Below are 144,179 nucleotides of genomic sequence, written 5' to 3' on the forward strand. Positions count from 1 at the left end.
TTAACTATCACTGAGGTACTTAACTGTGTTGGCAATGTTTATTTCCTAAACCAGGTGGTAGAAATACAGGTATTTATCAAATTATTCTTTAAACCATATTTCTATATCTAAAATACTGCATGGCCTTCCCTGGTGGCTCAGATGGTAAAGAATCCGCCAGCAATGGGGGAAACCTAAGTTTGATCTCTGCATTGGGAAGATCCCCTGGAGGAAGGCATGGCAACCCACTCCAGTATTCTTGTCTGGAGAATCCCCTTGGACAGAGGAGCCATGGCTACCATCCATGGGGTCCCAAAGAGTCAGATACGACTGAGCGACTAAGTACAGCACAGAAAATACTGCATATAGAAATTTAAGAGTAAGTAGTAAACACAATAATAAGAATGCATTCTTGAAGTACTAGAATAGAAACAATTACACATTATACACATTCTGTAAAAAGCCTAAAATAAAAATTTCTATAGAGCCATAAAGTTTAAATTATAATGAAATTGATCCAAACAGATTCTAATATAAATTTGGGGGAAGTTTTACTCCAAGATTTGAACTTTAAAAATCACAGAAACTTAGAGCCTATTACACAGAGTGAAATAAATCATAAAGAGTAAAACAAATATAGTATACTAATGCACATATATGGAACCTAGACAGATGTACTGATGAACCTATTTGCAGGGCAGCAACGGAGATGCAGACATAGAAAACAGACTTGCGGACACGTTGGGGGAAGGAGAAGATGGGACGAATGGAGAGTAGCATGGGAACATGTACACTACCGTATGGAAAATAGATAGCCAATGGGAATTTGCTATATGACTCTTGGAGCTCAGACCATCCTCTGTGACAACCTAGAGGCGTGGGATGTGGTGGGAGGTGGGAAGGAGCTTCAAGACGGGGGGACAGATGTATAAGGCTGATTCATGTTGATGTATGGCAGAAACCAGCACAAAATTGTAAAGCAATTATCCTCCAATTAAAAGTAAATTAAGATGTATTTTTAAAAAGTAAAAACAAAACATCACAAAACCCTAAAATTCTAACTTCAGTAGTTTGTGTGCAGCAAACTTTTTTCACCTAACTCTTGTGTGAAAAGTGTATCAAATGGATAATAAAACACATGGCTCATTTTACAAATTTGGGGTACTAGTCAAGGAGAATAAGGAATAAGTTTGTTTGGAGGTTTTTTTTTTTTTTGGTTCTTGGGTCAGAGATTAGCCTACTCAGATTCTAAAAGACTGTGGCTCGTTTTCTCCCTCCCCCCCCCGCCCCCGCTCCCTCCCTCCGTCCTTTTTTCTTCCTTTTCTCCCTCCCTTTTCCCTTTTCTCTTTCTATACTAAAGATGTCACCCAAATATAAATATAATAACATGTGTTCTTGCAAACCTTGATCTTTTAGATTTCATCTAAAAAAAAGTCAATCAACTGGAAAGAGCAAAATCCCTCTACCACCAGAGGGCAGTAAATACCACTCGATGCAGTCCTCTGGGGTGTGCTCAAAGAGTGTTGGATGGGAAAGGAACAAAATATTGAATTCCTGCCTCTCCTTCTGTGGATGGAAAGAAGCTGGCTTGTTTGAGACCATGGAGCTAGTTGCCATAGTCTGTTAACCTCAGAGGTTGCCAGGCCCCTAAACTGAATGAATTTGTAATAGCGTTATTTCAAATTGAATGAATGAGAATGAAATAGTGTTAGTGTGTGTGTGTGTGTTAGTCACTCAGTTGTGTTCGACTCCGCAATGCCATGGGTAGCCCGCCAGGGTCCTCTGTCCATGGGATTCTTCAGGCAAGAATATTGGAGTGGATTGCCATCCCCTCCTCCAGGGGATCTTCCCAATCCAGGGATCGAACCCAGGTTTCCTGCAATGAAGACAGATTCTTTACCATCTGAGCCACCAGGGAATGAGATAGGAGGTAACTTATTAGGGATACTCTTCTCCAATAATTTAGTCTAATGATTGTGTACAACTCACCAGAAGAAAGAAAACATGTGCTCATGGACAGGATATAAGAATAGAGGAAAAGCAATGCTGAACAAGGCCATTTTAGGGCACATATGACCTAATGTGGAGAAGGCAATGGCACCCCACTCTAATACACTTGCCTGGAAAATCCCATGGACGGAGGAGCCTGGTAGGCTGCAGTCCATGGGGTCACTAGGAGTTGGACACAAATGAGCGACTTCACTTTCACTTTTCACTTTCATGCATTGGAGAAGGAAATGGCAACCCACTCCAGAGTTCTTGCCTGGAGAATCCCAGGGACGGGGGAGCCTGGTGGGCTGCCGTCTCTGGGGTCCCACAGAGTCAGACACGACTGAAGAGACTTAGCAGCAGCAGCAGCAGCATGACCTAATGTTAATAGAAATGATTTCCAGGGCCTTTACCAAAGTGGTAAATTTGTTGGGACTTACCCCTAGCTCCAGGCTTCCCGCCTGCCAATACAGGAGATGCAGGGGATGTGGGTTTGATTCATGGTTAGGGAAGATCCCCTGGAGGAGGACATGGCAACCCTCCCCAGTATTTATGCCTGGAGAATCCCATGGACAGAGGAGTTTGGCAGGGTGCAATCACTAAGAGTTGGACATGACTGAAGCGACTTAACATGCACCCTTACCTCCAGCAAAAACCCTCTTCCCTGACCAGTTGGCTGGACCCCTTCAGAAGAGGAGCGTCTAACCTGGAGCCCAAAGAGACTGGAAGATACTTTCTTTCATTTAAAAAGCACTGGTAAGAGTGGGGTAGAGGCACATGTTAGTTCTATCAGGACAAAACTTACATGAAAAAGTCAGGTCTTTATAACCCCCATATGGAGGCCGTCAGTGAGAGCCTGAGACACAAAGGCTGCCAGCCTGATCCCAGCTGCAGCTGTTGGACCAGGTGGAGGACGGCTGCCATCTGCAGTCCTCTCAACCCAAAAGACAGAGCCCCATGGCCTTGCCCCCGCCTCCCCAGGTCTCTCCCATCTCATCTCTCACTTCTTCCTCTCATCCCCTCTGCTCTAGGATCACTGACTTTCTGTTCCTTGAACCCACTCAACACTCCTGCTTTAGGGCACTTGAATTTGCTGTTTGTTCTGCCTGGAATGCTTTTCAACCAGACCTAACCCCCAAAGGCTCAGCCTCATACATTCAACTACCTGCTGGATGTGTCCATTACAGGGTCCTCACAGATGGGTCACGCTCATAATATTCCAACCTCGTCATGCATTCTTGCTTTGTGTGTGACAGTCCTGCATTGACCCTGGTTCCTCCACTATGATGGCTGAAAAGTTACTTAGCTTCTCTAGGTCTGTTCCCTCATTTATAAAATGAAGACAATAGCACCTACATTACAGGCTTTTTGTGAGGATTTAAATGAAATTTTACATCTAAATCATGTAGCACAGGGCCTGATCCATAGAATATATTGGGTTAGTCAAAAAGTTCATTCAGGTTTTTCTGTAACATGTTATAGAAAACCTGAATGAACTTTTTGGCCAGCCTGATACCTCAATGAATGGCTACCTTCACAGTAAATTATAGCGTGATGTTACTGTTGTTTAGTGGCTAAGTTGTGTCTGACTGTTTGCAACACCCTAGACTGCAGCACACCAGGCTCCTCTGTCTTTCACTGTCTCCTGGAGTTTGCTCAGATTCACGTCCATTGAGTTGGTGATGCTATCTAATCATCTCAACCTCTGCTGCCCCCTTCTCCTGTTGACGTCAGTCCTTCCCAGCATCAGGGTCTTTTCCAATGAGTCGGCTCTTCGCATCAGGTGGCTAAAGTATTTGAGCTTCAGCTTCAGCATCAGTCCTTACAATGAATATTCAGGGATGATCTTCGTTGTGGTGTGTGGATCTTTAGTTGTGGCATGTGGGATTGACCAGGGATTAAACCTGGGACCCCTGCATGGGGAGTGAGAAGTCTCAGCTGTTGGGCCACCAGGAAATTGCCTGCAATATTACTTTTGAAAACTCAAATACTAATTATGGATGAAGTGAAAACACAGTTTGGAGGCTTAATTCACACATTAAAGTTCAAATAAAGTCTTTATCAGATAAATTAAAGGCTTTAAATATCTTTATTTAAATATCTTTATTAAATAGAAGATTCCACTCAGCACTTGTGATATTTCCCTTGGAAAGGGGTCTCAGAATAAACTGAAATTAGGAAAGATGGCATTTCCCCACCCTCACCTCACTTTCCACCTATTGTCTGGATGACAGAAACACAGAATGTCATTTAACTCAAGCACTGATACAAAAATCTCTGCTGCCTCTGACATTTAGCATCTTAAGCACTGGCCCAGAAAAACAGAGCATCCTCTGATGTACATTCAACTCTTTTAGTTCAGTTACAAAACATAATTCCTGAATGAACTCTAATGATTCTTGAATAATCAATGGGAGTTGGTTAAAAAGAACAAAATAATGCCCTTGAAGCAACATGGATGGACCTACAGATTATCATACTAAATGAAGTAAGTCAGAAAGAGAGAGACAAATACCATGTGATACCACTTATATGTAGAATATTAAAAATAATATAAATAAGTTTATTTACAAAACAAAAACAGACTCATGGGCATAGAAAATAAACTTATTGTTACCAAAGAGCAAAAAAATGGGGTGAGGGGGATAAATTAGGAGTAAGGGATTAACAGATACATACTACTATAAAACAGATAAGCAGCCAGGACCTACTGCATAACACAGGGAACTATATTCAATATCGTGTAATAACCTATAATGGATAATAATCTGAAAAAAATACATAGGTATAATGATCAACGGAGAAGGCAATGGCACCCCATTCCAGTACTTTTCCCTAGAAAATCCCATGGACGGAGGAGCCTGGTGGACTGCAGTCCATGGGGTCGCTAGAGTCGGACACGACTGAGCGACTTCACTTTCACTTTTCACTTTCATGCACTGGAGAAGGAAATGGCAACACGCTCCAGTGTTCTTGCCTGGAGAATCCCATGGACGGGGAAGCCTGGTGGGCTGCTGTCTATGGGGTCGCACAGAGTCGGACACGACTGAAGCGACTTAGTAGCAGCAGCAGCATAATCAAATTGGGTTCCATCCCTGGGTCAGGAAGATCCCCTGGAGGAGGAAATGAATCAGTTTTCTGTACACCTGAAACTAACACAGTATTGTAAATCAATTATATATCAGTAAACATATACACTTTTTATTTAAAAAATTTTTTAAATTGAAATATAGTTGATTTACAATGTTGTGTTACTGCTGTATAACAAAGTGATTCAGATATACATATATATACATTCTTTTTAAATATTCTTTTCCATTATGATAAACCATTATGGTTTATCATTGCATATTGATTATAGTTTTCTATACAGTAGGACCTTGTTTATCCATTCTGTATACAAAATCTTACTTCTATTAACCCCAACCTCACTTCATCCCTCCCCCAACCCCCTCCTCACTGGCAACTACTAGTCTGTTCTCTATGCCCATGATTCTGTTTCTTTTTCATAAATTATCAAATAATTTATGAAATTCAAATGATAATTTGATTAATTGTTTCACATTTTAGGTTCTACATATAAGTAATGGCATTTGTCTTCCTCTTTCTGACTTATTTCACTTAGTATGTAATCTCTAAATCCATCCATGTTGCTGCTAATGGCATTATTTCATTCTTTTTTAACCAACCCTCCTGTTTTGTTCTTTTTCTTCAAGATTGCTTTGATGATTCTGATCATTTATGGTTTCATATGAATTTTAGAACTATTTTTTCTGGCTCTGTGAAAAATGTCATGGGTAATTTGATAGAGATCACATTAAATATGTAGATTTCTTTGGGTAGTATGTAAATTTTTCCCCCTCAAGTGCTCTTTATAGTTAAAAAAAAAAAACCCTTGGCACCACCATCATTATCACACCTAACACTGGTTGAGCACATTGCTGTACTAACACTTTTAATCCCCACACCAAACCTAGGGGTAAGCAATGTACTCATCCCCAATTTGCTAATGAAGGAACAGAGAAGCAGAAGGAAGAAAAATGTCCAGAGGCAAGGTGGGATTCCCTTCCTGAAAGTCTGCCCTGAGCCTCATGGATCAAACCTCAAAATGTTAGCAAACAGAGCCTCTGCCCCTTCAACCTTCCCCAGCTAATTGTCACCTCAATTATTCCTCAGTCCCAGAGGTGATTCCCAGACACCCAGCCATCATCTGGACACAATTCAGTTGGTCAAAAGTCATGCCTATGAAGCAGGGCACTCAAAGTTGGTGCTGTGGGACAACCCAGAGGGATGGGGTGGGGAGGGAAGTGGGAGGGGGTTCAGGATGGGGGAACACATGTATACCCATGACTGACTCATGTCAATGTATGGCAAAAACCACCACGATATTGTAAAGCAATTAGCCTCCAATTAAAATATATAAATTAATTTTTTTAAAGTCATGCCTAAATCTCTCACTTAACAAGTGGTCTAGTGCGGCAGAAGCACAGCACTTTTCGCCCGCTTCATCTTAGACATTGAGTCTTGGATGAGACGGCAGGGGGACTTTTAGCAGCCGGGTCGTCCTGTTGGCTCTGGCAGCTGATGAAAACCTTGGCGTAGAGACAGCACTAAGAATGGAGAAGGAATGAAGAGAGGAGTACAGACTTTTTCGGGAAGAGCTACCTCAACCCCGTTATTGAAAGAACAGAAGAGCGGTGACTCAGAGATGATGCATCAAAGGCCAAGGCTGGTTCCTATGGGTGGGGGTGGGGGCAGGGAACAGAACCTGCTGGAGGGTGGGGAGAAGACAGCGGAGACTGCTGAGTGCTTTTCCGGAATTGCTGCATTTTAGAGGAAAGTGTTGTCTCTGTGAAAGGGAATTGTGAGCTGGAAGTGTGGTTTAGGTGAAAAAAGTTATTGAAGACACAGATGTGGATCATAAATATAGATGTATAAGTTAAACTTCAAGGCTAGCCTGACAAAGCAAGTAATGAATCCAAGAGTCAGGACTGTTTCGGGCTCTTCATTTGATGGAGAGAAGCAACTGTTTAACATTTGAAGTCTTTAAATGTGCTCATTTCCTCATTGATCCTCTAAATTCCTAGGCCCCTTATGCTTGAGCCAGGGCAAGAATTCTCAGCATCTTCTTTCTACACGTCCACTTTAGGTTCCTCATGGCAGATTATTTCTGCTTTTGAGCCTAGCTGCAGTTAAACCTATAAAATGTCAATCTAAATGGTTTCATGTTAAAAGAAAAATGATCACCAATGAATATCCCAAGTTCACTTCTAATCTAATCTGTTTTAAATTTCAGGTATTTTTAAAGTAATGTGTTTATTGCTGCAGATAAAGTTAATGCTTCAACTTGATGCTATGAGTGATCACATTCATTATCAGGAAGAAGAATTTTGTCCTTCTGCTCCGCCAATCTCTGCTTTAGCAACCAGATTGTAAGTATGTCCCCAAGCCCAAAGGTAACGTAGAAGTCCCTCTGGACATTGGCACCTGCTATGTGAGACCCTACGCTATAGTGAGAAACACTTTATAGGGTGTTGCCATTATGAAAGGCCACTGCAGGGCCCCACAAATGGAAAAGGCCACTCCAGCAACTTAATTCCATTATGGAATCTCTTAAGAACTGGAAAAAAACAGAATGACGATTTTTGTGATATTGCCATGGTCATGTTGACGGAATCATACCACCTGCTACTTGGCAGTCAAGAACAGGGACAGCTCAGAGAGAAAAAAATAAAAGCTGAAATACAGCCTGTAAGAATGGCCAAATCTGGACTTTAAAGCTGCAGAAGAGTTACTGTGTAATATAATGGCTGTATTGATGAACTGAAGCCCAAAGTGAGATAAGGGCAAGAAAAATTGTGCTCTAGGGTTAATGCCCGGCTTCCCTGGTGGCTCTGTGGTGAAGAATGCGCCTGCCAATGCAGGAGATGCAAGAGACGCAGGTTCGATTCCTGGGTCAGGAAGATGCCCCAGAAAAGGAAATGGCAATGACTCCATTATTCCTGCATGGGAAATCCTAAGAGGAGCCTGGCGGGCTATAGTCCATGGGGTCGCCAAAAAGTCTGACATGACTGAGCCACTAAGCAACAACAACACAAGGTTAATGCCGAAATTTGAAGACTGGATTGTGTTTGGCAGCTGTGAGTAGGTCCTTTGTGAAATGTCAGTTCTTTTGCCACCTGGCACCACCTGCTCCCAAGTCCTTCAGAAACGTCTGCCTTTTAATGGAAACCTGTAACTCGAAAATGCTGATTCCTCTAGATCTTTAAGAAAGCAAATACTACTGCTTTTGTTTTCTCAAAGGTAGAATGTTCAATAACTGCCTCTGTGCTGTGTTCAAGGTGAGACCAGTCCACTGTGGCTGGGTTGGTTTCCTCAGGGTTCTCACACATGTGATAGTTCTACATGGGCTTTAGGAGTGCTGGTGGTAGTGCGTGGGTTTGTTAAAAAATGGAGGATGAAAAGAAAGGAAAACTGTTCCAGTTAAAAAAACTTAATGACTTTTAAAAATGATTTTTAAGAAATATTTATTTGGTTGCAATCGGTCTTGGCTGCGTCATTCAGGCTCTCTAGTTGTGACACAGGCTTCAGAGCAGGCAGCCTCAGTAGTGGCAGCATGTGGGCTTAGCTGCTTCATGGCACGTGGGATCTTAGTTCCCCGACCAGGGATCGAACTTGCGTCCCCTGCATTGCAAGGTGGATTCTTAACCTCTGGACCACCAGAGAAGTTCTTTTATCTACTTTTGAATCTAATAAAACTTAAATCTGTCAGCAATATCGATTTTGAGCCTATTGTATGAAGAAGGCTGACCTAGATTTTGCAAGATTTCTTCTCTCTGGAGTTTAAAAGCTAGAGCAGCCACTATATTATATATAGCTATTCTGGAAATATTCCAGGGACAAAGGAAAAGAGAAAGTAAAGAGCCAGAGAGAACCCACGGAAAAAGCAATTCCAGGGCACTCATTGGAGGCTGATCCTGTATGGATTGGTTACTTAAGGCTGTGTAACAAACAGCCCCAAAATGTGATGGCATAAAACAATCATTTTAATATATTCATGGATTACATGTCCTAGGAATCAGTCTCTGCCCACTACTTCCTGCTGGTTTACATAGCATGCTTTTAAGGAGTGAGAATTCAAATGGGTTCACAGGTAACTTGATTTTGGAAAACTGTGGAGGTTTACAGAAGGAACTATATTTGAGCAGCTGTTCTCAGTGCAACATTCAAATCTGTAGAAACACACCAAGGCTCATTGGATGAACATTTAGAATATTAGTAAATTGCTTGGAGATTCCCAAAGTTCTACTTTAGAGGATCAGACCATGTGACTGTGTTTTGTTATCCTTATTTTGTGTACTGTGTCCAAAGTTACTTTTTTTTTTTTCTAGTTTTTTAAAAATTTTTAATTGGAGGATAATTGCATTACAAAGTTGTGTTGGTCTCTGCCATACAACAACAATCAGTCATAAGTATAAAAAGTTACAAATTAAACAGAGTGAAGTAAGTCAGAAAGAGAAAGAAAAATATTGTATATAAATGCAAACTAGAAAAACATCTACTTCTGCTTCATTGACTATGCTAAAGCCCTTAACTGTGTGGATCACAACAAACTGGAAAATTCTTCAAGAGATGGGAAAGCAGACCACTTTACCAGTATCCTGAGAAATCTATATGCAGGTGAAGAAGCAACAGTTAGAACTAGACATGGAACAATGGACTGGTTCAAAATTGGGAAAGGAGTAAGTCAAGGCTGTATACTGTCACCCTGCTTATTTAACTTCTATGCAGAGCACATCATGTGAAATGCCAGGCTGAATGAAGCACAAGCTGGAATCAAGATTGCCGGGAGAAATACCAATAACCTCAGATATGCAGATGACACCACGCTTATAGCAAAAAGTGAAGAACTAAAGAGCCTCTTGATGAAGGTGAAAGAGGAGAGTGAAAAAGCTGGCTTAAATTCAACATTTAAAAAATGAAGATTATAGCATCCAGTCCCATCACTTCATGGCAAATAGATGGGGAAACAATGGAAACAGTGACAGACTTTATTTTCTTGGGCTCTAAAATCACCGCAGATGGTGACTGCAGCCATGAAATGAAAAGATGCTTTCTCCTTGGAAATGACCAATATAGACAGCATATTAAAAAGCAGAGACATTATTTTGCCGACAAAGGTCCATGTAGTCAAAGCTATGGTTTTTCCAGTAGTCATGTATGGATGTGAGAGTGGGACCATAAAGAAGGATGAGCAACAAAGAATTGATGCTTTTGAACTGTGGTGTTGGAGAAGACTCTTGAGAGTCCCTTAGAATGCCAAGAAATCAAACCAGTCCATCCTAAAGGAAATCAGTCCTGAATATTCATTGGAAGAACTTATGCTGAAGCTGAAGCTCCAATACTTTGGCCACCTGATACAAAGAGCCACCTCATTGGAAAAGACCCTGATGCTGGAAAAGACTGAGGGCAGGAAGAGAAGGTGACGACAGAGGATGAGATGGTTGGATGGCATCACCTACTCGATGGATATGAGTTTGAGCAAGCTCCAAGAGATGGTGAAGGACAGAAAAGCTTGGCATGGTGCAGTCCATGGGGAAGCAAAAAGTTGGACACGACTGAGTAATTGAACAACAGCAACAACAATTATCCTCTAAGAAAGATAAAAAATAAAAATTAAAAAAAGCAAAAATACCCATTAGTAAAACAAAACAAACAAAAAAAGTGTTCATGCTTTTTGTAAAGTGTTTGTTCTAAGCACATTAAATGTCTTTCGAGGGTTAAAAAATATAACATGCTCATGGATTATGGAATTCAGACAAGGGTGACTTGTCCCTGCTCCACAAAGCCTTGACCTTTAGCTGGAGAAATCTGGTGCGTGGAAGCAACACAATTGCTGAGGTTAGACTCACCTCAGAATCACCTTCACTGCCATGCCGCGATGGCACCTGGTGGTCTGCGGAAACCCAGCTGGGGCTGTCAGTGAGAATCCCTTTGCATGGCTCTCCTTGTGGTCTGGGTTTCTCATGATACAGTGGCTTCAGGGCAGTAGCTGCTTACACAGTGACTTAGGTCTCTAGAGGTGAGTGTCCTGGTGCAGGATTACCTTTTATGACCCAACTACAGAAATCACACAGGGTCTCTTCCCCACATTACGTCTGTTGCAAGTCACAAGGTGGAGGAATTTTGTTTTATTTTGGATGCACCGAGTCTCTGTTGCGGTGTGCAGGCTTCTCCAGTTGTGGCACGCGGGCTTAGCTGCAGCATATGGGATCTTAGTTCCCCAACCAAGGATCAAACCTGGGCCCCTGCGTTGGGAGTGCAGAGTTTCAGGGAAATCCCAGTAGTGTTTGTTTGTTTTTAATAAGGTATTCCTTTAAAAAATTTTTTTTTAATTATTTATTTTTGTCTGGGATGGATCTTTGATGTTCTTTGCATGGGCCTTCACCAGTTGCAGAGAGTGGGGTTACTCTTCTGTATGGTATGCGGGCTTCTCCTGTTTCGGAGCACAGACTTCAGGCGCACAGGCGTCAGTAGTAGCAGCAGGCAGGGTCTAGGCACGCAGGCTCAGTAGTAGGGTTAGGGTTAGGGTTAGAGTTTGCCCAGCTCTGGAGCTTCAGCTCAGTAGCTGTGGTTCATGGGTTTAGTTGCCACGTGGCATGTGGTATCTTCCCAGGCCAGGGATTGAACCCTGGCCCCTGCACTGGGAGTGCAGGGTCTTAACCACTGTGCCACCAGGGAAGTCCCTAGATGCTGTCTTGTTCACACAGTTTGTTCATACAGTTGGCTCTTGAGATTTCTAAAGGGGAAGCAAAAGAAGGGATCTGGTGATCTCTTAGCTACTTATTCTTCATCTCTACTGCTTTGATCTATGGAGAAAGCCAAGGAGTTAGGCAAGATATTGCTTGATCAAAAGATTTGAAAGGTGTGTTTTGGACTAGAGATGAGTAGAGCAAGGGGATGCCTGGTTTAAGGTCAGTGACAATATAATTTTGCCAAAGTGACAGGACAAAAGGGGGCTTCTGCAGAGAAGCCTTTCCTGTAGAGAGCTCTCTCCTGTCAAAAACTGCTTATGAGAGGGACCACCCACCCCCTCACAAGATACATCAGACCCCAGAACCTGAGCTGCTACCACAATTCTATACTGAATTCTATATTTTCAATCCAAGTAAAACAAGTTCTAGTGGTCATGATTCTTAGAAAGAAATAATGTCTTGACTTTCCTAGTGATCCAATGGTTAAGAATCTGTCTGCCAAAGAAGGGGACATGGGTTGATTCCCTGGTCCAGGAAGATTCCACGTGCCACAGGACAACCAAGCCCATGTACCACAACTACTAAACCCATGTGCCCTGGAGGCCCTGCTCCGCAGCAAGAGCAGCCACCACGATGAGAAGGCTACCCGCAACTAGAGACCTTCGTCACTGCAAATAGAGAAAGCCTGCCTGTGGCAATGAAGACCCAGCACACCCAAACAACAGCAGCAAAAGATAGATTAATTAATTAAAAAAAGAAACAATGTTTCAGAATATAAATGATAGTTTATTGATGTGTGCCATACTAACCGTGGTAAAGAAGAGGAAGAAAGAGAATAAAGCCCAATAAGATCAACTTCATAACAGGTTTAGCTCATCTTTCAGTAAAATGTATATAAAAGAATTCAGTCATAGATCAGTTTGAAGGACATTCTTTGAACTGTAAGACCTGCCGACGCTGAGAAACTTCCAGTCTCAATGACTAGGAAAGAATCCATCAAATTCCCTCAGATACAATCTAACCTTTCAAATCAATGAAAATGGCTTTCCCTCTAAAAACTTTGGCCTTCCCAAATTAACAGAACTAATCTACCTACAGAGAGATCCAGAGGGTGACCCTCCAATCCTAACACTCACGTGGTAAAGACTTTAAGACAGATCTCACGTAAGAGTAGAAGTTGTATTTAATGCAAATGAAATCTCCCACTGTAATGTAATTACACTTTACTGCCGGCAAAATGCTTTCTTTAAAATGCAATTCAGTTCACACTGATTAAGTTATACTGCCCCATATATTTAAGCCAACAAGATGAGTACAGGATACAGACTAACCATGATATCAACCTTGTGAAGGTCAAAAGAATGACAGACACACTCTCCAGGCTTAGTTTTTAAAAATTGTTCATGTAAGGAAAATATTTCCTTGCATGCTTCTAACTGAGGGCCTGAATCTGGTCTACAGTTCACCGAAAGAGGTTGAAGTTGTGTGTGGTCTCTTCATCGGTGTTTTGAATGCAAATGTTACTATTTAAAGATTGGCCTAAAGTGTGACATTGAGACATCTATGAAGAAAAAAGGAGGAAAAGAACAATTTTTAGCCTAATTTGTGTTATTATTTAGACAGAGTTTCAACTTCAGTGACAAGTCCTCCTTCTTTAAAAATCTTTTCATTTTATATTAGAGTATAATTGATTAACAATGTTGTGTTAGTTTCCAGTCTACAGGAAAGTGATTCAGTTACGTATACAAGTATCTATTCTTTTTGAAGGAGGAGGAAATGGCAACCCACTCCAGTGTTCTTGCCTAGAGGATCCCGTGGACAGAGGAGCCTGGTGGGCTGCTGTCCATGGGGTCGCACAGAGTTGGACACGACTGAAGTGACTTAGTAGCAGCAGCAGCATTCTTTTAAAAATTATTTTCCAATTTAGGTTGTTACATAATATTGAGCAGAATTCTCTGTGCTATACAGTAGGTCTTTGTTGGTTATCTATTTTAAATGTAGCAGTGTGTATTGGTCAATCCCCAAATACCTAACTATCCCTCCCCTTCTTCCCCACCCCTCTGCCCTCCCCCCACCACCCATAACCCTAAGTGTGTTCTCTAAGTCTGTGAGTCTGATCCTGTTTTGTAAATAAATCCATTTGTATCATTTTTTTTTTAGATTTCCCATATTTTTTTCTTTTTCTGACTGACTTCACTCAGTATGGTCATCTCTAGGTCCATTCACGTTGCTGCAAATGGCGTTATTTCATTCTTTTTAATAGCTGGGTAGTATTCCATTGTATATATGTATCACATCTTCTTTGTCCATTCCTCTGTCCACTGACATTTAGGTTGCTTCCATATCTTGGCTACTGTAAATAGTACTGCAATGAACATTGGGGTACTTGTATCCCTTTGAACCATAGCAACCCATCTGGAAGGGAAGAAATCAAAGTATAAAGAGCAACTACTTGGGACCTCTGAGAAGTAAATGATAGATGAACTGGTAGGGAAATCAAACTTGAAGGAGAGGTGGAAGATTTTCTGATTCTCCCCTCCCCCTTTTCTTTCTGGTTTTGGGCCAAGGGAAGCCCCAATCATAGAATAGGTCAACTCTTTTTTGGGGGGAGTCAAAGAACCAAGAAAAGGGGCCTATATGAACCACAGCATAGAAGAATTCTTGTTTTCTTTTTCCTTTCTCTCTCTCTTTTTTCTCTCCAGGCCCTGCCCTGAGACCCCCAGCAGCAGACCTATAAAGTGCCAAGGAAAAGCAGCTGGATTTCTAGCCGAAGGACTGAGAAAGGGACCCATGGGAATCAGCAGAGAGAGAAGAGAGTTGGGGAAGGGATCGTCTAAGTCTATGTATGAATAAATGCTTGCCCTTGAACACAAATATATATATATATAGTTGCTGTTTGTTCATGAAGTTATGGCTGATTCTTTGTGACTCCTTTGACTGTAGACTGCCAGGCTCCTCTGTCCATGGAATTTTTCCAGGCAAGAATACTGGAGTGGGTTGCCATTTCCTTATCCACAGAATCTTCCCAACCCAGGGATCGAACCTGTGTCTTCTGCATTGGCAGGTGGATTCTCTACCACTGATCCACCAGGGAAGCCCTGTATCGCTTTGCTGTACTCTTGAAACTAGCACAGCATTGTACATCAGTTATACTTCAATAAGAAACAAGTACCTCCCAGCTCTCCCCGCAACAAACAACAAACAAATGAAATAGAAATCCCACAGATAGAGTCAGTTTATAGCACCAATAATATACTCCTACTCCCAAGTGAAAAAATTTAGATCTGCACAAAATCTGTATGTAGGCATTCACAGCAGTGTTACTCATAATCACCAGAGACTGCTCTTCCAATAGCGAATGAATAAACAAATTGTGGAACACAAGTAAATGTAATACTTCAAGATAATGAAAAAACTGAAATATTGACTCAGATGAATCTCAAATGCTTTATGCTGAATGAAAGAAGCCAGACCCGAAAAGTTCTGTGCTGCATGATTCTATTTAGTGGATATTCATGCAAAGGCACACTTTAGGGATGGGAAAGGGATTTCCAGGATGTGGGTGGGAAGAAGCACTGACCACAAAGGGTCAGTATGAAGGGATCCGGAGGTGTGGGTAGAACCATTCTGCACCTTGATTATGGTGGTGGTTACATAACTATCAAATTGTCAAATCTCATAGAACTGTACAGCAAAAATCATTCACTGCATACTAATTCAAAATCAGAGAAATGAAAAAACATAAAGAACTTCACATTTATCTGAGTGCAATCTGAGCTATCAGTCCAGTTTCTAAAGATGGTGGGGATTGCAAAAGAGAAGTTTTAAATCAACAAGGATATGGGAGAAAATTCCCTTTCATCATTGCTTTATTCTGATAAAATAAAGAAGGGAAATAAATGTTCTGTATCATATTATTAAAATACTAACACAGTCAACAACTGTCAATGGATTTTTTTTTAAAAGAAGAGGATAGGGACTTCCCTGGTGGTCCATTGGTTAAAACGACAGGCTTCCAATGGAGGGGACATGGGTTTGATCCCTGGTCGGGGAACTAAGATTCCACATGCTGCCAGGAGAGGCAAAAAAAAAAAAAAAAAGCAGAATAAAATAGGATATTTCCTTTTAGAAGAAAAATATTCATGAGGTCAATAAAGTGATGTCAAGTTTCCTTAAATAACATGCATCATGGATTTCTCCCTCCAGAATGCACTAAACTTTGGATCGTTCTGGCATTTTTTTTTTTCCCCTTAATTTCAGGAGGGGTACTGAAATCCCTACATTCATTCCCTGTGCCTGAAATAAAAATATAAAAAGCAAAATATAGGTCAAGTGCAGAAATAAAATTTCCTTATTGTCATACAACTCCATCTTCAGCAGGGAACGACAAACATTCAAAGCATATTTTAGCTGTTTTCTTTGAATATCATACTGTTGTTGGAGCAGCATTTTGTTTTGAAATCTATAGACTAGATCGATGTGCATCTGTTCAGGGGAGTGTCCTGTGTATAAGGCTTCCCAGCAGGAATGACCATGAATTGGTCTGCAACTGTGTCCAATTGTGTGTGAAAACATAAGCCCATTAAATGGCTCAGAACATTAAGAACAAATATTTCTCAATACTTTGTAAATGGGAATATTTGTAAGTACTGCTGCTGCTGCTGCTGCTGCTAAGTCACTTCAGTGCAACCCCACAGACAGCAGCCCACAAGGCTCCTCCATCCCTAGAGTTCTCCAGGCAAGAATACTGGAGTGGGTTGCCATTTCCTTCTCCAAAGCATGCTTGCATGCTCAGTCGCTTCAGTCATGTCTGACTCTGTGCAACCCCACGGACAGAAGCCCACCAGGCTCCTCTGTCCATGGGATTCTCTAGGCAAGAATACTGGAGTGGGTTGCCATGTCCTTCTCCGTTGTAAGTACTGAATATTTTAAAAAACATGTTATAACAATGTCTTTTCAATGCCAAACAAAACCATACAATTTTCTTCAGCCATTTCTCAAAAAGAATTTTTATTCCCATGTGGTGACTCAAAATCTTAATTAGGTGCAAAAACACAACTAAATATCAAGTATAAAAATTCTTTCATAAGATAAAAATACATCCTCCTGTAATTCAAACTGTGAAATTAATCCATATTATTAACCTTCAATTATAGGAGCCATAGAGTATGCTTATGACCATACTTAACTTCTATTAACAAAATCCAGAAATGGGCTTCAGAATTAACTTTCTAAATAATACTGATTTAATTCCTTTTTAAAAAGTTTATTTGTGATAAAACTGTGGAGTTGTTTAAAATCTGACATAAGGAAGCCCTATTAGAACCCATTTCTTTTATTTTGGGCATTCTTGTAAATGACAAGTCTGTTCAAAGCCCTTAATCTGATCCAGCATTGACTGATCCAGCTTCGGTTTGGATCCTATGAATTAACATTGAAATAATTTCTGCTACATTTATTTAAAATTAACACTAGCTTGAAACCATCTTGAGCATCTCTGTCTGAGCTGGATACAGCTACCTAGAAATGGCAAAAAAAAAAAAAAAAAACTTTCTTTTTTCAATTTGATAAATATTAGCTATTGGTGTCACAGGTGGCATCAGTGGTTAAAGAAGCCTCCTGTCAATGCAAGAGATTTAGAGACGTGGGTTCGATCCCTGGGTCAGGAAGATCCCCTGGAGGAGGGCATGATAACCCACTCCAGTATTCTTGCCTGGAGAAGCCCATGGACAGAGAAGCCCAGGCTACAGTCACAAAGAGTCATATATGAGTGAAGCAATTCAGCATTCATGCACACACAGCAACTGGTGTTATTTGGGGCAAACTGCGATCTGTTTCAGAGAAGGCAATGGCACCCCACTCCAGTACTCTTGCCTGGAAAATCCATGGACGGAGGAGCCTGGAAGGCTGCAGGGGTCTGGAAGGCTGGAAGGGGTCGAAAAGAGTCGGACACGACTGAGCGACTTCACTTTCACTTTTTACTTTCATGCATTGGAGAAGGAAATGGCAACCCACTCTAGTATTCTTGCCTGGAGAATCCCAGGGACGCGGAAGCCTGGTGGGCTGCCATCTATGGGGTCACACAGAGTTGGACAGGACTGAAGCGACTTAGCAGCAGCAGCAGCAGCAGCGGCAGCAGCCATCTGTTTCCTCAGTCTGGAGGAACTCAGATGAGTTTAGAGTGTGTGATCCAGACCATAGGAAAGGGTAGAGGTTTGAAAGACTCTGGTTCCCAGAGAGCCAACGTGGGCACGAAGCACTCAGTGTCAAACCTGCGCAGGGAGAGCTCGGCCCGCAGAAACAGAGACTTAACACCTGTGCACCTTATACTTCAGAACAGGTGTGGGGCAGGTGACTCCTGATGGCCCAAGAGACTAGATCCCTTGATCTCAGGGATGGAACATGAAACTGGGGCCCATCCAGCCTCACCAGTCAGGGGCTGTGATTTCAACGTATCATCCCCAGCTCTGGCCTGACAAGTCCCCTGAGTTCCTAACCAGGTGTCTTTTTCTGCCCACACAGTCCTGGGAGGCCTTGTTCAGCCTTGACTTGGTGCACCTGGCTCCTTCCCACCACCAAGACCATGCTCCCTTCCAGCCCTGCATTCAGTTCAGTTCAATCACTCAGTCATGTCTGACTCTTTGTGACCCCATGGACTGTAGCAGTTCCAGTCCAGGCTTCCCTGTCCATTACCAACTCCAGAAGCTTGCTCAAACTCATGTCCATTGAGTTGGTGATTCCATCCAACCATCTCCTCCTCTGTCGGCCCCTTCTCCTCCTGCCCTCTATCTTTCCCAGCATCAGAGTCTTTTCTAATGAGTTGGCTCTTTGAATCAGGTGGCCAAATACTGGAACTTCAGCTTCAGCATCAGTCCTTCGAATGAATACTCAGGGCTAATCTCCTTTAGGATGAACTGGTTTGATCTTGCAGATCAAGGAACTCTCAAGGGTCTTCTCCAACACCACAGTTCTTAAAGCATCAATTCTTCGGCACTCAGCTTTCTTTATAGTCCAACTCTTACATCCATACATGACTACTGGAAAAACCATAGCTTTGGTTAGATGGACCTGTGTTGGCAAAGTAATGTCTCTGCTTTTTAATATGCTGTCTAGATTTGTCATAGTTTTTCTTCCAAGGAGCAAGCACCTTTTCATTTCATGGCTGCAGTCACCATCTGAAGTGATTTTGGAGCCCAAGAAAATAAATTCTCTCACTGTTTCCATCTATTTTCCATGAAGTAATGGGACCAGATGCCACGATCTTGGTTTTTTTTTGAATATTGAGTTTTAAGCCAGCCTTTTCGCTCTCCTCTTTCACTTTCATCAAGAAGTTCTTTAGTTCGCTTTCTGCCATAAGGGTGGTGTCATCTGCATATCTGAGGTTACTGATATTTCTCCCAGCAATCTTGATTCCAGCTTGTGTTTCATCCAGCCCAGAATTGCACATGATGTACTCTGCATATAAGTTAAATAAGCAGGGTGACAGTATACAGCCTTGACTTACTCCTTTCACAATTTGGAACCAGTCTGTTGTTCCATGTCCAGTTCTAACTGTTGCTTTTTGACATGTATACAAATTTCTCAGGAGGCAGGGAAGGTGGTCTGAAATTTCCATCTCTTGAAGAATTTTCCAGTTTGTTGTGATCCACACAGTCAAAGGCTTTGGTGTAGTCAATAGAGATGAAGTAGATATCTTTCTGGAACTCTCTTGCTTTTTCGATGATCCAGTGGATGTTGGCAATTATCTCTGGTTCCTATGCCTTTTCTAAATCCAACTTGAATATCTGGAAGTTCTCAGTTCATGTACTGTTGAAGCCTGGCTTGGAGGATTTTGAGCAGTAATTTTCTAGCCTGTGGGATGAGTGCAATTGTGTGGTAGTTTGAACATTCTTCGACATTGTCTTTCTTTGGAATTGGAATGAAAACTGACCTTTTCCAGACCTATGACCACTGCGGTATTGGCCCCACCTCTTTCACCTGGGCTATGCCTCTCATTATACCATGCACCACTAACAGGTCCTGCTGAGCCCTGGCCCCTTGGCCCAGTCGGGTCACTGCCCTCACCCCACCACTCCAGATGCCCCCTAGACCTGGCCAGGTTTTGCCAGGCTCCACTACACTCACATACATCAACACGCCTCCAGACCGGCCCATTCCAGGCACTGCCCCACCCTGGCCTGAAGAACTCCCGTGCCAAGGCGTTGGCTGCTGGTGCAGGTGGTGGCACCCTCCTGTGGACCCCGAGTCTCCCTTCCCAGCTCTGCTCCCAAGGTTGCTCTATGCCTTGTTTCTCCTGCACTTCCAGGACAAGAAGACCTCGTCCTTAGCAAGACTTGAGGGAAACCCAGTCTCACACCACCAGTGTCGGCTTCCCTGACCCCCTGGCCCAGCCCAGGTGTTAACCAAACGCCTGACAAAGGGACTGCCTGGGATGTGGACACACGGACAAGGAGGAAGCAGAAAGAAAAACTTACCTTTGGGAAACATTCCAAAGATATTCATTTTCTGAAGAAAAATGATGTACAAACCCATAAAAGCTGGTGGTAGATGGATGGATGAAAATGTGAAACTTAAATAAAATAACTGACTAATTATTAAAGCAGACTAAAATTTAATTGGGAATAGTCTCCTAAGAAACCTGTATATGGGTCAAGAAGAAACAGTTAGAACCTGACATTGAACAAGTGACTGAATCAAAAGGAGTCCATCAAGACTGTATATTGTCACCAGCTTATTTAATTTACATGCAGAATACATCATGTGAACTGCTGGGCTGATGAAACACAAACTGGAATCAAGATTGCCAAGAGAAATATCAACAACCTTAGATATGCAGATGATACCACTCTTATGGCAGAAAGCCAAGAGGAACTAAAGAAAGAGCCTCTTGATGAGGGTGAAAGAGGGGAGTGAAAAATCTGGCTTAATAGTCAACATTCAAAAAACAAAGACCATGGCATCCAGTCTCATCACATCATGGCAAATAGATGGGGAAACAATGGAAACAGTGAGAGACTTTATTTTCTTTCTCTCCAAAATCACTGTGAATGGTGACTGCAGCCGTAAAATTAAAAGACGCTTGCTTCTTAAAAGAAAAACTATGACAAACGTGGACACCCTACTGAAAGGCAGAGACATCACTTTGCTAACAAAGGTCTGTATAGTCAAAGCTATGTTTTTCCAGTAGTGACATACAGATGTGAGAGTTGGACCATAAGGCTGAGCCCCGAAGAACTGATGCTTTCGAATTGTGGTGCTGGAGAAGACTCTTGAGAGTCCCTAGGACTGCAAGGAGATCAAACCAGTCCATTCTAAAGGAAATCAACCCTGAATATTCACTGAAAGTACTGATGCTGAAGCTCCAATACATTGGCCACCTGATGAGAAGGGTCAATGCATTAGAAAAGACCCTGATGCTGGGAAAGACTGAAGGCGAAAGGAGAAAGGGGCAGCAGAGGATGAGATGATTAGATAACATCACTGACTCAATGAACATGAATCTGAGTGAACTCCAGGAGATAGTGAAGGATAGGGGGAGCCTGGCTTGCTGGGCAAAGAGTTGGACATGTCTTAATGACTCAACAACAACAATAATAAGTGGAGAAATTACAATTGGTGACAAACAAGCTATGGTGAGTGGAGCCATAGAACAGTCTGAAGAGACAAAAGGAAGGTTATCTTTTATTAGGTTTTAGGAGGAACTAGTGGAGGTTTGCTTTGAATAACAGTTCACTGGAGAAAAACAAACAATTTGAGATTGTGAGGGTTTCTCATTGGCTGCAATTGGACTGGGGCAGGGAGGGATCTTCTTTCCTTTTCTTTAACAAGAGATGAAATTCCTATGTGAAAATATCCTTTCTTATCAAAATAACTCTTCTTCTGTCTTTCTTTTGGTTATGTGGTTTGCCATGAGTTGGTACCCATATGAGAGCTCTTCATTCAGGGCTTCCTGACTCCATTTCAAATGAGGTAAATGAATGGATGAATGGTGAGTGGGTGGATAGATGGATTAATGGGTGGGTGGGTGGATGAATGGTAGATAAGTGGATGGTCAATGAATGGATGGTGGATGAGTGGATGGTGGATGGATAGTGGATGAGTGGATGGTGAAGAGATAAATAGATGAAGTGTAGATATACGTTTGGAATGTTGGATGAGTAGGTGGATGGAAAGATGAATAGAGGTAGATGGATAGGTGGTGGATGGGTAGATGGACGGATGGGTGGGCAGATGGGTGGATGGATGGCAGATGGATGGGTGAGTGGATGAATGGGTGGGTAAATGAATGGATAGATGATGGGTAGGTGGGTGGATTGATGGTTGAAGTGTATATGGTTTGATGGTTTGATGGGTGGATGGATGATGGATAGATGGTGGGTGGCAGCTATTCCTAATTGTCTTTTTAAATTTTTTATTTATTTTTAATCGAAGGATAATTGCTTTATAGAATTTTGTTGTTCTCTGTCAAACATCAACATGAATCAGACATAGGTACACATATGTCCCTTCCGTCTTGAACCTCCCTCCCAGCTCCCTCCCCATCCCACCCCTCCAGGTTGATACAGAGCCCCTGTTTGAGTTCCCTCCATCATACAGAAAATTCCCATTGGCTGTCTGTTTTACATACAGTAATGTAAGTTTCCAAGTTACTCTCCATACATCTCACCCTCTCCTCCCCTTCCCCCATGTCTTTTCTCCATGCTGCCATGCAAATAACTTCGTTGGTACCATCTTTCTAGATTCCATATATATGTGTTAGTATATGATATTTATCTTTCTCTTTGCAACTTACTTCACTCTGTATAGTAGGCTCTAGGTTCATCCACCTCACTAGAACTGACTCAAATGCGTTCCTTTTTATGACTAATATTCCATTGTGTATATGTACCACAACTTCTTTATTCATTCATGTGTCGACAGACATCTAGGTTGCTTCCATGTCCTAGCTATTGTAACTAGTGCTACAATGAACATTGGGATACATGCGTCTTTTTCAATTTTGGTTTCCTCAGGGTATATGCCTAGGAGTGTGATTGCTGGGTCATATCCTAATTGTCTTTTGAAGAGTGGCCCCAGAGATCAGTGGAGCATACCACTGGGGATAAAAAAGGTGTGTTTTGGCCAGTCATGTCTTTATCATACAGATATGTGCTTTAACTAATAGCCAACAAATATTTATTGAGCACCTGCTGTGCTCCAGGCAGTGAGAATACAGGAATGAACAAAATAGACAGCCCTGCCTTTTTATGGAGCTTACAGACACTAAATAAACCAGAAGTGAATAAAGCCCCCTGTTGGAGGGCTGTGGAGAAAAGCCATTGTGGGGTGAGGGGCACAGGAGGTGACAGAGGGTCCTCAGACAGCCTTTGTTGAAATGCATTCCTGCTTGTAAACCACTGAGTGTCCATTATGGAGAGAGCAACCGTATTACATGTTGAAAGAAGCGAGTACATGGATGAACAGCAGGAAGAAATGGACCATGGGGTAGCCTGGCCCTCACAGCTAGGCGTTGGTGTTCTTCCATCGAACACTGATGATTTCATGGGACACCATCAGACAAGGGCACCCTGTGTCCATGCTGGACCAAAGCAAGAACAAGAGCACTCCAAAGTCACATCCCCTCAGACAAAAGCAGGAATATTACGGGAACCACAAAAATGGCCCCATGTCTCTTATCCTGACTAATATAATGGATGGCTGCTGCTTTTCCAGTTATGAGTTAGTCTCCCAATCTTCTGGATAAGAATTAATAAAACGTCTGGATTTCCCCAGTGGTACAGTGGATAAGACTCCACCTTCCAGTGCAGGGGACAGCAGCTCAGTCCCTAGTCTGGGAGATCTCACGAGCCTCGGAGCAACTAAGCCTGTGCACCACAACTGACACCTGGGCGCCGTGGACCTGCTGCTCCACAAGAGAAGCCACCACAGTGAGAAGCCTGCACGCCACGAGGAAGAGCAGCCTCTGCTTGCTGCACCTAGGGGAAGCCTGTGCTCAGCACTGAAGACCCAGCACAGCCAAAAACAAATACGTGTGAGTTAGTAAGATATCCAAGCACAAATTCATCACTGCTTCTTGACAGCATTCAACCCCACGCAAAGCCTTGCCTCCTTGGACACCACCTCCCCATCACCCAACTCAAATCCTTAAAGTCCTTTCCAATTCCTCTTGTTTCTCATGATGTAGGCTTCTACGGAACAACTAAAATAACCCAACGTTTTCTGGCTGCAGGTGTGTTCTTGTTGGTTGTTGGAAAGAAGACATTGACAGTCAAGAAGCAATCAAAATGAAATTATTTGAACTGAAACAATAATTCAGTATTCTGTGGTTTTTGAAACTTGAGAGATCCTCTCCTGGCCCCAACTCCCTACCGTTTTTACACTGGAGGACCTGGATAACCTAAATTCTCTGATTTCAGGAAACACAAGGAGAACTCTGGAAATCAAAGTTTAGTTACTGCTCCAGGGAACAAGAGGGCTTTCTTGACTGAAAAATCCAGTACCCCTGTGAATCAGGGATTCTGATGACTTGTGCAAAATTTGGTTTTAATGATTAGATTTGAAATGTAATGGAAGTATGAACAGTATAGCTAGCCTTCCAGTATACATGAGTTAAGGATGGAAAGTAAAAATAATAATCATTAAATAAAGTCACCCAGTTGACCCAGCTCATTTTAGCACCAATTCTCTTCATCAACCCATCATCTGTGAATCTTTTCTGAACTTTTCATTTCTGTTCAACTTTACACCCTGCTCTCAGCCATGATTAATATTCTCCAGCTGAAATTCTCCTCTAATATCAGAAATATGACAAAAATGCTGGCAGAAGCCCTTTGGGCATCATTCAGGTGACACTTGAGTCATTCTCCTGAACCTCTCTGAAATGAGCTTCTTGTGTAATTGGATGAATCAAATCAATAAATGGAGCGGATATTTATCCATCACCCTTCCTCTTCCGCCATCACTTGTGGGGTGTGACGCATGCCCTAGTGGATTAAATCCAGACCCAGGGTGTCAGAACTTTGGCAGCTCATCCTTCTTTGAGAAATGGTTTTCTAGGTCACAGGCTGGAGATGGACGTCTCTGAAAGAAAAATGATGCCTGAAAGAGAAACACCAGCCCATCTGTCACTGCCCAGAAGGTCCCACAGAAATTCATCATTTTTCAGGCAAACGCATGGACTTGTTTTTCAAAGTACTTTACAAAAACATCTAGGCCTGTTGGATTGTGCTCTTGTCATCGGGAATATAGCCATTTTCTCATGTGGTCCCCCCCGTTGCAGGTAGGGGTGGGAAAGTCATACTAGTCCAATTCCATTAAGCCAGTTCTCTTGGGTACCCTGCAGTGGAGGGACTCCTGAGGCCCAGGGCTCCCCTAGAAAGAGATTGTCCACATATTCCCCACCTTCCAGCAATGTCAGGAGTGGGACATTCGAGGGGTGTTACATATAGAGAACCGGCTCAGCCAGATCTGGGTTCCCATGACAGGCACAGTGCTGACCAGTTGGGAACTTGGGCAGCCTCACTTCCATTATCTGAAAAGCAGGAGAGTCACTGTGGCTCTGTACCTCCTTCCTGGACACCTGGCCATGTGCTGCCCACAATTCACAGAGCCTGGGACACCAGCATAAACCTTGGCATCATTTTTATTATCCCACTTTTAGAGAAAGTGCCAAGCTTCCCTAGTCTGTTTGTGGAGATGTGGGCTTGCTGACTGTCACTGGGAGGCTTGTCCCCAAGCCTGGGGACTCTGCTGGGCTGGCTAGGCCTTGGCTTGCCCCAGAGCAACGTCCACACTCCCATGATGGAGCCAGGCACTCACATGCTGCTTCAACAGATGCTGGTGGATAGTGTAAGATTGCGTCCTCTGAGTCTGGAAATTAGATGTACAAAGTTCAATATAATCCTCCTGCAACTGGATGGGGCTTCATTACTGGGCTTGATAAAAATGTGTGCCCACAAGGGAGAACCAGCTCCCCATCTGCAGTAAATCAGTTGAGGGTATTAACATAGTCAGTCTGCTGTCAAAGTAGAGATGGGTACACATTAGTTGATGCTCAATCAGAAGCATGCATGTGTGTGCAGTCACTCCAATTGTGTCCAACTCTGTGACCCCATGGACCGTAGCCCACCAGGCTCCTCTGTCCATGGAATTCTCCTGGCAGGAATACTGGAGTGGGTTGTCATGCCCTCCTCCAGGGGATCTTCCTGATCCAGGGAGCAAACCCACAATTCCTGCATTTCAGGCAGATTCTTTACCACTGAGCCATTGCGGAAGCCCCAGTCTGGAAGACTGCTTTGTTAATAAACCCACTAGAACACAAAAAAGCATGAGGAAGATTACTCTTAGGAGACTAGTTGGCAGGTCTATAACTTTGTTTTCAGATCGTGGAAGCTATTGTACTGCGAAGAAGAAAATTTTAGACAGCTGGGTTATTTTGTGCTAATTTCTCTTCTAAATTTTTTTCCTGGGTATTATTCAATACATCTTTCCTATAATCAACCAATATCCACTTGTGTTAAGTTCTTCATATTTTGAGAGTCTCCCCATTTTTTCACAACAGGAATTGATGATGTGTTTTGAACTTCATCTGATCATTGCTGCCAGAACTCTGATTCTGTGTCAGGCACTGTCATCAGCCCTGAAGATGAAGATGATTGTGGGATTCGATGGGATGACACATGAAAGCTCTGGCAGGTGCCCGGCATGGTTGACCGATACCTTCCACACACGTCTAGGATGCCCTGGACTGGGTTGTTTAAACAACAGATGCTTATTTACAGTTCTGGAGGCTGGAAATTTAAGAAGGATGCCAGTTTGGCCAGGTTCAGATGAGGGCTCTTTTCCTGATTTGCAGGTAGTCACCTTCCTGCTGTGTCCTTACATGATAGAAGGAGATCATCTCTCTCATGTTTCTTTTCAGAAGGGCAGTAATTGCATTCATGAGAGGTCCATTCTCATGACCTAATCACCTCCCCGAAAGGTCCCACCTCCCAACACCATCACCTTGGAGGTTAGGGCTTCAAAATATGAATTTTGGGCACAAGTGTTCATGTCACAGGTGGGTACATTACTTGATACATCTTTTTCCCCTGGGCTCCCCAAGGAGGGGAGCAAGCACAGGGAGCCTTCAGGCTGGGTCTTAGGGATGAGTTTGATGTCTACAAGGCAAAGAGCATCATGAGCAAAGAAGAAACTTCAGAGATGCAGAACGGTGTCCATCCAGAAGTCAGTCCTAAGTAGCTCACTCTGTGGGGAGGTGGTCCCAAGAGTTGGGCTAAAACCAGATTAGGAGAGGGCTGGAGCCTCCCTTGTAAGGGAAGGAGTGGACTTTCTCCTGAGAGCCCTATCCCACAAGCATTTGGCTTTCTGATTCTGTTCCTTTGCTCCTGGTGCTCCACAATGGCCAGAAATTCCTGCTGGGGGGCTGAATGGAAGCACTTCCAAACCAGCCCCAAGTCTGATTTCCTGTCCACTCTGAGCTGAGAAGGGCTCTGGAGGCAGAAGTCTTCTACATTGAGCAAGCAGATGGTGGCCAGTGTGGTAAGTGGGAAGATTGCAATAGTTCCTCTACTGAGAAGTGGGGTTTCTCTCTGCTCTTGTTACAGGTTGAACTGTGTACCACCTCCCCACCCCCCATATTTATAAGTTGAAGTCCTAAATCCAGGACCTTAGAATGTGATGTGTTTGGAGCCAGAGCCTTTAAAAAGATGGCTAAATGAGGTCATATGGGTGGGTTTGAATCCAGTGGGATGTGTGTCCTTACAAGGAGATTAGGACACAGACCCACACAGAGGAAAGGCCTTGTGAAGACACGGGGAGAAGGTGGGTGTCTACATGCCAAGGAGGGAGGCCTCAGACATAACCGTCTCTGTGGACAACTTGGTCTTGAACTTCCAGCCTCCAGGACTGTGATGCAATAAATTTCTGTTGTGTAAACGCCCCAGCAAATTATTACAGGACCCTTTGGAGGTAGGCTGGGTAGGCTTAGGTGAAAGGAATTTGGTGTAAGTGACCTTAAGGGCTTCCAAGTCAGGTCGAGGTCTCAAGAGCCCCAGAGCTTTCACTCTTGCCCTTGTGCTGCCCTGACACACCTCATACTGCCCTGAGACACTGTGTGAAGGCTTCAGGACCAGGAGGATGAGCAGGTGGAGAGGGAGGCCTGGCTGCCAGCCAGTACCAGCCCCCAGCCAGGTGGGTGAGGTCCTCTTAGAAGCCAGGGCAATGTGAGCGACCAGAACAATACCAGCAGATTCCTCACCCTCTGTGAACAATGCAGTCCAAATTGCTGACCCCCATACTCAGGAGCCACCACTTCATGGGAAATAGATGGGGAAACAGTGGAAGCAGTGTCAGACTTTATTTTTCTGGGCTCCAAAATCACTACAGATGGTGACTGCAGCCATGAAATTAAAAGACGCTTACTCCTTGGAAGGAAAGTTACGACCAACCTAGATAGCATATTCAAAAGCAGAGACATTACTTTGCCAACAAAGGTCTGTCTAGTCAAGGCTATGGTTTTTCCTGTGGTCATGTATGGATGTAAGAGTTGGACTGTGAAGAAGGCTGAGTGCCAAAGAATTGATGCTTTTGAACTGTGGTGTTGGAGAAGACTCTTGAAGAGTCCCTTGGACTGCAAGGAGATCCAACCAGTCCATTCTGAAGATCAGCCCTGGGATTTCTTTGGAAGGAATGATGCTAAAGCTGAAACTCCAGTACTTTGGCCACCTCATGCGAAGAGTTGACTCATTGGAAAAGACTCTGATGCTGGGAGGGATTGGGGGCAGGAGGAGAAGGGGACGACAGAGAATAAGATGGCTGGATGGCATCACTGACTTGATGGACATGGATCTGAGTGAACTCCGGGAGTTGGTGATGGACAGGGAGGCCTGGCGTGCTGCGATTCATGGGGTCGCAAAGAGTCAGACACGACTGAGTGACTGATCTGGTCTGATCTGATCTGATACTCAGGAGCCAATACAATGGTGTTGTCTTAAGCTGTTAAATTTTGGGGTGATTTCTTGCACAGTAACAAATGAATGAGACAATAAGCTTCCGCTGGGATAATAAACACAGAACTCATGTACCAGGTGAAAGGATTTCCAAAAATTCACTCATTCAGCACATCGTGTTTGAGACCCAGTGTGTGCCAGCCTCTGTTCTAGGGACTTAGGATACATTGGTGAGCAAAACAGAGTTCTTGCCTTCATAATATCACTAATAAATAGAATAAGTAAATAAGATATGGTTAGTGAAAACACATTAAAGAGCCTGGGTAAGGGGATAGGAGATACAGGGGGAGGAAACGGCAGGGTTTCATTTTATTCAAAGATTGTCAGGCAGGACCCATGAGCAGAGGCAAAGTTGTTGTTGTTGTTGTTGTTGTTTTGGCTACACTTGGTTTTTGTTGTGCACAGGTTTTCTCCAGTTGCAGCAAGCAGGGTTACTGTCTAGTTAAGGTTCAAGGGCTCAATAGTTGCAGCTCATGGCCTCTAGATGAGGGAGCTCAGTGATTGTGGCCCACAGGCTTAGCTGCCCTGTGGCATGTGGAATCTTCCCATGGACTAGAGATTGAACCCATGTTCCCTGCATTGGCAGGCAGATTCTCAACCTCTGGACCACTAGAGAAGTCCAGATGTTTTTAATAATATCTTTAAAATCAGGCATAGGAACTGTTTTCTTTCTTCTGTTTTGAAAAAAATGCTTTTTTTTTTTTTAAAAGAGCTGTTACTATTCTGTTTATTTTTGGCTGGGCTGGGTCTTCACTGCTGCACAGGCTTTTCTCTAGTTGTAGCGAACAGGGGCTGCTCTAGTTGCAGAGTCAGGCTTCTCACTGTGGTGGTTTTTCTTGTGGAGCACGGGCTCTAGGGCACACGGGTTCGGTAGTTGTGGTTCCCCAGCTCTAGGGCGCAGGCTCAATAGTTGTGATGCATCGGCTGTGTTGCATGTGGGATCTTCCTGGATCAGGGACGGAGCCCGTGTCCCTGGCATTGGCAGGCAAATTCTTATCCACTGAGCCACCAGGGACGTCCTCTATTTTAAAAAAAAAATATTTATTTGGCTCTGTGGGGTCTCAGTTTTGGCATGTAGAGTCTTAGTTCCCCAACCAAAGATCAAACTCACATCCCTTGCTTTGCAAGGTGGTTACTTAACAAGTGGACCACCAGGGAAGTCCCAGAGACTCAACCTTGATGAATGAGCTGGTCATGTAGATATCTGGGGTGAGCATTCCAGGCAGAGGGAGCAGCCAGTGCCAATTCCCCGAGGTAGAAGCCTGCTTGGAGGACAGTGAGCAAGGCAGAGAGAGGACCATAGAAGAGGAGGCATGGCCCACTGAGCCACTGTAAAGACTTTTCTCAGAATGGAGTTGTTTTTTTTTTTTTTTAATAATAATAAACCAGTATTTGGGTGAATGATACCCAGGGGAAGCCTGAAGTCCAGAACTGGCTGCTTACCACCAAGAAGAACTGAACAACTCTTCTTGCTGTCAAAAGCTCTCCACACTCACAAACCTGCTGGGAGCTGTGCACAGTCATGCCCATGGGTCCTCCTGATTCTATCCTGTTCCCCGGGAAGGGGGCTTTGTGTGGTCAGTAGAGGTGGGATGGGGCAGTGGTCAGGCACCAGGCGCTCTGCTTTGCGGCCTAGGTCACCATGTGAAGACACCATGTGAGGTCATTGTCACCAAGAAGACCACCTGTGACACTGACCTTCTCTAACCATTTGTCTCCTGACCTTGGGACCTTATCGGCTGCTGCTGTTTCTCTTCCCGCCCCCCCCCCCACACACAGCAAGATTCCTTCAAAGAGCTCCTCATTCATGGGCTCTGCTTCTTTCCCCTCATTCTCACTTGAACCCACTCCTATTGTCGTTGCAACCCTCTAAGCCACCAAAACTGCTCCAGTCAAAATTGTTAGACCTTCTGTGTTGCTCCCTGGATCCCCTAGTCATTCCTCATCTGCAGTCTTTGATGTGGTCTATCCCTCCCTCCTTCTAGAAATGCTGACTTCATCAGGCCTCTTCCTTGATCTCTTCTCCCTTGCTCCCCCTGCCCCCCGTGGACCCTCTGCTAGCTCCTCCAGTCTCCCCATGTGGCTCCTGGCCCCATACCCTCCTCTCTTTTCTCCACCTTCATTTCCTTGGTGATTCATGCACCTGATGCCTTTAGATACTGTCTGATGACCCCCATATTTCACCTGCAGCCCAGGTCTTCCTCCTGGACCCCATGTGCACCCAGACACCCTCCTGTCCTCTTCTCTGGGAGTCTACGAAGTACTGTCAAATTAACATATCCAAATCACTCTGGACATCCCCTGCAGACCTGTTCCTGCATTTTAATTGCAGGTGATGTCACCTTCCAGGTTCTCAGGCCAATAAGTTTGGGGTCATCCTCGACGTATCGTCTCACCTCCACTTCACCAGCAAATCTCGTTGGCTCTTCCTTCAAAATAGCTGCAGAGTCTGTTCTTTCTCACCATCCCTAGTTCCCGTCTCTACTGAGTGGTCCCCACACCACTTTTACCCTGTCCCCCTTGCAGTCTCCTTCCCACAGAGTGGCCAGAGTAAGCCTTTTAAAAAGTAATTCACAGGGACTTCCCTGGTGGTACCGTGGTTAAGAATCTGCCTTGCGATGAAGGAGATGAGGGTTCAGTCCTTAATCAGGGAACTAAGATTCCACATGTGGCCGAGCAAATAAATCTACCTGCCACAACTAGAGAATCAGAGCACCGCCTCAGAAGGTCTTGTGTGATGCAACATAGACCCTGCCTGTGTGCAGCAACTAAGACCCGAAGCAGCCAAATAAATAAACAAAATAATTACATTGTCCCATATTTTTGCTCCAAATGAGTTTCCTGTTCTACTCACTTTAACGGGGGGCTTCCCTGGTGGCTCAGGTGGTAAAAGTGCAGGAGCCTGCAATGCAGGAGACTGAGATTTGATCCCTGGGTTGGGAAGATCCCCAGAGAAGGGAATGGCTACCACTCCAGTATCCTTGCCTGGAGAACCCCATGGACAGAGCAGCCTGGCAGGCTACAGTCCATGGGGTCGAAAGCAGTAGGATACAACTGAAGACGAAACACTTTCACTCACTTTAAAACAGCAAGTCTTTAAGAGCCTAGATCTGTCCTACCATTTTCTGTCCTCAACTCCCACTTTCTCCCCCTTGACCGCTCTGCTTGAGCACTGAAGTCCTGCGTGTGGCTCAGACAGGTGTAGCCCAGTCCTACCCCAGGGCCCTTCCCTATTCCCATGGCCTGGAACATTGTTGTTCTCAGATGGCCACATGATATGCGGCTCATGCCTTCCATGCTGACTACCTGTACAGAGCACACCTATATATAGTCAACATCACCCTCCAACGTGTACTTCCTTTTTGATGGCACTTGTCATCACCGGTGTAAACTGAGGTTTTGTCTATTTTTATATCACCAGTATCTTGACCAGTACCTGGCACATCCTAGGTGCTCAATAAATATTGTTGAATGAACAAGGGAATGACATGACTCCCTTGTTTAAAGCCCTCATTGTGTCCTCATGGTTATTAAAGTGACGTTAAGTGAAAGTCACTCAGTCCTGTCCGACTCTTTGTGACCCCATGGATTATACAGTCCATGGAGTTCTCTAGGCCAGAATACTGGAGTGGGTAACCGTTCCCTTCTTCAGGGGATCTTCCTAACCCAGGAATTGAACCCAGGTCTCCCGCATTGCAGGTGGATTCTTTACCAGTTGAGCAACAAAGAAAAACCAAGAATGCTGGAGTGGGTAGCCTATCCCTTCTCCAGCAGATCCTCCCAACCCAGGAATTGAACCAGGGTCTCCTGCGTTGCAGGAGGATTTTTTACCAACGGAGCTATCAGGATTACTAAAGGATAATCCAGATTTATTGATGTGGTGATGCGATCCAATCCTGTTGATCTCTCTAGTCTTTGCTAGCTGTGTCCAGGTTTTGAAAACATGTGAGGCGCATCCTCTAGGCCCTGGTTGAGGCTGGTCTCTCACCTGTGCCTTGCTCACCTCTCCTGCAAAGCCCTCCTGATTCTCCTGGGAGGCCTTTGATTCCCACAGTTTATTGTTGTGGAATTGACAAGCGAGGCATTCAGTAACTGTATATAAGAAATGGTTGCATGCATGCACGTATGCTCAGTCGCTCAGTTGTGCCCTACTCTTTGCGACCCCATGGACTATAGCCTGCCCGGCTCCTCTATACATGGGATTTTTTTTTTTTTTTTTAACAGGCAAGAATACTGGAGTGTTTTGCCATTTCCTCCTCCAGGAGATTTCCCCACCCAGGGACAGAACCTGCATTTCTTGCATCTCCTGCATTGGCTGGCAGATTCTTTACCACCATGCCACTTGGGAATATAAATTCTTGTTGCTGATGTTCAGTCACTAAATCATGTCTGACTCTGGACCCCGTGGACTGCAGCACATCAGGCTTCCCTGTCCTTCACTGTCTCCTGGAGTTTGCTCAAATTCATGTCCAGTGAGTCAGAGATACAAATTAAACCTACAACTAACATAGATGAGGGTAAATATAGAATTTTAATTAGAATAAAATTAATCTATCTCTGAGCAGATGACACATTTTTTTTAACTTTTTCTTGCTGTTTTTATTATTATTATTTGGCCGCACCCCGAGGCATATAGGATTTTAGTTCCCCAACCAGGGATTGAGCCCATGCCCCTGCATTGAAAGCATGACGTCATAACTGCTGGACAACCAGGCAAGTCCTGACCTATGATTTGCACATAAATAGAAATAAGAGTGGACCCCATGACATCTGAAACATCAGATGGATGTCTGATTCTGAACTTCCACAAACCAACATTGGCCTAAAAAACAGCATGATATAGCAGTATTTGAAGGGCACAAGCACATTCCTATTGGATCATCCTAAATTAGGAGTTAGTCATCGCCAAGAAAGAACTGAACAGGCTTGAAACTTTTGGCAAAGTCACTTCCCATCAATTTCTCCTCATTGAGCTCTCACAACTGGGGACAATCGCTATAAATACTACATTCAAAAGTTCTACTCACATTATAAAAAGGTAAAGATGGAGCAGAGAGGGTCAACTTAGATCAGCTTCAAAACAAGGACTAAAAGGAGGTTTTTGACTTGGTGCTCCATGGGCCCAAGTCACCCAAAAAATGTTCTATTAACTGTTTGCTTCTACATGACACAAAAGCAATATCCTTCTGGTTAACAAAGGGGATTTGCAACTAATAGAAGCAGTCCCACTCGTGATGGTCAAACCAGTCAATACTAAAGGAAATCAACCCTAAATATTCATTGGAAGGACTGATGCTAAAGCTGACGCTCCAATCCTTTGGCCACTTGATGTGAAGAGCTGACTCATTGGAAAAGACCCTGATGCTGGGAAAGATTGAGGGCAGGAGGAGAAGGGAGTGACAAAGGATGAGATGGTTGGATGGTGTCACTGACTCAATGGACATGAGTTTGAGCAAGCTCTGGGAGATAATGAAGGACAGGAAAGCCTGATGTGCAGCAGTCCAAGGGGTCACAAAGAGTCAGACACGACTTAGCGACTGAACAACAACAACAACATGGGTTATGAAAGGTGGTCGTTGTTCATACGTGTTCATGACTGTGAAGTCGTGATGCCCAGCACAGGGACTGTTAGGACTGAGTGACGTGCTTGGGACATTTCTGGGACAAGGTGACATTGTCATTGACAGTCTGTTGAAGGAAAGAGGCTAATTTTCTTTTAAGCTTAAGCTTGAGTAGTAACTTAATTAGGCCAGGCTGTAAAAATCATCACTAATAACTGTCAGAAGTACCCCTGAGTCACCAGAGAATGACAAGCTTGGCAGACAGCCTCCTCCACAGCGGAGAGGAGCAGTCTGGTGTTTCCCCGTCTCTAAAAGCCCTCAAGGGTGCCAAAAAGCCCCTAGTCTCAGCCTGAATGCTTCTCATCTCTTGGAAGGAATTTACTCCATGGGTTCCTACATATACACACACAGGCATGTAAGCACACACACACCATGCGTATATACTGTGTAACACATATATACTATGTAATACATATGTACTATATATACTTTTTACATATGTATTTTACATCTATGTGCAAAATAGCATTTTAAGAAAAGAAAAAAATCTTGTACCCTCACACAACTACTTTGAATTTTATATTATATATTTTTATATAAATTTCTTATCCAGAGTCACCTTTTTTACATAGTGTCAATCATCTTATATTTGAATTCTTTAAACTGGGAAAGGACATCAAGGCTGTATTTTGTCACCCTGCTTATTTAACTTATAGGCAGAGTATATCATGCAAAATGCCAGGCTGGATGAAGCAGTAGCTGGAATCAAGACTGTCAGGAGAAATATCAATAACTTCAGATATACAGATGATACCACCCTTATGACAGAAAGTGAAGAAGAACTAAAGAGCTTCTTGATGAAGGTGAAAGAGGAGAGTGAAAAAGCTGGCTTACAACTCAGCATTCAAAAACTGAAGATCATGGCATCCGGTCCCATCACTTCATGGCAAGTAGATGGGGGAAACAGTGGAAACAGTGACAGACTTTATTTTTCTGGGCTCCAAAATCACTGCAGATGGTGACTGAAGCCATGAAATTAAAAAGATGCTTGCTCCTTGGAAGAAAAGTTATGACAAACCTAGGCTCAGAGGCTTAGTTGTGTCTGACTCTTTGTGACCCCATGAACTATACAGTCCATGGAATTCTCTAGGCCAGAATACTGGAGTGGGTAACCTTTCCCTTCTCCAGGTGATCTTCCAAACCCAGGGATCAAACCCAGGTCTCCCATATTGCAGGCGGATTCTTTACCAGCTGAGCCACAAGGGAAGCCCACAAACCTAGACAGCATATTAAAAAACAGAGACATTACTTGGCCGACAAATGTCTGTCTAGTCAAAGCTTTGGTTTTTCCAATAGTCATGTATGGATGTGAGAGTTGGACCATAAAGAAAGCTGAACACCAAAGAATTGATGCTTTTGAACTGTGGTGTTAGAGAAGACTCTTGAGAGTCCCTTGGACTGCAAGGAGATCAAACCAGTCAATCCTAAAAGAAATCAGTCCTGAATATTCATTAGAAGGACTGATGCTGAAGCTGTAGCTCCAATACTTTGGCCACCTGATGCAAAGAACTGACTCACTGGGAAAGACCCCGATTGCTGGGAAAGATTGAAGGCAGGAGGAGAAGGGGATGACAGAGGATGAAATGGTTGGATGGCATCACGTACTCAATGGACATGAGTTTGATCAAGCTCCGGGAGTTGGTGATGGACAGGGAAGCCTGGCATGCTGCAGTCCATGGGATAACAAAGAGTCGGACACAACTGAGTGACTGAACAACAATATTATTGTATTGCCCAATTCCTATAATCTTTTAGTTACTATTTTAATGATTACTAAAATCTCATGTTTATAACCTCTTTTGGCTACTAACTCAGTCACTTGTGTTGGGCATTTGGGCCAGAAATGGGGGCATGCAGGTTGAGTTATGGGGCTTCCCTGGTGGCTCAGTGGTAGAGAACCCACCTGCCAACACACGAGAAGCAGATTCGATTCCTGGGTTGGGAAGGTCATCTGGAAGAGGAAATGGCAACCCACTCCAGTCTTCTTACCTGGGAGACCCTATGGCTCCCAGACAAGCCTGGAGGGCTATAGTCCATGGGGTTGCAAAAGAGTCGGACACGACTTAGTGACTGAACAATAACAGGTTGAGTTATGCTGTGGATATGTTTGCTTTGAAAAAGCAAACAAAAGTCCTAGCATTAGCTAGGATTTTGTTTTAGTTCTTGAGTTTTTTTTTTTTTTTTTTTTAAGATTTTAATTAGTTGCCAAGGGGAAATCATGGATAACCCTTAAAATCAGATTTATAACATTCAAGCTTGGCCCCTAGCAGCTGCAGTCCACCCTCCATTAGAGAGAACACATGTTCTCCACTTTGTTGCAGATACCACCACTCCCTGTCGTCATTCTCTAAGCCAGCATCGCTCATCTACATTATCACATCTTGATTCCTAGATGCACTTGAGTTTGCAACCTTTGGTTTAATCTCTTTCCCACTCTAGGCAATTGTTTGCTTCTGTTGTATTATTTCCTTAGGGTATATCTCTGAAATAAGCTTCATGGGTACAATTACATTTTTACTCTTGCTATAATATACTCCATTTGGGATGTCTGTTAAGGTCACTGTCCTCTTTTTTGGGAATAACTGTCCTAGATCCTCTCCTGTAAGGGAGCTCAGCAAAAGCCCAGCTTTCCCACCGTCCCCCACCCAGGGAGATTCTGCTTCCTGCTACTGCAAAGTTCTTTCTCATTCTGGAAGCTACCCTGTGACTTCCAAATACACTTTATTTTCTTAAGCTGGATCTAAGTGGTTTCTGGTGGCCCCATTCTGCATGTCAGTTTCTTTTTTAAAATACTTTATTTATTTAGTTAGTTATGCTGGGCCTTGGTAGCAGCATGTAGAATCTTTAGTTTCGGCATGCAAACTCTTAGTTGCCACATGTGGAATTTAGTTCCCTGACCAGGGATCAAACCTGGGCCCCATGCATTGGGAGCATGGAGTCTTAGCCACTGGACCAACAGGGAAGACCCTGAAATGTGCCCATTTTGAGTGTACAGTTTGATGAGTTTAGATCAATGTATGTATCCATGTAACCATTGCCTTGATCAAGATACAGAACAGTGTCATAGCCCCCGGAAGTTCCCTTGTCTCCCTAAGTCTATCTTCCATCTCCCACTGAACTCTTATTTTGTTTTGTTTTAAAAACTAATCTCTTGGTCAAATTCCTATTTTTAAAATTTATTTTTAATTGGAGGATAATTGCTTTACAATGTTGTGCTGGTTTCTGCTGTACAACAGCAGAATCAACTATAAGTATACCTATTTTTTGATGCCACGGATTTGTTTTTACCTGTTCTAGAACTTCATTTAAATGGAATCATGCAACATGTACTCTTCTGGGTCTGGCTTATTTCACTCGGCATAGTTTTTGAGATTCATCCGCCTTGTCTTTATCAGTAGTTCCTTTGCATTGCTGAGTGGCAGTCCATCGTGTGATGTTGTCTCAATCGTGGCCGACTGTGCAATCCCATAGACTGTAGCCCACCAGGTTCCTCTGTTCATGGAATTTTCTAGGCCAAAATACTGGAGTGGGTTGCCATTTTCTCCTCCAGGGGATCTTCCTCACCCAGGGATTGAACCCGAGTGTCCTGCATTGCCTGTGGATTCTTAACCGTGTGAACCACCAGGGAAGCTTATGGTGTGATGTGGCACAGTTTATTTAACCAGGCTCCTATTGACAGACATCTGAGTTATTTACAGGTATTAACAGCAGTGAACACTCGTATACAAGCGTCTGTTGAATGTATGTTTTCATGTCACTTAGGCGTACACCTTGGACAGGGATTTCTGGGTTGCGTAGTTTGTGCTCAGACGCTCAGTTATGTTGACTCTGTGCGACCCCATGGACTGCAGCCCACCAGGCTCCCCTGTCCGTGGAATTCTCCAGGCAAGAATACTGGAGTGAGTTGCCATTTCCTCCTCCAGGGGATCTTCCCAACCCAGGGACTGAACCAGAGTCTCTTGAGTCTTCCTGCACTAGCAGGAGGATTATTTACCAGGTGGATTATTCCGCCACCCGGAAAGCCCTGTTTCATAATGTAGTACATGTTTGACTTCAGAAAGTCTCAAGTTGTTTTCCCGAGAGATTGCACCATTTTACATTCCAGTCCCTTATATGAGAGGCCCACGCTCTGTACCTTTGTAACACTTGGAATTATCGATCTTTTCGATTGCAGGAGTTGTGGTGGGTATGTAGTTGCATGTCATTGTGATTTTAATTTGCATTTCTCTTATAACTAATGATGCTGCTTTTTTCAAGTCCTAATTAGCAGCCTGAATAGAATATCTTCTCATGTGAAGAATCTGTTCATTTTGATTATCCTTTTATTTGGGTTGCTGGCTTTTTGAGTTGTGGTTATTTATACCATCTGGGAGAAGTCTTTGGTCTGGCATAGGTTTTGTGAATATGTTCTTGCAGCTGTGGCTGGCATTTTCATTTTCCTAATAGTATCTTTCAAAGAGCAGATGTTTCTAATTTTGATGATGTCCAGTTCATCCATTTTTTTTCTAATATGGCTGGAGTCATGTCTAGGAAATATTTGCCTGCCTTCAGTTTGTGAAGGTGTTCATGTGTTCTTTTCTCTAGTAATTCCTTAGTTTTAACCTTATGTTCAGGTCAATACAGGGTTTGGGGCTTTAAAAAATTTTTTTTATTTATTTGGCTGTGCTGGGTCTTCGTTGTGAAACGTGGGATCTGTGATCTTTGTTGCAACATGTGGGGTCTAGTTCCCTGACCAGAGATCAGACATGGGCCCCCTGCATTGGGAGCTCCAGGTCTTAGCTACTAGACCCCAGAGAAGTCCCCAATACAGAGTTTTGAGCAAAGAGTTGGTATGACATAATGTATGTGTTAATAGCATCATTGAGCTGTTTTGAGATGAGACTGGTGGGCTGAATTTAGCCTTGAGGACGTTAGCAAGGAGGATACGGTGATGATTCAAGCTGAGAGCAGCCAGGCAAAGTGGGGCTTCTGTGAAATACTGGGAATATAGGCGAGGTTTTCAGGCTTTTTCTTCATCTTCCTTAATGAATAATATCCAACTTTAAGGAAAATTATTTCCCTTCTCTGAAGACCCCTGTGCTTGTAGTTTAACATGAGGCCAAGTGTATGTATAGAACTTGCCTTGAGATTGAATTTTTGCTGTGAATTTATCTTCATTTTTTAAAAGTAAATAATCTGTTTTGACTTTAATTTCATGCCTTGTCATTCCTCAGGCATTGTTGTTCAGTCACTAAGTTGTGTCAGACTCTTTGTAGCCCTATGGATTGCAGTACACCAGGCTTCCTGGTCCTTCATTATCTCCCTGAGCTTGCTCAAACTCATGTCCATTGAGTCAGTGATGGCATCCAACCATCTCATCCTTTGTCTCCCCCTTCTCCTCTTGCCTCCAATCTTTCCCAGCATCAGGGTCTTTTCCAATGAGGTGGCTGTTTGCCTCAGGTGGCCAAAGTATTGGAGCTTCAGCTTCAGCATCAGTCCTCCCAATGAATACTTAGGGTTGATTTCCTTTAGGAAATCTTCAGGCATGAAGCCCCAAAGAAAATATGACAGTTCATCTATTCATTCACAAAAGATTAAAAAAGAAAATCAACACATTTCACGCAGTGCTCCACAATACTTCTGCTGGGTAAGACTCATAAATCCATGTCCCTGTCTTGGACACTTCAACTCCTGTCTGATCCTTTCTTTAACTAGAGATTTATTGCTCTCAATTACTCCTTTTTGCCAGATTTATAAACGTAACTGTTCTTTATTTAATACCTATTTTGTACACTAGGCAACAAGACAGTAAATTTATTGTCTATGAGTTGCTACTTTGAAAAATTACATCAATGCAGAGTGATTGCTTTTCAGCCTTCCTAGCCAATAAATTCATTTCTTTTTTTTTTTTGTAGGGGATGATATGAGGTCATAGGATAATATATATAATCGCTGATTACAGAATTAGAAGAAGCAAGTTGCAGGCAACTGCTCTAACACTGGACTCTACCCCCTAGAAGGAGCAAGTTGGAAGAAGCTAAGAAGGAAGACTTCTATCTCCTGCCAATCATGTATAAGCTGGTCTCCTGCTGTTTGCTTTTCATAGGATCCTTAAATCCGCTCCTGTCTCTTCCTGTCCTTGACTCCAGGCAAGAGTCCCTGCAGCTCTTAGGTAAGATGATTTTTTTCCCCTTATGTTAGTCTTGAACAAGTCTTCAAGGGTCTTAAATGCAAAGTTAAAGATGAAAATTCTCTCTTAAAGGAGTCTTGTTAATAGTCCCAGCTATGAAAAGAATTCTGAGGATTCTTAAGGCATGTCTCAGAGTCAAGAATGGATACAGTTTTTTCCTTTCTAAAATATAAAAGTAGAAGGGGAACATTGCTTATTTAACGTGACTTCTGTAATTCTGAGTTATTTTAGTCAGTCTTTTTTTTCTGTTTTGAAAATAGCACTAAATTTAAAACACCATTGCTTTTAGTCTTTATTTTAAGTGAACTGGTTGTTCCAATTATAGATTAAAGTATTTTGATTTTATCTTATATTATTTTAAGTTAAAAGGCAATCATCTGACATGTGTTACATGAAAAAAAAATGTTTTTTAAAATATAAAAAAGTAACCAGCTGGGACTAGAGTAGACACAGATTTCCAAGTTCATTTTATCTTTTCCTTCTGGTTTATGTTTCATTCAGTTCAATTCTAAGTTGAATTTTTTAAAGTGTATCAATCAAGGAGATACTTATTGTGCTTTTAGCTCTTCATTTAACTTAAGAAATGAAAAGGTTGGGGAAAAAAAGAAAAGAAAAAGTTGATGTTTGGGGATTGTGTTCATAAACATTTTAACTGGATTTTAACTTGTCTTTAATTGTGGATACTTTTAGACATTTTTTTTAAATAAAGGAAATAAAACTTTGGTAAGCCAGTAATTTTATAATTTCTAGTCCATAAGTTTCTCCAAAGCAGCTTTCTTTCTTTTTTTTTTTTTTGATAATTTAAATTTTATTTTATTTTTAAACTTTACATAATTGTATTAGTTTTGCCAAAGCAGCTTTCTGATAATAGTCAAGCACTAATTCGTGCACAATTAATCACTTTCCAGAGTCACTGAACTCAGAAGTGGCAGTCATCTTAATGGTTAAAATGAGCATTAACTTTATCGAATCTCTGCTATTAAAAAAAAAAAAAAAACTTTGAAAAGCATAAGGTGAAACGAAGAATGAATATTCAGATATTACTGACATCCTCAAAAAATTACATGTCATTATTATGATTTTTTAAAAACTTGAGTGAGTGTAGCATCCCCTTTCCAATTCTTAATAGGTGGCAGCTTATCTTAGCATTTTTGCCTGAATTTTTTCCTACTTACTTGTTTCTCCATAAATGATCCTTCCCTGGTGGCTGAGCAATGCAAGAGACTCTGGTTCAATCCCTGGGTTGGGAAGGTCCCCTGGAAAAAGAAATGGCAATCTGCTCCAGTATTCTTGCTTGAAAAATTCCATGGACAGAGGAGTCTGGTGGGTCGCAGAAGAATCGGACATGACTTGGCAACTGTAAACAAACAACAAAACAAGTGATCCTTCACGACAAAAATATTGATATGTAGCCAAACTTTGTAGACTTTCATTAACATTCTTCAGAAGTACCATGAAGCCTTCATGATGGCTTGCTTTTTATTCTGCAATCAAGGTTGGAGCTGAGGGTTTGAAAGCCTTAGTGAAGCAGGCACTCCCTGCTTCACTGCTTTTACAGGACTCCCTGGGGGCTCTGATCACCACAAGGCAGAAACCTGCCAAGAGAACAATCTGGGCCCAGTATCACTCACCAGCCCTCACACTCACCTTTCGCACACCTGACACAAACTTACCATGCATCTTCTATGCTACCAAGCTGACCAAATTACACGCTGAAAATGTTGCTATCAACTTGTTCAAAGAATATTGTAAAGCTGACTTGTTTCTGATCATTGTATCTAAATCTTAGAGGCCAGAGAAGAGGTGATGTTATCCTATTTGCTTTAGGTGTGTGTGAGTGAGTCACTCAGTTGTGTCCAACTGTTTGTCATCACCATGGATATTAGCCCACCAGTCTCCTCTGTCCATGGGATTCTCCAGGCAAGAATACTGGAGTGGTCACCATTCTCTTCTCCAGGGGATCTTCCTGACCCAGGGATCAAGCCTGGGTCTTCTGCATTGCAGGCAGATTCTTTATTGTCTGAACCACCAGGTCGGAAGAACATAAACAAGCCCGTCTTTTAGAAAACCACTCCTTTACTTTTCCTCTCACTCCAATTTCGCCACCCCTATATCTAAAAGCAAAAGGCAAATGATAGCAGTAGGTAAACAGAGATGAAGAAGAATCACTTTCTAAGTGGAAATGTTTTTTCACTGATCCTGTGGCTCAGCCCAATCCTTTTTTTTTTTTTTTTTTGATTTTTAACATTTTAAATTTCTTTACTTTTTGGATCACATGGGATCTTAGTTCCCCGACCAGGCATTGAACCCACACCCTCTGCAGTGGAAGTGTGAAGTCTTAAGCACTAGACCACCAGGGAAGTCCCAGCCCTACCTTCTTATTCAGGGTGGTGAGCATCCAGCAAGGCTGTGCAGGCAGGAGGAGTCAGGATGAGAACCATGCCTCATGATTTCCTGTTCTGCTGGCTTGCAAATTGGACTGTAGCGTTCCCACTTCTCTGTTAAAATACTGCTAATGACAAACCATGAACTCAGTATTTGAAATCTGTCTAGTATTAGCTTCCTGTTCCTGGTGCATGCTCATGCTCAGTCACTCAGTTGTGTCCCACTCTTTGTGACCCCATGAGCCTCCTCTGTCCATGGGATTTCCCAGGCAACAATACTGGAGTGGGTTGCCATTTCCTCCTCCAGGGGATCTTCTCAACCCAGGGATTGAACCTGTTTCTCCCGCATTACAGGCAAATTCTTAACCACTGAGCCCCCTGGGAAGCCCCTCCCTGTCCCTGGTACCTCCCTAAAGACAATGGGGAACAGAACTGAAGCAGGAGCTGTCACTAATATCAATCATTGCTCTGTGTAGCACCTGAAGATGTCAGATCAACTCTGGATGAGCTGGAAAGAGCGTCTCTTCTGCAGATGCTGCCAGAGATGTCAGGCGCAGAGACAGGAGAGGGTCTTAGGAACACAGGTAAAATGACTCGTGTTTACAGGCTGTCTGATTTCTTTGCTACTGAATTTACTCTGAGTGATCACACTCTCCCCTCCTGCATACAGTCTTCCTCTGCCATCTTCTGTCTCCTTTTTCTCAGCAACTCCTTGCAAGCATCCTTCTCTGCTTGGCCCCTCAGCATATTTGTTCTCTGTATGATTTGGGGGGTGGGAGGCAAGGGGAGGGAAGAAGAGCATTATCCCAGTTTTCAATAAGTACAATTTACAATGCTGGCTTCCCTCTTAGATAAGTTAATCTATCTGTATCTCAAATCCTTAAACCAGTACACAGGAATGATTAAAAAACAAAATTCCCATCGCATGGGGTTATTGAGAAGATTCAATGAGGAAATGCAAGTAAAATGTTCATCACAAACACAAAATAACCCATGTCAGCTTTTACTGTTTTCTCAGTGACAGCGTTCCTCCTAGCACAGATACAAATGCTCAGAACATTCTGGAGTCTTTTAATAAATTTGGTTTTGTAGAAAGAAATTCATGTGTGATAAAGTATTGTTGACAAACTACTGAACTGCTAACTCACTGAGGAAGATGCAGTGCCCTTTGTGAACTCTGGGGGCTAGAAAAGAGCCAGGTGCTTGCCTGTCCTCCATCAAATAAATATCACTGCGGTGTGAAGAAAGGAAAACCAGAAACTAGACATGATTTAGTAATATTCTATTTTGTGTGTTTTAAATAAGACAAAGATAAAATGGAAATAATAGATCTGATGATGAATGGTTTCAAAATACTGTTTTCCAGATCCCATTACCAACATTTTTTACCCAAGAGGAAACATGAGAAAGGTAAGTAGGTCCTATATGAGAGTTAGGATAAAAAAGGTGAACATTTCTATGCCTTGACTTTAGAGGAGCCTCAGTAGGAACCAGTCAAGCCTTCTCAGTACAAATCTTAACACCCAGTATTATTTCAAAGCATTATTTTTTTCCCAAATTTTGATCCATGTAAAATGGGGATACAACAAGAACTTACCTAGTGTTCATCTCTGATAAATGATGATAACAAGTTTTAGAGAATCAAAAACAGATAAAGCCCTTGCCCTCAAGCCTGTCACCCACTTGCGCTGTGTCACTGATTATCTTCACTGGGTCCAAGGCCAGCAGAGCTGGTGTCACACGGAAGCTTGTGAGAAACGCAGACTCACCCCACCCCTCACACCTACTGAATCAAAATCTGCATCTTAACAGGATTCCCCCACGTGGTTTGTATGCACAGTAAAGTTTGAAAAGCACTGTCATATAATATCTAAATGGAAGAAAGGCATGGTCGAAACATTGAGAGGGAATATGTGTGGTAAAGGAGAATATGAAGGAGATAATTTTGGGTGCAAAAGGCAGACTACAATAGGACATGATTAATGAAAATATTAAATGGTTAGAAATGGTGCACAATTAATGGAGGACCTTAACTGCTAAAAGAGAAATCGGTTTTGATCATTATCAACCCCTCAAACTAAACTGAGCTCAGTTGTTCAGTCATGTCTGACTCTTTGGAACCCCATGAGCTGTAGCCCTTCCAGGCTAGTCTGTCCATGGGATTTCCCAGGCAAGAATACTGGAGTAGGGTACCATTTTCTTTCCAGGGAATCTTGCTGGCCTAAGGATCAAACCTGCGTCACTTGCGTTTCCTGGACTGGCAAGTGAATTTTTTACCACTAGCCCCACCTGGAAAGCCCCAAGCTAAATTAGTGTTTCCTAAAGGATTTTCTGTAAGGTCCTTTGAATTACCCTGTAGCTCTTTTGGTAAAGAACCTGCCTGCAATACAGGAGACCCGGGTTCAATTTCTGGGTCAGGAAGATCCCCAGGAGAAGAAAATGGCAACCCACTTCAGTATTCTTGCCTGGAGAATCCCATGGGTAGAGGAGCCTGGTGGGCTACAGTCTATGGGGTCGTAAGAGTCAGACACAACTTAGCGACTAAACCACCAAAGGATTTTCTGTGAATATCAGTCCCATAGAGTCAGTCTACAGGGCTGCCCTGCATTCTAACCCCTCTCCTGTCCTGGCAATTCTTTGTGTATAAAGCCTCCAGGAAACGAGATAAATGTATTTAATTTTAATCAAGAATTTCCCAAATATTTTGACCAGAAACATCTTCTTTTGGTGTAGTGCCCACTAACCTCCTTGTAAAAATATACCATGAAAGCCCTCAATTCTGAAGATGGCATACACTGCCTGAGGTTCCCAGGTAGGGTAGACCACACAGAAGGGGAGGGTGTGGCTCCTATTACATTAAAAGTTATCACTCAGATATTTATATTCTTCTGAATAGAAAGATTACGGTGAAAGACTCTAAAATCATAAAGGTGATTAGTAGAGATGCTCATAAAATCCTAGAATAAAAAGAAAACTAAAGGTCCATGATTAAAGTTAATTTCAAGACAAATAAAAGACCTGATTTACACAGAAGACATTAAATGTACAGAACATGTTACTGAGAGATGAAATAGAAACAGGTAAATGAAGGTTTAGGAAAATTCATGGCAATCACGAGGCTAAATAGACTGGATGGACCACAGGTTGGGCACAAGGAGACCTTTCAGAGTCTACATACTGGGTGCTCACTGCAATTCTATCCCATGAAACAGCAAGAAAACCCTTTTTAAAAACCTTTTAAAGGTCCTGTATCTGAGTAAGTTTCATTTGTGTGTGTGTATGGCACTCAATTAATTGATAACCTATTTTTTTAATTTCAGGCCTTCTCTGGGCAAGATCCTAAGCTTTTCCTGAGTGACCTTTTGTCCAGAATTAGGAAACAATCTAAGAAACGTGGACCTTCCTCTGAATGCTTCTGGAAATACTGTGTCTGAAGCAAAATGACCCTCTACTAGTTACCTCCAAGACGACCATCTGAGAAAATGTAAAATAAAGATGCTTGATTTGAAAGCAGTATAGATGAAAAACTAGGCAAGCTAGACCCTGTTCATTATTATTTGGAAAATAAATCCTCTATGTTTTGCAGATACTATGAGTGGTTGTTTTACTTAAAAACGTATCCTGAAAAACAAACAAACAAAAAAAGTACCCTGAAAATCTATACTTTTTCTTTTTAAGAATAATTTTATTTATTTTTGGCTGTTCTGGATCTTCGTTGCTGTGCAGGCTTTTCTCTAGTTGATGTGAGCGGGGCTGCTCTCTAGTCGTGTTGCTCAGGCTTGTCACTGTGGTGGCTTCTCTTGTTGCAGAACACGGGCTCTGGGGCACACGGGCTTCAGCTGTGGCTCCCGGGCTCTGGAGCACAGGTTCAGTAGCTGTGGCACGTAGGCTTAGCTTCTCCGTGGTATGAGGGATCTTCCTGGATCAGGGATCAATCCCAGTCCCCTGCATTGACAGGTGAATTCTTTACCACTGAGCTACCAGGGAAGCCCCTATATTTTTTTCTTTCTTTCAATTTATCCTTCAAGAATTATCCAAAAGTTTAAAAGTAAATGAATAAATGAACAGAAGCAAATACAAAGAAGAAAAAGTCATAACTGCAAATTTTACTTAAATAGTAAAACTCCAAATCATTTGAACTACATTATCTTAGCAATGATGTCCTCTCAACCCTTACAAATAACAATGTAAGTTATTACTTAAAAAAAAATCTGTATCTAAGCTTAGAAAAAGATCTACAGTGAAGGATGCTGAAAGATAAGGGCTGGAAACAGTCTGAATTTTCCTTAGTTTCTGATGGAAAATGTCCACACGCTCAGATCCCCTCTCCTTAGCTGGCCTGAGTATTGAACTGGTGAAAACTTTAATCTCTGAACACTGAAGTCTGTTCGATCTCAGTTGCTGTGAGTTCAGGCAAGGATCACAATACTGGAAAAAATATCTTCATAATCTGTTCCTTAGAGAAGAAAGCGGAGGTGGGATTTAAATTGTGGAATGGAAGAAATAGCCTGATATGCTAAATTTTTAAAACCACGTGTGTGTGCACATACTAACTTATCCTCTTAATACATTATATCCTCTTAATATATTGACGTAGCTCATCTCTGTATAGAGTATGGAGCATGAGAACCGAATGGCCCATGCTCATGGCAGGAGTGCTTCTCCTGGGAAACCGGGGTTCCCTTTCTTTGCTCTGCCAACCATACCCCCAACTCACAAGGAACGAAGGGTCAGGTCTGCGCCAAATAACCACCGATGGTACTGATCTTACCAACAGCCATCCAGAATCTCTTTTAAATGCAGGTCTGATAAATCTCCCCTTCCCTTATTTAAGGCATCAAGAACATATTGGCAGGGCATGTTGTTTTCAACTTGAAGGATAGATGTGTCATCTCAGGACCAGGCTGGCTGGGAGGATACAGTAGCATCGCTTGATGCTGAAGTTCAACTGAATTCAATCCCCTAACACAGCACTCTGGCACCACAGGCTACAAGAAGTTTATGACGCCAGGAAGAGGTCAGGGTGGATTTCATCATTGCAGTAGAACCCGAAACCCCTCCTGTTTTGTGGCAGACACATGGCGACTGCTCTTGCTGCGCGGGCTCTGGAGTCAGGTCCCTGTGGCCACACAGCTGTGAGCTCTCAAGCAGGTCATCCAACCCCCACCACCCCCGTGTCCTTCTCCGTCAAATGCGAGCAGTGATGCTCAGTATTTCATGGGTGGTTGCGAACATTAAATGAGATAATTCACAGGGAAGCACCAGAACAGTCCCTGTGGGCAGAGCACACACTCCATCAACACTGAGCTCTCTTCCCTTCCTGGGTTGTTTTTCTGTGTGTGTGTGACCGGAGGTGCAGGTGGTTTGAAAGGGGTGATGTTTAACGAATCCTGTTGGCTTCAGGGTCCTGATTTATATTTTAATTCTGAGACTGTTGCCGCTGGGTTCCACAGTCAGCTTTTGTGAAACACAGGTTCACTGTACAGAATCTGAAAGAGTAACTTTGATAGCTAAATTTTATAAATTAGGTGTTAAAATACAACTGCACTCATTTCACATGCTAGCAAGGTAGTGCTCAAAATCTTTCAAGTTAGGGGTCAGCAGTATGTGAACCAAGAACTTCCAGATGTACAAGCTGGATTTAGAAAAAATAGGGGAACCAGAGATCAAATTGCCAACACTTGTTGGATGAAAGAGAAAGCAAAGGGATTCCAGAAAAACATCTACTTCTGTTTCACTGCCTATGCTAAAGCCTTTGACTGTGTGGATCACAACAAATTGTGGAAAATTATTAGAGATGGGACTACCAAACCACCTTACCTGTCTGCTGACCACCTGTCAAACGTAACAGTTAGAACTGGACATGGAACAACAGATTGGTTCAAAATTGGGAAAGGAGTATGTCAAGGCTGTATATTGTCACCCTGCTTATTTAAATTATATGCAGAGTACATCATGTGAAATGCTGGCCTCAGTGAATCACAAGCTGGAACCAAGGTTGCTGGGAGAAAGATCAACAACCTCCAATATGCAGATGATACCACTCTAATGGCAGAAAGTGAAGAGAAACTAAAAAGCCTCTTGATAAAAGTCAAAGAGGAGAGTGAAAAAGCTGGCTTAAAGCTCAACATTCAAAAAACTAAGTCTTAGTCTCATCACTTCATGGCAAATAGAAGGGGGAAAAGTGGAGCAGTGAGAGATTTCCTTTTATTGCGCTCCAAAACACTGCGGACAGTGACTACAGCCATGAAATTAAAAGATACTTGCTCCTTGGAAGGAAAGCTATGACAAACCCTGATACTGTATTAAAAAGCAGAGACATTACTTTGCTGCCAAAGTCCATGGAGTGAAAGCTATGGCTTTCCAGTAGTCATGTATGGATGTGAGAGTTGGACCATAAAGGCTGAGTGCCAAAGAATTGATGCTTTTGAATTGTGGTGCTGGAGATGACTCTTGAGAGTCCCTTGGACAGCAAGAAGATCAAACCAGTCAACCCTAAAGGAAATCAACCCTGAACATTCATTGGAAAGACTGATGCTGAAGCGCCAATACTTTGGTGACCTGATGCAAACAGCCGACTCACTGGAAAAGACCCTGATGCTGGGAAAGATTGATGGCAGGAGGGGAAGTGGGTGACAGGGGATGAGATGGTTGGATGGCATCACTGACTCGACGGACATGAGTTTGAGCAAACTCCAGGAGATAGTGAAAGCCCAGTTCTTAAAGGAGGACCAAGTGCCATGTTGTCATTGGGAAGGAGCTCAGACGCAGAGATGACACGGACATGTGTGCAGAATGACCCTAACGTGAGCAGTCTGCAGTGTGTTTCAAACTCAGGAAATACTTCTCAATAATATAAGTGATTTATGGATTTGGGGCAAAGGTTTGTTCATGCAGTGCAAGAAAACTTCTCAAGCTTTACATGTACACCGTTTATTGTTTTTAAAAAAGACACCAGATTAAAATATTAATAACCATTAAAAACAGGGAAATCCACACAATGATAAACTTAGCTGATTCAAAATTTCCATTTGGATTAAATTTACCTTTCGAGTTATGATGAAGTTGCACTTAATTGTAAAATGATTCCATTCACACAGCATGTGTTGTTCATAAATTCTGACCTCTTATCCAACAAAACACAGCCTTTTGGTAACATTTATGTAACCATGGAAACCTGTAGTACACATTTTTATTACTGATTTCTACAGGCATCAATACAAAAAGTTACTAAACTTGAATGACAGTTTACAGTTGGGTGGAGCCCCTGTGGTGGGGAGAGGCCGGCACTGTTGAGCCTTCTCTGCTCATCCCCAGAAGCAGAAGCATCATGGTCATTTCTAAATATACCAGCTCAGCTATTTACCAAAACACCAAAACTATAACTGGTTTTATAGCTCTGCTTACAACAAGCACCAATTTTAAATTGAGCCTAAATGTGTAGTAAGGCAAAGAAACAGTTAACTGTCAAGAAAACAAACATCCAGAAAGAAATCTGAAAGAGGGCTTGGACTAAAAAAGTGCATACGCACATGCAGAATGGTCCTCTGACTGCTCCGTGTCATTTCTGATTTACACAAGTTAAAACGGTCATCAGCACAGAAGGCTGCAGTGATTCTATCCATGACAATATCCAGGCTGGTTCACTGTTTAAAATTTGATTTTTCACCAAGGGCAAAAATATCACACAACTTAACCAAAGCAATGAGGGCTTCAGAGATCATTTAACAATCAAGATGGAGCAGAACACGAGAGTTCTCTAAGCCTAAGATAGGAATATGGGCATGAAACGGCTTCAAGTGAGAACATTCTAGAAAAGTCACAGTCATCATTTCAAAGGGGTTCTGACAGTTAAAGAAAGAAGTGCCTTCTGGAAACTACAGCCAGCCCCTGTGATCGAGGTGGGAAGAATCGGGGAGGGTAGAGAACTCTGGATGCAGAACCCACGGGTACAGAGAGCTGGCGAACCTTCCTGTTATAGAAGGGACGTTGAGTGTCCATAGATTTTAGTATCTGCGGCGGTCCTATAACCAACTCCCTGCAGATACCAAGGGCCAACTCTTCTACTTTAGAAAGTAAATCTATGAGGGCTTGAGTCTCAGTATCATGGATAGAAAGGTCGATTCTCCTGATTATGATCATATGATTATAGTATTTTATAAAAAGCTATAAGAAAGGAAGAAGCATTTTCCTAAAAAACACAACAACAAAAGCAGAAAAGTAAGTTAGTTTGTTGCATGTTATTTAAATGAGAAAAGGTTACTGGGGTCTTCATTTTCTTCTATTCCCGGTTCTGACCTGCACGGGTGTGAATAAGACACCATTTCAGATTTGAGAAGGAATCATCAACTCTCTAAGAAGAGGGCTGACTTATCAAGTGAACAACTCATGTGCTACTCAGGAGAACGACTATAGCAGGACCAGGAAGCCCTGATTTGTGGCAAACTGGGCACCCCCCTTGGCTAGGGCCCTCCCAGAGACCCCTCACCCCTACTTAAGGGCAACACTCACCTTTATTTAGGGGCAAAGAGAAGACAGTGGCCATGAGACCTCTTGCAGGGATGGAGAGACCTCCTTTTGCATAAATTGGTTGAAAAAGAGAAAGAGTGAATTGTTAGTTTTGATAGGACAACATTTAAACACACACATATAAGAACTTATATAACTTTAAAAATGTTTACAATCATTTTAAAATGTAAAAACAGATGAGTCAGAAGATGATTGAGCTAGAAGCTCTTTTAACATTACACATGCAAAAGCTAATTTACACCCTTCAAGGAATAAGCCCACAGTAAGCTGATCGATTTAAAAATATATATATTTATTTATTTATGGCTGTGTTGGGTCTTGGTTGCTGCATGGGCTCTTCTCCAGTCATGGTGAGTGGGGGCTACTCTCTAGCTGCGGCGCGTGGGCTTCTGATTGTGGTGGCTTCTCTCGGTGCGCAGCACAGGCTCTAGGGCATGTGGACTTCAGGTGTTGTGGCTCCTGGCCTCTAGAGCACAGGCTCAATAGTTGTGGCACACAAGCTTAGTTGCTCCACAGCATATGGGATCTTCCTGGATCAGGGATCAAACCCATGTCTCCTGCACTGGCAGGTGAATTCTTCACCACTGAGCCACCAGGGAAGCCCAAGCTGATCTATGTTTAAGAGAAGACTTCCAGGATTTCAGTGGAAGGCAGAAAATCAAAAGGAAAAGCATCTATAAGAATGAACGTCAAAGTTCAACCCTAAAAACCAGGAATTTCCAGGATACCAGCGAGCTATATGTTTTCATACTGGTAAATGCTGGAGTGGCCTGTGTTGTGAGAACTCTGGAATGTTGGCGCTTAACTGTGGAGGCACATGTCACCATGTGAAGACCAGGCAAGGGCAACGTGCTTATGGAGACTGTCGGGAAAGGTACGTGACCTCTAGTAGGGACTTCTTCAAGTCTCTACTGTGGGGCAGGAGATGATTCAATGTAACAACAGAACAAAACCAATGAGGCTAATGTTTGGGCTTTTTCTTGCTATACTCCTAACTACAATTTATTTGGGGTGACACCTGCAATGAAGTATACACATACCTTTTTAGAGGCCATCCAGTCTCATTAGAGGACAGCTAATAAACTAGAAGAGTCTATTCGCCAGTTTAAATACATTGGGAAAAAGGAGGAGTGAAAGAGTCTATATACAATGTCTGCTTCAGGAAAAAGATGTCTGCTAAAAAATCAAGAAGGGAAAGCCTTAACATTCAATGACAGCTTCTTGGTCCCTTAAGCTGCAAGGGTTCACAGAGAATCACAGGGAGGAGGAGCAGCCCAACAGGTCTGGAGAGGCAGTGCAGGTCCTTCTTCAGAGTCACTCGGCTGCTGCTTCTGTTGGATCCGGACCATGGTGTCTACAGTATCACCAGCTGAGTCTCTGTGTCCACAGGTGACACAGCCCTCCCAAGGAGAACAAGAGTAGGTAGGTTAGTTGATGTCAAGTCATCTGCAAAGTTCTAAAGTCAGTAAAATGCCGGCCTAGCAACCTATGTCTAATTCCCCCACATAATTTATTTAATAAGACTATCTATTATTTATTTATACTATATTTAACTATTTATTTAATTTAACGAATTTATTTAACTATATTTAATAAGACGATTATACTTCATTCTTCATTATTAGAAGGTAAATGATGGTAATCATTTAAATACTTTTGCTTGAATTGTTCTGGGGCTCATTCTTCATATACTCTACCCACAGAAATCCTACCTCTGGCATGAATCCAACATATTGAGTTTGAACTCTTCTCAAATGTGCATGTGTACTTGACATGCAAATCTTATACTCTCCTCTCCAGTCAAGCATGGATCAAACCACGTGTGTTTATTCCTAATTGACCCATAACATTCCAACTGGTGGAAGAAAAAACCACTTGGAGCCAAAAAGACCTGTATTTAAAATCCGATGAACTGTGTGAACTTACACAGCTGTGTCTCAGTTTATGCAGGGGGCTTGGCTCCTGAGGCTGTGAAAATCTATGGATGCTCACGTCCTTACATAAAATGACGTAGTCCAGTCAGCACTAGAGGGTTCCACATCCTTACCGGGACTGAAATTTGATCCGTGATATACAAGGCCTCACTTTGTTGCTATTGGTAAAGTTGGGGTAATAACACCTCCCACAGAGGAAGTTGTGAGAAGTAAGGTTTCCAGTGGAATAATGCAATGCATGGTGGGCCTTCTGTATCTGCATGCTCCACATCCACAGATTCGACCAACCACAGATCCAAAACATTTGGGGACAAAAATTCCAGAAAGTTCTAAAAGGCACAACTTGAATTTGCCATGCACTGGCAACTATTTACATAGCATGCACGTTGAATTTACAAGTATAAACAGCATTTACAGTGGATTAGGTATTATAAGTAATCTGAAGATGATTTAGGATGTATGGGAGGATTACATAGTGACGTAAAGTGAAAGTGTTGGTCACTCAGTTGTGTCTGACTCTCTGTGACCCCAGGAACTACAGCCCACCAGGCTCCTCTGTCCATGGACTTCTCCAGGCAAGAATACTGGAGTGGATCTTCTCTAGGGGATCTTCCTGACCCAGAGATTGAACCCAGATCTCCTGCACTGCAGGGGGATTCTTTACTGTCTGAACCCCTAGGGAAGCCTCAAGAGGATGTGCACAGGTTACATGCACATATTATGCTGTTTCACATGAAGGGCTTGAACATTCGTGGATTTTGGAAGCCGCTGGAGTCCTGAAACCAATCCCCTGCAGAAGCCAAGGGACAAGGATACAGCCAGAGCCCAGAACACTGCCCAGCACAAAGCCATCAGCACATGACAGCTGTCATTGCTGTGCTTACCTGGGTATCTATTTCCTGAGGGATCGTCTGGCGCTGAATCCAAGAATGCACGTTGGCTATCTCCTCCCTTTGCCCTGGAGAAAACTGTGGCTGCTGCCATCTCATGCTTTCCAGCTTCTCTACGTCTTCTTTCAGTACAATTTCTTTAACCCTGAAAACAAGGGGACAAACAAAAGCTTCACAGTCCTAAATAAGGCACAGGGTTCTTATCTTGTCATCCAAGACCAACACTTCATTTTGGTTTGTAACATACTTCAAATCTCTCATTAAAGTATGACTTCATATCTCACATTGAAAAAACACAAACTGACTCATTTGTCACGTTGGTAAAGCTAGACCTCTTCTTCTTGATGGAAAGCACCTGCATAGAGTTTTAATGAGTCATATGGAAGAAACAGGTTTCCTTTAGGTCTTCTCTTCTTTTAGAATGAGAAAAAAAAGCCCAGACTCTAAAAATAGTTCATGTACCTGTGAGCCATCTTGGAAAGCCCTGCCTCTCTTTGTTTTCACCTTATGACATATAACATTTGTATCCACTTCCACCACAACCATTGTTTTAAGAAATCACTCACCATTTGACTTCAAATCAATGAATTTGAAAATACATATCTCTGAGGATATGTATAAAAATGTTAAAATCACTTTGTATTAAAAAACACAAGAAACCCCAGAACACTTATATAAAGGGGGGTCTTCCAACAGGCTTCTTCCCTCCCAGGCACCTGATGCATCATTAGAATGCGGCCAGGTGTCTGCTTTATCATTCTCCAGATGGACTCTTCAGCTAACTTAGGAAATGGTTCTTTTTTCTGTACGTCCTGAGATTGCTGCCCATCTTGAGAGATTTCTGAAGAATCATCACTAGGAGCAGAGTTTATACTGCTGCCACTGCTTCCTATCAAAAGTCAACAACAACAAAGAAAGCCAAATTAGGAAATACCCGTCAGGGGCTGATCTGCCAAGCTGATCCTCAGTCTTCACAGACCTGGGAGACTAGCCGGTAGTGTCCTTCACCACCCAGCCCAGCGTCATCCCAGGTCACCTCGGCCTTCCCGTTCCTCCATCTTTCCAAGATCTCCTTCTCAGTCTTCCTGAACTATCCACTCCTCAAGGTCATACTGCCTTTCTCATCATCACCCATAACTGCTGCATCTCAGCTCCACTTTCTCCTTTGCTTGTTCAATTGTTCCAACTACAAATCTGGAACAGAGCTTTAGTCATTCTGCTTAGAGCCCAAAGCCTATCACTCAGTAACACTCTGCCATACCTGAGTCTTTTTCCCTTTAATTTCCCACAATATCAAAATGTCAACTCTGATAAAGCTACTTATTAATTCCATTCTTATCTGAATCCAAGTTGCCAAAAGCATACAGCAAGTCACACGGAACAGGGTACATTGGTTCTGCAGTAAATTCATCATCACCCAAGGACCATCAGAAAGCCTGTAATCCTGGTACAGTTCTCTGGTCAGTGCACTGTTTCGAGCAGGATTATCTTCTGATCCCTATTTCCTTCCTCAGTCTCACTTATAAGGAAAGAAAAGGAAGCCATGAGAAATGAAATTCATTACCCTGATGCCAAACACAGATTTACTCATATGTGCATTCTCTCTTCATTGCCCTCCTATTAAAACAGAGAAGCCACCCATCCATGCCAAGGCCCATCCCTTTACAGCTGCTATGGAGCCTCATAGATCATTCCTTTCCTGTCCTGCATCTAATTCTTCCGGGTCCTTCTCATTTACTTCGGAACAATTAAAACAAAACAAAGTACCTAATTTTTTAAAAATAAGTGTATGGATAAATATAAAAGACATTTTTCCTCATTAGAAAAAATCTCTTTGAAAGGTAATTAAAGCCAAAAACAGCAACATTTTTACTGTAGGACTTGTAATACATGTTGAAATAAAATGTATGACACATTTTACTTAGCACAAAAGACAAGTGGACGAAATGGAAGTACTCTGTTTTAAAGTTCTAAGACAAAAAGTGAAAGAACAGTGTAAACTGTGATAAGTAGAAGACATATGTATAAATCCTACAGCAATGACTAAAATAATTTTTTTAAAGGAAAAAAAAAAAAAGAATAGCCGAGAAGTCAACAATGGAGAGAAAATGGAACTTTAGGGCTTCCCTGGTGGCTGAGACGGTAAAGAATCTGCCTGTAATGCATGAGACCCAGGTTTTTTCCCTCAGTTGGGAAAACCCCCGGAGAGGGAACGGCTACCCACTCCAGCAATCTTGCCTGGAGAACTCCATGGACAGAGGAGCCTGGAGGGCTACAGTCCATGGGGTCACAAAGAGCTGGTGTGACTGAGTGACTAACACTTTCATGTTCCTTCTATACTCATTTTAGAGAGTTTTTAAAATCACAGATATTGAATCTTGTCAAATGCTTTTACTACATCTATTGAGATGATTTTTATCCTTCATCCTGTTAGCTACATTATTTCACCCTGATTGATCTATAGATGCTGAAACATCTTTCCTTCCCTGGAATAAATCCCACTTGGTCATAATGTGGTGGTGGTGGTGGTTCAGTCACTAAGTCGTGTCCGACTCTTGTGATCCCATGGACTGTATAGCCTGCCAGGCTCCTCTGTCCATGGGATTCTCCAGGCAAGAATACTGGAGTGATCATAATAAATGATCCTTTAAATGTATTTGCTAATATATGGCTCAGCTGGTAAAGAATCTGCCTGCAATGCAGGAGACCTGGGTTAGATCCCTGGGTTGGGAAGATCCCCTGGAGAAGGAAAAGGCTACCCACTCCAGTATTCTGGTCTGGAGAATTCCATGTATGTCCATGGGGTCACAAAGAGTCAGACATGACTGAGCGACTTTCACACTTGAGGATTAATGTTCATCAGAGATAACTGGCCTGTAATTTTCTTTGTGTATGTGTGCTGTCCTTGTCTGGTTTTGGCATCAGGTAATGACAACCTTGTAAAATGAGCTGGAAAATGTTTCCCCCTCTTCAATTATTTGGAAGAGTTTGAAAAGTAGAGGTATTAAACCTTCTTTGAATGCTTGGCATAGAATTCACCTGAGAAGTTGTCTGGCCCTTTACTTCTGTTTTTTGCAACATCTTCAATGATTGTTTTATTCTCTTTACTAGTGATTGGTTTACTTGACTGGTCTGATGGAAGTGGGTTACCATCTCTTCATGATTTAGTCCTAGCAGGTTATGTGATTCTAAGAATTTCTCCATTTCTTCTAGGCTGTCCAGGTAATTGGCATATAGCTGTTCATAGTATTCTCATCTAATCCTTTGTATTTCTGTAGTATCACTGCATTTCTCCTCTTTCACTTCTGGTTTTATTTATCAGAGCTTTGTCCTTTTTTTCTTCTTAGTAAGCCTAGCTAAAGGTTTGTCAATTTTTATCTCAATTTCATTTCTTCCCTCTCTGATCTTTATGCCCTTCCTCCTAATGACTTTGGGCTTCATCTAGTCTTCTTTTTCTAGTTCTTTTGGGTGTAAAGTTAGACTGTTTGATATTTTTCTTGTTTCCCGAGGTAGGCTTGGATTGCTATAAACCGTCCTCTTAGTACTGTTTTTCCTGCATCCCATAGGTTTTGATATGTTATATTTTCACTTGTCTTCAGGTAATTTTTAATGTCTCCTTTGATTTCTTGACTTAATAGTTGTTCAGTAACATGTTGTTTGTGCTCAAGTCACTCAGTTATGTCTGACTCTTTGCAATGGACTGCAGACCTCCAGGCTCATCTGTCCATGGGATTCTCCAGGCAAGAACACTGGAGTGGGCTGCCATTTCCTCCTCCAGGGGATCTTCGGACCCAGGGATCAAACCTGTGTCTGCCAGCATCTCCTGCATTGCAGGCAGATTCTTTACCTACTGAGCCACCTCAGTCTCCACATATTTGTGAGTTTTTCAGCTGTCTTCTCATAGTCAATTCCTACTTTCATACCACTGTAATTGGGGGGAAAAGGCAGGATATGATTTCCATCTTCTTTAATGCCTTGTGACTTGAACTATCCCTGAGAAAGTTCTATATGGACTTGAGAAGAATGTGTATTCTACTGCATTTGAGTTGACCACATACATCCATCAATACATCCTTGCTGTCTGGATGATCTATTCATTGATGTAAGTGGAGTTTTAAAGTCCCCCTGGTAGCTCAAATGGTAAAGAATATGCCTGAAATGCATGAAACCCAGGTTCGATCCCTGGGTCGGGAAGATCCCTTGGAAAAGGAAATGGCTACCCACTCCAGTAATCTTGCCTGGAGAATCCCATGGACAGAGGAGCCTGGTGGGCTACAGTCCATGGGGTTGCAAAGAGTGCTCCTATGCTAGGTGCGTAAGTATTAATAACTGTTATGTCTTCCTGATGATTCATCCCCTTTATCATTATATAACGCACATCTTTGTCTCTCATCACCTTTTTTTGAAGTCTACTTTGTCCGATACAAGTATGGCCACACAACTCTCTTTTGGGTGCCATCTGCTTGGAGGACCATTTTCCATCCTTTCTTTTGCATCTGTTTTTCTGTTGAGCTGGGACAGGTCTCTTGGAGGCAGCATATAGTTGAGTCTTGCTTTGTAGTACTCCAACCACGCTGTGTCTTTTGATTGACAAATTCATTTACCCATATGGTGATTATTGGCAAATGGGGATTTAGTACGGCCTATTAATCTTTTGTTTTCTGCGTGCTCTCTTCCCCCATTGTTTCTTTTTCCTTGTGTTTCTGTCTGCCATTTTGGTTTGGTGGTTTTCTATAATGTTTTTCTCCATTTCCTCTCTTTTTTTTTTTGGTTTCAGATTTCTGCTCTGGATTTTTGTGGTTACCATGAGGTTTTCATAAAATACCTCATAAATAAAATAGCCCTTTGTATGCTGATAGCATCTCATCTTCACTTACCTATATGGGTCTGTCCTTTTCCTCTTCCCCTTTCATGGGGGAAGTTGTCTTAAATGATCCCCTTTCATGTTATGAGTCTGTTACCCAACTGAAGTAGCTTTAGTTGTTTTTACTGCTTTCCTTCCTTTTAACTTTTATGCTCTAACAATGTGTCTAAAAATCTATTCTGACTGAGTTGGGATTTTCTGATTCTATTTATACCTCACTCAAGGTTTTGTGTACTTTGGCCTTTTCGTTTCAGGCAGAAGAGCTTCTTTGAACATTTCTTGTAAGGCAGGTCTAGCGGTGATAAACTTCCTCAACTCTTGTTTGTCTGGGAAAGTATTTCTCTTTCATATCTGAAGGACAGCTTTGCTGGATAGTCTTAGCTGACAGTTCTTATATTTCAGTATTTTGAGAATGTCATTCCACTTCCTCTTGGCCTACAGAGTTCCTGTTGAGAAAACTGCTGACAGCCAAATGGGGGTTCCTTTGTAAGTTATTATCCTTTGCCCATTGGTTGCCTTTAAAATTCTTTGCCATTGACGTTTGACAGTTTTAATATAATGTGTCTTGGAAAAGAAAGTATTTTTTCATTGAAGTAATTAGGTATTCTCTTAGCTTCATGGACTTTTATTAATACATTCAGTTCCTCTCCCATGTTTGGGAAGTCCCAGCTATTATTTCTTTATATTCTCTATTTATCATTAATTTTTGCCATTTTAATTGCAACGTACCTTGGTGTGGTTCTCTTTAGGTAGATTCTGTTTGGGACTCTTTTCTTCCTGGACTTGTATATGTTTCCTTTCCCAGTAACCTGGGACGAGGTTAAAATGGGCTATTTTCAGCTATTATGTCCTCAAGGATATTCTGTAATCCTTTTTCTCTCCCTTTTTCCTCTGTAACCTCTATAATGTGAATATTAGTATTCCTGGGAGATGTCTCAGATGTCTCAGACTGTCCTTACATCTTTTTATTCTGTTTTCTATTCAGCTTCAGTGATTACTACTACTCTGTCGTCCACCTCACTGGCCTAGTCCCCCTGTATCATTTAGTTTACTATTGATTCCTTCTGGTGTTATTTTTCATTTCAATTATTGTATTCTTCATCTTTGTTTGGTTGTTCTTTATATTTTCTAATTCTTTGTTAAAAACTTTGAATTTTTCTGTTTATCCATTCTTCTTCCAGTTCTCTGACCATCTTTATAGTCATTACCTTGAACTTTTTCCTGGGTAGATTGATTATCTCCATTTCACTTAGCTCTTCTGGGGTTTAAATCTTGTTCCTTTGCTTGGAGCATGTTTCTATGTTGCCTCATTTTGCCGAAATTGCTGTTTTCATGTCTATGTATCTGGAAGGTTGATTACGTTTCCTGATCTTGGAGAAGTCGCCTTTTGTAGGAGATGTCCTGGTGTCTCAGAAGCACACTCCCCTCTGGTCACGAGAGCTGTATGCTTGCTCTAGGACTGACCCATAGGTGAGCTGCTGGGATCCTTCTGTTGTGGTAGGCTAGCTACCATGGGTGGTCTGGTAGGCTTGTTTATCCCCCCGTCTGGTTGGTTCCTAGGCCTTGTCTTTTGCCAAGGCTGCAAGGACCACAAGGCACCTGGACAGCACCAAGGGGCTGAGATGGGTGCACTGGGGTGAGTGCTGATTCACTGGTGGGTGGAGTCAGTGTCCGGGAGATCCTGCCAGCCCGCTGGCAGGCAGAGATGTGTCCTGGAGTCTGGCTGTAGGACCCAGGGGTCCCAGAGCTAATGTCATACTGCCAGTGGGTGGGGCTGGTACCTGACACAGCTGGCTGCAGGGTCCAGGGTATCCTGAAGCTTGTGCTGGCCTGCTGGTGGACAGGGCCAGGGCCCAGCTGGTCCTAATGTTGGTGCTGGCCTGCTCACATGAGACCTAGGTCCACAGGCTGCAGGACTGCCTCTCTCCTGCACTGGTGCTTGTCTGCTGGTGGGTGAGGCTGGGCCTGCAGCTAGAGCAGGCTTGCTGGTGGCTGAGGCAGGAGATTCTGGGTCTGGTGCCTGCTGCTGGTGGGAGAAGCTGGATCCCAGGGTCTCTGTGTGTAGGGTCCTGGGTGTCCCAGGTCTAGTACCTGCACACGGGTGTGTGGGGCCTGGCCCTTGGCCCCTTGGTGGGCAGTCATGTCCAGGGAAAGGTGTGAACTTAGGGGTCTTAAGGCAGCCTGTCTGCTCTTGGGTGGGGCTGTGTCCCTGCCCAGTTAGTTGCTTGGCCTGAAATGTCCCAGCACTGGTGCCTAAGGCCAGTGGATATGGGTGAGGCTGGGTTTGGAGGCCAATATGCTAGAGGGAAGATTCCAAAATGGCACTAGCCAGCAAGGGAGTCCATGTGGTAGAATGAGTGCCCCCAAGTGGCTGCCACCAGTGCTTATATCCTTGAGGGTGAGCTCCCATTAACTGGCTCCTGCCTCTGGGGAGCTTCCTGGTGGCTCAGATTGTACAGAATCTGCCAACAATGCAGGGAATCCGGGTTTGATCCCTGGGTCAGGAAGATCCCCTAGAGAAGGGACTGGCTTCCTAGGGGACTCTCCAACTTCAGCCTGTGGGTCTGATCCAGGCTCCTTCCAGATTATTGCTTCTGCCCTGGGTCCTATAGTATGTGAGAGTCTGTGTGCACCTTTTAAGAGTGGGGTCTCTCTTTCCCACACCCCTCTGACAAAGTCAAACATGCTGAGAGCTCATCTTCCTGGAGAAGGATGCCCAGGCTGTGGGGATCAACATGGGGATCAGACCCCATGCTCATTGGGGACAGCCTTGCAATTGCGATTACTCTTTCATTCATGGGTCACCCACTGAGGAATATGGGTCTTGACTATACTGTGACTCCCACCACCTACCAGTCTCATGGTTCCTTCTTTATATCATTAGTTGTAGAAGATCTTTATTTTTTTGAAAAAAAATTTTTTTGGCTGCACTAGGCCTTCACTGCTGCCTGCGGGCTTTCTCTAGTTGTTGACAATGGGGGCTACTCTCTGGTTGTGGTGCACAGGGTTCTCATTGCAGAGGCTTCTCTTGTTGCAGAGCTCAGGCTCTAAGAGCGTGTGGGCTCAGTAGTAGCAGCTCGTGGGCTTTAGAGCACGGGCTCAGTAGCCGTGGCTTCCAGACTCAGCTGCCCCTCAGCATGTGGAATCTTCCTGGACCAGGGATTGAACCTGTGTCCCATACATTGGCAGGTAGATTGATTCTTCACCACTAGACCACCAGCGATGTCCAATAGAAGATGTAGATTCTGATCTTTTTTATTGATAGGTGTTCTGGAAACAGCTGCAATTTTAGTTTGCCTGTGGAAGGAGGTGAGCTCACCTCATACATAAAAAGTAACTTAAAATGGACCACAGACTTAGCTATAAAAGCTTAACCTGTAGAATTTCCAAGAGAAAACAGTAGGCCATCTTAGTGACTTCAAGTCAGGCATGAATGTCTTTAAAAAGACACAAGAAGCACAACCTATAAAAGAAAATGTTGATGAACTGAACCTCATCAAAACATTTGCTCTTCAAAATGAAGATAAAGATAAAAAACTGAACAAAGAGACAAGCCACACACAGGGAAGAAAAACGAGTGTTTGATAATAGACTTGTATCCAGAATACACACAGAAATCTTACTACTCAATAAAAAAAACTAACAAGCCCCCCACAAATAGGCAACAGATATGAACACATCTGGATGGCAAATAAGTAGACAAGAAGACAGCCAACACCATGAATCAATAGTCAAATGCAAACTAAAACCACAGTGAGTTTTTCAGTGCACATCTACGTGAATGGCTAAAATTTAAATGATGGACAATGTCCGGTGTTGGCCCGGACATGTTGTAAACTGGAGTTTTTATATGTGGCTGACAGTGATGCAAACAGTATAGCCACTCTGGAAAACAGTCTGCAGTTTCTTATAAAGTTAACTATAAACTTACCATGTGACCTAGCAATTTCATTCCTAGGTATTTAACCAAGAAAAATGACAACATATGTCTACAAAAAGACTCACACTTACATGTTCACAGCAGTGTTCTTCTTAATAGCCCCAAACTGGAAACAACTGAATAAACCATCAACTGGTGAATGGCTATTCATACAATGCAATTCCACTTGGCAATAAAAAGGAGCAAATTACTGATATGCACAACATGAATGAATCTCAACAGCTCTTTGCTAACTCAAGAGAACCCTGACACAGAAGACTGCACACTGGATGATTCGATCTATGTGAAATTACAGAAAGAGGAGCGTTAAAGTGACAGAAAGTGGATCAGTGCCTGCCAAGAGCCAGAGGATCAGGGACAGGCTCTGACTGCAGAGAATCAAAGAACGTTTCCAGGTGGTGGAAACATTCTGTATGGTGACTGTGGTGGTGGTTACACTGCTGTAAATCCTTGTCAGAATTCTTATTTTGTACCCCTAAATGCAGTGAATTTATTGTATATAAATATACCCCAATACAGCTTACAAAAAGAAAAAAAAATATTTTACTTTCACACCACGGCCAACACCTGAATGCCCATTAAACAGTGACCTCCTAACCATGGGGTATGAAGAATATGTCATTTTGAGCTACTACCTGATGCTGCAGAGCCCGTTCCTGATGGAGACACCAAGTGCAGTGATGCTATGGATGGTTTCTTGGTAGTAAAACCATCTATCTTAGTCCCACTGCTGCCACGGACACCCTGCTAGAAAGTAAGAACACAAGGAAAGAGACCGAACATCTCAAGCATCATATTATAGAATAACTGGCAGATCTTCAACTTCACATGTTAAACAGAAAAAAAAAGTACATATCAATACATAACTGAGAAGTAAAACATTTTCAGCCTGTCCCCAAGAGCCTGGTCAAAGTTCCTTTGCATATAATGTTAAAGATATGGCTTGTGTGTGTGTATATACATATATACACACACACAAGTGAAGTGAAGTGAAGTGACTCAGTCGTGTCTGATTCTTTGTGACCCCATGGACTGTAGCCTAGCAGGCTCTTCCATCCATGGGATTTTCCAGGCAAGAATACTGGAGTGGGTTGCCATTTTCTTCTCCAGGAGATCTTCCCGACCCAGGGATTGAACCCGGGTCTCCCGCATTATAAGCAGATGCTTTACTGTCTGAGCCGCCAGAAAAGGGATCTAGTTCACTGACCCAGGATCGAACCCAGACCTCTGGTACTAGAAGCACGGAACCTCAGCCTCTTGACCACCAGGGAAGTTCACTACTGCTTTCTGAGCACTTTCCAGGGCTTCTGTGGTGTCTGATAGTAAAGAATCTGCCTGCAATGCAGAAGACCCGGGTTCAATCCCTGGCTCGGGAAGATCCCTGATTCTTGACCTAGATCATCAGATTCTGAACATTTGTTAAAAATGGTTATGCCTTGAAGTGAGGACTGAAGAAAACCTTAGTGAAAATACTTATGCTTGCCTTGGATCCTATATCTAAGTATAGGAAAGTCTTGCCCTGAAGTTTAAACTGACAAGTCTGAGAAGGCCTTTTTACCTAAAGAGATGAAAAGTTAAAGTGACAAAATTTTTTCATATAAAATTGATATGTATCCGTATAAAACTATAAACTGCCTACTTTACTGATAAATAATGACAGAGAGGAGCTCTCCCCATACAGACCTGCTATCCTACAATTATGTCTGAAAAAGTAAAACTGTTCAATTTATGTCTTGTCAGTATGGCTTGCTCCTAATCTAAATAGTCCCTAACCCCAGTGGTAAGAGAACACATTTTTTCTAGGTAATGAACATTTAAGTTTAATGCCTAGATATCAAATTTTAAAGCAGAGGGGAAATCCAGTTCACAAATAAAGTTTGAAAGATAGCACTCGGGGGAAAACCTAGCGAAGTATGTAAGAATTCAGGACATAGAAAATCCTTTCACTGCAGCTTTTTAAATAGAGTCAGGAGGGAATACTGTGTGTTTCTGTAGAACAAAGTCTTAACCTCAGCTGTAATGAAGGTTACCCTCAGCTGTAATGCAGACCAGGTCATTCGTCTTGAGCTTCAGCACAAAAACCTTAATTTTAATAAGAGGACGCACAGTTACTTTCTCGTTCGTGTGTTGGAAGTTAGCATCACTTACACACACAGTTTCTGGGGATGCACAGGATCGGGGCCTGTCCTCCTGCAGGAGGTCAAGCTGGAGCATGGAGCTGCTCCCTGAGTTAATGAGGGGGTGTCCTTCATTCCGTGTCTCCCACTTCTCCTCTCTGCTCCTTGGGTTGACGGTTGAAGATGGTGGGCCTGGGTTTGGAGCCACTGCTGATACCGAAGAGAGTATTTCGGAAGAGGGTGCTGCTCCCAAGAAGGGATATGGGGAGAATGACAGTGACGAGAGGGGAGAGAGAGAGAGGGGTCATGCAGGAAGATGTTCACAAAAATGCAGAAGTAAGCAGAAGGCAGAGCTGGGAAACACTGCAGGCTGCTAGGCAAAGGTGGCTCAGGCAGCCTTGGTAGTACAGTTATTGAAGCTTCGTGTTCTCTGCCAAGGGAGGTCGTGGCTGGGAGGGGAAGAGCTGGGATGAGGCCAGGGGCTGGGCTGGGAACCATCACTGTAGCTGGGAGCGAGGGGCCAGAGGCATGGGGACAGGAGGCGGAGGAGGGGCACCAGGGCTGTCCATCCGGGTGGGGACAGAAGTGATCCTTGGCGCTGCTGCCATCCGACCACACAATAGGCTTCTTATGCTTGTGTTTCCCCTTTTTGCAACCAGCTGATCGTGTCGGCCTGGAAGCAGAACCTCCTGCAGGATAAAGAGGGAGACCAGTTACAGAAAACTAACCCAGAACAGAAGGACTCCATTGACAAGTAGTTGTAAGCACATTACAAGGAATAAACATTGGTCAATAATAACCATGTCCACTACAGGAATGACAGAAAGTAGACCTAGAAAGATGGACGAGATCCTGGATACAAGCTGTTGCTATAAAGTAAACCCCATTTCAGCATCTCTCAGCCATTTTCTTACAAGCCAATATCCTACACTTCATTCTACATCTTCCAGGACTCATGTATGATTCCTAAACTTGGTAACTCTGTTGCTAAATGGAATATATATATATATTTATTTAATGTATTTGTAATCAGAGGATAATTGCTTTACAATGTTGCATTGGTATCTGCTGTACAACAATGCGAATCAGCCATAAGTATATGTATATCCCCTCCTTCTTGAACCCCCTCCCACACTCCCACCGCACCCCTCTAGGCTGTCGCAGAGCACTGGGCTGAGCCCCCTGTGCTATCCGGCAGCTTCCCACTAGCTGTCTGTTTCACACCTGGTGGTGTATATGCTTCAGCGCTACCCTCTCTCCCTCCCTCCCTCCGTCCCACATCCACAAGTCTGTATGTATTCATCTGCACTGCTGCCCTGCAAATATGTTCATCAGTACCATTTTCCTAGGTTTATATGGAATATATTTTTTAAATTTAACTACCTTGAACATACAAGTATTTAGCTTTGCTTCTGCTTTCCTGCTGAAGATAGGAGCTATAGGGTGACGACAGAATCTTCTCCAGGAATTTATCTACATAGCTCTGCTCTTCCTTCTGTGTGTGGGCTGACAGCACAGCCTTTGTGAGCCCTGAGTGTTTAAACGCTTCTGCGGCCAGCGGAGCTGGGTGTGTGCTGAGAGTCCAGGGCTCACAGGCCAGCGGTCTGTGCTCTGCTGGAGTCAATTCCGCTGAAGTGGAAGAAGACAGATTTAATTTTAACTCCAACTGGTTATTTTGCATTTATTTACTTTCACTAATTTAACTGCCTTTCAATAAATTTTTACAATCATTACAATGGCTGGAACATAAAACCTCCATCAATTCAGCAGGTACATTTTTATTTTTCAGCCTTGTTTTACACTCTTTGCATACTTATATATACATTTTGGGCTTCCCTTGTGGCTCAGCTGGTAAAGAATCTGCCTGCTATGTGGGAGACTTGGGTTTGATCCCTGTATTGGAAAGAACCCCTGAAGAAGGGAATGACTACCCACTCCAATATTCTGGCCTGGAGAATTCCATGGACTGTACAGTCCATGGGGTCACAAAAAGTTGGACACGACTGAGTGACTCTCACTTACTTACTTACATACATTTTAGAGTTGTAATGCTCAATGTGCACACATTTATTTAGATCCTGCTTTCATTGTAAATATTTTTTATCTCCATGAATTCTTTGAAAAATTGTTATCTCTGGATTAATCTTTTAATATGTAATATAAATATGTGGTTTAAAAATTAACATGTGTTAGACATTTAGTAGCTTCTCCCCAACCTTGTGTAACACCTGCCTAGTTCTCATTTATTCTCCCCACAGAAAACCTTTTATTTGCTTATTTATCTACTTTCTTTAAGCATCTGTAAATAAGTACAGATATAGACTCTTATCCCTCTTCCTCATTTTTACCCAAAAGGCATATAATCTTGTACACTAAGCTGCAGTGTGTTTTTTCATTTAACAATATCCCTTTTATCAGTACATCATGTAGGATTCCACTTTACGTGCATGCATGCCACATGCTGTTGCTTCAGTTGTGTCTGACTTTTTGGGACCCCATGGACTGTGGCCGGCCAGCCTCCTCTGTCCAGAGGATTCCCAGTCAAGAATACAGGAGTGGATTGCCATATCCTTCTCCAGGGATCTTCCCAATCCAGGGATCAAACGCATGTCTCCTGCACTGGCAGGTGGACGCTTTACTGATGAGCCACAGGGATGCCCATAACCACCTGTAGACAAATGCTGGGTTGCTTCTCAACATTACTTCTTCCAGGTACAAGAGATTTTACAGCAGACTCTGGTGGTCCTCCCAGCCTCCATTCCCCCTCTCCTCTGCTATGTGGTACTGAGGTGTGGGTAGGCTTGGTCCCACTACACTTCCAGAAATGGGCTCTGACTAGTCTAAGTCAACACACTGGACAGAGGGCTACGATGGACGAGCAGGGACTGGACTGACCTTCCCACCTGAAATAACTAGGAAGGCACAACATATGTGAAACAATAATTTCTGAGACACAAAACATCCTACGGGATTGGAAACAAGGTGAACCTCAGGCCTGCCTAGCTACTGCCTTGAGAGTGAGGAACAAGGTGGGCTCCCTGAGGGCAGAGACAGAGCCGAGAGAATGGGGAGGTCACAGTGGCTGGAGTTCAGGAAGATGAATGGAGGGGACAGCCACACGAGAGGCCTCCAGACAACTGTAGGGAACCCCCAAGTCCTCAGCAGTTCATTCATGGGAGGAAAAAAATCACCTGAAAGGATCAGACTGAAGCTCACAGCAGGTGGAGAACAGGGCTCAGTCCCGTCAGCCAGACTAGAAGATCTCATAACCCATATGCACTGGGTAGAACACTCTTAGGGGTCTTGCCTCAGTAGCAGAGAAGAACTAGACCTCCCTGCACCGCTCTGTTCCTGTCTAAGCAATTTTAAAAGCAAAGCCTGAGAAGATCCATCTGTTTCCATGAGGCTAAACTGGGCCCCAGAATAAAGCTCAACAATGTTAATAGGAATATTCAGCACCCATTCACAGTATCTGCTATCCTGTCAAAGGCTACTTGGCATGCGAAGAAGCAGGAACATACAGCCCACAAAAAGGAGAAAAATTAATCATGCAAAATCAACCCTGGGCTGGGAGAGAATTAGAACTGGAAGATAGAACATTAACAGTTATAATGTATTTCATACAGTCACAGGGAAGATATTTTAAATATGCTATATAAAGACATGGAAGATATTACAAAGACTCAAATAGAACTTCTAGAAATGAAAACTATAATATGTGAGATGGAAAAGCTACTGACTGGAAATAATGACAGATTTTACAATAGAAAACACTAGTGAACCTGAAGACACAGCAATAGAGACTGTCCCCAAATGAAACAAAGACCTAAAAAATGAAAAAGTTTAAATGAACAGAGCATCAGTGGACTGTGACACAACTTCAAGCAGCCTACATACATGTAACTTGAGTCCCAGAAAGAGGGGAAACAGAAAAAATATTTTAAAAATAAGGGAAGAAGTTTTTTCAGTTTGATGGAAACAATAAACCTATAAATCCAAGAAGCCGAATAAACTCCAAGTATAAAAAACATGAAGAACACTACATCCTGGAACGTCAAAATCAGACCATCGAAATCAGTGATGAGTAGAAAAGCTTACGTTCAGCCAGAAGCTGCACATATATGCAAACAATACAGATGATAGAAGACTTCCTGTCAGAAACGATGCAAATGAGGATTCAGTAGAGCAGCATCTTTAAGGTACTGAAAGATAAACAGTCACCCTAGAATTCTCCGATCTGTTAAAATGTGTTTAAAACATGAACGTGAAATAAAGACACTTTCAGATGTACAAAAATGTGAAGGATTCATCACTGGTAGACCTGTACTACAAGAGACATAAAAGGAATGCCTTAGGCAGAAGAAGGATGATACCAGATAAATCTACATAAAGGAATGAGAAACACTGAGAGATGAATAAAGGGATAAACACTTAAATTTCTTTAAAAGATAATAATTACACAAAATAATAACAACATAGGGTGGGATTTCTAACACATGTAGAAACATATGCCAACAGACAAAGACCAAGGTGGGTAAATGGAAGTATAGTATTTTAAGTTTTTTATACATGAAGTGGTATAATATCTCTAGAAGACAGACTGTGAAAAATTAAATGCATACACCATAAACTCTAAAGCAACTACTAAAATAAACACCACTTTAAATACCAAGACATACATAGGTTAAAAGTAAAAGGTTAGAAAACAATATCAGATTATAAAAAAAAAAAGCTAGAGTGAATATATTAATATAGACAAAGTATACTTTAGAGGAAAGAAAATACAAGAGATAAAGAAAGACATTTCACAATGATAAAAGGATCAATTAATCAAAAGGACAAAACAATTCTAAACAAGACCCTGATGCTGGGAAAGATTGAGGGCAGGAAGAGAAGGGGGTGACAGAGGATGAGATGGTTGAATGGCATCACTGACTCAATGGACATGAGTTTGAGCAAACTCTGGGAGATGGTGGAGGACAGGGAAGCCTGGCGTGCAGCAGCCCATGGGGTCGCAGAGTCAGACACAGCTTAGTGACTGAACAACAACAACACGCACAAATTAAGACAATGTCAAAATGCACAAAGCAAAGACCAATCAAACAGCAATGAGAAATAGACAAACCCACAATTATGGCCAGAGGCTTCAACACCCCTTCTGAAGTACAACAAGTATTCAGAAAATCAGTGGACAGAGAATAACTGAACAAACTATCAACCAACCTGACCTAGTTTATACACTGATAGAATATTCAACCCAACAGAGGCAAAATAAACATCCTTTTCAAGTGAATACAGAACATTTACCAAGATAGACCATATTGTAGACCATAAAACTAGTCTCAATAAATTTAAGAGTTCAAGTTTTGTATTTTCTCTGATCACAATGGGATTAAATTAGAAATCAATAAAGAAGTATGGAATATCTCTAAATGCTTCCTAATATATGATGATACATATGAAAATATAAAATATTTCAAAGAAAATATTAAAAGGAATATTAGGCAGCATTTGAACATGATGAAAATGAAACAAAATACATCAAAATGTGTGAAATGCAGCTGAGAGTAAAAGGAAAGTTTACACTCAAATCCACTAAGGAAGAAAACTGTCTGAAATTAATGACTTCAGCTTCCATCTTAAGAAACTCAAAAAACAAGAGTAAGGTAAAACAAAAATAAGCAGGAATTGCCCTGGTGGTCCAGTGGTTAAGACTCTGCACACCCAACGCCAGAGGTCTGGGTCAATCCCTGGTCAGGGAATTACAGAATTGATATTATTTTTTCCTTAAATGTTTGCTCAAACTCACTAGTGAAGCCATTTGGGCTTGGAGTTTTCTTGTTGGAGAAGTTTTTTATCAACAAATTCAGTTTTTTAAATAGATATGAGGCTATTCAGGCTTTCTACCTCTTGAGTGACTTTAGTATGTATCTCTCAAACAATTGGTCAATTTTGTCTAAGTTGTCAAGTTTATTGGGAAAACTTGTTTATAATGTTCAGTTGTTATTCTTTTGATATCTAGCGATGGTAGGATCTCTAGGGATGTTTCCTCTATCATTTCTGAAATTGATAACTTATATCTTCCCTTTTTTTTCCTGATCAGGCTTACTAGAGTTTGATCAATTTCATTGCTCTTTGCAAAGAACCAGCTTAAAAATTTATTATTTTTCTCTATTATTTTTCTGTTTTCTACTTAAAAGATTTTTACTCTGATCTTTATTTCCTTTCTTCTGCTTCATTTTTTAAAATTTGGCTGCACTGGGTGTCCCAACACATCATCAGAATATGGTGTAAACCCAAGGAATATGGGCTTCCCAGAAAGCAAAAGACAGATGCAGCTTAAGACATTTGGGCTCTGATTCTGCTTTCTCTCCTTAGAATAAAGAGGTGGACCTGCAGATGCTAAGACTGGTGTAAGATCAGGAGAAATAATTATCAGTAAATACTGATTATTCCTTAAATGAAAACATACAGATTTCAGTATGAATTCTTTCAAAGTAGTATTAACATAAGACCAAAATATACAAAGTCTAGTGGTGCAGTCAAAAAAAGAGGTTTCTGTATCAGGTAAGACCCCACCTTGCATGGACTGACGGTGTCACTGACTGCTCCGTACCCACGTGGGTATCCGAAGCATTAAGAACACATACACTAACAGATATGCATCTGCTCTCATCCTGAGGCACTAGTTCAATTCCAGTAAAAGTCTACCTGTGACTAATTAGAAATAATAGAAAAATATATAGAAATAAACTAATCTCACAATAGCCGTGTCTTTCTCTGGTCTTTTCCCACCATCCACAGTCCACTTGTCAATATAATGCTCTCCGTCTCAAAGGGTGGCATGAGGATTAAGAGAATTAATTTATATGAAGAACTAAGGGCAGGGGATGGTATACAGTAACAGCTCAGCACATGTTCACTTATATTCCACTGAAGACTAGGAAAGATAAGTTAGACACAATCTGAAACCTGACTGAACATGTTTATCACCATTTCCTTACCTACCAAATCCTTATGAAGAATGCAAAAGTCAAAAGGGCAGGTGAGAGCAAAACAGAATAAAAAGGAGACATCAGAATAATTTACTAAGTCACTATGTTAAAGGAAGAGAGCTTCAAACATACACTCCTCATTTATAAGAACAATACAAAAATTTGAGTGTGTTTATATGTATAATCCACCTAGTCACTGCTGCAGTCCAAATTCAAAATGAACACACTCTTTCAAGGTCAGCAACAAAGTGACCCAAGGCAGTCTCAACAATAATTGCATTAATAATGGTGAAGACTAATTGATGGCTTACTACTAGAGACCAGGTACCATCCTAGGAGCTTCACATGTGTCAGAAGAGTTGACTGGCCAATGACATAACTAGCAGATACAGTCCAAAATATACTGACCATTATAAACGTGATGATATTTCCAAAAACACTTTACCTGAAAAAAAAAAATCCATCTTAAACATCTTTACTAAGTAAATGGTATTAAAGACTTGTTCTTACAATGGTTGTATTTAACGTTGAGTGTATTCTGAAGTAAAGGCTACCATGGTACCTGAGTCTGGTGGTGGGATGTCGACAAGGACACTGCTGGAGCTGCCCTGGCTTGTGTCCAGGCTCAGAGTCACTGTGCTCAGGGTCCATGGAGCTCCTCCTTCAGCGTCTGTGGACTGCCCATTAGTGGCCATTTCTGATGCAGGTACAGCTGGGATCTGAGAAACAGCTGGTGATGTCATAGTGAAAAGAAAAATTCCCAACAGGAAATTCATATTAAAAACCTGAAGAGTTAACAGACATTTATACCCGATAAGTTAAAATCTACTGGTCATGTAGAGGCAATATGAAACTAGGATTGTTTGTGATTGCAATGAAATAATTAAAGGCAAAAGATGAAAGAAAATCAGGGCTTCCCTGGTGGCTCAGTGGTTAAGAATCGACCTACCAATGCAGGGGACACGGGTTCGATCCCTGGTCTGGGAAGATCCCACATGCCGCAGAGCAACTAAGCCCGTGAGCCACAACTACTGAGCCTGCGAGCCCTAGAGCCCATGAGCTGCAGGTACTGAAGCCCACATGCCTGGAGCCTGCACTCCGCAACAAGAGAAGCCACTGCAATGAGAGCCCAAGTGCTGCAACAGAGAAGCCCCTGCTCGTCGCGACTAGAGAACGCCCACGAGCGCAAGGAAGAACCAGTGCAGCCTGAAGTAATAAGACAAATAAATTATTTAAAATGCTTAAAAAAAAAAAGATGAAAAACAAACAGAGAGGGGTGGCTCTCTTGATCTAACTATGGAAGACACCCCTCTCACCTCGCAGTGCCTGGATGTCATCTGCTCTGTGGCTTTGTTTGTCCTCTTCTGAGGATGAGGAAGTTGTATTTGTAGAGGAGATACACTTCCTCTTCAAAGCTGGGATGTGGTAGCTCTTCAGGTACCTGCATATTAATAATTCGGCCATGTATTCCTACCTGCCCCCAACGTGGGCACCTCTCACCTCTCTGCTTTCCTTATGCCATTTCTGTTTGGGATATTTCACTGTCTTCTTTGGGTGAAGTCTTCCCTGACCATCTGGGCCCCCATCAAGGGATTCTTATATATTCCCTTCTATGGTCTTGCATTGATTTTCACAACTTAATTCTTATGAGCACAGGTCTTGTCTTCTCAACTATATTCAAAGAAGGGAAGCATCTTCTAACTTTCTGGATCCCCTGAACTGTTCAATTTATTATGAATTGTAGGTGGCATGTATCTACTGATCTATAGTGAAATATCAAGACAATAGCTGGTGAAAAATCAAGACAACAGCTATTAAAACCGATATAAAGGCTCCATAGTGACAACACACACTTCTGGAAAAACTAACACATTATCAAAACTTGTGTCTCATACCTGATAACACTATCAATACAGTTTATCTGCTGATAGGATGGGCTATGCTGAACCTTTCTCAAATCCTCACAGGACTCAGTATACATGCTATTATTTTTCACTGTCTGTAAGGAAGAAGAGGTCTTCTGCTCATCTGAAATAGAATGAAAGGATGTTCAATTAAAAATATATTCTTGAGAACATGTACTTATTTAGCAAAATTAAATCATGATATTTTAGGATAGATATATGGTACTTTAGAATAGACATGATCAATATTATATAGCTATTAAAAATGAGCTCAGATCTAAATGAGCAGATATAGAAAGATATCACACAGAACAATTACATGAACAACTGCATTTTTACCTTTTAAAAAAGGAGTGAAATAAATGTTTCAGGCAAAGATTATCAAGGAACAAACAGGTGAAAGGTGAAAGGCTGATGGGGACTTTTACAATGTTACCACCTCTACAACTGATGGATCCTGGTATCACTAAGCAGGGGGTGACAGACACAGTGCGTTCTTATGTGTGGTGACAGAAAGTGCGTGGCACTGCCTGTGCTGAATTGGTATCCAAGAGAACATTCTATGATGACAGAATGGTATTTTATCTATACTGTCCAACCTGGTAGCCAGTAACACCACATCCAGCAACCAAGCACTTGAAGTGTGGCTACAACAAAAGAGGAACTACATATTACGTTTTATTTATTTGTAACTTATTTGTATTTAAATTGCAAAATGTGGCTGCTGCTGCTGCTAAGTCGCTTCAGTCGCGTCCGACTCTGTGCGACCCCATACCCGGCAGCCCACCAGGCTCCCCCGTCCCTGGGATTCTCCAGGCAAGAACACTGGAATGGGTTGCCATTTCCTTCTCCAATGCATGAAAGTGAAAAGTGAAAGTGAAGTCACTCAGTCGTGTCTGACTCTTAGCGGCCCCATAGACGAAAGCCTACCAGGCTCCTCCGTCCATGGGATTTCCCAGGCAAGAGTACTGGAGTGGGGTGCCAGTGGTTACCAAATCGGATAGCAGAGGTATAGAGAGAGAAAAAAGACCACAGGCTGGAGCACTGAAGAACTTTCTGTAGAGAAGACACAGCCAGTAGAGGAGTCTTATCTAACCACTGATTTATTCTCTGTATCTATGAGCTTTTTTTTTTTTTTTTTAGATTCCACATATAAGTGAAACCATATGCCGTGTGTCTTTCTCTGACTTATTTCACACAGCACAGTTCTCCTAAAGTCCTTTTGCTGTCACAAGGGAAGAATTTCATTCTTTTTATGGCCAAATAGTACTCCATTCTCTATATATACCAGTTGCTTTATCCATTCATCCATGGATGCACACTTAGGTTGTTTCAATGTCTTGGTTATTGGGAATAATTCTGCAATGAACATAGTGAAGCATATATCTTTTCAAATTAGTGTTTTCATTTTCCTCAGATAAATACTCAAAAATGAGACTGCTGGATTATATGGTAGTTTCATTTTTAATTTTTTGAGGAACCGCCATACTTTTTTCCACAGTGGCTGCACCAGTTTACATTCCCATCAATAGTATAAAAGGGTTCCCTTCCCTCCAGGTCCTCAACAACACTTGCTATCTCTTGTCCTTTTGATGGCCATTCTGATGGGTGTGAGGTGACATTTCATTGTGGTTTCGATATGCTGTGGTCTCCAACTATAGCTGTGGATTTGTTTATTTCTCCTTGAAGTTTTTATCAATTTTTGCTTCATATTACATATTTTGAAGCTCTGGCGTTAGGTGCATCAACAGGCTTGTTTTATGTTCTCAGAGAATCAACTTCCTAGTCTTTATGCAATATTGCTCTGAAAGCCTCGTTCTAAAGGCGACTGTGTCTGACCTTAGTACAGTGCTTTCCAGTTTTCTCTGGACTCCTGTTAGCATGGCATATCTTTTCTAACTTTTTACTTTTATCCTATGTTTTTAATATTCAAAATGGGTTTTGTTGACAATATACAGGTGCATCTTGCTCTTCCATCCAATTTGACAGTTTGTCTTTTCACTGGTATATTGAGATCATTCACATTTGATGTGATCAATGCTGTTGGATTAAAATGTACCCCCTTTTTAAAAATTTTAATTGGAGGATAATTATAATATTGTGATGGTTTTTGCCATACCTCTTGCTAGTTGTTTTCCATTTGTTCCATCTGGGTTTTTTGGTTTGTTTCTTTTTTCTTCGTTTTCTGTCTCACTTGGGTTAAGTGTTTTAAATTACATTTTACCAAGTCTACTGATATTATTTATACTTCTTTAAAATTTTTTACTAATAATTATCCTGAAGTTTACAAACATATTGTAAGAAGTTAGTTTCTATCTCATCAATATACTCCAAATAATAAAATTTGGAAGGAATTTTACAACAGTATATTCCCAATACCTAGCTCCTGTTCTTTGTAGTATTTTTTACACACATTATAAATGCAAAATATTCTTTTTGCTTTAGTCAGTTATCTTTTAGAGTAACTAAAAATAAGCGAAAAATAATAAGTATTTTATCTTAAGTGCCTAAGTATTAGTCACTCAGTCATATCTGATTCCGTGTGACCCCATGGACTGTAACCAGCCAGGCTCCTCCATCCACGGACTTCTCCAGGCAAAACTGCTAGAGTGAGTAGCCATTCCCTTCTCCAGGGGAGCATCCTGACATGCGGATTGAACTCGCGTTGCCTGCACTGCAGGCAGATTCTTAACCATTTGAGCTACGAGGGAAGCCCTTGGCATTTCATCTTACTTTATTCCATTTCCAGTGCTCTTCACTGGTTTGTGTAGACCCAAGTTTTATGTCTGGCATCATATTCCTTCTAGCTTTACAAATTCCTTCAGGACTCCTATAGAACAAATTTACTGCTGGCAGTAAATTCCTACAGCTTTTGTTTGAGAAAAATCTTTATATCTCCATTTCTGAAAGATACTTCCCACTAGGTGTATAATTCTGCATTTATGGTTTTCTCCTTTGAAGACTTTACTGTCTTCTAACATTCATGGCTTCTGAAGAAATGTATACTGTAATTTTTATTCTTATTTTTCTTTCTCTGTTTATAATCTTTTTTCTTTTGGTTACCTTCAATATATTCTCTTGGTTTTATTTTAGTTTGAATATGATATGCCCAAGCATTTTTATTTTGTGATTTTTTTTTTTTGTATTTATGCTACTTGATGTTCTTTGAATGTGGAAATATCAGCCATTATTTCAAGTATTCTTCCTGAGATTCCAATTACTCCTACTAGATCATTTAATCCTGTCCTCAAATTCTTTTTTTTTTTGGCCGAGCCACATGGCATGCAGGATCTTAGTTCCTCAATCAGGGATTGAACCCACACCCGCTGCACTGGAGGCAACCTCTGGACAGCCAGGGAAGTACACCTAAGTTCTTAAGAGGTTCTACACTGAATGTACTGTTCTCTTTCTGTTTCAGCTTGCGTCATTTTTATTCATTCACCTTCAAGTTCACTGATTCTCTTCTGAGTTGAGTGCCCATCAGTGGCATTCACTTACCTCCAGTGCTGCTAACATTTGTACTTGATCCTTCCTTTTATGTTGCCTCTCTATGCTGTGATTCCTTATGTGCTTTTGCACGTTGTCTACCTTATCCTTTGGAGCCTGTATTCATTATTCAGTTATTTCCAATGTCTGTGTCCTGCCTGACTCTTGTTCCGATGACTGTTCTGTCTCTTAGGAGGTTTTTTCCTTGCTTTTCGTATGTTTCACAATTTGCTGAGAACACATTATATAAGACAGCAGGGACTGGGCATGGCTTCCCTTCCACTACATCAGAGTCAATCTAATTAAGCTTTAGGCCAGGCTAAAGGTCTACCGTTGCTATGACTTCATTCAGTGTATGACAGCTTTCAGATCCCTCCAGGGTCACTCTGCTTCAGGTGGTGGCTGGTCCCCTGAGAGCTCCTCTTTTCCAACGTCTGTTCCACTCTCAGGTCTTGGGCTTCCCTTTGCACCGTGCCTCAGAGAAAGTCCGTCTCTTGCAGGTAACAAGATTCAGTCGGTTACGGGATCCAGCACTTACTTCACTTCATGTAAGCGTGTGCCTCTCCTCAGATTACAGGCCTGCTGGCTGTCCTGTAGCCTCAGCACTCTGCTGGGTTCAAGAAAGATCATGAACTTAACGCCTGTCTGGGCTTTTTCCCTGTTAAGTTTGGAATGAGTTAGTTCAGTTTATGAGTCATCTTTCATCTGGGCTTTGTGTCACCCTTGCAGTGGAACATTCAATTTCCCCTAATTTCCCCAGTTCTCTGGCAGCAGGTTATCAATCGGTATGTACAGCTAATGAAGGGACTTTACGTGTCTCTGTTGTTCCTTGTCCTGCCATAATACATTTAAAAGTTTCCCTTCTTAAGTGTGTGTGAGTGCTCAGTTGTGTCTGACTCTCTGCGATCCCATGGACTGTAGCCTGCCAGGCTCCCCTGTCCATGGGTTCCAGGCCAGAATGGTAGAGTGGATTTCCAGTTCCTTTTTCAGGGGACCTTCCTTCTCCCAGGGATTGAATCCATGTCTCTTGTGTCTCCTGCGTGGGCAGGTGGATTCTTTACCACTGTGCCACCTGGGATGCCCTATTATTCTTTCTTATTCTTTCCTAAAGCATGACCTGCCTTTATAAAACGGGTCAACATGTATACTTAAAACCCTGTGTTCTTGTGCGCTGCAGCACCCTGTATATAAAACATGCATGCAATGACCATTTAGTATTTTCCTTTTCATTGGTGTCTGTCTCTACTCAATTTCTAATACTTAAATTATAACATTTTCCATCTTTAAGTTGTATTCCTGTTCTCTTGAGTAATAAAGATTTTTTTTTAAACTAGCTCTTTAAACTTGTAGGTCTTAAAATGTTAATAAAATCAAGATGCCCAAGTAATATCAGTTCTCTGAGGTTATTCCAAATGGCAACAGATTTTCCCCCAAAGTCACATCCCAGGTGTGCTCACTAAATATAACACATGTTAGAAAACGTAAGTTTCTAATAGCAGCATAAGTACACAGAGTTACCTATAGCTTAAATTTTATAAAATGGTGAACGAAGTACTGATGTCTGCTTAGATATACAGCTTCAAACAACAGTACTGGTGGTATTGCCACACCAATGGTAGATAGTAAGAAACTGGGTAAAGCAGGAGCTTACAAACAATTTCTACTCTGAGAAAAAATTCCAGAGGTCAGGACACAAAAATCTCATGAACATGAGATCAGAGGTCAAGGCAGCAGCAGGCAGCATTACCTGGATCAGACGATGAAGAACACATTTAGAGAATTTAGATTTAAAATCTCCCCCAAAGAATTTCTCTGCCAGGACATGGGATAATGATAAAGAGCAAAAAAAAAGATATTTAAGATAAATCCTTTTGTGAAGGAGATCTGATGGTGTCAAGCAACAAAAAGAGTTGTCCTTTCTATCTTGTGCCCATACATCTACAGCAGTAGAAACAAACGGAAACATGAAACCTTCTGTCAAGGTGAAGAAAAAGTACAAAAACCCAAAGTAAAGGACTTGCTGTATCCAGAGGGCATCCTATGGGCTCCCAGTGATACCACTTCTAGGAGGCACAGTTTGATATTTTTGCTGTGGAAATCATGTCAAGTCCCAAAAAACACAGCTACTATATTATTACTGACTTCAGGTAAGATTTCACCCTATTCTGTAAAACACCCATTTGACAATGATAGAGACCATCAGTAACATTTAGGTGACCAAAATCTACAATAGCTTCCAACATTATATTAATATTTGAGGAGAAAAATTAGAAGAGAAATTTATGTAAGTAAAGAAGTTATGAAACTCATACATATGTGAAGTGAGGTGAAGTGAAAGTCACTCAGTTATATCTGACTTTTTGTGACCACATGGACTGTAGCCTGCCAGGCTCTTCTGTCCATGATATCCTCCAGGCAAGAATACTGGAGTGGGTAGCTGTTCCCTTCTCCAGGGGATCTTTCCAACCCAGGGCTCGAACCCAAGTCTCCCAGATTCTTTACCATCTGAGCCACCAGGGAAGCTCGTGTGTGTGTGTGTGTGTGTGTGTGTGTGTGTGTGTCTGTGTGTCTGTGTGTATAGATATAGATACATCAGTTTCAGTTGAGTCGCTCAGTCATGTCCGACTCTTTGCAACCCAATGAACTGCAGCATGCCAGGCCTCCCTGTCCATCACCAACTCCCAGAGTTCATCCAAATTCATGTCCATTGATCGGTGATGCCATCCAATCATCTCATCCCCTGTCATCCCCTTCTCCTCCTGCCCACAATCTTCCCCAGAATCAGGGTCTTCTCATGACTCAGCTCTTTGCGTCAGGTGGCCAAAGTATTGGAGTCTCAGCTTCAACATCAGTCCCTCCAATGAACACGCAGGACTGATATCCTTTAGGATGCACTGGTTGAATCTCCTTGCAGTCCAAGGGACTCTCAAGAGTCTTCTCCAACACTACAGTTCAAAAGCATCAATTCTTTGGCACTCAACTTTCTTTATAGTCCAACTCTCACATCCATACATGACCACTGGAAAAACCATAGCCTTGACTAGATGGACCTCTGTTTACAAAGTAATGTCTCTGCTTTTAATATGCTGTCTAGGTTGGTCATAACTTTCCTTCCAAGGAGTAAGTGTCTTTTAATTTCGTGGCTGCAATCACCATCTGCAGTGATTTTGGAGCCCAAAAAAATAAAGTCAGCCACTGTTTCCACTGTTTCTCCCCATCTATTTGCTATGAAGTGATGGGACTGGATGCCATGATCTTAGTTTTCTGAATGTTGAGCTTTAAGCCAACTTCTTCACTCTCCTCTTTCACTTTCATCAAGAGGCTCTTAGTTCTTCTTCACTTTCTGCCATAAGGGTGGTGTCATCTGCATACCTGAGGTTACTGATATCTCTCCCAGAAATCTTGATTCCAGCTTGTGCTTCCTCCAGCCCAGAGTTTCTCATGATGTACTCTGCATAGAAGTTAAATAAGCAGGGTGACAATATACAGCCTTGACGAACTCCTTTTCCTATTTGGAACCAGTCTATTGTTCCATGTCCAGTTCTAACTGTTGCTTCCTGACGTGCATACAGGTTTCTCAAGAGGCAGGTCAGGTGGTCTGGTATTCCCATCCCTTTCAGAATTTTCCACAGTTTATTGTGATCCACACAGTCAAAGGCTTTGGCCTAGTCAAGAAAGCAGAAATAGATATTTTTCTGGAACTCTTTTGCATTATTGATGATCTAGTGGATGTTGGCAATTTGATCTCTGGTTCCTCTGCCTTTCCTAAAACCAGCTTGAACATCTGGAAGTTCATGGTTCACGTATTGCTGAAGGCTGGCTTGGAGAATTTTGAGCATTACTTTACTAGCATGGGAGATGAGTGCAATTGTGCGGTAGTTTGAGCATTCTTTGGCATTGCCTTTCTTTGGGATTGGAATGAAAACTGACCTTTTCCAGTCCCGTGGCCACTGCTGAGTTTTCCAAATTTGCTGACATAGTGAGTGCAGCACTTTAACAGCATCATCTTCTAGGATTTGAAATAGCTCAATTGGAATGTCATCACCCGCACTAGCTTTGTTTGCAGTGATGCTTCCTAAGGCCCACTTGACTTCACATTCCAGGATGTCTGGCTCTAGGTCAGTGATCACACCATCGTGATTATCTGGGTCATGAAGATCTTTTTTGTACACTTCTGTGTATTCTTGCCACCTCTTCTTAATATCTTCTGCTTCTGTTAGGTCCATACCATTTCTGTCCTTTATCAAGCCCATCTTTGCATGAAATGTCCCCTTGGTATCTCTAATTTTCTTGAAGAGATCTCTAGTCTTTCCCATTCTATTGTTTTCCTCTATTTCTTTGCATTGATCACTGAGGAAGGCTTTCTTATCTCTCCTTGCTATTCTCTGGAACTCTGCATTCAGATGTTTATATCTTTCCTTTTCTCCTTTGCTTTTTGCTTCTCTTCTTTTCACAGCTATCTGTAAGGCCTCCGCAGACAGCCACTTTGCCTTTTTGCATTTCTTTTTCTTGAGGATGGTCTTGATCCCTGTCTCCTGTACAACGTCACAAACCTCCGTCCATAGTTCATCAGGCACTCGTCTATCAGATCTAGTCCCTTAAATCTATTTCTCACTTCCACTGTACAATCATAAGGAATTTGATTTAGGTCATACTTGAATGGTCTAGTGGTTTTCTCCACTTTCTTCAATTTAAGTCTGAATTTGGCAATAAGGAGTTTATGATATGAGGCACAGTCAGCTCCTGGTCTTGTTTTTGCTGACTGTATAGAGCTTCTCCATCTTTGGCTGCAAAGAATATAATCAATCTGATTTCGGTGTTGGCCATCTGATGCTGTCCATGTGTAGAGTCCTCCTGTGTTGTTGGAAGAGGATGTTTGCTATGACCAGTGTGTTCTCCTGTCAAAACTCTATTTGCCTTTGCCCTGCTTCATTCTATACTCCAAGGCCAAATTTGCCTGTTACCCCAGGTGTTTTCTTGACTTCCTACTTTTGCATTCCAGTCCCCTATAATGAAAAGGACATCTTTTTTGGGTGTTAATTCTAGAAGGTCTTGTAGGTCTTCATAGAAACATTCAACTTCAGCTTTTCCAGCATTATTGGTCAGGGCATAGACTTGGATTACCGTGATACTGAATGGTTTGCCTTGGAAATGAACAGAGATCATTCTATCGTTTTTGAGATTGCATCCAAATACTGCATTTAGGACTCTTTTGTTGACTATGATGGCTACTCCATTTCTTCTAAGGGATTGCTGCCCATAGTAGTAGATATAATGGTCATCTGAGTTAAATTCACCCATTCCAGGCCATTTTAGTTTGCCGATTCCTAGAATGTCAACATTCACTCTTGCCATCTCCTGTTTGACCACTTCCAATTTGCCTTGATTCATGGACCTAACATTCCAGGTTCCTATGCAATATTATAACATCAGACCTTGCTTCTATCACCAGTCACAAGCACAACTGGGTGTTGTTTTTGCTCTGGCTCCATCCCTTCATTCTTTCTGGAGTTATTTCTCCACTGATCTCCAGTAGCATATTGGGCACCTACGGATCTGGGGAGTTCATCTTTCAGTGTCCTATCTTTCTGCCTTTTCATACTGCTCATGGGGTTCTTAAGGCAAGAATACTGAAGTGGTTTGCCATTCCCTTCTCAAGTGGACCTATAATGCATACAGACTAACTTCTTAAAATAATGTCAACTATCATGATTGATCCAATTCTTCTGAAATGTTCCTTACCTCATATTGAGAAAAGAAAAGCATGTAAGCAAGAAAAAGACCAAGTTTTTCATTCAATTTAGGTCATTGACATTCTCCATTTGTTTGAAATGATAGGAAGGGATTATCAGTTTAATAATATTTGATTATCTGAAATCCATTCTAAAATTAACAAGTTTGGTTTATAAATTGCTCATACAGAGGAACTGTGGTGCTGGAGAGTCCCTTGGATTCAAGGAGATCAAACCAGTTAATCTTAAAGGAAATCAACCCTGAGTATTCACTGTAAGGACTGATGTTGAAGCTGAAGCTCCAATACATTGGACACCTGGTGTAAAGAGACAACTCATTGGAAAAGACCCTGATACTGGTAAAGATTGATGGCAGGGGAAGAAGGGGACGAGAGGGGACAAGATAGTTGGGTGGCATCACCAGAGTGTAGTCCATGAGGTCACAAAGAGTCAGATGTGATTTAGAGACTGAACAACATAGAGAGGAAATCAACAAATCAGTTGGAATTAGCAGAAACATCAATTCTTTAGTAGAAGTGTTCTGTGACTACATTCTAACACCATTTAACTTTCAGGATAGTATGTGCTGCTGCTGTTGTCATTATTATGATTATTATTACTTTTGTCATCTGGGTATATAAACGTGAATAGCAACACACAGGGGTCATGGCTTCATGAGAGCGGGGAACTGCCCTGATGACTTACCCCAGGCTGTCCTGAGCGGGTTCCCGACACTGGCTTGTTTGCTGACTTGGCCCTTGACTCCATGTAGAGCTGCTGACCTAGATTCTTGATCTTGTTCACACTGGCACAGATATGCTGCAAAGTCAACTTAGGGCAAAGAGTGATGAACAATGTTCAAAGATTGTAACAATGTATATCAAGAGATACATAAACCAAATACATGTAACTCTTGGTTCTCTGAGGACAGAGTAACTGAAATCACCATAACAGCATTAGTTCAGTCTTCCGCTGAGCCACAGCACACGGGTGCCAAGGAGGCTTTGCATCAACCTTTCCACAACATGCTAGTTTTTAATTCTGTTTTATTTTATTTATTTATTTTTTTGGCTGCACCCTGTGGCATGTGGGACCTTAGTTCCCAAACCAGGGATTGAACCCATGCCCTCTGCAGTGAAAGTGCTGAGTCTTAACCACTGGACCACCAGGGAAGCCCCCAGGCTAATTTTTAGAAAGCACACAAGTAGCCTAAATGCCACCTTCTTAAAGGTGGGATTTTCTTTTTACAGACATTTTTCCCAAACGGAAGTAGATCAGAAGGTCTATGACCAAATCAGGTCTTCAACTCAAGAGCATATACTGAGAAGCCACACATGTCGAGGTACAGAACCAGCGCTGACACGTCACGGGTAACAACACATGGAGAAAAGGATATGTGCTCAGAAGCACACACGTGCCTGCTCACCGGTGCCTTCGGCACCTCATCCACGCCATGCCCGCTGGACTCACTGGAGGACGCGAGGCTGACCTGAGGCTCCTGTGACCCGCTGCTCCCCAGGCTCCCGTAGCCACTGGACATGCTCCGGTGAACAGGCTGTGAGAGAGAGGGAGGCCCATGCAGCCCCAGGTTACACGGCAAGTTAGAGGGGAGACCTGCATTACCTGCCTCTGTGCTCACCTGCAGTAATCACTAAATTAAGGTGAAAATTTTTGGACTCCTAATGGTGGCGTGTGAAGGGTGATGCTGATGTAGAGGACATTTCTCTCTCATCTCAGTAATTCTCAAGGGCAGAGTTTACTTTTCTAGTCTAGGTGGGTATTTAGAGTACGATTATTTTTTTTAAAAGCCGTGGTTAATAAATTTAACAAAACATGAAAATAAACTGTAACTCTTGATGCTGAGTTTAAAACAGGCAGAACAAACAAAATACCAATACATACCATACTATCCCCCCAAACCTAACAGATACTTCATGAACCCTAGAGATGGCTGGATAGCTTCATTGACTCAATCAACATGAGTTTGAGCAAAGTCTGGGAGACAGTGAAGGACAGGGAAGCCTGGTGTGCTGTAGTCCATGGGGTTGCAAAGAGTCAGACACGACTTAGCAACTGAACAACAGAGATTTTATGAACGACATTTTGAAAATTACTGACCAACAGTTTTAGTGGTACCACTGTTGTAGCCAAACGCTCAGGGAAGCTAACTCCTTCAGAAGGACAGCGTGAATAGTGGAGTGCAGCTTATTACATCGGCGGGTCCAAGGCAGAGTTTCCTCTTGACCCAGAGACTCTGACCGATTTTTGTGACAACCTTTTATATCCAAAGTGTAGGTACCCAAACCCATATCCCCAAATTCTTAAAGCCCACTCTGGACAATGTTATTAAAAGATACAATCAGGTTACAGCCATAAATTCACATTCTAAAGCTATCTGGACATACAGCTTAGCCAACAGCAATAGGTATTATTAAGATTATAGATAGTGATTGATTACTTAGGGGACACTGCATTCCTTCTGGCTCTGGGAGCTCTAGCTAAGTACAGGGTCTGCCTGGTCTGGTTTTTATCTGCCTAAGAGGCCTATTCGGCTGCTGGTATTTTATCTCCATGGCCTCCTAGATATACAGTCCAAAAGTTTGCCGAGTCTGTAAGACGGAGTTCCTTTTCCTTTAAAAACGGAGTCAGTCCAGTGAGGGCAACCTGCTCCTCTCCTCTTTCACCATCAGTAAACACTCAGCAAGGTTACTCACTGAATCTCTAGGAGAAGTCATTTTGGTACTTGTTTTCAACAGGTAGTTGTTTTTCACACTTTTGCCTCATCTAATGATTAGAGATACTGAGACCCGCCACTCCTCCCCCAACTTTTAAAATTAATTATTTCAAAGAACAGCAAAGCTAAAACACTGGCAGCATTTGAAAGACAAGAATTCTCTCATTTAGAAATAACTTCTTTGTCTAATTGCTTCCTGTGACTCATTATGCTGTCTTCAAAAGGGTTCTTACAAAAATGTCCTGTGTATTTAACACAGATAAAGGAAAACAAGATTAATGAAATTTAACTTAAAAACAAAAAGAAGACAAAAATTTCTGGGATGTAGAGGGTAAGGCTAGCAGTTTATTTCTGTGAATGACTTTACTAAGACTGAATGTTAAAATTAAACACAACTATAAGAATTTTGTGTGTTGTTTTTTTTTTTAAATCTCTCACTTTACCTGTAAGAGAAGTTTTTGAATTTGTTCTTGTAATTCTGTGATGTCTTTGTCAACATTGCTCATCTTTTTTACTCTGGTGGCAAAAATATCCTTGTTTAGTGGACTCCTACAAAATGCCAAGGGAAAGACTGAGTCAAGCAATTTAAGATTCAGTCACAATGAAGTCTAAAGTGATCTTTAATAGAACATTCAAACAATAAAGCTATGTCTTTACAAAGCAACTCTTCGACTCCAAATACAGAAAATATGAAGCTCATATTCTATTTATGGAAGCAGAGAAAATCCAAAGAAACAAGGGAGACGTTAACAGATTTTAGTTCAGTCTCTTCATAGCTCATATCTTTCCATAATCATTTCAGCATTGTATCTGTATAAATTTAAAACAGTGACAAGTAACCTCCTCAGCTACTACAGCATGTTCAACAACTACTGGTCTCCAAATTTAACATGGACTGAGTAACCTACTGGTTCTGAAACTGAGGGCTTCCTTGGTAGTTCAGATAGTAAAGAATCTGCCTTAGATGAAAGAGACCTGGATTTGATCCCTGGGTCAGGAAGATCCCCTGGGGGAGGAAACGGCAACCCACTCCAGTCTTCTTGCCTGGAGAATCCCATGAACAGAGGAGCCTGGTGGGCTACAGTCCATGGAGTCGCAGAGTCAGACACGACTGAGCAACTAACAATTTCACTTTTCACTTTTTTTCTAAGAAATTTTAAGACCTTGAAAGTGAAAGTGAAAGTGAAGTCGCTCGGGTCCTGTCCAACTCTTTTCGACCCCATGGACTGTAGCCTACCAGGCTCCTCCCTCCATGGGATTCTCCAGGCAAGAATACTGCAGTGGGTTGCCATTTCCTTCTCCATTTAAGACCTTAAGTTTGTCAAACAACATTCAATGCTTAATGTATCTAATCACTTGAGCTATGTAATAAAGATGATTCTGCTCCCATCCTCACGGTGAACATGTGGCTGTCACAAAACCTTCAGTCTTTATATTCAAATTCTAGAGCATCTGAAATCTACTAGCTGAACAGCAACTAAGACAAGGAACTGACAATGACTCGGGACCCCTCTATGCGACAAGAAGTAGCCTTGCTTCATGACATACATCAAGAATATGCCACATTTTCTAAACTCTCACAATATGTGAGCGCTACTGGAACTGCTCCACCACTTCCCCCTCCTCCTGTCCCATGCACCATGAGCCTGAGTGTCATCCAGAGGTGTCTGGGCTGCTGGTCAAGTGTAAGTTTGAGTGAAAATAGGACGTCCGACTTTGTGCAATGAGACTGGGATATTCCCGGTGGGGACCCTTCCTACAAAACTGAACTGCACATTTAATCACCAATTACATCACTCAAAGATTTACATGAGAGGATTCCCTGCTGGTCTAGCCATGAGGACTCCGAGCTTTCACTGCCAGGGGCTCAGGTTCAATCCCTGGTCAAGGAACTAAGGATTCCTCGGTGGCTCAGTGGTAAAGAATCTGTCTGCAATGTAAGAGATGCAGGAGATTCAGGTTTGATCCCTCGGTTGGGAAGATCCCCTGGAGGAGAGCATGGCAACCCACTCCAGTACTCTTGCCTGGAGAATCCCATGGACAGAGGAGCCTGGTGGGCTACAGCCCATAGGATTGCTAAGAGCCAGATATGACTGAGCATGCACATGTAAGGAACTAAGATCAACTAAGATACCACAAACTGCATCACTCAGCCAAAAAAAATGATTCACGTCGCAAGAGCGACACCACTTTCAACAAATGCTATCAACTCAGCAGGAAGAGTTGGCTGCGGTGCTTGTCAGGAAATTGGTTGAAGGCTAAGGAAGGAAGTTTGATTTTCATCTCCTCTTTGCAACTTCCTCCCTCAGAGATCGGTGAGAAAGTGACTCTCACCGAATGTGGATTTTTTTTTTTCTGTAATGTGAGAGGTAATAAGCACCTAGCCTTCCTCCCCACAGAGCTGCTTAATATCAAAAAGATAATTAAGGTTAGGGTCCCTCACTGAACACTCTCACAGCCCCCCTCCCACCTCAACCGTCACCTTTCCAAAACTCTACTCGTGTGTCCCAGCACATGAGTAGTTTCTGCTTTCCCGTGCGCGCTGGGCTACATGGAGGCAAAGAGAACGTCTGCTCTGTTTACAGCCTCATCCTTAGGGTCCAGCACAACACCTGACTCAGCAGGTACTTCATTAATACTTACTGAAGGAATAAATGCATTAAAGTAACTACACAAACATAACAGATAATTATTATTCTGTGAGAGGTTAATACCTACTAGACTCTGAATGCTTTCCCTCACATAACCCTGCATGTGGAGATGCAAATATTGGTATAATCTTAAAAAAGCACTGAAAACACTGTAAGTATTAATATGTCAATTTATTCCACATATTTTTAAGATTGTTTTTTGATGTGGACCATTTTTAACGTCTTAATGCATTTATCACAATATTGTTTCTGTTTTATGTGTTGACTTTTTAGCCTCAAGGTATGTGGGGTCTTAGCTACCCAACTGGGGATCACACCTGCACCCCTGCAATGGAACTTGAATTTTTAACCGCTGGACCACCAGCAAAGTCCCTACTCCATACATATATATATTTTTTTTTAAGTAAGTTTTTTCTCTTTCCTTTTTTTAAATTACAAAAGTATGGTATTTACAGAAGACTTGGAAAATAGAGGAGAGTTACATATAGCTCCTATATATACATATATATACATTATTTTTTAAAGTAGATAAATTAAGATTTTTAGTTGGGGTTTCAATATCAAAGGGTTTCCATGGTGGCTCAGATGGTAAAGAACCCGCCTACAATGCAGGAGACCTGGGTTCGATTCCTGGGTTGGGAAGATCCCCTGGAGAAGGAAATGACTACCCACTCCAGTATTCTTGCCTGAAGAATTTCATGGACTGAGGAACCTGGCTACCTATAGTCCATGGGGGTCACAAAGAGTCAGGCACAACTGAGTGACTAACACAAACACACTCAATAACAAACTCTCAAAAACTAGTAGAATGAATATATAGAGAAGTAGAAGGATATAGTAAACTGTGAACCAATTCCACATAATTAAGATTTATACAATTTTCACACAACAGTAGGATCCAAATTATATTCAAGCTCCCATAGAGTCTAAACTAGGAGACACTGGAACATATCCAGGGACATAAAACAAGGTGCAAAAATTTCATGGTCTAAAGGTACTGAAATCCTACAGAGTCTGTTCTCTTATCACTGTAGAACTACGCTAGAAATCAGTATCAAAAGATATCTGAAAATAACACGTATTTTCAAGTGCATTGTGACATGTACCAAGAGAGATTTTTGACTTATTGGCCATTGAAAGCCCCTATTCCATACATTTTTTAATCAAAGAATGGAAAGGATAGTTGGAGAAAAAATCTAGGACATTCCTCTGGTGCTGATGGGGAGGTGCTCAGACCAGTCAACAGACACCCAAATGGACATCTCATCAGAAGAAGTGGGGTTTCCTATATTCTTTCTAAGCAACCATCTAATTTTATCTTCATTTCCCAACAGGTTTCCCTATTGGGCTGATCAACATGAATAGCTCTTCCTTGGCAGTCATATTAGCTACCTTAATTATCAGATTAGTCTTCTACCACAAATCAGCCTCATGAGTCAGGGATGCAGGGAGCCTGATGCTTCCACTAAGGCTGCAGACTCACTCTGGTGAGAGGCTGAACCCTGGAGCACAGTCAGGTCAGAGCAACCTGAGGCTTATCTCATCATTGCCCAGCATCACTCCATCACAATATTAACATAGGATAAAATAAGACTGGGAGATCTACTGTTCTTAGTTTTATGCTTATATCTGCAAAGTTGAATTAAAAAATACAAAAGATAATTTATCAACCTATGGTTTTTCCAGTGGTCATGTACAGATGTGAGACTTAGACCATAAGGAAGGCTGAGTGTTTTAGACCTGATGCTTTCGAACTGTGGTGTTGGAGACTTTCGAGAGTCCCTTGGACTGCAAGGAGATCAAACCAGTTAATCCTAAAGGAAATCAACCCTGAATAGCCACTGGAAGGACAGATACTGAAGCTGAAGTTATAATACTTTGGTCACCTGATGCAAAGAGCTGACTCACTGGAAATGACGCTGATGCCGGGAAAGATTGAAGTCAAAAGGAGAAGGGGACAGCAGAGGATGAGATTATTAGATAGCATCGCCATCTCAACAGAAACTGACAAACCCTGGGAGAAAGTGGAGGACGCAGAAGTCTGGCGTGCTGCAGTCCATGGGGTTGCTAAGAACTGGACACAACTTAGCGGCTGAAAAAGAACAGCAGCAGCAGCATAATACTGAAGTTCAGTTCAGTCGCTCAGTCATTTCTGACTCTTCGTAACCCCATGACCCACAGCACGCCAGGCCTCCCTGTCCATCACCAACTCCCGGAGTGCACCCAAACTCATGTCCATTGAGTCGGTGATGTCATCCAACCATCTCATCCTCTGTCATCCCCTTCTCCTCCTGCCCTCAATTTTCCCCAGCATCAGGGTCTTTTCAAATGAGTCAGCTCTTCGCATCAGGTGGCCAAACTATTGGAGTCTCAGCTTCAACATCGGTCCTTCCAATGAACACCCAGGACTGATCTCCTTTAGGATGGACTGGTTGGATCTCCTTGCAGTCCAAGGGACTCTCAAGAGTCTTCTCCAACACCACAGTACAAAAGCATCAATTCTTCGGCGCTCAGCTTTCTTTATAGCCCAACTCTCACATCCATACATGACTACTGGAAAAACCATAGCCTTGACTAGACGGACCTTTGTTGACAAAGTAATGTCTCTACTTTTTAATATGCTGTCTAGGTTGGTCATAACTTTCCTTCCAAGGAGTAAGTATCTTTTAATTTTGTGGCTGCAATCACCATCTGCAGTGGTTTTGGAGCCCAAAAAATAAAGTCAGCCACTGTTTCCACTGTTTCCCCATCTATTTGCTATGAAGTGATGTGACTGGATGCCATGATCTTAGTTTTCTGAATGTTGAGCTTTAAGCCAACTTTTTCACTCTCCACTTTCACTTTCATCAAGAGGCTCTTGAATTCTTCTTCACTTTCTGCCATAAGGGTGGTGGCATATCTGAGGTTCTTGATATTTCTCCCAGAAATCTTGATTCCAGCTTGTGCTTCCTCCAGCCCAGAGTTTCTCATGATGTACTCTGCATAGAAGTTAAATAAGCAGGGTGACAATATACAGCCTTGATATACTCCTTTTCTTATTTGGAACCAGTGTGTTGTTCCATGTCCAGTTCTAACTGTTGCTTCCTGACGTGCATACAGGTTTCTCAAGAGGCAGGTCAGGTGGTCTGGTATTCCCATCTCTTTCAGAATTTTCCACAGTTGATTGTGATCCACACAGTCAAAGGCTTTGGCATAGTAAAGAAAGCAGAAATAGACGTTTTTCTGGAACTCTCTTGCTTTTTCGATGATCCAGCAGATGTTGGCAATTTGATCTCCAGATCCTCTGCCTTTTTTAAAACCACCTTGAACATCTGGAAATTCATGGGTCACATATTGCTGAAGGCTGGCTTGGAGAATTTTGAGCATTACTTTACTAGCGTGTGAGATGAACGCAATTGTGCGGGACTTTCCTGGCAGCTCAGACAATAAAGCATCTGCCTACAATGCGGGAGACCCGGTTTCAATCCCTGGGTGGGGAAGATCCTCTGGAGAAGGAAATGGCAACCCACTCCAGTATTCTTGCCTGGAAAATCCCATGGGATCATAAAGAGTCGGACACGACTGAGCGACTTCACTTCACTTCACTTTGAGCATTCTTTGGCATCCCCTTTCTTTGGGATTGGAATGAAAACTGACCTTTTCCAGTCCCGTGGCCACTGCTGAGTTTTCCAAATTTGCTGACATATTGAGTGCAGCACTTTCACAGCATCGTCTTCTAGGATTTGAAATAGCTCAACTGGAATTTCATCCCCTCCACTAGCTTTGTTCATAGTGATGCTTCCTAAGGCCCACTTGACTTCACATTCCAGGATGTCTGGCTCTAGGTGAGTGATCACACCATCATGATTATCTGGGTCATGAAGATCTTTTTTGTACAGTTCTTCTGTGTATTCTTGCCACCTCTTCTTAATATCTTCTGCTTCTGTTAGGTCCATACCATTTCTGTCTTTATTGAGAGCATCTTTGCATGAAATGTTCCCTTGGTATTTCTAATTTTCTTAAGAGACCTCTAGTCTTTCCCATTCTATTGTTTTCCTCTATTTCTTCGCACTGATCACTGAGGAAGGCTTTCTTATCTCTCTTTGCTATTCTCTGGAACTGCATTCAGATGCTTATATCTTCCCTTTTCTCCTCTGCTTTTCGCTTCTCTTCTTTTCACAGCCATTTGTAAGGCCTCCGCAGACAGCCATTTTGCCTTTTTGCATTTCTTTTTCTTGGGGATGGTCTTGATCCCTGTCTCCTGTACAATGTCACGAACCTCCATCCATAGTTCATCAGGCACTCTGTCTATCCGATCTAGTCCCTTAAATCTATTTCTTACTTCCACTGTATAATCATAAGGGATTTGATTTAGGTCATACCTGAATGGTCTAGTGGTTTTCCCCACTTTCTTCAATTTAGTACTGAAGAGTTAGGTATAATTCCCATTCCTAATAGAAACAGACATCAAAGGGAAACTTATGGGCTGGCTGTGAAACCTCCAGGTCAATTTTATATGGACCACAAAGCCCAGGGACCAACAGGATATCAGACTATAAGAACAATGGTCCAGGTTCCTTGGGATTCATTTGTAAGGTTTTTACACGGACAGGAAAGAATAATCAAGCAGGCTTGAATTAGAAGTGCCAGAAGGCAAATAAATATGAAAGAATCTATATTTAAAAAATAAAGATGTAACAAAATTGAGACAAATAAGTGGAATTTGACAGCAGAAGAAAAGAAAAAAAAATAGAAAAAAGAAAAAAAATCTTATAGGCTCACTAAAGAGAATGTTAAAGTTGAGAAAAGGAAAAGAAGAGAAAAAAAAACCCCTTACTCCAAATCCACTATCCACACATAATCAAAATTTATATTTTATTTCTTTCTAATCTTCTTTTTCCTATTTCATAGTGTTTGTTTTAAACATAATTAGGCTGTATAAGAATTCTGCAGGCTGCTTTTCCCATCACCTAATATATCAATTTCCCATGATACGTACTTTCTATAAAAATTTTCATTGGATCAATATAATAACATGTCAAACAAATGTTTCAGAACTTCCTTAATGATGACATTTAAGCTATTATTAGTCAATCCTAAAGGAAATCAACTCTGAATATTCATTGGAAGGACTAATGTGAAGCTGAAGCTCCAATATTTTGGCCACCTGATGCAAAGAGCTGACTCACTGGAAAAGATGCTGATGCTAGGAAAGACTGAAGGCAGGAGGAGAAGGGGAAAGCAGAGGATGAGATGATTAGATAGCATCATCGACTCAATGGACAAGAGTGTGAGCAAACTCCAGGAGGGAGTGAAGAAAAGCCTGGTGTGTTGCAGTCCACAGGATCAAGAAGCGTCTGACATGACTTAGCCATTGAACAACAACAATATAAGCTATTACAATTAAATAACATTGCAGAATCTGTCTTTTCTTTACAAAGCTCTCTGCATTTAGACTTATTTCTTTAGCATACTCCCATAATAGAGTTACTAGGCCAAGGAAGTAGAAGTAGAAATATTATAAGGCTCTTAATATTTAAAGGCCAAACTGTCTTCCAGAAGCACTGTCAAAAACCTGTTCTTTGTTGAGTTCGTGTGTCAACTGATTCAAAGAGGAGTCAATGGGCCCGAGAATATTATTTGAAAAAACATTTTTTAGAGAATAGGAAAACTGATTGACTTACATTCGCACTTTATGGTGACTGATGATGAAAGAAACCTTCCGGCTCCATGGGTTCACGAAGCTGGACCAATTGGAGTCCAGTATGACGTAATCCCCATTTTGACAACAAAATCTAATGGGCAGGTGTTCAAAGGGAGGATGGCCTGCATACTTCAAGACTACATAAAACAATAAGACAGAATTTATTTAACATGAATGTTTATTACAAATGCCTCTCTTAAGGCACTTATTTGTAAATGTTTTAAAATATCAAAATAGAAAAAAATACTGTTTCAATGGTTTCAATACACTGTTTTCTTGATTAAAGGTAACACTCTAATGATCAAGGGGCTTCCCAGGCGGCACTAGTCACACTGCTTGCCAATGCATGAGAGATGGGTTCGATTCCTGGGTCGGGAAGATCACCTGGAGGATCCCCTGGGGGAGGAAATGGCAACCCACTCCAGCACTCCTGCCTGGAAAATTCCATGGGGGTGGTCTGCAGTCCAGGGGGCTGCACAGGACGGAGTGACTGAGCACTTCTAATGATTAGAGGTTGAGAGAAGCTCTAGGGAGAAATGAAATGAAAAATTTAAGGAGATCAGTGGGGAAAAAAAAAAAAAAAAGCCCTCCTGTAAAGAAGCAGGTGCTTACCTTTTTGGTGCATGGCAAGCATCAGAGAGCGATCTTCCGGGTGCAGGTACGCTAGGATGGATGTCCCGATCAGGTCCTGAGGTAGGTAACCCAGGAAAGGCACAGCCCTGAGCACAGACACAGCACAGGCAGCACGTCATCGTGCCAAGCGACTGTTGTGCCTTACACACTCTCAACAGTACTTTTCAGACAAACTCTAAATATGAAGAAAGGTATGCAGAGATGTTCATTACAGCATTTATAAAAGCAGCAAGCAACCCGAGTGCCTATATTGTGGGGAAAGAGTTAACATAATCTAAGAAGCGTTGGTCACTGGAGGTGTTGCATCAGAATCACCTGCCAAACTTCCAAAAGCCAGACTTGCAGGCTCACTGCTTCCTAAATCAGCATTTCTGGGGTGAGACTAGGAGTCTATACTTTTCACAAGTTCTGTAGAGGTCTCAGAGGGCTTCCCTGGTGGCTCGGACAGTAAAGAACCCGCCTGCAATGCAGGAGAACTGGGTTTGGTCCTTGGGTCGGGAAGATCCCCTGAAGAAGGGAATGGCAACCCACTCTGGTATTCTTGCCTGGAGAATCCCCATGGACAGAGGAGTGGTGGGCTACAGTCCCTGGGGTCACAAAGAGTCAGACACGACTGAGCAACTAACATTTTTCACTTTTTCAGAGGTCTCTTGAGGCCCTCAATTGCACTGCCTTTTAAAAAGTCTACAAAGATCATATTATAACACAGAAGAATGCTTATGGTGTAAAATGAAGAAAGCAGGCTACAAATTTATACAGAGTATTTAAAAGTATACAAAAACAATGTCTCCCAAACAGTAGTATCAAATAGAGGACCAGTCACAAAGACATTTGTAGGATAAATGTTCATAAGAAAATTCTAATGACCAGACATTCAAGATGACTTAGAAAAAAAACTGACTCTGTAAACATTTTCTATGTGTACAAATTCACAAATAGTTTCTTTTTTTCACGTATATATAAGAAAGAAAGAAAATGAAGTCACTCAGTTGTGTCCAACTCTTTGCAAGCCCATGGACTGTAGCCTGCCAGGCTCCTCCATCCATGGGATTTTCCAGGCAAGAGTACTGGAGTAGGTTGCCATTTCCTTTTCCAGGGGATCTTCCCAACCCAAGGATCGAACCCAGGTCTTCGGCATTGCAGGCAGACGCTTTACCGTCTGAGCTACCAGGGAAGTTCATGTATATATAATCTTTGTTATTTTTTGCCACATCCTCATGATATTCAGGATCTTAAGTTTCTCAACCAGGGATCGAATCCACACTCCCTGCAGTGGAAGCCTGGAGTCTTAACCATACTTTCTAATGCAATAAACTCAAGCTATTTTTAGAATATCTTTAGCTAAATTTTCTTACCTTATACAGATTATATTATACAAAATAACTCACTATTACTGTTTAGTTTCATAACTAAATGGTAATAAATGGGTAATAAATCCATTTCTGGAAGTTAAAAAAACTTTTTTTTAAGTTTTTTGGTTTTTTTTTTTGGCCTCAATGCAGTTTGTGGGATCTTAGTTTCCTGATCGGAGAAGGCAATGGCACCCCACTCCAGTACTCCTGCCTGGCAAATCCCATGGATGGAAGAACCTCATAGGCTGCAGTCCGTGGGGTCACTAAGAGTCGGACATGACTGAAGTGACTTAGCAGCAGCAGCAGTTTCCTGATCAGAGATTGAACCCAGGCTCTCAGCAGTGGAAGTGCTGAGTCCTAACCACTGGATCATCAGGGAATTCCCTGGATGTTAAAAAATTTTTAAAACCAAAATTAATACATATCATAACTGTGTCCGATTTTTTCACATTTTTGCTTTATGCTCACCTATAATATGATTGATGTATTAGTTCTCAGATTTTCAGATTTCACAAATAAAGTAAAATTTTTACACAAGCGTGGGGGAAGATGAAGGGTATGATCAGGGGATAACAATGTTTCATTTTTCCAAATAAAGGTATAAAAAAAAAACAATAAGCAATGATGACTATCTACTATCACTACTTGTTAAATAACAAAGACTATTTTAATAACTAAAAAAAAGTAGGTAGGACATAAGTTCAAAACAAGTAACAATTCTTTAAATTAAGTAAACTTAGCTTTACAAGAAAAGAAATCTGCCTTATTTTTCTTGCTCCTTTCCCCCTTCACTTCAGACTAATAAAAATTCATCATAAACTGGGAAGCACTTGCCTAGAGCAAGCAATACATGTGCACAGGGCTCATAGGCCAGCGTCTACGTCTCATTTTGACCATAATTATACACTATGGGGGCTTCCCTGGTGCCGCAGATGGTAAATACAATGCAGGAGACCCGGCTTCGATCCCTGAGTCAAGAAGATCCCCAGGAGAAGGGAATGGCTACCACTCCAATATTCTTGCCTGGAGAATCCCACTGACAGAGGAGCCTGGAGGACTATATATAGTCCATGAGATTGCAAAGAGTTGGACACAATCCGGGGACTAACACTGATATACTATGGGTCCAAGGTTCACTGTCCTCTTGGGCAGCACGGAAAAATAATTCTGACCCACCTAAAGCTTTGAAATAAAACATGATAACTTGTAAATCTTAGAAGTACAACAAGCAAGATATGTTAAAATTTTAGACAACACAAATTTCAAACTGACAAACATCAAATGGGCAAATGGATAGATGTCATTATGTAGATGGATGTTAAACATAAAGTTTTAAATATTTTATTTTCCAAAACAAATTTCTTTTAGGCTTAAAGAAGTACTTACCTTTCATCTATTTCAAGAAAAACACAACCAGGAGTATGTGTTGTGGTAAAAATTCTTTTATCTGCTGGGATTCGAGGAGCTATGAAGAACAGAAAGACTCGTTTTAGAGGCAAATATCTAATTAATTATCCATTTAACATATTAAAAAGGCAACAAACTCTATATGATATGGCAGAAATCTCACTTAAGGGGCAGGCCTTTGAGCAGCCAAATCTAATACTTTTCATTATTAACTACATTTTAAGTAGGTCAAAAGGTAAAACCCATGGGCTTCTCTGGTGGCCCAGTGGTTGCGAATTTGCCTTCTAGTTCAGGGGACATGGGTTTAACCGCTGGTCCAGGAAGAGCCCATATGCTTCAGAGCAACTAAACCCAGGAGCCATAACTACTGAGCCCTCACCTGAGAGCCAGCCCATGTGCTACAACTACTGAAGCCCACTCACCTAGAGCCTATGTTCTGTAGCAAGAAACCACCAGAATGAGAAGCCCCCGCACCGCAACTAGAGAGCAGCCCCGCTTGCCAAACCAGAGAAAGCCCTCACAGCAACAGAGGCCCAGTGAAGCCAAAAATAATAATTTTTAAAAAGTAATACCTACTCAAGTTAAATACAGAGAGTCTGTGTACACTGAATACTTTACTCATCCCAAGTAATCCAACAGTCAAACCCAGAGTGATTTAGAATTCAGGATGGAAATCTTTTATTATACTTAGAGGTTGCAAAATGTGGTCTACTGGAGAAGGGAATGGCAAACCACTTCAGTATTCTTGCCTTGAGAACCCCATGAACAGTATGAAAAGGCAAAAAGATAGGACACTGAAAGATGAACTCCCCAGGTCAGAAGGTGTCCAATCTGCTACTGGAGATCAGTGGAGAAATGACTTCAGAAAGAATGAAGAGACGGAGTCAAAGCAAAAACAACACTAAATTGTGCTTGTGACTGGTGACAGAGGCAAGGTCCAATGCTGTAAAATTGCACAGGAACCTGGAATGTCAGGTCCATGAATCAAGGCAAATTGGAAGCGGTCAAATAGAAGATGGCAGGAGTGAACGCTGACATTCTAGGAATCAGCGAACTAAAATGGACTGGAATGGGTGAATTTAACTCAGATGACCATTATATCTACTACTGTGGGCAGGAATCCCTTAGAAGAAATGGAGTAGCCATCATGGTCAACAAAGAGTCCAAAATGCAGTACTTGGATGCAGTCTCAAAAATGACAGAATGATCTGTTCGTTTCCAAGGCAAACCATTCAATATCACAGTAATCCAAGTCTATGCCCCAACCAGTAACCCTGAAGAAGCTGAAGTTGAATGGTTCTATGAACACCTACAAGACCTTTTAGAACTAACACCCCAAAAAGATGTCCTTTTCATTATAGGGGACTGGAATGTAAAAGTAGGAAGTCAAGAAACACCTGGGGTAACAGGAAAATTTGGCTTTGGAATATGGAATGAAGCAGGGCAAAGGCTAATACAGTTTTGCCAAGAGAACGCACTGGTCATAGCAAACACCGTCTTCCAACAACACAAGAGAAGATTCTACACATGGACATCACCAGATGGCTGACACTGAAATCAGATTGACTATATTCTTTGCAGCCAAAGATGGAGAAGCTCTATGTCAGTAAAAACAAGAGCAGGAGCTGACTGTGGCTCAGATCATGAACTCCTTATTGCCAAATTCAGACTGAAATTGAAGAAAGTAGGGAAAACCACTAGACCATTCAGGTATGACCTAAATCAAATCCCTTATGATTATACAGTGGAAGTGAGAAATAGATTTAAGGGACTAGATGTGATAAAGTGCTTGATGAACTATGGATGGAGGTTCGTGACATTGTACAGGAGACAGGGATCATCAAGACCATCTCCATGGAAAAGAAATGGAAAAAAGCAAAATGGCTGTCTGAGGAGGCCTTACAAATGGCTGTGAAAAGGAGAGAAGTGAAAAGCAAAGGAGAAAAGGAAAGATACAAGCATCTGAATGCAGAGTTCCAAAGAATAGCAAGGAGAGATAAGAAAACCTTCCTCAGCGATCAATGCAAAGAAATAGAGGAAAACAACAGAATGGGAAAGACTAGAGATCCTTCAAGAAAATTAAGACTTCACTGGTGGCTCAGATGGTAAAGTGTCTTTCTACAATACGGGAGACCTGGGTTCGATCCCTGGGTCGGGAAGATTCGCTGGAGAAGGAAATGGCAATCCATTCCAGTACTATTGCCTGGAAAATCCCATGGACAGAGGAGCCAGGTAGGCTATAGTCCATGGGGTCGCAAAGAGTCGGACACGACTGAGCGACTTCACTTTCTTTCTTTCAAGAAAATTAGAGATACCAAGGGAATATTTCATGCAAAGATGGGCTCAAAAAAGAAATGGTATGGACCTAACAGAAGCAGAAGATATTAAGAAGAGGTGGCAAGAATACACAGAAGAACTGTACAAAAAAGATCTTCATGACCCAGATAATCATGATGGTGTGATCACTCACCTAGAGCCAGACATCCTGGAATGTGAAGTCAAGTGGGCCTTAGGAAGCATCACTATGAACAAAGCTAGTGGAGGGGATGAAATTCCAGTTGAGCTATTTCAAATCCTAGAAGACGATGCTGTGAAAGTGCTGCACTCAATATGTCAGCAAATTTGGAAAACTCAGCAGTGGCCACGGGACTGGAAAAGGTCAGTTTTCATTCCAATCCCAAAGAAAGGCAATGCCAAAGAATGCTCAAACTACCGCACAATTGCACTCATCTCACACGCTAGTAAAGTAATGCTCAAAATTCTCCAAGCCAGCCTTCAGCAATACGTGAACCATGAACTTCCAGATGTTCAAGCTGGTTTTAGGAAAGGCAGAGGAACCGGAGATCAAACTGCCAACATCCATTGGATCGTTAAAAACGCAAGAGTTCCAGAAAAACATTTATTTCTGCTTTCTTGACTATGCCAAAGCTTTTGACTGTGTGGATCACAATAAACTGTGGAAAATCCTGAAAGAGATGGGAAGACCAGACCACCTGACCTGCCTCTTGAGAAACCTGTATGCACGTCAGGAAGCAACAGTTAGAACTGGACATGGAACAATAGACTGGTTCCAAATAGGAAAAGGAGTACGTCAAGGCTATATACTGTCACCCTGCTTATTTAACTTCTATGCAGAGTACATCATTAGAAACCCTGGGCTGGAGGAAGCACAAGCTGGAATCAAGATTTCTGGGAGAAATATCAATAACCTCAGATATGCAGATGACACCACCCTTATGGCAGAAAGTGAAGAAGAACTCAAGAGCCTCTTGATGAAAGTGAAAGAGGAAAGTGAAAAAGTTGGCTTAAAGCTCAACATTCAGAAACTAAGATCATGGCATCCGGTCCCATCACTTCATAGCAAATAGATGGGCAAACAGTGGCTGACTTTATTTTTGGGGGCTCCAAAATCACTGCAGATACTCATTGCAGCCATGAAATTAAAAGATACTTACTCCTTGGAAGGAAAGTTATGACCAACCTAGACAGCATATTAAAAGCAGAGACATTACTTCGTCAACAAAGGTCTGTCTATTCAAGGCTATGGTTTTTCCAATAGTCATGTATGGATGTGAGAGTTGGACTATAAAGAAAGCTGAGCACCGAAGAATTGATGCTTTTGAACTGTGGTGTTGGAGAAGATGCTTGAGAGTCCCTTGGACTGCAAGGAGATCCAACCAGTCCATCCTAAAGGAGATCAGTCCTGGGTGTTCATTGGAAGGACTGATGTTGAAGCTGAGACTCCAATATTTTGGCCACCTGATGCTAAGAGCTGACTCATTGGAAAAGACCTTGATGTTGGGAAAGACTGAAGGCAGGAGGAGAAGGGGACAACAGGATGAGATGGTTGGATGGCATCACTGACTCAATGTATATGAGTTTGGGTAAACTCCGGGAGTTGGTGATGGACAGGGAGGCCTAGCATGCTGCAGTCCATGGGGTCACAAAGAGTCAGAAATGACTGAGCGACTGAACTGAACTGGGAGGTTGCATGTAACTAAGCAAACAAATAGGATGTGAGATTGAGGAGTTAATTCTTAGGTAGATTGACAAGGAGTCTGCCTTTCCCTAGCCCCCAGCACAAGAAAGGAGTCCAGGGCCCTTGAGGAACAGAAAGGGACAAACACTTTTTTCTACACTGCTTTGTCTAAGTCACATAAGATGTTTTTTCAATTCTGAGTTGTTATGACAACAATTTTTAAGACTAACTTTCTTCAAGCCCAGAGCTAATGATTACACAACAAAGCAACTCTTGTCCCTAAGTCCTGTGATTTGTGTGAATTTTTTTGCACAGGATGATAAATTCCAAAAAAGCATGTGTCACGTTACAAGCAGAATCAACTACAATTTCAAAATATAATGAATGGAAGCTGCTTCTATACTGATATGTGAATTTAGCAATGTAGTTACGCCATCAGAAAACAAACTACACTGTTTACTCAGCGGGGCTTTCAAAACACTTAAAAAACCTAAACGCATTCTTGTGATTTCTCTGTGCAACAGTTTCAGTGCTCCTATGTCACACAAGACAGAAGCAAAAGACCACAGGATGGTCATCAGCAGAGAAAGGATAGAAGTCTGTGTCTGTGGCCAAGTCTATGCTTGGACCCAGTGGCCCTGCTGTCCTTGAAGGAGACGCCAGCACCAGAAGTCAAGGCCGGCAGACAGAGATGTCAGGGAGACCGGGCTCAGGGAAGAGGCAGGCTTTCACGGGCTCCTTTCTGATGCACGGACACGTCACACCTGAGCTGAACGCAGATACTCCCGACTTACCTTGGTAACCTGAGTGAACCTTCTCCACCAGCAGGAGACAGCAGGGCTCAGGCTCCGTGAGAGCCGAGCTGCGCATGTGAATCAAGTAGGGGGTGATCCGGAATGGGCAGTAAGGCCGCTGCAGCTCCCCGGCTTCACCTCCACTGAAGAAGCAAAGAGTGGTTAGCGCTGGTCATGAATCGTCCACTTAGTCCAAGGTGAAACAAGGCCAGGGAAAATGTTCAGTAATTTTCAAGGGAGACATGTCCAACTCTCAAATGTCTAATATTTATTTACTTTTTAAAACTTTTTAGTTTGTAGTTGAGGATAGACAGTTTCAGGTGAACAGCAAAGGGACTTGGCCACACATATACACGTAACCATTCTTCCCCAAACTCCTCTCCCATCCAGGCTGCCACATAACACTGAGCAGCGCTCCCTGTTCTATACAGTAGGACTTTCTTGGTTTATCCATTATAAACAGAGCAGTGTTAAACATATTTATTTTTAAAAGAAGGGAAACGTTAATTTAAATGTACCCAAGGGCAATGATACTTGTTTGTTATTCGATGAGTAAGAGGTTTTCTGGAGACCTGGCTCATCACTCTGAGTGTGAACTGGTCACTGATTCCAGCGTGACTGTCCACTCCTGCTGGGAAGAGAGACAGGCAGAGCCGTCCATCTCATTTCATGTGTCTAAACCAAGCATCACGTAACAGGGTCCCTTGGGACCAGTGTCCCCAAGCCAGCCCCCAGGCACCCCCTCCTCCCCTGCCTGGTGCAGGCCTGGCATTCGGCTCAGCATCACCCACAGTGCCTGGTGGGGGCAACAGCACAACCCTCTCCGCCACCCAGCACAGGGGCTCCTGAGGGCGGGGAGGCTCTACAACGACCCCCAGGATGTTCAGCTGGTTTGATTGCCCAGCTACCAGGAAGAGGTTTCCACCTGGTTCTGACCAAACATCCCAGACTGAGGTTCACGCTCTGTTTCTGCCATCACGCCTCTCCTCTCTGACCATCATGAGCCCAGATGCTCAGGTTGGGTATCTGCTCGCCCAGCAGACCCACCCTCTCTCGTGCTCTCTGCTCTCCTCAAACTCCAGCATCTCCTGCCACTTCTCTGTACTCAGTCCTGACCCTGCTTCCTAGGTCACCGCTCAGAAGAGCGCCCCCTGCTGACACTGACCTGCCAGCACCCGTACTTCTGCTGGTGGCTCTCCTCCCACTTCTGTGAGTGCTTTTCTGGGGTCTTCAGGTCTTAGGCTTCTCATCACCACTGATACATCAATGACCTGCGCATCTGTCTCTAGCCCGGCCTTCTCCCCTGAATCCCAGGCTCCTGGATTGACACCTTGCCAGGATCACAGGGCAGAATTCTAGTCAACATTGCACACTCATCCACAACTCACCACGTGTTCCCCCCACTCCAACTCTCCAGGCAGCTGCTCATCCTGCAATTTCCTCCACCCCATACATGGCATCTTGAGCCAAAGACCCCACATCTCCTTAACTACTCTCACACCCCAAACTAACCCATCAGTATACAGTTTCTGTAGCTTCCCCTACAGAAACATCCAGAAGATCCACAGTATCTCCATGTCTACCCGCACTGCCTGGTCTGGGACCCACCACCTCCTGGCTATACCACTCCTGCAAACCCCCTGCTCCAACCCCCACCCAGCACAGCACCTATCACAAGCCTTTCATACCATCAACGATATTTCCTTCTAAGAAATGAAAATGCCCTGTCTCTACCCACTGGACATTCCTGAAGCACTGGTGACCCTGTAGCAGCCACTGCCCAAGGACCTGGATCTGGAGAGCAGCCATCTCTGCTGAGCCTGGGATGACAAGTCTGCCACAAAGGAAGTGTCAAAACCACTGAGGACTCGCTGGGCCAGGAGCTAACTTCGTTAGCCTAGTTAACCAGCAGCTCCTGCCAGCCACAGAGGAACAACAGGAACACCTGGAGGCTTGACAAGTACCTTACTGTTAGGATGAGACTCTGAAATAACAATGAAGGAAAGGATAAAGAGAGCTGAGATTTGGTTCAAAATAACAGGGAGAGGGGCATGAGGAGGTGGAACAGATGACACAGGCCTGGCCATGGTTAAAGTTATTCATGCCAAATGAGCAGTACATGTCAGTTCATTATACTAGTTTTTATATTATTTTGAAAATTCTCGGGAGTTTTAAAAATAATTAAGTGGCTACCCTGAACAAACGTTTCATCCAGGAGTCAGCGTGCCCTATGGTCTCTGCCCCTGCTTCCTTGTCTTCTCCACCCACTCCATCACCATCCTCCCAGGAGCCAGGTGTGCTGTGCCCAGGGCCTCTGTCCTCTCCCGGAATGTCTTCTCTCAAACACGCTGCTTCCTCACCTCCTTCAGGGCTCTGGTCAGTTAGGCCTCTAACTAGAGAAGAGTTCCTTGACCACCATGAATACACTGGCAACCTCTCCACTGCCCGGAACCCCCTTACTCAGCTCACGGTTCTACAAGGAACTTACTACCACTGACACATGTATATTTACACAGCTGTTTACTATTAGCCCCCATCCTATAGAACACAAAGTCCATGAGGGCAGAACTTCATTTTGATCCTAGCACCACAGTGCTCGGCTCAGAAAAAGCACCTGAAAGGCACCTACCTATTTGTTACTAGAGTAACAAACACATACGACGCTTACTATTTGGCAGGCACTGCTCTCAGATCTTCATGAACAACTCACCAGCGTGTGACAAAGGGAACCAGCATGGGCCTCCTCCTCTACACCATTCCAGGTTACCCCACCCCAAACATTCGAATACTATTAGCCCAGGTCCCCCCAAGTCCATGGAGTGTCTGAATGATCTATTACAAGGATTTTTCTTCTCTAAATATCAAGGCTATTTATTAACAGGAACTTCAACACTAATGTTGGTGATCGCAATGTCATTTTAAATGTTTTTTTCTTTTACTATGAAGGGCTCTCCCAGCAGCCCAGTGGTAAAGAATCTGCCTGCCAATGCAGCAGACACGGGTTTGATCCCTGGGAAGGGAAGATCCCCTGCAGGAGGAAATGGCAATCCAACCCAGTATTCTTGCCTGGAAAATCCCACAGACAGAAGAGCTGGCAGGCTACAGTCCATGGGGTGGCAAAAGAGTCGGACACTCCTGAGCGATCAAACAACAACAAACATTAACATGTCATAGTAAACTTAAAGGAGAAAAAAAATCACTAATAAATTCTACCAGAAATCAATTACAATTAAACTTTTGATCTCTTTTTTTCTAGTTCTCTGTCTCTGGACCTTTCAGTGAAAGTTGCTCAGTTGTGTCTTAATTCTTTGAGACCCCACGGACTATACAGTCCATGGAATTCTCCAGGCCAGAATCCTGGAGTGGGGTAGCTGTTCCCTTCTCCAAGAGATCTTCCCAACCCAGGGATCGAACCCAGGTCTCCCGCATTGCAGGTGGATTCTTTACCAGCTGAGCCACTAAGGAAGTCTTTAAGTCTTCTCATAAATATACCTATCTTGCTTTAAGGTTGCTCAAAGTTGCAAAAATTAATTTTAAATGTGACTGAAAAACAAAAACCAAACAAAATCAAAAAGGCCCCAAGACAACAGTGGGCTTCAGATCCGAGTGATCTTTCCGGTCTTTTCTCCTATTGCATTCCTATCTACTTTTCTCACGGGTACATGTATCTTCTCAGTCAAAATATAAGAACTCCTTGTAGCAAGAACCAGGTCTTGTCTTTTGTATCCATGGAAGACCTAGCTGAATACAGAAAAATCAAAATAAGTGCTAAATAAAATCAGAGGGGTAAACTTGGAATTTGGGATTAACAGATACAGACGACTAAATATAAAACAGATAAAATAACAAAGACCTCCTACACAGCACAAGGAACTATATTCAATTATCACATAATAACCAGTAATGAAAAAGAATCTGGAAAAGAATATATATGTGAATAGTGGTGCTAGTGGTAAAGAAACCACCTGCTAAGGCAGGAGACACAGGAGATGGGGGTTGGATCCTTGGGTGGGGAAGATCCCGGGAGGAAGGCATGGCAACCCACTCCAGTATTCTTGCCTGGAGAACCCCACTGACAGAGGAGCCTGGCGGGCTACAGTTAGGGTCGCAGAAAGCCAAGCACGACTGGAGCAACTTAGCACTAGCATGCACACGTGAACGATGGCACTAGTGGTAAAGAACTCACCTGCCAAGGCAGATCTAAGAGACTTGGGTTTGGTCCCTGGGTCAGGAAGATCCCCTAGAGGAGGGCATGGCAACCCACTCCGTTATCCTTGCCTGGAGAATCCCATGGATGGAGGAGCCTGAAGGGCTACAGTCCACAGGGCTGCAAAGAGTCTGACACAACTGAGGTGACTTAGTATGCGCATATATAACTGAATCACTTTGCTGCACACCTGAAACACTAAATCAGCTACTGTTTTTTCATGTGCGTGCGCATGTCTTTGTGACGCCATGGACTGTATGTAGCCCACCAGGCTCCCCTGTCCATGAGATTCTCCAGGCAAGGATACTGGAGTGGGTTGCCATTTCCTACTCCAGGGGATCTTCCCAACCCAGGGATAAGCCATACATCAAGAAAAAAATTAAAATATAATCAGAGCCTAACCAACTGCTCCTGGCCTCAGGGAGCCCCCATACTCACCCTATCCTGCAGAAGAAGGACTTCACCAGTGCCAGTTCATACTGTGAGGCCACTAGAAACAAAGACACCCGTCAGTGTCCTGCCCTGGGTGGCTCCCCTCAAACCATCACTAACCAAACAGGACACTCTTTTAAGAGACAGAGCTACTCTTAAGATAGGACTCCTCTCCCCTTTACCAAGATCTCATCCCATCCAGGATTTACCCAGGGCTTTCCTGCTGATCAGCAGCCCTCAGGAGAGGCCCTGAGAGCCACTGATGATGGCCTTTCCCTGTCATCTCCTGCAGTTCTGTCTGTGTTTCTACACCTGCCTGCACTCACTGCTTTAAACGCCAACATAGTCATCCTGTGACACAAGTATTTTGCTGGTGATATTCCACGCCCTGGTAATAGTTTGGACATGTCTCAAAAACTTGGAATTTAGACTACATAGAGCTTTTGGGTGTAGGATATATAATACATTTTTTTCATTGTGTTTTCTTTCCTTGGATAAATTTCCCAGAGCTGTGTACCTAAGCGATATGATCATTTCATGACTCTCATAATATGTTGGCAAACTAAGTTCCAGAAAGTGGTACCAATTCAGTGTCATTAACAACATTTTCTCGGGATTTCCCTGGTGATCCAGGGGTTGAGAATCTGGCTTCCAATGCAGGGGAGTTGGGTTTGATCCCTGGTCAGGGAAATAAGATTCCATTCACTGCAAATAGATTCACTGCTCTAGAGCCTGTGCTCTGGACTAGAGAGCCTTCAAGCCACAATGAGGACCCAGCACAATGGAAAGACAGAAATAAATTTTTCCCCTCACAACTCTCATGCCAAAGGTTCTGCTTCAGTTTTACAAACTTTTGCATTTGTTTTACTGATTTATAAGGGGGTAATTCAGAAACTTTTAAATTTGCCCACCTTAGGACACAGTAGGAAACTGAGTCTATTCTCAGGTATTGCTGATTACTTTTGTCTGGTGAGTCTCCCTAATTACATATCTTGAACGTTTGTTCACTAGAGTGAACAGTCCCCAGTTATAGAAACCAAGAAAATATTTTTTTAAAATACACTGAAGGAGAATTTACAATGAGAATTCTAAAGACCCAAAATACCAAATATAGTCCAGGCGTTCATATCCCTGAGGAAAGGATCATTAGCAAGAGTCAGAAACTGGGCTTCTGAATAATCAAGAAAAGTGTTTATGACTTTTTAAAAACCTCCAGTTTAAAAGTAAATGGACTGATGACCAAACTACCATAATTCCTGAAACTGTAAGAGCTGCAGTCCCAGAATCCTGAAACCAGAAGTTCTTACAGAATATCCATGAGAAATAAATGAAAGAACTTGACAAAGTGAGCTGCCCAGATGGCTCGGAGGTAAAGAATCTGCCTGTGATGCAGGAGACACAAAAGACTCGGATTTGATCCCTGGGTTGGAAAGATCCCCTGGAGAAGGGAATGGCTACCCACTCCAGTATTCCGGCCTGGAGAATTCCATTAACAGAGGAACCTGGCAGGCAACAGTTAAAAGAGTCGCAGAGTCGGACACAACTGAACACAGTGAGAAAAAGAAGTGAAAAAATAAGGTAAAGAAATTCATTTCTCTAAGATGTCCTGTTGTCTCAACATAAAAACTGTTTCACTCAAGGCTCAAATAAATCATGGAGGAATTAAGGCAAGAGAAGGATGTTTCAAAAACATCCTTAGTTTCCTGATCTGACTTTCAGATCAGATTGGGGTAGCCAGGGTCAGACGGGAGCCGTGCCGTGGGGCCACTTTCAAGTGCTTAGCTTTGTCTGGGGCGAGGTTTCCCGCTTTAAGGTGCAGTCCCAGCGGCCAAGCTGTCAAAGGGGCTCTGGATTCACGTTGCCAAGGTGAAGGCCAGCTCCATACTGACAGGCAGTGTGACGATGGCACCTCTGTGACTGTGGCAGCTCAGAAATGGCTCGGCTCTTGACTGTGGGGGACCTAATTGCCACCCAAATTCCCAGGCCATGCACTGAGGGGCTCTGAGATAGGACTACTCCATCCAGATGCCAGGATCCTCTAGCCTGTGGAGCTTGGACCCCCTTTAGGTGCCTGGCCCAGCTGCTCTCTAAGCTGCACTGCAGCCCAAGCTCCTGCCCCCAGCCCTCCTCTGGCCTTGCTCCTTCCGGCCAGGCCCGTGATGCGGGTTGAGGGCTCCTCTCAACCCCTGTTCCATAACCATAACTGCCCTGCTTCTAAGCAGACACAAATCAACATAGTTACTGTCTTGGTCCACTGGAGAAGTCTTTGTGAAGGTTAACTGGGTTACTCCAGTAAAGCATCAAGAAGGGATCCTGACAACCAGTAACCACTCAATAGATGACAGCAGTAAAGATAAGCCTTTATGCTGTGGATGCTCCAAACATCCCCAGGGCTTCACTTACCCACTGACTGCTAGGTCCTCTTGGCAACCCTGCATTAACAGGCACGTCAGAAACTAAGATTCTCATTTTACGATGAGAAGCCAGGTGGCCTCCAAGGTTCACGTGTTCGGTTGCTAGGTCATGTCTCTTTGCGACCCCATGAACTGCAGCATGCCAGGCTTCCCTGTCCTTCACCATCTCCCAGAGCCTGCTCAAATTCATGTCCATTGAGTCGGTGATGCCATCCAACCATCTCGTCCTCTGTCACCCCCTTCTCCTTCTGCCTTCAATCTTTCCCAAGATCAGGGTCTTTTCCAATGAGTCGGCTCTTCACATCAGGTGGCCAAAGTATTGGAGCTTCAGCTTCAGCATCAGTCCTTCCAGTGAATATTCAGGACTGATTTCCTATAGGGTTGACTGGTTTGATTTCCTTGTAGCCCAGAGAACTTTCAAAGAGTCCAAGGTTCATGAACGGACGTAATTCAATTTGAAACTCAGACCTTCAGATTCCAAGGTTAAAATTCCTTGCACATAAAAAATACTGCAACTCTACTGTAAGGTAAACTCACCTGCACTATTTATGCATCAGGCATGTGAATTCAGCTGCATTCCCAGGAGTCCTCAAACACAGAACGTCAGCCTATGGGATCTCAAACAGTAGACAGGTGCCCACAGTCACTTCCACACCTGGGCGAGAGTGTGCAAGTTCTTGTTGCTGAAGCTGTATTCTAAAGAAAGAGTGGTCAGCTCCTTCTCAGAGGTCTGTATGACAAACCTAAGTGGAAACGTGCTCTAACACTGGGCCAGACCTGACAACCACTGAGTTTATACAGCTTCCTATGTCCTCTTAATGTTCTCTGAATTCAAAGGAAAGGACAGAAGGAGGTAACACGTGCATAAGCCAGGAGCAGTGTGGGGGCTAAAAAATGGCTCTTAGGGAGAGTCTGGATCCTTGGGGTTCCTAAGGCAAAAGCACAGTGTCAGGAGTGAACGAGATGGACACCATCTTTATGGAGCAAGTTAATGTTTAGGGTCTGAAAGACAACAATTTCAGAGACTAGTATGTTTTCACAAGTAGGGAAAATATTAAATAATTAGCAAAGATAAGAAGGTGAAAAAATCAGACAGAGACAGTAGGGCGATACTGAAAGGTAAATGAGAAAAGAGCTGGTGAACAGTCCCACGTGTGGGTTCTGCTCACAGTTGTACCTCAGCACCTAGAACAGCTCTCAGCCCACAGAGACAGCTGCATAAATGTCCCTGGGATGAATACATGACAAACAAAAGCAGAAAAACAAATATGGACAGCTAAAGTTTGATAACACATATTTAGGAAAGAGGAAGAAAAATGAAATCAGTGTTTCTGAATGATGGGAATAGGAAAGAAGGAAAGCTATGACAAATCCAGAGAGCATATTAAAAAGCAGAGGCATTACTTTGCCCACAAACTGTCTATATATTCAAAGCTATGGTTTTTCCAGTAGTCATGTATGGATGTGACAGTTGGACCATAAAGAAGCTGAGTGCTAAAGAACTGATGAGTTTGAATTGTGGTGCTGGAGAAGACTCTTAAGAGTCCCTTAGACTGCAAGGAGATCAAACCCCCTTAGACTGCAAGGAGATCAAACCAGTCAATCCTAAAGGAAATCAACCCTGAACAGTCACTGGAAGGACTGATGCTGAAGCTCCAATACTTTGGGCACCTGATGTGAAGAGCTGACTCATTGGAAAAGATCCTGATGCTGGAAAAGATTGAAGGCAGGAGGAGAAGGGGACTACAGAGGATGACATGGTTGGATGGCATCACCAACTCAATGGACATTAGTTTGAGCAAACTCCGGGAGATGGTGAAGGACAGGGAAGCCTGGCATGCTGCAGTCCGTGTAGTAACAAAGAGTAGGACATGACTGAGCGACTGAACAACAACAAAACAGGAGAGAAGGGCTGGAAAAAAAGCAGGGGTGACAGGTGTCTTTTCCAAAGCTTCTACAAAACGTGTACAGAGGACAGAGAGGGTCTGTGGTTAAAAAAAAAAAAAGCTTGTAAAACTGATCTTCACTGGGCTGGGCAGTGGACTGAAAACCAGAAAAAAGTACAGAAATCTGGATCTGCAGGATGAAGTTCTGGGGATCCACTTCACAACAGTGTGAATGGACTTCATGTTGCTGAACCATACACTCAAAAACAGCTGTTGTTCAGTTGTTTAGTCATGTCTGACTCTGCAATTCCATGGACTGCAGCATGCCAGGCTTCCCTGTCCTTTACCATCTCCTGGAGTTTGTTCAAACTCATGTCCATAAAGTCAGTGATGCCATCCAACCATCTTATCCTCTGCCACCCACTTCTCCTCCTGACTTCAATCTTTCCCAGCATCAGGGTCTTTCCTAATGAGTCAGCTCTTACAATGGTAAATTTTGTGAATGTGTTTTTTTTACCATAATAAAATAATCAAAATGAGAGAAAAGGGTTTGGGATCAAAAAGAAAGTTGATCTATACGAAAATCTTTAAAAGATGTCTCATGAAAAGTATGAAATAAGATATAAAGGGTAACTTGAGAAAGGATTTTTGTCAGTTCCAGAAAAAACATCTACTTCTGCTTTATTGACTATGCCAAAACCTTTGACTGTGTGGATCACAAAAAACTGTGGAAAATTCTTTAAGAGATGGAAATTCCAGACCACCTTACCTGCCTCTTGAGAGTCCCTTGCACTGCAAGGAGATCAAACCAGTCAATTCTAAAGGAAATCAGTCCTGAATATTCTTTGGAAGGACTGACGCTGAAGCTGAAACTCCAATACTTTGACAACCTAATGCAAAGAACTGACTCATTGGAAAAGACCCTGATGCTGGGAAAGACTGAGGGCAGGAGGAGAAGGAGAGAACACAGGATGAGACGGTTGGATAGCATCACCGACTTGATGGACATAAGCTGGAACAAGCTCTGGGAACTGGTGATGGACAGGGAAGCCTGGTGTGCTGCAGTCCATGGGGTCACAGAGAGCGACTGAACTGAACTTACCTCCCTCCTGAGAAATCTGTATGCAGATCAAGAAGCAACAGTTAGAACCGGATGTATATTGTCACCCTGTTTATTTAAGTTATATGCAGAATACATCATGCAAAGTGCTGGGCTGGATGAAGCACAAGCTGGAATCAAGACTGCCAGGAGAAGTGTCTATAATCTCAGATATGCAGATGACACCACCGTATGGCAGAAAGCGAAGAGGAACTGAAGAGCCTCTTGATGAAAGTGAAAGAGGACAGTGAAAAAGTTGGCTTAAAACTCAACATTCGAAAACTAATGTGAAGCTAAAGCCCTAATACTTTGGGCACCTGATGTGAAGAACTGACTCACTGGAAAAGACCCTGATACTGGGAAAGACTGAAGGCAGGAGGAGAAGGGGACGACAGAGGATGAGATGGTTGGATGGCATCACCGACTTGATGAACATAAGTGAGCAAGCTTTGGGAGACAGTGAAGGACAGGGAAGTCTGGCGTACTGCAGTCCATGGGGTCATAGAGAATCAGACATGACTGAGTGATTGAACTAACTGAGAAAGGATCAACAAATGCACGGAAGATGACATGAGATAGAAGATGGCAAAGAAAATTTCGAGTAGGAATCCACCCCCCATCCCCCAGTTCAGGCAAAGCAGCATTTCCAAAGGAAAACAAAACTTTTAAGGAGAAGAAAAACTGGAAGGGGATCTAACTTTGAGACGCTTATCTCTAGAGAGAGAGAATGAAGTCAGTGTAAGAGGAAAAACATTGAATTGTATTCACGTGAAGGAAACAGAGCCTTTGTAGCAATTAACCTGCTATATAGCATGCTGTAATCAAACCGTATTTATAGCATATAATCTGTGAAATTAAGTTGACTAAATGAAAGCAAATTTATTGGACCTTTATGTCATTAGAAGCATTTAAAATGTGATTTTCATCACACTTTGGCTTTTAAAAATAAATAAGAAAAACCATATAATTTGCATTGCTGAATAATGCATTCACTTGTGTACTATTTCTGGTAGAATGAAAGTGAGCTTAACCAGGTGAGATAAACATCTGAATATTGGTCCCATTACCTCTTTGTGTCCAGTTGTTCCAGAATGGAAGCTGAGCATGGGCAGTGTGCGTGTAGAACACCCTCATGTCTTGGGGGGCAAGCAGTTCAACAAAATGACAAGACTCCAATTCTTACAATTCAGGATCGAAGGAGCCTGTTCAGAAACATGCACTAACCTTCCAGAGAGAAATGAAAACACTGCCACAAAGGTATCCTATGAAAAACATTCAAAATAAATGCATGGTGTTGAGATATGACTAGCAACATTTCCTGAATAAATTTCATCTAGATATCTACTATGATCAATAACTTGAAATGTACACACACATACATCTGGCAAAGGTAACAAAACTCTCCAACATACTTCTTAGTTATCACCATAAAACCTGCATTTTTCCTTCTGAAGTAAGTTCTGCCAAATGATACACCAGCTCATTCTATACCTATTAAACAGTGAATCCCTGGTGGCTCAGACAGTAAAGAGTCTGCTTGCAATGCAGGAGACCTGGGTTCAATCCTTGGGTCAGGAAGATCCCTTGGAAAAGGGAGTGGAAACCCACTCCAGTATTCTTGCTTGGAGAATTTCATGGAGAATTCCTGGCGGGCTACAGCCCATGGGGTCAGAAAGAGCTGGACACGACTGAGAGTGACTAACAGTTTCACTTTCACACTATATTCTGTGTTCACTCGATTCCTTCCTCTTCGAAAACTGTGCTGTATCCCTAACAGGACGGTCTTCCCTTCGCCTGTGCATATCTAGGCTTCAAGATCAAGCTCTAGATTTTCTTGCTCCAAGATGCTGTCTTTCACATACCTCATAACAATCGTTCCTCTAATTCGTTTCATTAGACATAAACATAATCTACTTATAATCAGCCATGGTTTGTATTGCCTAGCACTGGCATATGTTTTCCTCTCTAGTGTTAATCTGAAGATCTTAAAAGGAAAACGTTTTTCTAAAGCTCTTTTTTTTTTAAATCTCCATAGCACTTACTACAATACTATAAACACACTAGTTATTAATAGTGAGAGAGTCATTTCCTAGGCAGGTTGATAGGAAATCTAGGGGTCCCCAAGGAGAGAGGGGTCTGGAATTCTCAAGGAGGAAGAAAGGACAAACTTTTTTTCTTTCTCCACATTCCTTAGGATTATATAACAATAATGTATCCTGTCTGAGGACAGTCTCTGGATTAAGGACAGTCTTTGGATTAAACCTTCTGGCTAATTCTGTTATCTTAAAATGTAAATTATGGGAGTAGGTCTGATGAGGTCTTTACAACCTCCAGACATTCTTTGGATTCATTAGAGAGTATATAACTTCATTGTCAACACTAGCAAGCGGGTACTCTTTCTACCCCCTTCTGATGCCTATGTCAGAAGCTTTCTCTATCTCCTTTATACTTTAATAAAACTTTATTACACAAAAGCTCTGAGCGATCAAGTCTCGTCTCTGGCCCCGGATTGAATTCTTCTCCTCCGGGGGCCAAGAATCCCGATGTATTTGCGTGATTCAACAACAACCTTTCAATAGTAAAACAAGCACGTAACATTAGGGATATCTCGTGCTCCAATATTATAAAATCTTCAAGTTACAATTATGCTGTTCAGTTCAGTCGCTCAGTCGTGTCCGACTCTTTGCAACCCCATGGACTGCAGCAGGCCAGGCCTCCCTGTCCATCACCAACTCCTGGAGCTTGTTCAAACTCTTGTTCCATCTACTCGGTGATACCATCCAACCATCTCATCCTCTGTTGTCCCCTTTTCCTCCTGCCCTCAATCCTTCTCAGAATCAGGGTCTTTTCCAATGAGTTGGTTCTTCACATCAGGTGGCCAAAGTATTGGAGCTTTAGCATCGGTCCTTCCAGTGAATATTCAGGACTGATTATGTTGAGGTCTACATAAAAATTGGGCTTCCCAGATGGTGCCAGTGGTAAAGAACCTGACGGCCAATGCAGGAGACATAAGAGATGCAGGTTCAGGACCTGCATCAGGAAGATTCCCTGGAGGAAGGCATGGCAATCCACTCCAGTATTCTTGACTAGAGATCCCCATGGATAGAGGAGCCTGGTGGGCTACAGTCCACGGGGTCACAAAGAGTTGGACATGACTGAAGTGACTTAGCATGCATGCACTATACATAAATTAAGTAATCTCCATCATGTCAGCAAAACATGAACCTCAATTATTCTGTCCACATGAAGAAAAGATAAATACTAAATAACTTTCAAAATTTTACAAAAGATGACATCATCTCAACTCACCTGCTCTATAAAATCCAGTTGTTACAACCTGGGTAGTAGGTACTGGAACTAAGAATGATATAAATAGAAATCAACATTTGGAGATTAGAATACGATGCAGGAAATTACTCTGTAGTGTTGCTTTTTTCTTTTTCTTAATTTGGGAGGACTCAGGGATGCTAGGAGAGAGAGGCACCCCAGAACCGAAGCAAAGCCGACTAACACTCATGTGCTGCTTCCTGTTTTCAGATGTTTTCTTTGTCAAGGGCAGGAGAAACTCAAGATGCCTCATTAGCAGTTTTCTCCAGTTGTTTACCTCAAACTGTGGTTACTGAAATGTTCAGTTGTCACTTTTAAGAATCTACATCAAGATAAGGTCCCTAGGAAAAACCACCCTGGCTAATATGGCAAAATTTGTGAATTCTTACTGTGTTTTTCCAAGTGTGCTCTGAAGCAATAGTGGCCAGCTCCTCCAGACTGCACAAGGTCACATCAGCTTGAGGTGCTCTGTTCTGTCTGAGAATCTGGAAAGACTCACTGTTTGCTAAGAAACACAGGAAAATAGGTAGTCTGTTTCACAACAATATCTTTAGGAAGTCATTTTCATCACGATTACAGTTGGCTAATTTTTTTAGGATAAGGGCACCTCGGAATATTTTCCTTGAAAGATCAGTTTTTTCTTTCACGTAAAACACTGACAGCCGTATAAACTTAAGATTTTGAATTTATGAATTTGGCATGTTCTGGTTCATAGGGAACAAGATAAATTTAAAGTACCAAAACAAGGTACCGAAACCAAAAATTCTCAATATACACAGAGGGGATTTGTATGGCAGAAACATCACTTCAGTATTCAGGAATTATATATCATCTATGAAGCCACACGGAGAAGGCGATGGCACCCCACTCCAGGACTCTTGCCTGGAAAATCCCATGGACGGAGGAGCCTGGTGGGCTGCAGTCCGTGGGGTCGCTAAGAGTCGGACATGACTGAGCGACTTCACTTTCCCTTTTCACTTTCATGCACTGGAGAAGGAAATGGCAACCCACTTCAGTGTTCTTGCCTGGAGAATCCCACCGACGGGGGAGCCTGGTGGGCTGCCGTCTATGAGGTCGCACAGAGTCGGACACGACTGAAGTGACTTAGCAGCAGCAGCAGCAGCAGCATGAAGCCACAGAGGTTTGTGCTACAGAATGTGCATTTTTAAAATCTCTTGGGAAGAAAGTTGTCAAAAGAAAAGTGTTTATAACCATTCCATTTTAATTTGGTAAATTCCTGACATGACATGACTGCATTTTAAAAGTCCAACTATTTTCCCCCCAATAATCATAGAAGACAATATTCCTTTAAAAAGTCAATCTCCAAAATGTGGTTATGCCAAACTCTTACTCTCCCAAAATAAAGCTGCAAAATACTGCAACAAAAATACTAAACTATTACACAAATAGGGCTTCCTGAATGGCTCTGTGGTAAAGAATCCACCTGCCAAGCAGGAGATGCAGATTCGATGCCTGGGTTGGGAAGATCCCCTGGAGATGGGCATGGCAACCCAATCCAGTATTCTTGCCTGGAGAATCCCATGGACAGAGGCGCCTGGCAGAGGCAGTAGGGGTTGCAAAGAGTCAGACACGACTGAAGTGCATGCACACAGTGCTAATCTGAAAAACTAAGATGCCAATGGCCTCAGTGTAGATTTACTCATCTCACATAGAACAGCATAAAACACTCAAAACATTTCTGTGCCTAAAACCAAGCAGACAAGGCTTCTGGCCTGGGTGCCATCTATGAGCAGTGATGTTTGTGCAAGACTGTATTTTCTGGGCAGCCCGTTTACCTTGTACCCTGTGTACACAGAGAAGGGCATAGTTAAGGGCATCCAGTGTGCTTGGTTTACTATGTCTTTCCGATGGGAAGTATTTTTTCATTTCTTGGACAACCGTTCGAAGTTCTTCAGAAACTCTTTCAATCTTGCTGTTCACTGTAAGATCAAAAAAAAAAAAAATTCTAAATTCACATTTTGGATTACAATAGGTCAGTTTTCATTGAACAGCGTATTTCGGGCCATGCCTGCTTTCTGAGCACTTAACATGAATCAGCTCATTCAGTTCACAGATTTATTATCCCCTTTTTACATGTGGGGAATCACAGGTCAAGAAATTGGTAAACATCAAACCTTTTCTACTGTTTGATTCCCACTTCAGCCTAGAGTCAGCAATTCCCTAAGCACTTTTTATCTACTTAATATAGTTAATTTCCTTTAGTGTCTCCAGGGTATTTCATTCCAAGCTGCTGGAGACTCCCGGTAAACTTTTTCCTAGGCTTACAAACAAAATGCAAAAAGATGGAAGCCCGTCTTTCCCTTCTACTGCCCCAGCAAATAACAACAAACTCATCAGATCATTTCACCTGTTGCTGGTCTGCACCAATTTGCTCCGCAGCTCGCATTTCTGGCTCCATAGCTCAGCAGCATCATTCCCGGGGGCCTCAGGACCACTGGCCTGTGGTCCTTCAAGTTCATGACGCTGATTCCCCCTGGGGTTCTCAGATTTACCACTGGACCTTTCTACATCTTCACAGGGATCCATCTTTCGCCCAGCAGCCCTCAGTCAGTCGCCTGCTCTTTGCTACTTAGCAATCGGCGACCGAACCGTATTTCTCATTGTGGTCCATGCCATCGCCTTAGAAATGTCAGTCATCATTAGCGGGCAATTACGGACCCTGCTCCTCCGGGGGCACTTTTCTCCCCAGTATTTCCCTGCAATTTTGGATGTCTCCGCTCACCGGAAATCCACCCTGGAGGGGGAGGGTGGAAATAAAAGTGACAAGTGTCAAGAGAAACACAATTCGATTCCGGAAGCTCGGCTGTAGCTCCTAGGGTGGGCAGCCCTGGGGGAGACCCCGGCCCCGACAGCCTCAATAATCGCCGCGCACCCAGGAACAGGACCGAGCAAGGAGCCACTTGAAGCATAAAATTCCCACAGCGCAGGACACGCTTGAGGCGACCGCGGCCGGCGGGCTCCGAGCCCACCCGGCCCCAGCCTAGCACTCACCCGCCGCCGCCGGCGATGCTCAGCCCAGCGGACCCGACAAGGTGCATAATACCTCCTCATAGGCACATTTGAAAGAGTCAAGAATTCTCATATTTAGAAATACTATCTTGTCTATTGTTCTGTGCATCATTATGCTGTTTTCTTTTAATCTTTATGTTATCTTCAAAAGGAGTTCTTACAAAATGTACTGTGTATTTAACACAGAATAAAGGAAAACAAGAATTAATGAAATTTAACTTTAAAAACAAAAAGAAAGACCAAAAATCTGGGATTCAGAGGGCTAAAGCGCATAGCAGTTTTATATCTGCTGAATGACGTGTACTAAGAATCTGAGAATGTTAAAAGTTAATACACAACTTAAGAATTTTGGGTGATGTTTTTCTCTTTTTAATATCTCCTCACATTAACACTGTAAAGACAAGTTTTCTTGATTTGTTTTGTTAATTCTGTGAATGGTCCTTTGGGTCAATATAAATCATATTCTGTTTTTTAGGCTCTGGTTGTATGCAAAAAAATATATCCTGTGTTATGAGGGAGCTCTACAGGAAATAAGCCAATTAAGAGCTGAGTCAAACAATATAAGATTCATCACCAATGAAGCTTCAAAGTGATCTTAAATAGATACTACTTCCAAATCATTAACAGCTACTGTCTTTAACAAAGGCAACTCTCTCCGACTCCAAAATTACAAGAAACACTAAGAAGCTCCCAATTATCTAGTTTATGTGAACAGAATTTGAAAATCCAATTAAACCCCAAGGTTGAGACGCCTATAAACAGATTTTTAGTTTCAGTCTGCTCTAGCCCTCAAGTAGATCATCTCCTTCCAATAACCTTCCCAATTTCCAGCATGTACTCTGATAAATTTAACCTTGAAACAGTGACAAGTAACCTCTCAGCATACTACAGCATGTTTCAACAACTACTGGTCTGCCAATTTAACATGGACGAGTTAAGCCACTGTGCGTGATACGGAGGCCGCTTGTAGTTCTAGAAAGTGAGAAGTGAAATGCTGCCTAGATAAAGAGAACTGGAATTTGATCCCTGGGCAGGAAGATCCCTCTTGGGGTGGAAGGAACCGGACTCCGACTCCAGTCTTGCTTGCGGCAGAATCCCATGAACAGAGGAGCCTGGGGGCTACAAAGTCCAAAAGTAGTCGCCAGGAGGTACAGTACGACTTACTGAGCACCCAACTAACAATTTTTCGACTTTTCACTGTTTGTTGTTTTCTAAGAAATTGGTCAGCACCTGTGAAGAGTCGAATATGTGATGAAGGAAGTCGATGGGTCCTGATACTTCACAGTCTTTCTGACCTTATGACTTAGTTTAGCCTGTATACCGGGCAGGCTCCTCCCCTCCCATGGGATTCTCCAGCAGAGGATAGTACTGCGATGTGGGTGCATTTCCTTGCTCCATTTAAGACCTCTACCGTTTGATCAAACAACATTCAATGCTTTTAATGTATTCTTAAATCACGTGTGAGCATACTAATATTATAAAGTGATGCTCCGTGCAATCACTTGTTTCGTTGATAGGTACGATTTGTTGGCTGTCCCACAAACTTCAGTCTTCTATATTCAAATTCAATAGAGCGCATCTGGGAAAATTACTTGCCTGAACAGCAGACTAGACAAGGAACTGACGATGCCGGGACCAACTTTTTATGCGACAAGAAAGCTATATCCAGGTGAGCCTATGCTTCGCATGACTTACATTTCAAAGAATATTGCTCACATTTTGTTTCTGAAACTCTCAAAAATGTGGCGCCACGTGGGAACTGCTCCACACTTCCCCGCTCCTCCAAATGTTCCATTGCACATGAGCCTGAGTGTCATCCAGAGGTGTCTGGGGCTGCTGGTCAAGTGTAAGTTTGAGTGAAAATAGGACGTCCCGACTTTGTGCAATGAGAACTGGGATATTCCCGGTGGGGACCCTTCCTACAAAAAACTGAACTGCCACATTTAATCACCAATTACATCACTTCAAAGGATTTTACATGAGAGGATTCCCTGCTGGTCTAGCCATGAGGACTCCGAGCTTTCACTGCCAGGGGCTCAGGTTCAATCCCTGGTCAAGGAACCTAAGGATTCCTCGGTGGGCTCAGGTAGGTGGTAAAGAATCTGTCTGCAATGTAACGAGATGCAGGAGATTCAGGTTTGATCCCTGGGTTGGGAAGATCCCCTGGAGGAGAGCATGGCAACCCACTCCAGTACTCTTGCCTGGAGAATCCCATGGACAGAGGAGCCTGGTGGGCTACAGCCCATAGGATTGCTAAGAGCCAGATATGACTGAGCATGCACATGTAAGGAACTAAGATCAACTAAGATACCACAAACTGCATCACTCAGCCAAAAAAAATGATTCACGTCGCAAGAAGCGACACCACTTTCAACAAATGCTATCAACTCAGCAGGAAGAGTTGGCTGCGGTGCTTGTCAGGAAATTGGTTGAAGGCTAAGGAAGGAAGTTTGATTTTCATCTCCTCTTTGCAACTTCCTCCCTCAGAGATCGGTGAGAAAGTGACTCTCACCGAATGTGGATTTTTTTTTTTTCTGTAATGTGAGAGGTAATAAGCACCTAGCCTTCCTCCCCACAGAGCTGCTTAATATCAAAAAGATAATTAAGGTTAGGGTCCCTCACTGAACACTCTCACAGCCCCCCTCCCACCTCAACCGTCACCTTTCCAAAACTCTACTCGTGTGTCCCAGCACATGAGTAGTTTCTGCTTTCCCGTGCGCGCTGGGCTACATGGAGGCAAAGAGAACGTCTGCTCTGTTTACAGCCTCATCCTTAGGGTCCAGCACAACGCCTGACTCAGCAGGTACTTCATTAATACTTACTGAAGGAATAAATGCATTAAAGTAACTACACAAACATAACAGATAATTATTATTCTGTGAGAGGTTAATAACCTACTAGACTCTGAATGCTTTCCCTCACATAACCCTGCATGTGGAGATGCAAATATCGGTATAATCTTAAAAAAGCACTGAAAACACTGTAAGTATTAATATGTCAATTTATTCCACATATTTTTAAGATTGTTTTTTGATGTGGACCATTTTTAACGTCTTAATGCATTTATCACAATATTGTTTCTGTTTTATGTGTTGACTTTTTAGCCTCAAGGTATGTGGGGTCTTAGCTACCCAACTGGGGATCACACCTGCACCCCTGCAATGGAACTTGAATTTTTAACCACTGGACCACCAGGAAAGTCCCTACTCCATACATATATATATATATTTTTTTTTTTTAAGTAATTTTTTTCTCTTTCCTTTTTTTAAATTACAAAAGTATGGTATTTACAGAAGACTTGGAAAATAGAGGAGAGTTACATATAGCTCCTATATATACATATATATACATTATTTTTTAAAGTAGATAAATTAAGATTTTTAGTTGGGGTTTCAATATCAAAGGGTTTCCATGGTGGCTCAGATGGTAAAGAACCCGCCTACAATGCAGGAGACCTGGGTTCGATTCCTGGGTTGGGAAGATCCCCTGGAGAAGGAAATGACTACCCACTCCAGTATTCTTGCCTGAAGAATTTCATGGACTGAGGAACCTGGCTACCTATAGTCCATGGGGGTCACAAAGAGTCAGGCACAACTGAGTGACTAACACAAACACACTCAATAACAAACTCTCAAAAACTAGTAGAATGAATATATAGAGAAGTAGAAGGATATAGTAAACTGTGAACCAATTCAACATAATTAAGATTTATACAATTTTCACACAACAGTAGGATCCAAATTATATTCAAGCTCCCATAGAATCTAAACTAGGAGACACTGGAACATATCCAGGGACATAAAACAAGGTGCAAAAATTTCATGGTCTAAAGGTACTGAAATCCTACAGAGTGTTCTCTTATCACTGTAGAACTACGCTAGAAATCAGTATCAAAAGATATCTGAAAATAACACATATTTTCAAGTGCATTGTGACATGTACCAAGAGAGATTTTTGACTTATTAGCCATTGAAAGCCCCTATTCCATACATTTTTTAATCAAAGAATGGAAAGGATAGTTGGAGAAAAAATCTAGGACATTCCTCTGGTGCTGATGGGGAGGTGCTCAGACCAGTTAACAGACACCCAAACGGACATCTCATCAGAAGAAATGGGGTTTCCTATATTCTTTCTAAGCAACCATCTAATTTTATCTTCATTTCCCAGCAGGTTTCCCTATTGGGCTGATCAACATGAATAGCTCTTCCTTGGCAGTCATATTAGCTACCTTAATTATCAGATTAGTCTTCTACCACAAATCAGCCTCATGAGTCAGGGATGCAGGGAGCCTGATGCTTCCACTAAGGCTGCAGACTCACTCTGGTAAGAGGCTGAACCCTGGAGCACAGTCAGGTCAGAGCAACCTGAGGCCTATCTCATCATGGCCCAGCATCACTCCATCACAATATTAACATAGGATAAAATAAGACTGGGAGATCTACTGTTCTTAGTTTTATGCTTATATCTGCAAAGTTGAATAAAAAAATACAAAAGATAATTTATCAACCTATGGTTTTTCCAGTGGTCATGTACAGATGTGAGACTTAGACCATAAGGAAGGCTGAGTGTTTTAGACCTGATGCTTTCAAACTGTGGTGTTGGAGACTTTCGAGAGTCCCTTGGACTGCAAGGAGATCAAACCAGTTAATCCTAAAGGAAATCAACCCTGAATAGCCACTGGAAGGACAGATACTGAAGCTGAAGTTATAATACTTTGGTCACCTGATGCAAAGAGCTGACTCACTGGAAATGACGCTGATGCCGGGAAAGATTGAAGTCAAAAGGAGAAGGGGACAGCAGAGGATGAGATTATTAGATAGCATCGCCATCTCAACAGAAACGGACAAACCCTGGGAGAAAGTGGAGGACGCAGAAGTCTGGCGTGCTGCAGTCCATGGGGTTGCTAAGAACTGGACACAACTTAGCGGCTGAAAAAGAACAGCAGCAGCAGCATAATACTGAAGTTCAGTTCAGTCGCTCAGTCGTTTCTGACTCTTCGTAACCCCATGACCCACAGCACGCCAGGCCTCCCTGTCCATCACCAACTCCCGGAGTGCACCCAAACTCATGTCCATTGAGTCGGTGATGTCATCCAACCATCTCATCCTCTGTCATCCCCTTCTCCTCCTGCCCTCAATTTTCCCCAGCATCAGGGTCTTTTCAAATGAGTCAGCTCTTCACATCAGGTGGCCAAACTATTGGAGTCTCAGATTCAACATCAGTCCTTCCAATGAACACCCAGGACTGATCTCCTTTAGGATGGACTGGTTGGATCTCCTTGCAGTCCAAGGGACTCTCAAGAGTCTTCTCCAACACCACAGTACAAAAGCATCAATTCTTCAGCGCTCAGCTTTCTTTATAGCCCAACTCTCACATCCATACATGACTACTGGAAAAACCATAGCCTTGACTAGACGGACCTTTGTTGACAAAGTAATGTCTCTACTTTTTAATATGCTGTCTAGGTTGGTCATAACTTTCCTTCCAAGGAGTAAGTATCTTTTAATTTCATGGCTGCAATCACCATCTGCAGTGATTTTGGAGCCCCAAAAAATAAAGTCAGCCACTGTTTCCACTGTTTCCCCATCTATTTGCTATGAAGTGATGTGACTGGATGCCATGATCTTAGTTTTCTGAATGTTGAGCTTTAAGCCAACTTCTTCACTCTCCACTTTCACTTTCATCAAGAGGCTCTTGAATTCTTCTTCACTTTCTGCCATAAGGGTGGTGGCATATCTGAGGTTCTTGATATTTCTCCCAGAAATCTTGATTCCAGCTTGTGCTTCCTCCAGCCCAGAGTTTCTCATGATGTACTCTGCATAGAAGTTAAATAAGCAGGGTGACAATATACAGCCTTGACATACTCCTTTTCTTATTTGGAACCAGTGTGTTGTTCCATGTCCAGTTCTAACTGTTGCTTCCTGACATGCATACAGGTTTCTCAAGAGGCAGGTCAGGTGGTCTGGTATTCCCATCTCTTTCAGAATTTTCACAGTTGATTGTGATCCACACAGTCAAAGGCTTTGGCATAGTAAAGAAAGCAGAAACAGACGTTTTTCTGCAACTCTCTTGCTTTTTCGATGATCCAGCAGATGTTGGCAATTTGATCTCCAGATCCTCTGCCTTTTTTAAAACCACCTTGAACATCTGGAAATTCATGGGTCACATATTGCTGAAGGCTGGCTTGGAGAATTTTGAGCATTACTTTACTAGCGTGTGAGATGAACGCAATTGTGCGGGACTTTCCTGGCAGCTTAGACAGTAAAGCATCTGCCTACAATGCGGGAGACCCGGTTTCAATCCCTGGGTGGGGAAGATCCTCTGGAGAAGGAAATGGCAACCCACTCCAGTATTCTTGCCTGGAAAATCCCATGGGATCATAAAGAGTCGGACACGACTGAGCGACTTCACTTCACTTCACTTTGAGCATTCTTTGGCATCCCCTTTCTTTGGGATTGGAATGAAAACTGACCTTTTCCAGTCCCGTGGCCACTGCTGAGTTTCCCAAATTTGCTGACATATTGAGTGCAGCACTTTAACAGCATCATCTTCTAGGATTTGAAATAGCTCAACTGGAATTTCATCCCCTCCACTAGCTTTGTTCGTAGTGATGCTTTCTAAGGCCCACTTGACTTCACATTCCAGGATGTCTGGCTCTAGGTGAGTGATCACACCATCATGATTATCTGGGTCATGAAGATCTTTTTTGTACAGTTCTTCTGTGTATTCTTGCCACCTCTTCTTAATATCTTCTGCTTCTGTTAGGTCCATACCATTTCTGTCCTTTATTGAGAGCATCTTTGCATGAAATGTTCCCTTGGTATTTCTAATTTTCTTAAAGAGATCTCTAGTCTTTCCCATTCTATTGTTTTCCTCTATTTCTTCACACTGATCACTGAGGAAGGCTTTCTTATCTCTCTTTGCTATTCTCTGGAACTCTGCATTCAGATGCTTATATCTTTCCTTTTCTCCTCTGCTTTTCGCTTCTCTTCTTTTCACAGCCATTTGTAAGGCCTCCTCAGACAGCCATTTTGCCTTTTTGCATTTCTTTTTCTTGGGGATGGTCTTGATCCCTGTCTCCTGTACAATGTCACGAACCTCCATCCATAGTTCATCAAGCACTCTGTCTATCGGATCTAGTCCCTTAAATCTATTTCTCACTTCCACTGTATAATCATAAGGGATTTGATTTAGGTCATACCTGAATGGTCTAGTGGTTTTCCCCACTTTCTTCAATTTAGTACTGAAGAGTTAGGTATAATTCCCATTTCTAATAGAAACAGACATCAAAGGGAAACTTATGGGCTGGCTGTGAAACCTCCAGGTCAATTTTATATGGACCACAAAGCCCAGGGACCAACAGGATATCAGACTATAAGAACAATGGTCCAGGTTCCTTGGGATTCATTTGTAAGGTTTTTACACAGACAGGAAAGAATAATCAAGCAGGCTTGAATTAGAAGTGCCAGAAGGCAAATAAATATGAAAGAATCTATATTTAAAAAATAAAGAGGTAACAAAATTGAGACAAATAAGTGGAATTTGACAGCAGAAGAAAAGAAAAAAAAATAGAAAAAAGAAAAAAAATCTTATAGGCTCACTAAAGAGAATGTTAAAGTTGAGAAAAGGAAAAGAAGAGAAAAAAAAACCCTTACTCCAAATCCACTATCCACACATAATCAAAATTTATATTTTATTTCTTTCTAATCTTCTTTTTCCTATTTCATAGTGTTTGTTTTAGACATAATTAGGCTGTATAAAAATTCTGCAGGCTGCTTTTCCCATCACCTAATATATCAATTTCCCATGATACATACTTTCTATAAAAATTTTCATTGGATCAATATAATAACATGTCAAACAAATGTTTCAGAACTTCCTTAATGATGACATTTAAGCTATTATTAGTCAATCCTAAAGGAAATCAACTCTGAATATTCATTGGAAGGACTAATGTGAAGCTGAAGCTCCAATATTTTGGCCACCTGATGCAAAGAGCTGACTCACTGGAAAAGATGCTGATGCTAGGAAAGACTGAAGGCAGGAGGAGAAGGGGAAAGCAGACGATGAGATGATTAGATAGCATCATCGACTCAGTGGACAAGAGTGTGAGCAAACTCCAGGAGGGAGTGAAGAAAAGCCTGGTGTGTTGCAGTCCACAGGATCAAGAAGCGTCTGACATGACTTAGCTATTGAACAACAACAATACAAGCTATTACAATTAAATAACATTGCAGAACCTGTCTTTTCTTTACAAAGCTCTCTGCATTTAGACTTATTTCTTTAGCATACTCCCATAATAGAGTTACTAGGCCAAGGAAGTAGAAGTAGAAATATTATAAGGCTATTAATATTTAAAGGCCAAACTGTCTTCCAGAAGCACTGTCAAAAACCTGTTCTTTGTTAAGTTCGTGTGTCAACTGATTCAAAGAGGAGTCAATGGGCCCGAGAATATTATTTGAAAAAACATTTTTTAGAAAATAGGAAAACTGATTGACTTACATTCGCACTTTATGGTGACTGATGATGAAAGAAATAGATTTAAGGGACTAGATGTGATAAAGTGCTTGATGAACTATGGATGGAGGTTCGTGACACTGTACAGGAGACAGGGATCAAGACCATCTCCATGGAAAAGAAATGGAAAAAAGCAAAATGGCTGTCTGAGGAGGCCTTACAAATGGCTGTGAAAAGGAGAGAAGTGAAAAGCAAAGGAGAAAAGGAAAGATACAAGCATCTGAATGCAGAGTTCCAAAGAATAGCTAGGAGAGATAAGAAAACCTTCCTCAGCGATCAATGCAAAGAAAGAGAGGAAAACAACAGAATGGGAAAGACTAGAGATCTTTCAAGAAAATTAAGACTTCACTGGTGGCTCAGATGGTAAAGTGTCTTTCTACAATACGGGAGACCTGGGTTCGATCCCTGGGTCAGGAAGATCCGCTGGAGAAGGAAATGGCAATCCATTCCAGTACTATTGCCTGGAAAATCCCATGGACAGAGGAGCCAGGTAGGCTATAGTCCATGGGGCCGCAAAGAGTCGGACACGACTGAGCAACTTCACTTTCTTTCTTTCAAGAAAATTAGAGATACCAAGGGAACATTTCATGCAAAGATGGGCTCAAAAAAGAAATGGTATGGACCTAACAGAAGCAGAAGATATTAAGAAGAGGTGGCAAGAATACACAGAAGAACTGTACAAAAAAGATCTTCATGACCCAGATAATCATGATGGTGTGATCACTCACCTAGAGCCAGACATCCTGGAATGTGAAGTCAAGTGGGCCTTAGGAAGCATCACTATGAACAAAGCTAGTGGAGGGGATGAAATTCCAGTTGAGCTATTTCAAATCCTAAAAGATGATGCTGTGAAAGTGCTGCACTCAATATGTCAGCAAATTTGGAAAACTCAGCAGTGGCCACGGGACTGGAAAAGGTCAGTTTTCATTCCAATCCCAAAGAAAGGCAATGCCAAAGAATGCTCAAACTACCGCACAATTGCACTCATCTCACACGCTAGTAAAGTAATGCTCAAAATTCTCCAAGCCAGCCTTCAGCAATACGTGAACCATGAACTTCCAGATGTTCAAGCTGGTTTTAGGAAAGGCAGAGGAACCAGAGATCAAACTGCCAACATCCACTGGATTGTTAAAAACGCAAGAGTTCCAGAAAAACATTTATTTCTGCTTTCTTGACTATGCCAAAGCTTTTGACTGTGTGGATCACAATAAACTGTGGAAAATCCTGAAAGAGATGGGAAGACCAGACCACCTGACCTGCCTCTTGAGAAATCTGTATGCACGTCAGGAAGCAACAGTTAGAACTGGACATGGAACAACACACTGGTTCCAAATAGGAAAAGGAGTACGTCAAGGCTATATACTGTCACCCTGCTTATTTAACTTCTATGCAGAGTACATCATTAGAAACCCTGGGCTGGAGGAAGCACAAGCTGGAATCAAGATTTCTGGGAGAAATATCAATAACCTCAGATATGCAGATGACACCACCCTTATGGCAGAAAGTGAAGAAGAACTCAAGAGCCTCTTGATGAAAGTGAAAGAGGAAAGTGAAAAAGTTGGCTTAAAGCTCAACATTCAGAAACTAAGATCATGGCATCCGGTCCCATCACTTCATAGCAAATAGATGGGCAAACAGTGGCTGACTTTATTTTTGGGGGCTCCAAAATCACTGCAGATGCTCATTGCAGCCATGAAATTAAAAGATACTTACTCCTTGGAAGGAAAGTTATGACCAACCTAGACAGCATATTAAAAGCAGAGACATTACTTTGTCAACAAAGGTCTGTCTATTCAAGGCTATGGTTTTTCCAATAGTCATGTATGGATGTGAGAGTTGGACTATAAAGAAAGCTGAGCACTGAAGAATTGATGCTTTTGAACTGTGGTGTTGGAGAAGATGCTTGAGAGTCCCTTGGACTGCAAGGAGATCCAACCAGTCCATCCTAAAGGAGATCAGTCCTGGGTGTTCATTGGAAGGACTGATGTTGAAGCTGAGACTCCAATATTTTGGCCACCTGATGCAAAGAGCTGACTCATTGGAAAAGACCTTGATGTTGGGAAAGACTGAAGGCAGGAGGAGAAGGGGACAACAGGATGAGATGGTTGGATGGCATCACTGACTCAATGTATATGAGTTTGGGTAAACTCCGGGAGTTGGTGATGGACAGGGAGGCCTAGCATGCTGCAGTCCATGGGGTCACAAAGAGTTGGACACAATTGAGCGACTGAACTGAACTGGGAGGTTGCATGTAACTAAGCAAACAAATAGGATGTGAAATTGAGGAGTTAATTCTTAGGTAGATTGACAAGGAGTCTGCCTCTCCCCAGCCCCCAGCACAAGAAAGGAGTCCAGGGCCCTTGAGGAAGAGAAAGGGACAAATATTTTTTTCTACACTGCTTTGTCTAAGTCACATAAGATGTTTTTTCTTCAATTCTGAGTTGTTATGACAACAATTTTTAAGACTAACTTTCTTCAAGCCCAGAGCTAATGATTACACAACAAAGCAACTCTTGTCCCTAAGTCCTGTGATTTGTGTGAATTTTTTTGCACAGGATGATAAATTCCAAAAAAGCACGTGTCACGTTACAAGCAGAATCAACTACAATTTCAAAATATAATGAATGGAAGCTGCTTCTATACTGATATGTGAATTTAGCAATGTAGTTACGCCATCAGAAAACAAACTACACTGTTTACTCAGCGGGGCTTTCAAAACACTTAAAAAACCTAAACGCATTCTTGTGATTTCTCTGTGCAACAGTTTCAGTGCTCCTATGTCACACAAGACAGAAGCAAAAGACCACAGGATGGTCATCAGCAGAGAAAGGATAGAAGTCTGTGTCTGTGGCCAAGTCTATGCTTGGACCCAGTGGCCCTGCTGTCCTTGAAGGAGACGCCAGCACCAGAAGTCAAGGCCGGCAGACAGAGATGTCAGGGAGACCGGGCTCAGGGAAGAGGCAGGCTTTCACGGGCTCCTTTCTTTTTTTTTTTTTTTTTCCACGGGCTCCTTTCTGATGCACGGACACATCACACCTGAGCTGAACGCAGATACTCCCGACTTACCTTGGTAACCTGAGTGAACCTTCTCCACCAGCAGGAGACAGCAGGGCTCAGGCTCCGTGAGGGCCGAGCTGCGCATGTGAATCAAGTAGGGGGTGATCTGGAATGGGCAGTAAGGCCGCTGCAGCTCCCCGGCTTCACCTCCACTGAAGAAGCAAAGAGTGGTTAGTGCTGGTCATGAATCGTCCACTTAGTCCAAGGTGAAACAAGGCCAGGGAAAATGTTCAGTAATTTTCAAGGGAGACATGTCCAAGTCTCAAATGTCTAATATTTATTTACTTTTTAAAACTTTTTAGTTTGTAGTTGGGGATAGACAGTTTCAGGTGAACAGCAAAGGGACTTGGCCACACATATACACGTAACCATTCTTCCCCAAACTCCTCTCCCATCCAGGCTGCCACATAACACTGAGCAGCGCTCCCTGTTCTATACAGTAGGACTTTCTTGGTTTATCCATTATAAACAGAGCAGTGTTAAACATATTTATTTTTAAAAGAAGGGAAACGTTAATTTAAATGTACCCAAGGGCAATGATACTTGTTTGTTATTCGATGAGTAAGAGGTTTTCTGGAGACCTGGCTTATCACTCTGAGTGTGAACTGGTCACTGATTCCAGCGTGACTGTCCACTCCTGCTGGGAAGAGAGACAGGCAGAGCCGTCCATCTCATTTCATGTGTCTAAACCAAGCATCACGTAACAGGGTCCCTTGGGACCAGTGTCCCCAAGCCAGCCCCCAGGCACCCCCTCCTCCCCTGCCTGGTGCAGGCCTGGCATTCGGCTCAGCATCACCCACAGTGCCTGGTGGGGGCAACAGCACAACCCTCTCCGCCACTCAGCACAGGGGCTCCTAAGGGCGGGGAGGCTCTACAACGACCCCCAATATGTTCAGCTGGTTTGATTGCCCAGCTACCAGGAAGAGGTTTCCACCTGGTTCTGACCAAACATCCCAGACTGAGGTTCACGCTCTGTTTCTGCCATCACGCCTCTCCTCTCTGACCATCATGAGCCCAGATGCTCAGGTTGGGTATCTGCTCGCCCAGCAGACCCACCCTCTCTCGTGCTCTCTGCTCTCCTCAAACTCCAGCATCTCCTGCCACTTCTCTGTACTCAGTCCTGACCCTGCTTCCTAGGTCACCGCTCAGAAGAGCGCCCCCTGCTGACACTGACCTGCCAGCACCCGTACTTCTGCTGGTGGCTCTCCTCCCACTTCTGTGAGTGCTTTTCTGGGGTCATCAGGTCTTAGGCTTCTCATCACCACTGATACATCAATGACCTGCGCATCTGTCTCTAGCCCGGCCTTCTCCCCTGAATCCCAGGCTCCTGGATTGACACCTTGCCAGGATCACAGGGCAGAATTCTAGTCAACATTGCACACTCATCCACAACTCACCACATGTTCCCCCTACTCCAACTCTCCGGGCAGCTGCTCATCCTGCAATTTCCTCCACCCCATACATGGCACCTTGAGCCAAAGACCCCACATCTCCTTAACTACTCTCACACCCCAAACTAACCCATCAGTATACAGTTTCTGTAGCTTCCCCTACAGAAACATCCAGAAGATCCACAGTATCTCCATGTCTACCCGCACTGCCTGGTCTGGGACCCACCACCTCCTGGCTATACCACTCCTGCAAACCCCCTGCTCCAACCCCCACCCAGCACAGCACCTATCACAAGCCTTTCATACCATCAACGATATTTCCTTCTAAGAAATGAAAATGCCCTGTCTCTACCCACTGGACATTCCTGAAGCACTGGTGACCCTGTAGCAGCCACTGCCCAAGGACCTGGATCTGGAGAGCAGCCATCTCTGCTGAGCCTGGGATGACAAGTCTGCCACAAAGGAAGTGTCAAAACCACTGAGGACTCGCTGGGCCAGGAGCTAACTTCGTTAGCCTAGTTAACCAGCAGCTCCTGCCAGCCACAGAGGAACAACAGGAACACCTGGAGGCTTGACAAGTACCTTACTGTTAGGATGAGACTCTGAAATAACAATGAAGGAAAGGATAAAGAGAGCTGAGATTTGGTTCAAAATAACAGGGAGAGGGGCATGAGGAGGTGGAACAGATGACACAGGCCTGGCCATGGTTAAAGTTATTCATGCCAAATGAGCAGTACATGTCAGTTCATTATATTAGTTTTTATATTATTTTGAAAATTCTCGGGAGTTTTAAAAATAATTAAGTGGCTACCCTGAACAAACGTTTCATCCAGGAGTCAGCGTGCCCTATGGTCTCTGCCCCTGCTTCCTTGTCTTCTCCACCCACTCCATCACCATCCTCCCAGGAGCCAGGTGTGCTGTGCCCAGGGCCTCTGTCCTCTCCAGGAATGTCTTCTCTCAAACACGCTGCTTCCTCACCTCCTTCAGGGCTCTGGTCAGTTAGGCCTCTAACTAGAGGAGTTCCTTGACCACCATGAATACACTGGCAACCTCTCCACTGCCCGGAACCCCCTTACTCAGCTCACGGTTCTACAAGGAACTTACTACCACTGACACATGTATATTTACACAGCTGTTTACTATTAGCCCCCATCCTATAGAACACAAAGTCCATGAGGGCAGAACTTCGTTTTGATCCTAGCACCACAGTGCTCGGCTCAGAAAAAGCACCTGAAAGGCACCTACCTATCTGTTACTAGAGTAACAAACACATACGACGCTTACTATTTGGCAGGCACTGCTCTCAGATCTTCATGAACAACTCACCAGCGTGTGACAAAGGGAACCAGCATGGGCCTCCTCCTCTACACCATTCCAGGTTACCCCACCCCAAACATTCGAATACTATTAGCCCAGGTCCCCCCAAGTCCATGGAGTGTCTGAATGATCTATTACAAGGATTTTTCTTCTCTAAATATCAAGGCTATTTATTAACAGGAACTTCAACACTAATGTTGGTGATCGCAATGTCATTTTTAAATGTTTTTTTCTTTTACTATGAAGGGCTCTCCCAGCAGCCCAGTGGTAAAGAATCTGCCTGCCAATGCAGCAGACACGGGTTTGATCCCTGGGAAGGGAAGATCCCCTGCAGGAGGAAATGGCAATCCAACCCAGTATTCTTGCCTGGAAAATCCCACAGACAGAAGAGCTGGCAGGCTACAGTCCATGGGGTGGCAAAAGAGTCGGACACGCCTGAGCGATCAAACAACAACAAACATTAACATGTCATAGTAAACTTAAAGGAGAAAAAAAATCACTAATAAATTCTACCAGAAATCAATTACAATTAAACTTTTGATCTCTTTTTTTCTAGTTCTCTGTCTCTGGACCTTTCAGTGAAAGTTGCTCAGTTGTGTCTTAATTCTTTGAGACCCCACGGACTATACAGTCCATGGAATTCTCCAGGCCAGAATCCTGGAGTGGGGTAGCTGTTCCCTTCTCCAAGAGATCTTCCCAACCCAGGGATCGAACCCAGGTCTCCCGCATTGCAGGTGGATTCTTTACCAGCTGAGCCACTAAGGAAGTCTTTAAGTCTTCTCATAAATATACCTATCTTGCTTTAAGGTTGCTCAAAGTTGCAAAAATTAATTTTAAATGTGACTGAAAAACAAAAACCAAACAAAATCAAAAAGGCCCCAAGACAACAGTGGGCTTCAGATCCGAGTGATCTTTCCGGTCTTTTCTCCTATTGCATTCCTATCTACTTTTCTCACGGGTACATGTATCTTCTCAGTCAAAATATAAGAACTCCTTGTAGCAAGAACCAGGTCTTGTCTTTTGTATCCATGGAAGACCTAGCTGAATACAGAAAAATCAAAATAAGTGTTAAATAAAATCAGAGGGGTAAACTTGGAATTTGGGATTAACAGATACAGACGACTAAATATAAAACAGATAAAATAACAAAGACCTCCTACACAGCACAAGGAACTATATTCAATTATCACATAATAACCAGTAATGAAAAAGAATCTGGAAAAGAATATATATGTGAATAGTGGTGCTAGTGGTAAAGAAACCGCCTGCTAAGGCAGGAGACACAGGAGATGGGGGTTGGATCCTTGGGTGGGGAAGATCCCGGGAGGAAGGCATGGCAACCCACTCCAGTATTCTTGCCTGGAGAACCCCACTGACAGAGGAGCCTGGCGGGCTACAGTTAGGGTCGCAGAAAGCCAAGCACGACTGGAGCAACTTAGCACTAGCATGCACACGTGAACGATGGCACTAGTGGTAAAGAACTCACCTGCCAAGGCAGATCTAAGAGACTTGGGTTTGGTCCCTGGGTCAGGAAGATCCCCTAGAGGAGGGCATGGCAACCCACTCCGTTATCCTTGCCTGGAGAATCCCATGGATGGAGGAGCCTGAAGGGCTACAGTCCACAGGGCTGCAAAGAGTCTGACACAACTGAGGTGACTTAGTATGCGCATATATAACTGAATCACTTTGCTGCACACCTGAAACACTAAATCAGCTACTGTTTTTTCATGTGCGTGCGCATGTCTTTGTGACGCCATGGATTGTATGTAGCCCACCAGGCTCCCCTGTCCATGAGATTCTCCAGGCAAGGATACTGGAGTGGGTTGCCATTTCCTACTCCAGGGGATCTTCCCAACCCAGGGATAAGCCATACATCAAGAAAAAAATTAAAATATAATCAGAGCCTAACCAACTGCTCCTGGCCTCAGGGAGCCCCCATACTCACCCTATCCTGCAGAAGAAGGACTTCACCAGTGCCAATTCATACTGTGAGGCCACTAGAAACAAAGACACCCGTCAGTGTCCTGCCCTGGGTGGCTCCCCTCAAACCATCACTAACCAAACAGGACACTCTTTTAAGAGACAGAGCTACTCTTAAGATAGGACTCCTCTCCCCTTTACCAAGATCTCATCCCATCCAGGATTTACCCAGGGCTTTCCTGCTGATCAGCAGCCCTCAGGAGAGGCCCTGAGAGCCACTGATGATGGCCTTTCCCTGTCATCTCCTGCAGTTCTGTCTGTGTTTCTACACCTGCCTGCACTCACTGCTTTAAACGCCAACATAGTCATCCTGTGACACAAGTATTTTGCTGGTGATATTCCACACCCTGGTAATAGTTTGGACATGTCTCAAAAACTTGGAATTTAGACTACATAGAGCTTTTGGGTGTAGGATATATAATACATTTTTTTCATTGTGTTTTCTTTCCTTGGATAAATTTCCCAGAGCTGTGTACCTAAGTGATATGATCATTTCATGACTCTCATAATATGTTGGCAAACTAAGTTCCAGAAAGTGGTACCAATTCAGTGTCATTAATAACATTTTCTTGGGATTTCCCTGGTGATCCAGGGGTTGAGAATCTGGCTTCCAATGCAGGGGAGTTGGGTTTGATCCCTGGTCAGGGAAATAAGATTCCATTCACTGCAAATAGATTCACTGCTCTAGAGCCTGTGCTCTGGACCAGAGAGCCTTCAAGCCACAATGAGGACCCAGCACAATGGAAAGACAGAAATAAATTTTTCCCCTCACAACTCTCATGCCAAAGGTTCTGCTTCAGTTTTACAAACTTTTGCATTTGTTTTACTGATTTATAAGGGGGTAATTCAGAAACTTTTAAATTTGCCCACCTTAGGACACAGTAGGAAACTGAGTCTATTCTCAGGTATTGCTGATTACTTTTGTCTGGTGAGTCTCCCTAATTATATATCTTGAACGTTTGTTCACTGGAGTGAACAGTCCTCAGTTATAGAAACCAAGGAAATATTTTTTTAAAATACACTGAAGGAGAATTTACAATGAGAATTCTAAAGACCCAAAATACCAAATATAGTCCAGGCGTTTATATCCCTGAGGGAAGGATAATTAGCAAGAGTCAGAAACTGGACTTCTGAATAATCAAGAAAAGTGTTTATGACTTTTTAAAAACCTCCAGTTTAAAAGTAAATGGACTGATGACCAAACTACCATAATTCCTGAAACTGTAAGAGCTGCAGTCCCAGAATCCTGAAACCAGAAGTTCTTACAGAATATCCATGAGAAATAAATGAAAGAACTTGACAAAGTGAGCTGCCCAGATGGCTCAGAGGTAAAGAATCTGCCTGTGATGCAGGAGACACAAAAGACGCGGATTTGATCCCTGGGTTGGGAAGATCCCCTGGAAAAGGGAATGGCTACCCACTCCAGTATTCCTGCCTGGAGAATTCCATAACAGAGGAACCTGGCAGGCAACAGTTAAAAGAGTCGCAGAGTCGGACACAACTGAGCACAGTGAGAAAAAGAAGTGAAAAAATAAGGTAAAGAAATTCATTTCTCTAAGATGTCCTGTTGTCTCAACATAAAAACTGTTTCACTCAAGGCTCAAATAAATCATGGAGGAATTAAGGCAAGAGAAGGATGTTTCAAAAACATCCTTAGTTTCCTGATCTGACTTTCAGATCAGATTGGGGTAGCCAGGGTCAGATGGGAGCCATGCCGTGGGGCCACTTTCAAGTGCTTAGCTTTGTCTGGGGCGAGGTTTCCCGCTTTAAGGTGCAGTCCCAGCGGCCAAGTTGTCAAAGGGGCTCTGGATTCACGTTGCCAAGGTGAAGGCCAGCTCCATACTGACAGGCAGTGTGACACTGGCACCTCTGTGACTGTGGCAGCTCAGAAATGGCTCAGCTCTTGACTGTGGGGGACCTGATTGCCACCCAAATTCCCAGGCCATGCACTGAGGGGCTCTGAGATAGGACTACTCCATCCAGATGCCAGGATCCTCTAGCCTGTGGAGCTTGGACCCCCTTTAGGTGCCTGGCCCAGCTGCTCTCTAAGCTGCACTGCAGCCCAAGCTCCTGTCCCCAGCCCTCCTTTGGCCTTGCTCCTTCCGGCCAGGCCCGTGATGCAGGTTGAGGGCTCCTCTCAACCCCTGTTCCATAACCATAACTGCCCTGCTTCTAAGCAGACACAAATCAACACAGTTACTGTCTCGGTCCACTGGAGAAGTCTTTGTGAAGGTTAACTGGGTTACTCCACTAAAGCATCAAGAAGGGATCCTGACAACCAGTAACCACTCAACAGATGACAGCAGTAAAGATAAGCCTTTACGCTGTGGATGCTCCAAACATCCCCAGGGCTTCACTTATCCACTGACTGCTAGGTCCTCTCGGCAACCCTGCATTAACAAGCACGTCAGAAACTAAGATTCTCATTTTACGATGAGAAGCCAGGTGGCCTCCAAGGTTCACGTGTTCGGTCGCTAGGTCATGTCTCTTTGCGACCCCATGAACTGCAGCATGCCAGGCTTCCCTGTCCTTCACCATCTCCCAGAGCCTGCTCAAATTCATGTCCATTGAGTCGGTGATGCCATCCAACCATCTCATCCTCTGTCACCCCCTTCTCCTTCTGCCTTCAATCTTTCCCAAGATCAGGGTCTTTTCCAATGAGTCGGCTCTTCACATCAGGTGGCCAAAGTATTGGAGCTTCAGCTTCAGCATCAGTCCTTCCAGTGAATATTCAGGACTGATTTCCTATAGGGTTGACTGGTTTGATTTCCTTGTAGCCCAGAGAACTTTCAAAGAGTCCAAGGTTCATGAACGGACGTAATTCAATTTGAAACTCAGACCTTCAGATTCCAAGGTTAAAATTCCTTGCACATAAAAAATACTGCAACTCTACTGTAAGGTAAACTCACCTGCACTATTTATGCATCAGGCATGTGAATTCAGCTGCTTTCCCCAGGAGTCCTCAAACACAGAACGTCAGCCTATGGGATCTCAAACAGTAGACAGGTGCCCACAGTCACTTCCACACCTGGGCGAGAGTGTGCAAGTTCTTGTTGCTGAAGCTGTATTCTAAAGAAAGAGTGGTCAGCTCCTTCTCAGAGGTCTGTATGACAAACCTAAGTGGAAACGTGCTCTAACACTGGGCCAGACCTGACAACCACTGAGTTTATACAGCTTCCTATGTCCTCTTAATGTTCTCTGAATTCAAAGGAAGGGACAGAAGGAGGTAACACGTGCATAAGCCAGGAGCAGTGTGGGGGCTAAAAAATGGCTCTTAGGGAGAGTCTGGATCCTTGGGGTTCCTAAGGCAAAAGCACAGTGTCAGGAGTGAACGAGATGGACACCATCTTTATGGAGCAAGTTAATGTTTAGGGTCTGAAAGACAACAATTTCAGAGACTAGTATGTTTTCACAAGTAGGGAAAATATTAAATAATTAGCAAAGATAAGAAGGTGAAAAAATCAGACAGAGACAGTAGGGCGATACTGAAAGGTAAATGAGAAAAGAGCTGGTGAACAGTCCCACGTGTGGGTTCTGCTCACAGTTGTACCTCAGCACCTAGAACAGCTCTCAGCCCACAAAGACAGCTGCATAAATGTCCCCGGGATGAATACATGACAAACAAAAGCAGAAAAACAAATATGGCAGCTAAAGTTTGATAACACATATTTAGGAAAGAGGAAGAAAAATGAAATCAGTGTTTCTGAATGATGGGAATAGGAAAGAAGGAAAGCTATGACAAATCCAGAGAGCATATTAAAAAGCAGAGGCATTACTTTGCCCACAAACTGTCTATATATTCAAAGCTATGGTTTTTCCAGTAGTCATGTATGGATGTGACAGTTGGACCATAAAGAAGCTGAGTGCTAAAGAACTGATGAGTTTGAATTGTGGTGCTGGAGAAGACTCTTAAGAGTCCCTTAGACTGCAAGGAGATCAAACCCCCTTAGACTGCAAGGAGATCAAACCAGTCAATCCTAAAGGAAATCAACCCTGAACAGTCACTGGAAGGACTGATGCTGAAGCTCCAATACTTTGGGCACCTGATGTGAAGAGCTGACTCATTGGAAAAGATCCTGATGCTGGAAAAGATTGAAGGCAGGAGGAGAAGGGGACTACAGAGGATGACATGGTTGGATGGCATCACCAACTCAATGGACATTAGTTTGAGCAAACTCCGGGAGATGGTGAAGGACAGGGAAGCCTGGCATGCTGCAGTCCGTGTAGTAACAAAGAGTAGGACATGACTGAGCGACTGAACAACAACAAAACAGGAGAGAAGGGCTGGAAGAAAAGCAGGGGTGACAGGTGTCTTTTCCAAAGCTTCTACAAAACGTGTACAGAGGACAGAGAGGGTCTGTGGTTAAAAAAAAAAAAAGCTTGTAAAACTGATCTTCACTGGGCTGGGCAGTGGACTGAAAACCAGAAAAAAGTACAGAAATCTGGATCTGCAGGATGAAGTTCTGGGGATCCACTTCACAACAGTGTGAATGGACTTCATGTTGCTGAACCATACACTCAAAAACAGCTGTTGTTCAGTTGTTAAGTCATGTCTGACTCTGCAATTCCATGGACTGCAGCATGCCAGGCTTCCCTGTCCTTTACCATCTCCTGGAGTTTGTTCAAACTCATGTCCATAAAGTCAGTGATGCCATCCAACCATCTTATCCTCTGCCACCCACTTCTCCTCCTGACTTCAATCTTTCCCAGCATCAGGGTCTTTCCTAATGAGTCAGCTCTTACAATGGTAAATTTTGTGAATGTGTTTTTTTTACCATAATAAAATAATCAAAATGAGAGAAAAGGGTTTGGGATCAAAAAGAAAGTTGGTCTATACTAAAATCTTTAAAAGATGTCTCATGAAAAGTATGAAATAAGATATAAAGGGTAACTTGAGAAAGGATTTTTGTCAGTTCCAGAAAAAACATCTACTTCTGCTTTATTGACTATGCCAAAACCTTTGACTGTGTGGATCACAAAAAACTGTGGAAAATTCTTTAAGAGATGGAAATTCCAGACCACCTTACCTGCCTCTTGAGAGTCCCTTGCACTGCAAGGAGATCAAACCAGTCAATTCTAAAGGAAATCAGTCCTGAATATTCTTTGGAAGGACTGACGCTGAAGCTGAAACTCCAATACTTTGACAACCTAATGCAAAGAACTGACTCATTGGAAAAGACCCTGATGCTGGGAAAGACTGAGGGCAGGAGGAGAAGGAGAGAACACAGGATGAGACGGTTGGATAGCATCACCGACTTGATGGACATAAGCTGGAACAAGCTCTGGGAATTGGTGATGGACAGGGAAGCCTGGTGTGCTGCAGTCCATGGGGTCACAGAGAGCGACTGAACTGAACTTACCTCCCTCCTGAGAAATCTGTATGCAGATCAAGAAGCAACAGTTAGAACCGGATGTATATTGTCACCCTGTTTATTTAAGTTATATGCAGAATACATCATGCAAAGTGCTGGGCTGGATGAAGCACAAGCTGGAATCAAGACTGCCAGGAGAAGTGTCTATAATCTCAGATATGCAGATGACACCACCGTATGGCAGAAAGCGAAGAGGAACTGAAGAGCCTCTTGATGAAAGTGAAAGAGGACAGTGAAAAGTTGGCTTAAAACTCAACATTCGAAAACTAATGTGAAGCTAAAGCCCTAATACTTTGGGCACCTGATGTGAAGAACTGACTCACTGGAAAAGACCCTGATACTGGGAAAGACTGAAGGCAGGAGGAGAAGGGGACGACAGAGGATGAGATGGTTGGATGGCATCACCGACTTGATGAACATAAGTGAGCAAGCTTTGGGAGACAGTGAAGGACAGGGAAGTCTGGCGTGCTGCAGTCCATGGGGTCATAGAGAATCAGACATGACTGAGTGATTGAACTAACTGAGAAAGGATCAACAAATGCACGGAAGATGACATGAGATAGAAGATGGCAAAGAAAATTTCGAGTAGGAATCCACCCCCCATCCCCCAGTTCAGGCAAAGCAGCATTTCCAAAGGAAAACAAAACTTTTAAGGAGAAGAAAAACTGGAAAGGGATCTAACTTTGAGACGCTTATCTCTAGAGAGAGAGAATGAAGTCAGTGTAAGAGGAAAAACATTGAATTGTATTCACGTGAAGGAAACAGAGCCTTTGTAGCAATTAACCTGCTATATAGCATGCTGTAATCAAACCGTATTTATAGCATATAATCTGTGAAATTAAGTTGACTAAATGAAAGCAAATTTATTGGACCTTTATGTCATTAGAAGCATTTAAAATGTGATTTTCATCACACTTTGGCTTTTAAAAATAAATAAGAAAAACCATATAATTTGCATTGCTGAATAATGCATTCACTTGTGTACTATTTCTGGTAGAATGAAACTGAGCTTAACCAGATGAGATAAACATCTGAATATTGGTCCCATTACCTCTTTGTGTCCAGTTGTTCCAGAATGGAAGCTGAGCATGGGCAGTGTGCGTGTAGAACACCCTCATGTCTTGGGGGGCAAGCAGTTCAACAAAATGACAAGACTCCAAGAACTCTTTCTTACAATTCAGGATCGAAGGAGCCTGTTCAGAAACATGCACTAACCTTCCAGAGAGAAATGAAAACACTGCCACAAAGGTATCCTATGAAAAACATTCAAAATAAATGCATGGTGTTGAGATATGACTAGCAACATTTCCTGAATAAATTTCATCTAGATATCTACTATGATCAATAACTTGAAATGTACACACACATACATCTGGCAAAGGTAACAAAACTCTCCAACATACTTCTTAGTTATCACCGTAAAACCTGCATTTTTCCTTCTGAAGTAAGTTCTGCCAAATGATACACCAGCTCATTCTATACCTATTAAACAGTGAATCCCTGGTGGCTCAGACAGTAAAGAGTCTGCTTGCAATGCAGGAGACCTGGGTTCAATCCTTGGGTCAGGAAGATCCCTTGGAAAAGGGAGTGGAAACCCACTCCAGTATTCTTGCTTGGAGAATTTCATGGAGAATTCCTGGCGGGCTACAGCCCATGGGGTCAGAAAGAGCTGGACACGACTGAGAGTGACTAACAGTTTCACTTTCACACTATATTCTGTGTTCACTCGATTCCTTCCTCTTCGAAAACTGTGCTGTATCCCTAACAGGACGGTCTTCCCTTCGCCTGTGCATATCTAGGCTTCAAGATCAAGCTCTAGATTTTCTTGCTCCAAGATGCTGTCTTTCACATACCTCATAACAATCGTTCCTCTAATTCGTTTCATTAGACATAAACATAATCTACTTATAATCAGCCATGGTTTGTATTGCCTAGCACTGGCATATGTTTTCCTCTCTAGTGTTAATCTGAAGATCTTAAAAGGAAAACGTTTTTCTAAAGCTCTTTTTTTTTTAAATCTCCATAGCACTTACTACAATACTATAAACACACTAGTTATTAATAGTGAGAGAGTCATTTCCTAGGCAGGTTGATAGGAAATCTAGGGGTCCCCAAGGAGAGAGGGGTCTGGAATTCTCAAGGAGGAAGAAACGACAAACTTTTTTTCTTTCTCCACATTCCTTAGGATTATATAACAATAATGTATCCTGCCTGAGGACAGTCTCTGGATTAAGGACAGTCTTTGGATTAAACCTTCTGGCTAATTCTGTTATCTTAAAATGTAAATTATGGGAGTAGGTCTGATGAGGTCTTTACAACCTCCAGACATTCTTTGGATTCATTAGAGAGTATATAACTTCATTGTCAACACTAGCAAGCGGGTACTCTTTCTACCCCCTTCTGATGCCTATGTCAGAAGCTTTCTCTATCTCCTTTATACTTTAATAAAACTTTATTACACAAAAGCTCTGAGCGATCAAGTCTCGTCTCTGGCCCCGGATTGAATTCTTCTCCTCCGGGGGCCAAGAATCCCGATGTATTTGCGTGATTCAACAACAACCTTTCAATAGTAAAACAAGCACGTAACATCAGGGATATCTCGTGCTCCAATATTATAAAATCTTCAAGTTACAATTATGCTGTTCAGTTCAGTCGCTCAGTCGTGTCCGACTCTTTGTAACCCCATGGACTGCAGCAGGCCAGGCCTCCCTGTCCATCACCAACTCCTGGAGCTTGTTCAAACTCTTGTTCCATCTACTCGGTGATGCCATCCAACCATCTCATCCTCTGTTGTCCCCTTTTCCTCCTGCCCTCAATCCTTCTCAGAATCAGGGTCTTTTCCAATGAGTTGGTTCTTCACATCAGGTGGCCAAAGTATTGGAGCTTTAGCATCGGTCCTTCCAGTGAATATTCAGGACTGATTATGTTGAGGTCTACATAAAAATTGGGCTTCCCAGATGGTGCCAGTGGTAAAGAACCTGACGGCCAATGCAGGAGGCATAAGAGATGCAGGTTCAGGACCTGCATCAGGAAGATTCCCTGGAGGAAGGCATGGCAATCCACTCCAGTATTCTTGACTAGAGATCCCCATGGATAGAGGAGCCTGGTGGGCTACAGTCCACGGGGTCACAAAGAGTTGGACATGACTGAAGTGACTTAGCATGCATGCACTATACATAAATTAAGTAATCTCCATCATGTCAGCAAAACATGAACCTCAATTATTCTGTCCACATGAAGAAAAGATAAATACTAAATAACTTTCAAAATTTTACAAAAGATGACATCATCTCAACTCACCTGCTCTATAAAATCCAGTTGTTACAACCTGGGTAGTAGGTACTGGAACTAAGAATGATATAAATAGAAATCAACATTTGGAGGTTAGAATATGATGCAGGAAATTACTATGTAGTGTTGCTTTTTTCTTTTTCTTAATTTGGGAGGACTCAGGGATGCTAGGAGAGAGAGGCACCCCAGAACCGAAGCAAAGCCGACTAACACTCATGTGCTGCTTCCTGTTTTCAGATGTTTTCTTTGTCAAGGGCAGGAGAAACTCAAGATGCCTCATTAGCAGTTTTCTCCAGTTGTTTACCTCAAACTGTGGTTACTGAAATGTT

At 42.7% G+C, this 144,179-nt stretch overlaps 3 protein-coding genes across 3 annotated transcripts in view; 1 reads left to right on the forward strand and 2 right to left on the reverse strand.

Annotated features, from left to right (window-relative positions):
• The first annotated feature begins 40,254 nt into the window (after positions 1 to 40,254).
• On the forward strand, positions 40,255 to 46,496 carry UTS2 (urotensin 2). The gene is made up of 4 exons (XM_027565009.1): positions 40,255 to 40,504; positions 43,383 to 43,490; positions 44,273 to 44,316; positions 46,227 to 46,496. The coding sequence occupies exons 1-4, from the start codon at positions 40,402 to 40,404 to the stop codon at positions 46,338 to 46,340; spliced, it is 369 nt and encodes a 122-aa protein (XP_027420810.1). The 5' UTR covers positions 40,255 to 40,401; the 3' UTR covers positions 46,341 to 46,496.
• Positions 46,497 to 49,823: 3,327 nt separating this feature from the next.
• Positions 49,824 to 118,948, reverse strand: PER3 (period circadian regulator 3). The gene is given in 25 exon segments (XM_027565008.1): positions 49,824 to 51,204; positions 51,418 to 51,480; positions 52,476 to 52,835; positions 54,254 to 54,404; positions 63,699 to 63,810; positions 65,212 to 65,481; positions 65,484 to 65,869; positions 66,564 to 66,809; positions 72,738 to 72,905; positions 73,492 to 73,616; positions 74,071 to 74,204; positions 84,003 to 84,128; positions 84,724 to 84,852; positions 86,475 to 86,580; positions 94,346 to 94,502; positions 94,978 to 95,084; positions 97,737 to 97,815; positions 102,531 to 102,673; positions 107,176 to 107,227; positions 113,636 to 113,746; positions 113,749 to 113,830; positions 116,285 to 116,400; positions 117,692 to 117,835; positions 118,264 to 118,650; positions 118,908 to 118,948. Coding segments are annotated over 21 exon segments (2,925 nt in total). The 5' UTR covers positions 118,376 to 118,650; positions 118,908 to 118,948; the 3' UTR covers positions 49,824 to 51,204; positions 51,418 to 51,480; positions 52,476 to 52,835; positions 54,254 to 54,384.
• An 11,462-nt stretch (positions 118,949 to 130,410) lies between these two features.
• LOC113906214 (period circadian protein homolog 3-like) overlaps positions 130,411 to 144,179 on the reverse strand; it is a 13,819-nt gene continuing 50 nt past the window's right edge. Inside the window, exons 1-4 of the mRNA XM_027564107.1 lie at positions 143,860 to 144,179; positions 141,611 to 141,812; positions 135,153 to 135,204; positions 130,411 to 130,651 (exon numbers count right to left, since the gene is read on the reverse strand). The exon at positions 143,860 to 144,179 is cut by the window's right edge and continues 50 nt beyond it. Of these exons, the coding sequence (XP_027419908.1) occupies positions 130,411 to 130,651; positions 135,153 to 135,204; positions 141,611 to 141,677 (360 nt within the window). The 5' untranslated portion in view covers positions 141,678 to 141,812; positions 143,860 to 144,179. The remainder of the gene's footprint in view (positions 130,652 to 135,152; positions 135,205 to 141,610; positions 141,813 to 143,859) is intronic.

This window comes from Bos indicus x Bos taurus, chromosome 16 (genome assembly GCF_003369695.1).
Source record: "Bos indicus x Bos taurus breed Angus x Brahman F1 hybrid chromosome 16, Bos_hybrid_MaternalHap_v2.0, whole genome shotgun sequence".
Lineage (NCBI taxonomy): Eukaryota > Metazoa > Chordata > Mammalia > Artiodactyla > Bovidae > Bos > Bos indicus x Bos taurus.

What these genes read in the sequence shown, in the direction of transcription:
- UTS2 (XM_027565009.1), top strand. Translation starts at nt 40,402, where the DNA reads ATGTATAAGCTGGTCTCCTGCTGTTTGCTTTTCATAGGATCCTTAAAT. An exon ending in AGAGTCCCTGCAGCTCTTAG is followed by an intron (nt 40,505 to 43,382) that starts GTAAGATGATTT and finishes TGCTCTGTGTAG; the next exon opens with CACCTGAAGATGTCAGATCA. An exon ending in CAAGAGGAAACATGAGAAAG is followed by an intron (nt 44,317 to 46,226) that starts GTAAGTAGGTCC and finishes TTTTAATTTCAG; the next exon opens with GCCTTCTCTGGGCAAGATCC.